We start from the raw sequence: 137,019 nt of genomic DNA on the forward strand, positions 1-137,019 counted from the left end.
CCTTCTGTTCACTGTCTTTAGTAATGGCTGCTGCAATCTTACTATCAAATGAGGTGGCACCTCGGATTGCCACCACCGGCAGGGTAGGGCTGGCGGCACAGGGTCCTCCCGGTCGCCATCAAGCGACTGTGCCGGCAGCGACTGTTGCTATTTCCAGGAATGCTCCTCGGTGAAGAAGTGACAGTGCGGCCTTATTCTTTACCAACATCTGCGGCCTTACCACAAATTTAAACTCAGTTCATTTTTTCCTTCAGTCCATATCCCCTTTGGCCCTTTTCCTCACAGAACCACAAATCTCACCCTCTACCGATATATCTCCATTTTGTTTTCCCCGTTACCATCTCCTTACAAACTTCCGTAACAAGGGCGGCACCTGTTCTTATATCAAATGCCAATATGCAGTTGACACTGTTTTAAACTTCACTTCGTCCAGTTTTGATTACTCATTATATAAACTAAATTGTCAAAACATTACCAAATATATTTGTGTAGTATATCGTTCCCCCAGTGCTTCTTCGGAACCAAGTGTATTTGATTCCATATCCACTCAGTTGAGTAACCTTAACCTTGCCCTTGGCACCGAAACTACCAAATTCTTGGCGTCTCACTTAACAGTGCCCTCAGCTGGACCTCTCATGTCCGATCACTTGCTAAAACCGCCTCAAAGAAACTTGGATTATTGTACAGAGTCCGTAACTTCTTCGCCGATGAGCAGTTAGCTATAATTCATAAGAGTCATGTGCGCTCTCAGCTTGAATATTGCTCACCCTTGTGGAATGGTTGTGGAGAGGTTGCATTAAGACAACTAGACAAAATTCAGAACAAAGCTGTTAGAATCATTAACAACCCTGTCATTACATAAAAACTACCTCCCCTGCATGTAAGAAGGAATGTTGCCTCGCTTGAATTATTTTAGTTATTTTTTTGGCAAATGCTCAGACGAAGTTGCGTCCATGGTGCCACCTCTCCATGCCTTCCCTTGTGCTTCTGGTAGCGCTCATGACTGGAATGTCGCTCAGCCATATTGCAGAACTTCTGCCTATCAGAATTCTTTCATTCCCCGAACTGCATCTCTCTGGAATTCGCTTCCCCAGAGTTGTTTCCCTCCAAATTTCAACCTACAGCTGTTCAAGTCTAACTGTTACAGATATTTTATGAACGGAGGACGCCAGTAATCTGGTGTATGAATTGTTTTTTTTTTTACTCATTTGTTTTTCCTTCCTCCGTTCTGTTATTTTTATTTATGATACTATTTAATCGTGTGTCTATACTCACACTCTGTTTATCCAGAGGGAGCAGTATTTCCTTTACCATGCATGCCTGTCCTTTGTCTTTATAACACAAGGTTTTAGTATGTAGCCACGGCTACACAAAATATATCTGTGGAGCGGTGCTGCTGGGAGAGTGTAAAATTGCTAATAGTCTATATGTGTTTGTGCAGGGAGTCTGGTAATACACTTCGCCGACTTACACTCATGCCAAGATAGCAGCCAAAGGCGCCGTTTTGCTGTCTATACTGACTGACCATTTAACACACTTTCACCTCCAAGCAGTCTGAATGCGGTCCTGTTTTCAGCCAAGAGAAACATTAATACAGTGAAAATTATGTAGGGAGTGTTTTATGCACCGTGTCATTATACAGGCTTATGCAGGATAGCATAGCCAAGGATAAGCTGGACCTACGGTAAGATAAATGTTGAGTGCTGCTGGAACATCCAGATAAACGTAAGCAACATTGATGCACCAGCACCTAAACCCAAAAACCCAACCACCGCGCTCTAGGCATAATTCCTCCCGGTTCTGAGGCTGCCCCTTGTTATCCAGTAGATTTACACAAGGTCATTGATAAGGCTGCAATCTCGTCGTAGTGATGCGATATGATAAGGAAGTCAGTGTCAGGTCTCGTTACCCATTATACGAGGAAGGGCTGGAATTGTGTGTGTGTGTGTGTGTGTGTGTGTGTGTGTGTGTGTGTGTGTGTGTGTGTGTGTGTGTGTGAGGGAGAGAGAGAGAGAGAGAGAGAGACTGATGCATTCATGGTGTCATTACAAGTTGCTACAATGGGACATAATAGACCCAGGGAAGAATAGGGATGTCCTTGTCTCTGTAACAAGTGAATACTGGCCCATTATTATCCATGCAATTACTTGACAGACAATGGACACACACAGTATATCAATCGCACGACAAAGGGAACATGATGTGTAATGTGTACCGGCGATGGTGATGATGGTTAATGTAGATGTGAAGCGAAACGTCGTTACGGTACAGTTGTTCAGAGCTATCATACGAGGTTCATAATAACATCAAATTCGACAATAGATTTTGATATTACGAATATCTGTGCTGCCGTGTCCCATGGCGCTGAACATTGGAAACAATAATCCCATGGCAGTTAGAAACAGAATAGAATATTTGGTAGGTATGACCGTATGGGGGGACTTGAGGAGAGGTTGGTCAGTGGAACAGGGTATTAGGAGAGGAAAAAAATGTTGCAGGAATAGAGAGGGTGGGATAGCTTGACCACCTTGATTGGTGGTAAGGTGTGTGGAACAGGACTGTTGTGGAGTGGGAGCGAGTGAGAAGGTGGACAGGGGAGTAGACTGTAGCACCAGTCGAGCAGGGCAGTACTCCCGAGGTGGATGGAAAGCTGATGACAGGGAGTGCTGGATCTCCCGTTTCATCAGCCCTCAGGACTAGTTCCTGACCATCCCTCTTTGCTGAACTTTTTCAGTGTCTCAGTTACACAGAGAGTAGGCCAGCATGCTCTCCAGTACAAATTTCTCTAACTATCTACACCAAACTACATGCACAGTACACACTACACTTCCTATTCAAAATTCATTTAAAATGGCGTCTCTTCACCAAGCCTCGGAGTCCCCAGGGGGAGAAACATAAATGCCCCCACCATCCGCCCCTCTCCCGGTGACGACTCAAGGTGCCTAGAACCACTGTCTGACTCTCTTCTTCTTCATTTCTGCAACATTCGCGGCCTTTCCTCTAACTTTCGCTCTGTTGAGCACCACCTCTCCTCCTCTAAACCTCACCTTTTTTTCCTAACGGAGACTCAGCTGTCTGAGGCAACTGACAGCAAACCCTTTTCTGTATCCTCCTACTTTCTCTATACTCATTTCAAAGCCAAAGGTGGCTGTTGTGTATATATAAGCAACGACTTATCTTGCTCTCGTTTTCCTGAACTCGATTCTTCTGAATTCTCTACACTCTGGCTTTGGCTTTCCTGTCATTCTCTGACTAAATATATCTGTGCTGTTAACTTATCCCCTAATTCTACTGAATATCAAAAATTATTCGACTATCTTACTTCTATGATGGAACACATTCTATCCATTTCTCCTTTCTCTGAAATCTCCATTCAAGGAGATTTCAATGTTCACCACCACCTTTGGCTCTCCTCTCCTTTCACGGATCCACCTGGTGAACAAGCCTACATCTTTTCTATCCTTAATGACCTAGAGCAGCTTGTACAGCACCCTACCCGTATCCCTGACCGCCTTGGAGAGAGCCCCAACATACTTGACCTCTTCCACACAACTAATCCTTCTGCTTACTCTGTTAATCTTTTCTCTCCGTTGGGCTCCTCCGATCACAACCTTATTACCTTAATCTGTCCTATCACTCTGGTGTGGCCTGTGGACCCTCCAGGTAAACGTCGTCTGTGGTATTTTGGAGCCGCGGATTGGGAGGCCCTCAGGCAGTACTTCTTTGATTTTCCCTGGAATGATTATTGCTTCCATGGCCGAGAGCCATCTGAGTGTGCCTTGCGCATTACTGAGGTTATTCTCTCGGGCATGGAAGCATACATTACTTTCTCATATCCTTTGACTAATGCAAGAAAGCCTTGGTTCTTGTTCTAATGCCGTCCACAACAAGGAGAGGGCCTACAAAAGGTACCGGAGCCAACTCACAGCTGAATCACATCATCTTTACGTTTCTGCCCAGAATCGTGCTAAGTCTGTTCTTCGCTCTACTGAAAATAATTTCATCCATACTAAATGCTCTCAACTCTCCAACTCGAATTCTTCCCGCTCCTTCTGGCACCTTGCCAAAAATCTTTCTAACAACTTTACCTCATCATCCTTCCCTCCTCTTTTCTACTCTGATGGTTCTGTAGCTATTTCTTCTACTGATCAAGCAGATCTCTTCGCACAGACTTTCTCCTCCAATTCCACCTTAGTCGATTCCGGTGCTGTTCCTCCATCTCTTCCCCCCTCTGAGTTCCTCATGGCTGACATTAAAATTTCTTCAGTTGATGTATTTTCTGCCATTACTGGCCTCAGTACTAACAAGGCATATGGGCCTGATGGGGTCCCTCCTGTTGTTCTCAAGAACTGTGTTGCTGTGCTTACACCCTGCCTAGGCAAACTCTTTCGCCTGTGTCTGTCAACTTGTACCTTTCCTTCTTGCTGGAAGTTTGCTCTCATTCAGCCAGTCCCAAAGAAGGGTGACCACTCCCAACCCTCCAACTATCGTCCAATTGATTTAACGTCCTGTATTTCAAAAGTTTTCGAGTCAATTCTCAATAGAAAAATTTTAAGGCATCTTTCCTCTCACAACCTTCTTTCCGATCGTCAGTACGGGTTCCGTCAGGGACGCTCCACTGGCGATCTTCTCACCTACCTTTCAGACTCCTGGTCATCCTCCTTTCGGGACTTTGGCGAAAGCTTTGCCATTGCACTTGACATCTCAAAGGCCTTCGATCGAGTCTGGCATAAATCTTTAATTTCGAAACTGCCCTCCTATGGTTTCTATCCTTCTATCTGTGCCTTCATCGTTAGCTTCCTTTCTGATCGTTCTATAGCCACTGTTGTAGACGGCCATCGTTCTTCTCCTAGATCTATCAACAGTGGTGTTCCTCAGGGCTCTGTCCTATCACCTACTCTCTTCCTTTTATTCATCAATGATCTTCTAAGCTGTACATCTAACCCTATCCACTCATACGCTGATGACTCCACCCTTCACCTTTCCATTCGGTTCCCGCAACGCCCATCTCAACAGTTACTTCAACAAACAAGGGATGAGGCTATGGCACACCTAATGTCTGACTTGGCTCGTATCTCTGACTGGGGTAAAAATAATATGGTTGTTTTTAATGCATCTAAGACTCAGTTCTTACACCTATCAACCCGACAAAATCTTCCACAGGTATACCCACTAATATTTAATAATATTCAGCTTAATCCTGCATCATCCTTGAACATGCTTGGGGTTTCATTTACTCAGGACTTATCTTGGAAAGATCATATTGCATCTCTTGTAGAATCTGCTTTGAAGAGATTGGGTGTGCTAAGCCGACTCCACTCTTTCTTTACCCCTGCACAATTGTTGACTCTATACAGGGGTTTTATCCGCCCCTGTGTGGAGTACAACTCTCATGTGTGGGGAGGCTCCCCACATACAGCTCTTCTCAATAGGGTGGAGTCAAAGGCTTTTCGTCTCATTAACTCTCCTCCTCTTACTGACTCCCTTCAACCTCTGTCTCTTCGCCGCACTGTTGCATCTTTATCTCTTTTTTATCGCTATTTTAATGGTCACTGCTCCTATGAACTGTCTGCTTGCATTCCTCCACCTCTACGACGGGCGGTAGCACCCGTGTGGCAGCAAACTCTCATCCCTTCTCTGTCCAACTCTCTAATGCAAGAGTTAACCGTTACTCCCAGTCTTTCATTTATGCAACAGGTCAGCTCTGGAACTGTCTCTTTCTGTCTGTATTTCCTGCTGCCTATGATCTCCAGTCTTTCAAACGCAGTGTGTCCAAGCATCTCAAAATGATCGGATCTTGAATTTGGCTCTCTATTGTATTTTGTTTTTCTCTTGGAGGGAACTGTAACTGCGGGCTAATGGCCTTTGGTTCGTTCTTCCTCGCATAAAAAAAAAAATGTGATTTTTGATGTTGGTATGGGAAATACTGCTCCCTCTGGATGAACAGTGTGTGAGTATAGTCACACGATTAAATAGTAAATGAGTTTGGAGCTAAGGAGGGCCTGAATGTGTTATACTTGTATGAAAACTAATGTATGAATGTTTTAAAGAGAATATAATACAAGATGATCAATGTTTGTGGATGTTGTGTCACAGCCGTCCTGGGTAATGAAATAGCACCTCGAAGAAAGCGACTGCATTTGTGGACTGAACACGCGTAACACCGATATTTCAATTATTATAATACATGACATGCACTCATGATGCAAATACATATGTCATTACCTCCGCTTCATCCATCTGTATGACGACTGCACAACATTTTCGCTCAACAAGGCAATAGCTGCCCAACACTCAAAGTATCTATAATCCTATGCAACAGGACATTTACTTATACCATGACATGCGAATAATAAAATAGACTGGATGATGCACAACATGGCATAACCGTTGTGTCACATGCATAATCATGAATCATTTATGGCCACCATGGTTCAGCCACAAAAATGTTGCAATAGTTGAGTCGCACATTCACTAGACTCAGGTAAGCCACGTTTCGAGACACCGGACAGCACACCTTCTAACATTTATGCTCAGCTACACTTGTTCACCACATTGTATGACGAACATTAAGACCCCAGCGTTCATGCAACACACGTTATTGCATACGGAGTTACATATCACCTCAGAATATCTGTATAATCACACCCTTCCTCACTCTGAATGAAACACGACAAAGTTTCGATACATGCGCCACCACCACTTGTCCCCCTCCCCTCCGTTCCACCTCGCCTCACATTCATCTCCTGTCAGAGAAGCAATGAGATCCAATGGCATTGCTATTTGTTTTTCTCTTTACCTTCCACTATACATACGTGGCAAACACTTCCTTTTGCAGACAGAGTACGACTTGATAGACCATTGTTTCTGTGGGTACTAGATACTGTAGCCGAGAGGAAGCTCTGCCGGGTCTGCCCATTCACTTACTATTACTGCGATGTAAACAAACTCAGTGGTGCCACATTGCACCAAACACACCACCCGCTGTGCTCGTTAGAAGCAGAGGTAATTGTACTTGGAGGAACTAAAACCAACTTATTCCGATCGAAGACAGTGGTAGTCGATAAGGCTAACCTCATCACTTCGTGCCGTCCGTTTGAACAGTTTTCGGCCGTACTGAACAGCAGAGGGCGAAATCCACTATTATACTTATAATTATGGCCACTATCTCATCGGATACTTTGCCATATTCATAATCATTATATCAGTGTAACATTTGTAATCCTTCCAAGTGGAAACCAAATCTTGTCGGTGAGTCTAAATTCACTTTCAGGTAATACTGGTTACTTATGTTACCAAGGATCAGAACACTAAATCTCGCCACTAACCCTCCCTCTCCTGCCACCCCGGCATCTCACACCTCTCTCCTTACGAAGCACCATTGTTCGAACCTCAGCTGGTTGGGATTCATCGTGCCGGGGGATCAGGACACAACTTTAGACCGCCAGCGTACAGCTTAGATCATTGATGAATAAAAGAAAGAGAGTTGGTGATAGGACAGAGCCCTAAGGAACAGCATTGTTGATAGATCTAGGAGAAGAACAATGGCTGCCTACAACAGCAGCTATAGAACGATCAGAAAGGAAACTAGAGATGGAGGCAAAGATAGAAGGATAGAAACCGTAAGAGGGCAGGTTGGAATGTGAAGAGTTATGCCAGACTCGATCGAAAGCCTTTGAGATGTCAAGTGCAATGGCAAAGCTTTCGACAAAGTCCCGAAAGGAGGATGACCAGGAGTCTGAAAGGCAGGGGAGAAGATCGCCAGTGAAGCGTCCCTGATGGAACCCGTTGTGATAGGAAAGATGCTTTAAAATTTTTCAATTAAGAATTCACTCGAAAACTATTGAGACACAGGATGTTAAAGCAATTGGACAACAGTTAGAGGGTTGGGAATGGTCACCCTTCTTTGGGACTGGCTGAATGAGAGCAAACTTCCAGCAAGAAGGAAAGATACAAGTTGACAGACAAAGGCGAAAGAGTTTATCCAGGCAGGGTGTACACACAGAAGCACAGTTCTTGAGGACAACAGGAGGGACTCCATCAGGCCAATATACCTTGTTGGTGCTGAGGCCAGTGATGGCAGAAAATACATCAACTGAAGAAATTTAAATGTCGGCCATGAGGAAGTCTGAGGGGGGAAGTGATGGAGGAACAGCACTGGAATCATCTAAGGTGGAATTGGAGGAGAAAGTCTGAGTGAAGAGATCTGCTTTATCAGTAGAACAAATAGCTACAGAACCATTAGAGTAGAAAAGAGGAGGGAAGGATGATGAGGTAAAGTTGTTAGAAAGGTTGTTGGCAAGGTGCCAGAAGGAGCGGGAAGAATTCGAGTTGGAGAGTTGACAGCATTTAGTATGGATGAAATTTTTTTTAGCAGAACGAAGAACAGACTTAGCACGATTCCTGGCAGAGACATAAAGAAGATGTGATTCAGGGGTGAGTTGGCTCTGGTATCTTTTATAGGCCCTCTCCTTGTTGCGGACAGCATTAGAACAAGCGTGATTAAACCAAGGCTTTCTTGCATTAGTCAAAGGATATGAAAAGGGAATGTATGCTTCCATGCCCTACAGAATAATCTCTGTAATGCACAAAGCACACTCAGATGGCTCTCGGCCATGGTAGTAATGATCATTCCACGGAAAATCGAAGAAGTACTGCCTGAGGGCCTCCCAATCTGCAGCTCCAAAGTGCCACAGATGACGTTTCTTTGGAGGGTCCACAGGCCGTACTGGAGCGATAGGACAGGTTAAGGTAATAAGGTTGTGACTGAAGGAGCCCAATGGAGAAGAAAGATTAACAGTGTAAGCAGAAGGATTAATTGTAAGTAAGAGTTCAAGTATGTTGGAGCTCTCTCCAAGGCAGTCAGGGATAAGGGTAGGGTGCTGTACAAGTTGTACTAGGTCATTAAGAATAGAAAAGATGTAGGCTTGTTCATCAGGTGGATCAGTGAAAGACGTGGAGAGGCAAAGGTGGTGGTGAACATTGAAATCTCCTAGAATGGAGATTTCAGGGAAAGGAGAAATGGATAGAATGTGTTCCATCGTAGAAGTAAGATAGTCAAAGAATTTTTCATAGTCAGTAGAATTAGGAGATAAGTAAACAGTGCAGATATATTTAGTCAGAGAATGACAAGAAAGGCGAAGTCAGAGAGTAGAGAATTCAGAAGAATCAAGCTCACGAACACAAGAGCAAGATAAATCGTTGCGTATATATACACAACCACCACCTTAGTATGAGGAGACAGAAAAGGGTTTGCTGTCAGTTGCCTCAGACAGCCGAGTCTCTGTAAAGAATAGAAGGTAAGGTTTACATGAGGAGAGGTGGTGTTAGACAGAGAGAAAGTTAGAGGAAAGGCTGCGAATGTTGCAGAAATGAAGAAGAAGTGAGTCGTAGAGTGGTTCCAGGCATCTCTCTGAGTCATCATCGGGATAGAGGCGGATGGTGGGGGAATTTATGGTCCCTCTCCCCTGGGGACTCCAAGGCCATATTTTCTAATGCCATTTTTCTTTTCTTGCTGGATACTTGCAATTTCTCAAGACCTTCTAAAACAAAATGCAGATATGAATACCCACACATTTAGACAAACGGTACAAAATGTAATTAAGAAAGTACCATGATAAAAATGCATTTTTTTTAAAATCCAAAATGCAAAATTTCAAGATACACCTACTTGCAAAGTTTCAATTCGGCCTGTTCATAAATGTAAAAGTTGAGAAGAAAGTAGGTTGATCTTAATTATGCTAATTGTTATGGGTCAGGTTGCGTAACCCTACCAAACTCAAAATTACGACTGAATGAAAGTTCATTACAACCCATACGTGATGTAACGCAAAAATATCGATGAATTCCCAGATACAAAGAACTTTTTTATTTTTATACAGGAAATTTGTAACTATCAAGTAACTACTGAGGATTCAGTACATCTTGAGGGTAGAACCAAACTGTGGTAAGGGTGTGTAGACTATATTCTTGAAATTATATACAGCCCGAGGAGTACAGGACGTGTCCAAGATGGAGAGGAGGGACAGCCTGCCCTGTGATAGTCATTCTTGATGAAAAGATCGTGAGTCATTGCTGAACTGTAATGCTGACCTTAGTAAAATCTGTAACCAATTAGTGTAAGCATATAGAGCTGCCACATCGTATCATGAAATAATGAATGAACAGATAAAAACATTGGTATACACTATAATTACTGAGAATGAATATTTATATACAGTAATAAAAGGTATTTACATAGTGGGACCGGCAGATCGATTGGCCACCAATCAATCGAGTCCTGGTTATATACAGTGAAATGTAAACTAACGTGTACAGTCAGCCATCCCGCTCTTGCTCATGTTGCACCGGGATACTACATGTGTGGATAGGAGGCAGAGAGCAGTGACTTTTCTTATAGTTTGATATAGTAAATCATATTAACATGCGGTTGAATAATCCACAAAGGGTATAATATACAATGGAATATCTGTAAGGGTATGTGGTATCACTTGCAGTACGGGAAGGGAAAGGAGAGAGGGAGAGAAGTCAGGAGAACGGGAACGCCGAAGTAAAATTGAAGCGGCAGAAAAAGGATATGAATACCCAATAGTTTATGACTACTAAGGCCTTTTGAGATTTTAGGGCCTGGATATCGCCATAAGCTCCTACTATTCTTTTCCTGGAGGCATGTAAAACAATGACCGAAGGGAGATTGGGTATTATCAATATTACCCACAATAACCCAGTTGAAACGTGGGACAGCTTCGTTCCCATTCCCCTCCTCCCTCCGTTTCCCACTCACGGTGATTTGGTGCGACCACTTTTTACTTTCCCGTTCTCCTGACTTTCTCCCCTCCCTTACCTTACCCCCCCATCACCCTACCTCTTCCACCTCGCCACCACTTTCTTCTTCAAAGGCAATATTATATACTGCAAGCATCACAACAGACCCTCATAGAGATTCTACAGTACATCATATCCTCTGTGGATCATTCACTCGCATATTAATATGTCGATTTACTGTATCACAATACTCAATAAGAAAAAACTCTGCAGTCTGCCTCCAACCGACACGAGTAGTGAACTTTTGCCACATGAGCTAGAGTGGGATGGCAGGGAATAACAAGACTCCTGGAGCCGACTATACTTAACCATGATGCACTGAACTGCGAGAGCTAGCTAAGCAACGAACTGTTGAGGGGCTGAAAAGAGATCCAGCCTACTCCCGAGACCTCTTCTTTGACGCTGTATCTGCACGAAACACGTTTTATATTCATTGGAACTGAGATGGGAAAGAAATTTTATATGATATGAGACAACAAAAAAGTTTCTGAAGGAGACATTAATAGAGGACTCAGTGGACGAAGATCCCTAGACAAGTTAACTGTGAAAGCAATGTGTTGACGACTCGGGAGTGTTATGAAAGGGCTATTCATACTTCACAGTAGTCTGGAGCTGTTAACAAATACTAACTACCTTGGAATGACTATTATGAGCAAGGGAAACCTCACATGAAGTCTTATCTGCCGGAACAATTGCAAAAATGAGAGCCAAACAGACACAGAGATATAGGTAACATGCTTTTCATTTAGACAGAACATTATAATTAGTAATGGCAACATTTGCAATGGCAACATGCTTGTCATTATTAGAGACTACAGTAATTTTAGGTTGGTGAGCTACAACAAGCAAAGATCCATTAGTCAGAAAGGGAAAGGCAATTAGACGGCATGCACTGAAACTAGAGGAAGATTTCATTGGAAAATATACAATGACTGAAGGACCTTTCGGCAACCAGTAATTATTAAAAGAAAAGGAGTAGCCTCCCAGTAGTATGTGTGGTAGTAAGGAGGCCATTAACAACTAACGATAAGTGACTGGTCGTATCAGTAATACTGTTAATGGAATCAAGCAAAGTGGCTCTGGCCTTAAAATTTTGAGTGACCACTCTTGGGTGGGTTTTAGCAGCTAGGGTTAAATCATGCATGTGTTTACCTAGTACAGATACAACACTAGCCATCTCCATACCAAAGAAATAAGAGGCTATTCTTATAAAGCAAAAGAGCCAAGTTTCTGTCCAGATCTAGAGCGCATGTGGATATCATCAAGGCCTAAGGGAAATCTACTCTGAGCATGATGGATGGAATCTAGCAACAAGAATTCTCTGGGAATCTGAATATTAACAACGTGACGATCATCTTATAATTCTGAAGTGCAGAGATTACGTAGCACGGGACGAAGCTCCTGCAGGCGAGTGAAGAGAAATCCAATTTCCTCTGTGACTAGCAAGATATCTTGTAGTTGATACTTCACACAAACTGCGTCCTCTACAACGAGTAGGTCTATGGACTGAGACCAGTGCACCAGGCCTGAAGACATCATAGGCTGTAGGAGGATCCGTAGCGGCGTATACCGACACCGAGAGGGGAAGAATCGGGAATAACTGTAATCTGATGAAAGAGTGATACTCAGTTTCTTTTGGAAGCTGAACGAATCTTACTTCGGTAATCATCAACACCACGATATGAAGAAGGAGCTTGATCTGGGATTAAAGGTAAGGGATCAGGTCCTACATGAGAATCAGATAATAACCCTGGATCAGCCTTCTTCATCTTACCAACATGAATATTTTCAGAGGCCTGAGTATCCGGATTCCAAACTTTGTACTTATTACCATGATAATTTTTGCCAATAGACCTATGCAGAATGGTCCACAAAACTTAGGAGAAAGTTCGATTGAACGTTAAGATTTAATCATGATAGCATCTCCAAAATCAGTAGAGGATAATTCAGCTTGTGTATGGTACTTCTAAACCATTTCAGCCCTTGAAGCCTCTAAACTCTAGTGAACATCATTATGAATGGACTGAAACATGGACATCTGAGTCTTTGCACAGTCATCTACACTGAAGATTGGCCGTGGTTTTTTGGCAGAGAGTATCATATGGGAGGGCATCGTGGCCACATAGAATGTAATAGAGAGATTTCCCCATTTAGTTTGCAGAGGCAGTGATGGATGCAGCTACCTGGAGCAATCAATCCTGCCATGCATCCTGCATGGAAGTGACAAAAGGAAAAACAATTTCCACAATTTTTCTGTTAGCATGATCTACCAGATCCTTTACGGGTGGATAGTAAGCCGTGACAAAGGTTCCTTAATGTTTACTGGAAACAAATTACTTCAAAGATTTGACGACAGAACTCTGTGCTGTTATCAAACAGGAGCAGTTTGGGTGGAGTAAATGGACAGGTTATGTGTGTGACAATTGTATGAGCAGTTTCACTGGCTGACTTGGAAGCCAGAGGCACCAAAACAACAATCCGTGAGAAATGATCAACATCCACGAGCAGAGACTGAGACTCATGACAGCCATTCTGAGGCCAGCTAGCATTGTGCACAGACCTCCGGCCTGTGTGTCTCACATACTGGACTTTACCTCATTCATAGAGGAAGGCTTTTTTGCTGTTTTCCCCACTTTTTGCCTTTTGGGACTTAGTCTCTGGTACTGAAGAGAATTTTTGCATTTTACGGTTTTTGACTGGGACTCTGTCTCAGACACTGACTTTGTTTTACGGCCATTTAGTGTCCCTCACTGTAGTACGAAGCCGAACCCTGAAGAGGTGCCGTTAGGGCAGTACCACGAAGGGGGGCCTTTAGAGGCCTGGTTATAGGAGGCAGTGAGGGTGGCTCTGATAGAATAGAGAAGACCCTCACGGGGCAGTGTCAGCCTCTAAAGGGGCAACACGTACACCAAATGCAAGAGGCTCCACTGTCCCACAGCGCATGGCAGGAACTTCAAGGTTCCCCCCCAAGGGCCCTTCTCCTGTGCAGACAAAGTTAGGACTGAACAAACCAGGCTCTCTTGTCACTCTGTCATCTTCGAAACGTCCTCGACATATCGCTCCTACACAAGAAAATAAACAACCAACCCCAATTAACAGGGCCACACGTGTCATTGATCTTGATGCAGACCAAAGCGGTGCTTCTGGGGATGAAGACAACCTCGTTGTCTCTACTGACTCTTCGCCTATGCAGTCTCCATCCTGCAACAACAGTGACCCTCCCATGACCACAGCCACTAATGGCAAGAACACCATTGCTGAATTTCGCCCTCACTGCAGCCACTCAAAATCTCCTGCCCCTTCAGCTGCAACGGTTCATCCCACCATTGACGTCAATACAGAAGATGATGGCTTCTCCACCGTCCCACACAGGAGCAAACGTAACAGACAACAACCAGTCTCCACACCCAACAAAAGTACTTTTGCTCCACGTTCCACCCAGACTTCAGGAAACGACGGAGCCTCTGCACTGTGCCCTACCTACCAGCAACAACCAGATACTGTGAGGAGACTCCCTGCTGTGTCGGTGAGGCCTCAGCCCCCTCCTCTGACCACATATCCTGCCTTCCTTGTCCCGATCCAGTCCTCCTTTCCCACGACCATCGAGTTAGTCATGGCTCTGGAGGCAGAATGCCCCGACCTCCAATTCAGGACATCTCTGAGGAGAGACTGCAGCATGATACTCACACCTCTAGATGACACCTCCCTCAATATTCTCTGAACCTGCAACACCATCAATGGCCTCCCATTTCACTATTCAGGAAATCGACCCGAGCCTCAACACCAGGAAGATTATCCTGATGGGGTACAATCTCTGGCAGCCTCTCGATCCCATTCTGCGACACCCCCAGATGGAAGGTGCCACGAGATGCCAGTCAAAAGGAGTATTTATGAGGCAACTCCTTGTCAACCTGAGAGGTCTTATACCACAAAGTCTCGACCTCGGCAACTGGGGCACATATTTTCTCCGGCCCTACTCCCCCAAGCCACTTCGGTGTTTCAAATGCCAGCAGTTTGGGCACCACCAGTCAAACTTCACCCACCCACCAATGTGTGCAATATGCAGTGGCCAACATGACACTGCTCAGTGCCTCAGCAAACTCAAATCAAATGAGCCTGTGGCAGCGAAATGCCCGAACTGTGGGAAAGGCCATCATGCCTGGAACCGGTCCTGCCCTGCCCACCTGGAGAGGGTCTGGAGGAGTATGGAGGGGCAAGCAAACTGGATCAAAGAGAAGTTGAAGGTCGCAGCTGCCCCTCCAGGCACGTTTGTCTGGGGTCACTGACAGACCACCACACACAACCTCCTATCAGAAAGTGAATTTCCTCCACTCCCAGCTGGCCATCAACCTCCCTCGATCACGCCAGATGCTCAACATCTGATTTCAACACCTCCTGCCACAATCCCTCAGAACATGATAGTTCCCTCCACTCTACCAAGGGTCTCTTCCCAGGGAACCTCAACTGTCACATCAACTGCCACCCAAACCAGCACCGAGATCTGCGCAGGGCAAGTCATCGTCGACCGGGAGGCTCTCTGCCTCTTCAGCCGAGAACTAGGGAAAGCCATCCTGTCTGTCATTGGGCAGCAACTGGGTCATCCTCTGGACTCCGGACCGATAGGTCCAGTGGTGGACAGGCTGATGGACGACTGGTTATACGACCCTTACCTCTGTTCCAAGACCCAGACACTCCTCTCAGGAGGCCAACCAGACCCAGCGACCATGCCCTCTGTGATCGCAGGGACCTCTGCCCCCCCCCCCACGAACTTCCACAGCAGCCATCCCGTCCCCACACTCCCGCGTCTCTACCGCGGAGGGGGAAGGCTAGGGACACCAACAGACAGTCAGAGTCCGTGGAATCCAATGCGAGGCACAGACCTTGGTCTCGGTCACCTTTGAAGACTGTAGTTCCCCCGTTGGCAGACGACCTAAACCAATCCAGCATGCCTCTGACCGACGGACACGTCCCTGGTCTCCCAGACCCCCAAAGACACCATAAGCTCAGGTTCCTGCAATGGAACATCTGCGGGGCCAGGTACAAACGGGCCCTGCTAGAGCAGGCTGTCCTCCAGGACGGTCTGGACATCATTCTCCTCCAAGAGACCTTTGTCCCGGACCACCTTCCATTCAGGATCAGGGGATTTACCTCCTTTATGTTATCATTCGTCCGCAACAGCCCCCAGGGTTGCTCCATTGTGGTACGGGACCAAATCTCCGCCACACTCATCCAACCTACACCTCAATGTGGGGACGAAGTGGAGGTCCAGGGAGTCACCATCTCCCTTGCTAATAGTATGCTCAATGTTTTCAGTATATACTGCAGGCCTCATCCATCTACAGAACTTGACCTCAGAGAACTACTTACACTCGCCGACTCTGAGCCACTCCTCATTGGAGGGGACTTCAACGGCCACCATCCATGCCTTGGATCCCCGTCCACTATTAATGAGACTGGACGGCATGTGGCCGAACTGCTGGACACAGTGGGTGGGATAATGCTCCTAAATGACACTGCCATACCTACACATCTACAGGGGGGTCAACTTGATCTGACATTTACCTCTGCAGCTCTTGTGTCCTCTGTCCAGTGGGATATCCATCCTACTCTTTCCTCTAACCATCATGCCCTTCTATACCGCCTCGATCTAGTGGCTTTACCTGATCCACCAGGACCGCCCACCAGATGGGATACCAGGAAAGCAGACTGGCCACTTTTCAGGTCCACTCTCGATTGACTCCTGTCATCTTTGCAGCCCTTTGACGATCTTGATGAGCACAAGGCACACATGGTGTCTGCTATACAGACCACAGCAAGGGCTGCGATGCCCAAAACCACTATCTGCCCACGCTACCACAAAGACTGCTGGATTTACTGTGAGATGGTTCAAGAGCTGAACAGCAGACTCAACAGGGCCAAGAAGCTCTGCAGGGCCAACCCCACCCCTGAGGGCCGACGATTCTTACAGGCAGTGGTTCGCCTTACCACCAAGAAGAAAAATCAAATAAAGGAAGAGAATTGGTTAAAATGGTATCGCTCCCCCTGTGCTCATACCACTTTGGGTACAATGTGGTGAAGACTTAAGACTATCTCAAGGGGACCCCCAGCCCGACCCCTCTCTCACCCTGACCCGCAAGGTGAGGCTGAGTGCCTGGCACTTCTCCTAGACATCTGGAACTGACTAGGCTGCGACAAGAAGCCCTCCACCATGTGCGTGAACCTCTCATTCTTGATGCCAAAGATCAACAGGGGCCAATGAACATCCCCTTCTCTCTTCATGAATTTGAGAATGCACTGAAAACAAGCACTGACACTGCACTTGGACTGGATGGCATCACATATTCGATGCTTTCTCATATTGGCCCCGCAGCACGGGTGGCCATCCTTGCCCTGCTTAACCACTCCTGGCGGGAGGGTCGACTTCCCAATGTTTGGAAAAGGGCGGCCATAACACCAGTACCTAAGCCCAAGGCTCCAGGCTCCTTTTGACCGATCTCCCTCCTGAGCTGTCTCAGTAAGACAGTTAAATGCAAGGTGTTACACCGTCTCCAGTGGCACTCTCCAACCATGCACAGCCATCTTTTTGTCTATATCCGCGGGAGGGGCGCGGCTGAGTGCCTGGCGGCCTTTCTCACTGAACTCAGGGGTGGCAAAGGACTGGCAGTTTTCCTTGATTTAGAAAAAGCTTTCGAGTTTGCCTGCCCCGAAGCCATTCTTGCCACCCTTGTTTGGAAGGGTGTGGGAGGACACCTCCTCAGTTGGCTTGAGAACTTTCTCAAGGACAGAGAGGCCCTGGTACACTTTCAGGGGTGCACTTCGTCCTAACATCGACATTGCAATGGCACGCCACAGGGGAGCACACTCAGCCCGACTCTCTTCAATGTCTTGATCGAAAACCTTTTACAGGTAGACCTCGGGCCTGGGGCATGACTCCTCGTTTATGCAGATGATCTGGCCCTGATCATAACTAATGGACATTATTGGACCCGTGCCCAACATGCCCTATCACGCCTCCACCTAGCGTGTGTTGATTTCGGGCTTAAGATCAACCCCGAGAAAACTAAGGCTCTACCAATTGGTATCCCAATGCCTTGACAGCGCCTTTCCTTGGGTACTGTCCCTATAGCCTATGTGACCACTCACTCTGGGGGTGTGGTTTGATTCACGACTCACCTTCCACAAGGAGGTTCAGTACTTAAGGGAACGAACAAAGATGCGCCTCAGTGCGTGAAGGGCCCTGGCAGGTATGGGCAATGAAGCATCGTACCAGGTCCTATGACTTTTTTATATTCAGGGCATTCATTCCATCGTTGACTACAGTGCGTCGGCACTACTCACCATCTAGGCACCACTCCTCACCAAGCTGGAGGTCATTCAGAATTAGGCACCACGCATCATGATCAATGCCCCTCGATGGACTCGGCTCTGCAACCTCCGCATGGAGTGTGCGGTCGGATCCCTTCACCACCGGATCCAGGCCAGGGTTGCTTGCCTTGCTGCCAAGCTGGCCTGCAATGCATCACCTCTCCCTGCTCAGTGTCAGATTCAGGGTGCACTAAACAGACACTCTGATTTCCTTACAGATAGCTGGATTCACACATCTATCCGAGCCATAAGACCCTTCGGAATCTCCGACTATCTACTACAAGACCCAGACATACCTGTTAATGATTTTTGGGACTCTCCTCCTAGGTCCCCATCCCTTTTCCGCCTCCTCGCCCCCACGTCACTACCAAGAAGATCACGTCCCCTCACCAGCTACGCCAGGAAGGCCTAGAACGGGTAGCCTCTCTTACGATGCCAAACTCTCTCATGTACTACACTGATGGTTCCATCAATCCTCCCAAAGCTGGCGCAGCTTTTGTTCGCAGGGGCAAGGTGTTTTGTAGTAGAGTGACGGATGGGGTCTCATGACTACAGGCTGAATTAGCTGCCATAGCTGAGGCACTAAAAGACGCCCAAGCAACTGGGCCACACACTTCCGTAGTCATTGATACAGACTTCCTGTCAGCTATTTAGACCCTCGGTCACCCAGATCGCAGAGAAAACCGACGCCTTCTCTCCTCCATCCTCCAAGTTGCAACTGACCTCATTCAATTAGGATGGTTCATTAACATCCACTGGATACCGAGCAATGTCGGCATCCCTGGAAATAAGGCAGCTGACAGAGAGGCGAAATTAGCCACCAAACACACTACCGTAGATATCGATGTTCTTTGCAGTCTTTCCCATATCAAAGATGTTATTAGGAGAAAAGCCCCGTCCCTCACTAGGGCAGAGGACCAGGCCTGCGTAAACTCTGGCTCCTCTTCTGCCAGATGGTATGCTGCTGCAACCTAGTATAATCCACAGAAAGTTGTGGGTTATGCCTCCAACAGATTCCTCTCCTTGGTCCTTCGTCTACGGCTACGTTACTGCTGCCGTTCCTCAGTCATCATAGATTGACCAATTGACACCTGCGACCACTGCGATGCCATCACACCTTTCCCCTTGCTCCACTACCTTCTCTGCTGCCCAGCCACTGCTAACCTTAGAGGTAACACCACCTACCTCAACCCTGACATCTCACGTACATCATCCTTAGCAGTACCACTTGCTACATTAACAGCAGAAGTGGCTAAGCTCGTTAGGACTTCCTCTCTTGCTACTCTCCTTACCGTTGTGCATCATGCTTGCCCACCTAAATAAAGCTTCAATACCTTAGTCACCACACCCAAGTCCTCGCAACCACTGACTGGGCTATTGTACAGCCCAGTCCCTTCCATACTTAGTGGAAGGGAGCGTCATTAACAACAACAATCGTGACAGCCTCATCGTGGCTGAAGTAAATCAATGGATGCAGTATCACAAGGTTTCTCGGGTAGTGGATATTCTAGAATAGAAGCAGGCTTTCCATTGGTATCCTTATGTTAGGCACAAGAATCAAAGGGGAGAATACGATTCTCTATACCCTTTCACATTGAGGGCCAGTAATACGATTCTCTATACGGTTTCACATTGAGGGCCAGTAATATTAAATTCATCCTGGCCTCACGTAAAGATTTGTCTTTCCCAGGATGCCCAGCATGTGGAACATCATGCAGCAGAGAGAGAACTGATTCTTTAAGGGTAGGAGGAACCACAAGCTGGAAAACATGTCTTAGATAATCTGACACACTTGAAAAGTATATCTTAGTATAACTGAGTGTGATCGAATGGAACAGGTATATCGGGAAAAGTGGTTTCCGGTGTTGTATTCAAGACCAGGACCCTAGAGACAAAGACCAAGACCAGGCCCTCCGAGACCAAGACCAAGACCAGATCCTCCGAGACCAAGACCAAGGCCAAGACCACACCCTCCGAGACCAAGACCAAGACAAAGCATATACTGTATATATATATATATATATATATATGACTATTATTTGAATGCTTTTGGCTTGTACTTAGTAAATTGTATCGTCTTGTTTATAAGGAATGGGTTTTAAGTTTTTTCTCATACATGTACCTTTGAATATAACGGACCTAATTAAATTACCCATTTAGTCTTAGGGATCAAATGTATAAAATAATTCAAAATGTGAATCAAACTGTTATATGCTCAACCGTTGTCCATGCAGCATGTAGTTAATATCCTTTACATATGATGGGTTAACTGCTGTAAACAAAAAATAAAGAAGGCAAATTGGCAAAGTATATTCAATCAATTACAGTTTATTGCTCGTTCCATTTTGCTTACATTTTATTCGTTACATTTTGCAATACGTGGAGATTGCATTTCAAAAACAAAAGCATTTCTAGCATCTTCAATGATAGCTGCAAAAGGTGAGGGTGTATGATAATATGCCACTGCTGAAGATGCACTCCATTGGAGCGCTCGTTGCTGACATGGAGAGGACCTTCATGGCAAGCATGAAGAGAACTGGATAGCGTTCTTGAGAAGCAAGCCAGAAGGAGATAGTATCATCGTGGCCTCCAGACTTTCCCTCTGTCTCTAAGTACCAGTTCAACTGGGCCAGCGTGCTCTCCTTCTCCGTGCTCTTCGAACGCTTCCTAGTGGCCCAGTACTTGCCCTGCAGACGAGGCATCTTACGTGGTGGCTGTCCATTCGCATCTTCCTCGCTATACGTCCCTGTGCTCCATGCCGTCTCCTGTTCTCCTTCTTCCTCCAATTGTGATCCATCGCCTGCCACCTTCTCGGCCTCTGAGATGACATACTCTATATGAAATAAAGAAAAGAATATTGATTTTTAATGTAAAAAAGAAATAAAAGGCATTATCAACCATTTTCATATGTTCTGTTCTTCATATCACGTCCAACTGTTTTACACTGCTGCTCATTTTAAAACCAAATTATTGGAATTCCAGTATATACTTTGTAATGGATGCTCATAAATCTTCTCTTTTGACTAATGAAATGACAATAGAGTAAACGAATGACTAGTTCCTGATTATTGATTCATGAAGGCTCATCTTCTATTCCATACCAGAGAAAAAAATCCACAAAAATTGTACCGCACTAGATGTCTAAGGTCAAAATATTAACTTAGCACTAGCAGGTTTAGTAGTGTTATATGATCTTACAATTATAATTACATCATTTAATTGTTATCCTCAGTTCCCATAAAAATGTTTAAGTCTTAAAAATTAAGTGGTTTTCATTTATAATCCAATTCTAACAATTTCCATATAGGGTTAAAGACATACCTTTATAAGTGTCTTTCAGCTCCTATTTCGCCACAGCTGCAGCCTGCAGATGCTGCACTGTTGGTCAATTTTCACGGGCGTCTTGGCCCTTCCAGTGAGTGCACTGGTACCCCAATCACCCAGTTGCAGATTATGAATCGATGCGATACTCAACACTTTTTAGACGAGTTTAAGTTGATTATTGCACATGAGTTGAATGAGATCGAGGAGTTTCTGGGAAGACAATTACTAAGAAGAATGGAAGAGAGAATAGGGCAATGGGGATAATATCCGGGGCCAAAACTCAAGAGTATGAAGGGACCAGGGCCCACACCAGGACTGTGACAATTTTTAATTCTTTTTCTGTCTGTAGCACCAGTCGAACAGAGCAGTACTCCCTAGGTGGATGGAAAGCTGATGACAGAGATAGCTGGAGCTCCCGTTTCATCAGCTCTCGGGACTAGTTCCTGACCATCCCCCTTTGCTGAAATATTTCAGTGTTTCCGTAACACAGAGAGTTGGCTAGCATGCTTTCTGATACAATTTTCTCTAACTGTGAATACCAATTCACATGCACAGTACACACTACACTTCCTTTTCAAAAAAAAAAAAAAAAAAAAAATGCACACAATAACCAGGCCTCGGAGTCCCTGGGGGGGATGGACCATAGATGCCCCATCCGCCCTCTCCAAGTGACGACTCAGTGAAATGCATGGAATCACTGTTTGACTCACTTCATTTCTGCAACATTCCTGGCCTTTCCTCTAACTTTTTCTCTGTCAAACACCACCTCTCCTCCTCTAGAACTCACATTCTCTTCTTGACAGACTCAGCTGTCTGAGGCAACTAGCAGCAAACCCTTTTTTGTTTCGCCCTACTTTCCCTATACTCATTTCAAAGCCAATGGTGACTCCTGCACATATTGTATGTACACAACGACTTATCTTGCTCCCATGTTCCTGAACTTGATTCTTCTGAATTCTCTAATCTCTGGCTTCAGCTTTCCTGCCATTCTTTGACTAAATTTATCTGCACTGTTTAATTATCCCCAAATTCTAATGACTATGAAAACTTCTTCGAGTATCTTACTTCTACGATGGAACACATTCTTTCCGTTTCTCCTCCATTCTAGGAGATTTCAATGTTCACCACCACCTTTGGCTCTCCTCTCCTTTCACTGATCCACCTGGTGAATAAGCCTACATCTTTTCTATCCTTAATGACCTAGAGCAGCTTGAACAGCACCCTACCCGTATTCCTGACTGCCTTGGAGAAAGCTCAGACATACTTGACCTCTTCTTTACAACTAATCCTTCTGCTTACACTGTTAATCTTTCCTCTCCGTTGGGCTCCCCTGATCACAATCTTATTACCTTGACTTGTCCTATCACTCTGGTATGACCTGTAGACCTCCCAAAGAAACGTCATCTGTGAGATTTTGGAACTGCGGATTGGGAGGCCCTCAGGCAGTAGTTCCCTGATTTTTCCTGGAATGAGTATTGCTTCCATGGCCAGGAACCTTCTGAGTCTGCTTTGCGCATCACGGAGGTTATTCTCTCGGACATGGAAACATACATTCCTTTCTCATATCCTTTGACTAATGCAAGAAAACCTTGGTTTAATCGTGCTTGTTCTAATGATGTCTGCAACAAGGAGAGGGCCTATAAAAGATACCAGAGCCAACACAACCCTGAATCACATCTTGATTATGTTTCTGCTCCGAATCGTGCTCTGCTAAAAATAATTTTATCCGTAATAAATGCTCTCAACTCTCCATCTCGATATCTTCCTGCTCCTTCTGACACCTTGCCAAAAACCTTTCTAGCAACTTTACCTCATCATCCTTCCCTCCTTTCCCTTCTCTTTTCTACTCTGATGACTCTGTAGCTATTTCTTCTACTGATAAAGCAGATCTCTTTGCTCAGACTTTCTCCTCCAGATCCACCTTTGATGATTCCAGTGTTGTTCCTCCATCACTTCCCCCCTCTGACTTCCTCATAACTGACAATAAAATTTCTTCAGCTGATGTATTTTCTGCCATCACTGGCCTCAGCACCAACAAGGTATATTGGCCTGATGGAGTCCCTCCTGTTGTCCTCAAGAACTGTGCTTCTGTGCTTACCCTCTGCCAAGGAAAACTCTTTCGCCTTTGTCCATCAACCTGTATCTTTCCTTCTTGCTGGAAGTGTACTCTCATTCAGCCAGTCCCAAAGAAGGGTGACCATCCCCAACCCTCTAACAAGCGTCCAATTTCTTTAACATCCTGTGTCTCAAATGTTTTCGAGTCAATTCTTAATAGAATAATTTGAAAGCATCTTTCCTATCACAACCTTCTTTCTGATCGTCAGTATGGGTTCCGTCAGGGATGCTCCACTGGCGATCTTCTCATCTGCCTTTCAGATTCCTGGTCATCCTCCTTCCGGGATTTTGGCGAAAGCTTTGCCATTGCACTTGACATCTCAAAGATTTTCGATCGAGTCTGGTGTAAATCTTTAATAATTTCCAAACTGCTCTCTTATGGTTTCTTATCTTTCAATCTGTGCCTTCATCTATAGCTTCTTTTCTGGTCGTTCTATACCCAGTATTGTAGACGGCCATTGTTCTTCTTCTAGATCTATCAACGATGGTGTTCCTCAGGGCTCTCTCCTGTCACCAATTCTCTTCCTTTTATTCATCAATGACCTTCTAAGCTGTACATTTAACCCTATCCACTCGTACAGTAATGATTCCACCCATCACTATCCCATTCGTTTCCTGCAACGTCCATCTCGGCAGTTACTTCAACAAACAAGGGATGAGGCTATGGCACACCTAATATCTGACTTGGCTCATATCTCTGACTGGGGTAAAAATAATCTTGTTTTTAATGCATCAAAAACTCAGTTTTCGCACCTATCAACCCGACTCAATCTTCCACAGGAGTACCCTCTAATGTTTAATATTATCCAGCTCAATCCTGTTGTGACAAGTTCACTACGAACTCCAAAGGAATGCGGTAGGTTTCATTAAGTAACTTATGACTGTAACTGCATTAGGCATTACCAAGTGTAAAGCAGACAAACAGGACGATGATACATTTAATAATTTAATTCACATAACATGTATATATACAGTGTAGTACAGATTTTGAGATAATCACCCAGTCCCCCCATCTTCGGCTCCCCTACCAGTCGTACACTGGGTGCCTTGACTCCTCCACCAGCCCTTCTCAGGACACCTGGGCTCCTCTACCAGCCCTTCTCAGGACACCTGGGCTCCTCCACCAGCCATGCCCTGGATGCCTTGGCTCCTTCTCCAGTCATACTCTGGGTGCCTTGACTCCTCTATCAATCGTTCTCTGGCTGCTTTGGTTCCTTCACCTCTCGTAATGTTAAGTGCTCTCAGCTGACTGCCCCTCCGCCGAGTCGATCCCCGCCTTGTATTCCCCCACTCTGGGATCTAACAGCCAATCAGGTTCACTTCCTTGAGAGAAACACCAATAGAAAAATTTATTTCCGACCCTGAGCAATGAGACCTCAATCACCTGCACTTATCTCACATAACACAACCAACCTAAAACACCAAGATCCCGAACATAGAAACACCCATAATCCCACAACACAACTGAACCAGAACCCTCATGAAAATAAGTAGTGAAACACCAGTGATCTTATCACACCTGTATCACCATAGAAGATGCTTGGGGTTTCAATCACTCGGGACTTATCTTGGAAGGATTATATTGCATCTCTAGTAAAATCTGCTTCGAAGAGATTGGGTGTGCTAAGCCGACTCTGTACTTTCTTTACCCCTGCACAGTTGTTGACTTTATACACGGGATTTGTTCATCCCCGTGTAGAGTACAACTCTCATGTGTGGGGAGGCTCCCCATATACAGCTCTTCTCAATAGGGTGGAGTCAAAGGCTTTTCGTCTCACTAACTTTCCTCCTCTTACTGGCTCCCTTCAACCTCTGTCTCTTCGCTGCATTGTTGCATCTTTATCTCTTTTCTATCGCTACTTCAATGGTCGCTGCTCTTCTCAGCTGTCTGCTTGCATCCCTCCACCTGTACGACGAGTGCGTAGCACCCGTCTAGCAACAAACTCTACTCCCTTTTCTGTCCAACTCTCTAATACACGAGTTAACCGTTACTCCCTGTCTTTCATTTATGCAAAATGTCAACCCTGGAACTGTCTCCCTCTGTCTGTATTTCCTACATCCTATGATCTCCAGTCTTTCAAATGCAGTGTGTCCATGCATCTCGAAACGAACGGATCTTGAATTTGGCTCTATTTTTATTGTTTTTTTTTTTTTTCTTGGAAAGAACGATTTGCGGGCTCCTGGCCTTTGGTTCCGTCTTTGGTTCCTTCTTTCTTGCATTAAAAAAAAAAAAAACAGGGAGCTGTCATAGCTGTCTACGGGCCTGCACACCTATGGTACAGTTTTTGAAAGTATTTTAAGTTTTTAAACTTTTGAAAGTACAGTTTTGAAGTCACAATGTATGGTGTTGCATACTTTGTCAGTGCCATCATACTCATGGATAGCTGTATCTTCCTCATGTGAAAGCTGGTTTTCTGAAGACTAATTTTCGCACTTCTCCCCAAGCTTTCCCAAACGTTCCATACACAACATATTCATCTTTCATTTCTCGTGAACAGTCGAGGGGACTACCTATTTTTCAGGATAATTACACAAGAGACCGAAGGGGTTTCGGGATACACAGGTGGGAAGCAAAAAATTTTCATAAATATTAATGTATATTCTGCTTCCATAAGTGCTCCAAATACTTCTTACGGTCGTAGCCACTATTTGTTTAAGAGAACAGTTTTCACTAACTTTCCCTCTTGAAAGGGGCCCTCATTCGAGTCTGCTCACTGCCCTTTTTGCTACTACAGATGATTTATCGGCCCCCAGGTGGCCTCCCCACTTTAGTGGGGCTAGAAAAGCCACTGGGCCACACAGCCATGGTCCCCCTCTCATAGGTGAATAAGTTGTTCGAAATACGAGAATGGCTGTGAAACACTAGAAAATATTCTGATTTCTTCTAAAAAGGTCACAGAAGTCATTGCAGGCCTCCATGATAGCAATTTCGAAGCTCTGAAGGGTCTTAACTCGAAAGGTTTGAAGCCACTGATGTCTGACTTGGCCCCCATCGCTCCAAAATCCTGGCTACGCCCCTGTAAGGGAGGAAATATATTTCCAAATTTAATATATGTGAACAACTGAACATCTAGATAAAATATTGCTGTGGTTACGTTTACCGAGCGAACTAATTAAACCTGCGGTGTACGTGTATAAAGGGTGCGGGGTTTGCATACACCATACACGTATATGAAGTACACGGAGGTGAACAGAACTGCAAACATGCATGAGTACAAGTGGAGATTATCACTGCGAGAATGGCCACGTCATGCATGCTCTCTCGACTCTTGTGCACTCTATCGGTGCTCGCAGGGCTCAGCTCATGCATCATCACCGTAGTGCTAGCCAGGCAGTATCTATAGACAGTACAATGCTGTATGGCGTGCCGAGAATCGAATCAGCCATGATATTTCTCCGTGTATGATCATAAATTCCGATCTTCCCCAAGCCGCGTTGCACTTTGTAACGCTGGTCTCGACTTGGACTCGAGCCAAAACTCCGAGACCAGAAGCTTCGAGACCAAGATCAAGACCAAGACCACATCAAACTATTCTCGAGACCAGTCTCGAGACCTAGAACATTGGTGGTTTCATCTCCTGACTCTAGAGCACATATGACTATGGGCCATATGGGATCCTTGCTTTGTTCTTTATCTGTCTGTGGACAGAAGTTGGACAACTGTTTTATAACAAACAAGAATACCGTGAGTGTGAGAATCAGCAGGTTCATATGTAAGGTGTAGAAAACAGTTAAATTTAGGCTCAGATTCTTCAGTTCTTACTGTAGATACCATCAGACAAGTTTGCCCATAAGATTCTTGCCCTTGAAACGTTCAATAACTGCAGCATGATCAGTGAAGACAATGACATTATAACCGAAAATGATGTCATGGAAATGCTTGAGAGCCCAAACAACAGCTAGAGTTTCAAGTAAAGGTGCAGTAACACTTTTTTACATTATTAATAACTCGGCTATCATAAGCAATGGTATGCCAGCGGCCATTTGTATCTTGCTGCATGAGTACATCACTCAAACCAAGTGAAGAAGTATCTGGACACAGCATAAATGGTATGCCATATTCAGGAAAAGCTACACTTGGTGTATTGGTGAGTGCACTTTCTGTATCATCGACTCTTGTGTCCTGTGCAGGTCCTCAGTGAAAAGGAACATCTTTCTTGAAAGGCTACATCAGAGGCGAAGCCATGGTTGCATATACCTTAATGATGCAGCGGTAGTAACAACTTAAACCAAAAAACTTGTTTAGCTCGGTCGCTACTGCGCAGTACTGAAAAATCTCGGACTGCCTGAACCTTATATGGGACTGTATGGGTGCTGGAAAATCTTGGACTGCCTGAACCTTTTATAGGACTGTATGGGTACTGAAAAATCTCGGACTGCCTGAACCTTTTATGGGACTGTATGGATCCCATCACCATCTACAACATAACCTAAGAATTTGATTTTCTCCATCCATCCATCATCCAATTCTGCATTGCCCCATGAGGAGCGTATGAGCCCCGGACTAGGCAAGTTGGTCCTGGCATTTAAGATGAGAGTGACCAGCCTCACTCATCCCAGAGTGGCATTACATGAGCAATAAACCCCAACTACCCCTTGGATATAAACCTGCACAGGCTCAGTCTGATTGGAGTGCCGTAATTACCCAATAAACCACCAGGAAATCACACTTGGATTGCACGAGTTTAAGACCAACTGTTTGGAGCTTGTGAAGGACTTTACGAAATTTGGAGAAAATTTCAATGCTTTTTTCTGACAAAGATAAGATTCCCAAGCACGGATAATATTACCAAGCATGCCAGCAAATAATGTATTAATAATGGACTGGAATGTCAGAGGTGGATTACAAAGCCCAAAAACTCAAAATCACATTGACTAGTACTGAAAGCTGTTATCTGTCCACTATTTAAGTCAAGACTGCCGAAAACAGATTTTCCTTTATCCAAAGATTGCAGTATGTCATTAAAGATGGGCAGAGAATAGCAGTCGGAGTCCATTATTCATTAACGTGGCAGAAAAAAACAGGGAGAAATAACCGTCTTTCCTTAGAACAAGGAAAAGAGGAGAATTCCATGGGAAGGTTATGTGCATAATAATTCCTTGATCCAACATATTACTTCCTTCACTATAGCCTGTCTTTGACCATGAGGGAGGCAATAAGCATATACTTACACTGGATGAGTCTCTGCCTTAAGGGAAATATGATGTTTTAAATCTGACTTATCCAGTGGTTCACCTGGCGGGGCAAGAACGCCAGAGAACTCATTGAGAAGATCCAACAATCTTTCTGTCTCGTGAGGATGAATAGCAGTTTTTATATGGGGGGCTATTAATCTTTTCTTGTCTAGGGGATGTTGTAGGAAAGACTGGACTGAAGCAATGACGAAGTTACTCTGCACCTTTTTGACTATAGTATGGTAAGCCAAGAAACTAGCTAAACAATAGCCATCTTCGAGTGCAGTGGGGCCACCAGTCCAATTAAGAACAAAAATGTCAGTCAGACTAACGGCCCTAACTATGCTTAAGGTGGCCTCAAGCAACAAGCCATTCACACATGCTACCTCACTCAAGCACATCACATCTGTATCCTCACGCACATTTGGCAGCCGGACTGGGACCCTTGTAAGGGTTTGACTATGAAGTTGTTGGCCACCCAACAGCACAACCGAAACCAAGGTCCAATCTGAGCCTCTGGCAATCGGGATGCCACTGAGGCCACCAGGAAGAAAGTCACATTAGATGTGGGACTTCAGATCTAGCCCTAATAACTTCACAGACAGAATCTCCAAGATCTTCGAAGGAATAGCCGCCAGAATGACACCCGAATGAAGCAAAGATCTGGAAGGAGACAAGGCATTATTATTCACTTGATTATGAGTAACAAAATATGTATGAAGGTGAACATCAATAGTTTCAAGACCAAGGAAGCCATTTCCTGGTATTCGAAACTTCCTAATAATAAGTTAAGCAGAGCGTGATGTTCGAAGCGTAAGAATAACGATTCCAGCAATATCTAAGAGATCCTCAGTAACTCTGGACAACAGTAGTGTCAGGCGGGTGAATGGACCAATGTGTGTGAGGCATGCATTACATTAGTCCATTTATTGAAGACTGGGAGATGAGGTTATTGCATGCACCAGCATCCATAGCGAGTGACTTACATCTGCCGACCTGCCAAGAGACAGACAAAATATCCACTTTTTGTAGTGCAACTATGAGTGAAGCAGTGGTGAGCTTCTTTGAGGATCATTTGACTGACAGCACGGACCTTCCTCCTACTGACGTGATCCACAACTTGCATATTCGGTCTGTTGTTGAAGACCATTGCAGCACTGATCTGTATCATGACCAGATGACTGATGGACAACTCACCACTTAGTACTGCCACGACGTAGTGGAGTGCAAGTCAAAATTGTTCTGAAATGAATAATTTTGGTTGTGCTGAGAAGCCGAGTTGGAGAATAACCAAGATAAATTCCGATGAGGACGTGTAGTGTGCGACGCAGAGGCAGAGACTGAGTTATCTTGGTCCTTCCTAAAGAAACATTTTTCTGTTGTATGACTACATTTCTCCTATGGTAGGACAAATCTAAACTGGCGGCTAGGGTGGGGCACGAAGCTCTGTACAGTGTTGCCACGTTTTCCACGCACGTGATGCCCTCCCCTCTCTCTCCTGGGGGAGATGTGCGTCACCCTGGGGAATTTCTTTTATGAGTGACTTATAAACTTATGCTTTCATTTTTTAATTTTTTTATTATATCTAATTATATTTCAAAATATTTATTATTGTTTTACATATGTCGCCAGATGACCTTACTGGTCCGGCGCCATGTTTTTTCATTCAATCACTCTCTCCCTCCTTCCTTCCCTCCCTTCCTCCATCCCTCAACACCTCCTCTGGCCTGCCTTCCTCCCCCCCCCTTCTCTCTCTCTCTCTCTCTCTCTCTCTCTCTCTCTCTCTCTTATGTATGGATACATTTTGGTTATTTTCTTTAACATTATATTGTACATATTGTAAATTTGACTTTATTTCCACACCACCCAGGAGGTAAGGACACAAAGGAAAGTGACACGAGAAGCCCCTCGGGTTAGTCTGGGTCTGTGTGAGTTTTGCTGCTCAGGAGGGTTTAATGTATTATTTTTTCTTTTACTAAGAAATTGGCATATTTTTACTTATATTCCCACACATTATCTCATAATCATAATAATGACATTATTACCCACCCCAGAAACGGTAAGCTAATAAAAGTGACTACATTTTTTTTCAGCAATACTGTAAAATATATATGCCACGTTTCTGTATTGCTGTATAAATATTTCATGCATAATAAGTTCACTGTTCTTTCATATATTATAATACACACGTTAACATTGTATTCATATGTGTTTATCTTATTCGTGATGCCTTTTACATATGTAACAGCCGTTTCACATCACGGGGTTTGGGAAGCATAGCAACACCGTACAGAGGGTCGCGCCACACCCTAGCCGCCAGTTTAGATTTATACCACCATAGTCAGCACAATTTTTTTTAAGATTTTGTACCTGTAGTAGCTAGAATGGGAGTATTTCCACTGGAAGTAGTTACTGGAGAAGTGGCACCTGGGTATTGTCACGAGTCGGCTCGTGACATCATCTGGTGGGAAACCGCGAACTCTAGTGGAATCCCAGTGTTTATCATTCAGTTTAATTGCTACGTATTTACCCGGTTGGGAGTGTTTTAAGAACAATTTTTCACTGTCATAAATGATCATCTTTGTGCAAGACATTAGCACTTCCACTGAGCGATTTATTATGGGCGTGTTTCGCTAATTCTAGCCGTTAGTAATGCAGTTGGACGCTCGCCTCTTTCCCACGATTTGAAGTCAGGCGAGGTTTGAGCACCATGAAAGCAGGTTGGGCCCAGAGCGTATTCCTGTTGTCCAGTTCCTGAATTTCCACCTAGACGGTGAATTGGCGAGAGACGTAGCGAGTGCAGTGTCCTTCCAGTAACGACGCCCAGTCATCCGCTTTGTCCACTTTTCTGACCAGTAATTTCTTTTCGTGTTTTCCTAGGTTTAAGAGTTTAGCTTTTGAGTGAGCGAGTGAGTGCGATCTCCTTAGTTTGAATTCATTTTGAAATGTAACGTAAATTTATTTTATTGTAATCAATAAATTTAACAGTTCTTTTTCTCGAGCTTAATGTAATGTAAACTCGTGTTTTATTTTCCATATTAAGCTTATTTCACTTATAGTTCCTAGTTTGCATAAACGCTTTGCTATTCCTAACTGGTACTTACGCCAGTCCTTTTGTATTAAGCTTAAAATCCGTTGTGCCATCTAGGAGTTAATGCATCAGCAAGAATCTGTTATCATTAGTAGCATGTTATTGATTGTCAGGGGTGAAGTCACTTTCTCCAGAGGCTAACAGTACTAACAAACAGCAATTGTGAGGAATTAGTGTTTGCTGTGTACTGTTGAGAAAGTTTATAAATTCTCTTTCTTAGAGAATCGGCGAAGCAAGCCAGAATAAAGTAATAATTGCTTGATTTTTAGCAAGACAATTCATTGTCCTGTTCTCAGTATTATTGAAAATTATCCTTAATATCATACATACTTTAAAAACCCCATGACAGGTATGAATGAGAGCCTTCCAACGTTCGATCAAAATGTCTGTTGGCTTATATTTACACCTAGTGGCTTTCTCTCTCTCTCTTGGTCACGAAGACACAAAATAAAATTACATGTCCTCAATTAAGCTTATCACATTTTCTTTAGACATGCCTGTGTCGCCATCATTATACCACCCATAATTTTCTAAGCATTCTAAAGCATCGGAACCTGTATCCCCAGTTCTTATCAGAGCTCTGAGCAGATCACTAGATCCAGTATTTTCCTTGGTCCTGTCATATATACGAAGCCTCCAATCCAAGGAACCAGACGCCTTTAGAACATCGGCTGCGAGCCTACAGACTTGTCATATGAAAAAATAAAAGAAATCGTATCCTCTGTATTCGTAATGCTACTTTTTCGCAGTGTGTGAGGTAAGTTTGAATGCTATAATTAATTATCATCCTTTCTAGGAAACCTGTGTACGACGTGGCTTTGTGGCAAGACATTCATTGTTGTACCTAAAATGAAGACATGCTTGATTCAGGGTCAGCAACTGTGAGTGAAACAGATGTAAGAAAAGTTCTTCCTGAACCTATGTTCAAGGGGATGTAGACTTGTAATTTCAGAATAAACAGCAGAAGTGTCCAAAAATGATTCTAGCACCTCGACAGACTAAGGGCTAGTTTTAGGATTGGCTTCAGATTTATATATAGGTGAAGTTGAAATGCAGAGAAGCCTTACAAGGGAAGCATCACATTCAGGACATAATTCATCTTTGTGCCACTCTGGTAATGACTCGACTGGATGTTGTTTGCTGTCAAAGGCTGAACTGAAATTTAAATGAGACCAGATAAATACGACTCTTCAGACAACTATGAGGCTGAAGAATAACGACACCGACACTTCTGTTTTGCATATAAACGCACAGAACAAATGCGTCATACTCGTACAAGGAGATCCATACCACTGACACAGTGACAGTTACGGAACATATATATATATATATATATGGAGAGAGAGAGAGAAATAACGTATACAGTACTACTGTCAGTCATATACACAAATTACAGGAAGTAAGGCTTCAGTATTCGTTATTCTGAGCGAGCAAGTGCAGCGAGTGAAATGATTTTTATGTTCAGCTGAGAAATGTACTGCCCAACAAGACCTGGCCTGGCCCGACATGACACGGCCAGACTGTAATGGTTTTCAGAGGCTAATTACTTTTCTACTATGCGAGACAGAGAAGAGATTCATTCAGCTGGTAGTAGATACATTCAAAAACTTTTTTTTTTTAGCTATATATTTACTCATGGGACCAAAAAAGTCCTTTGGAATCTCAGCTTTCCAAGGGAAGGTACCGAGGACTTCAATTGACATGCTACACTATGAAATCGAATTTAAATAGATTTCCTATAGTAACACCATGTTTTACTGCATGAATTCTAAAAATTTAATATCGGATATTACGCTCGAAATTCTACATGAACGTTCCTTTCCATGTTTTGGGGGTGAAATCAGCAGGGATAATCGTCCCATTTCTAGGTTTTATCATTCGATTAAAATACTGACACAGTTCATTGACACGGCAAGTCAGCAGCAGAGAACTGAACATTGCACGTGTGATAAACGCTATGGCGCCTGGTTATATGCAGATTCAGAGAGAAATCGTGAGAGAGAGAGAAAACGTGAGAAAGTAAATATTTTAGCTCAGTTATTGTTCTGTTTCTGTTCAACTACCAGAAATGTTGAAAGTTTACACCATGATGAAAATACAATGACAGGCGTATGCACAAACGCTCGCTCGCTCGTCATGCGCTCACAAAGCGCACTTTACTGGTATATTTATGAATAGATGAAAATGTATGAATAACCTAGTTTGGAATAAGTGGACGCAAATTGAGGTGAGCCCCATTACAGAGAACAAATTATTGTGGGTAACCTATTGTAAATGAGAAAATATTTTATCAAAGTATTTCACTGTTAAATTCACTTTCAGATTACGAATTTAAACAAACACTAAAATTGTGTGGACTGCTAAGTATCAGTGTAGTATAAAGATATTTAATGTTGCCATAACTAACCAAAATATATTAGGCTGACTCTTGAAATCCTTGACCATTCATCACCCTGCCTGAGCTGACAGCCACGGGGCCACTACACAGGGAAAGGAAGGAGTTGAATGGAGGCTGCCCGTGATGTTGTCCATGACTAACCCCTGACATCGTTTGATGTTGTCCTTCCTGGCTGGAGCACAGGCCTTCCCATTCCTCCCATTCCATGACGTAGTCGAGACATGGCATCAGAGCATTGCTTTGGCTCTACTTGGTGACAGACTGCAGAACCCGCCGGGAAAAAGAAAAGAAAAGAAAAAGAAAATACTTGTCAGCAGTCACACACTAGGAGACTGATGACATAGATGTTGGTGATGACGAGTGAAAAGACTAATCTAGCAAGAAACAGAGGTATTTTGAATTGGACAGTGGAGAGGAATAATTAAATAAAAGAACATGAGGCGTCAGAGATCTGTAAGACAAAGCAGATGAATGACTGGAGAAAAAATAAAAAACATCCCTACAACAATTAGCAGAATGCGGAGGAATAATCTAGGTGCCCATGTTTATAAAACGAATGCATTACAAAACTGGTAAGTTTCCTTGCCTCTATATAATGATGTGCGCCCGAATAATTGTTAAAAGGAGGCAGGATTGAATGATGATACTACTATAACAACAACAAGTACTACTACTGCAACTACTACTGCTACTATTAATGATAATAATAATAATAATAATAATAATAATAAATAATTAATACAATATTAAAAAGAATACTAATTATAATAAACACAGGAAATAACATTACCGCAGATCTGTTATTTATGGTTACCGCCATATGATTTAATGTAAAATAAAAGTTGTCTTTCGTCTTGGGAAGACTAATTGTGCATTATCAAGTGAAGATTTAAATGTTACTGTAGAAACTGTTGATCTTGAACGAGACGCAGGTGAAACAATGCCATCCGAACAATTGTTTGGGAGTTATAGTGGGGTGGAATGGTGTGAAGGAGGTGAATCGGAAAGCTTCATTTAACCCAAGGTCCAAGGAGAGAAGGTCTGTCCAGCCCAAGTGAGAATTCAACCTGGTTGGCGCATGACGTCACGTGGGAGACAGCTACTCACTCCACTCCACTCAGTCACTTACTTTCCCTAGGCCGCAATGGTGGAGAGCTCGGTGTTCTCATATATTTATCTCATACTAGAACAGGTATCAAAAAGATGCCACTTAACTGTGCAGTATTTGGATGCTATTCAGTCAGCAGAAAAGACAGTGACATCAAATTCTTCAGGTTCCCTCAAGATGAAGACACTAGAAAGAAATGGGTCCAGCTGTGTAAGAGACAAGACCTGGTTAACACAAAGGAAGCCCGTGTCTGCAGTCTACATTTTGCTGTTCTATCCCTCATTCCCTTTCTTCTCTCTCTTCAGTTTCTTCCTCACTCTCTCCATTTCCTCATCTCTCCGGAGTAGTCCACTCTTCCCTCAATTGCTGCTTTTTCTCTCACATCCTCTATTCCCTCCTTCTTTTCCTTCAGTACTCCCACTTTCTTTTATTTCCTCCATTCCCTCTCTCCTTTCCTCCATCACTCCCTCACTTTTTAACTTCCACTACTCCCTTCCTTCCTCTGCCCCTCCATCCCTTCCTCTCCATCCCTCCATCCTGCCGTCCCGTTTTTCTCTTCCTTCATTTTCTCTCACTCTTCCTCATATCTACCTATCTATCCCTTCAGCTATACCCTCACTCCCTTCCTTTAAAAACAATTATTTTATACTCTCTCTCTCTCTCTCTCTCTCTCTCTCTCTCTCTCTCTTTCTCTCTCTCTGTCTCTCTCTCTCTGTCTCTCTCTCTCTGTCTCTCTCTCTCTCTCTCCCTCTCTTTCTCTCTCTCTCTCTCTCTCCTTTATTAGTACAGATATTACCTCCCTCCATCTTCCACCTGCTCCTCCTTCTCCTCCTCCTTTCTTCCCCCATTCTGTTGTCCATCTCTCCATTTCTGCTCCTCCTCCTCCCTCACTTTTCTCTCTCCCTCCTCCTCATTCTCCACTTCTCCTCTCTTTCTTCATCCCTAACTCCCTTTCTCCTTTTTCATCCTCCCTCCTCTTCTTACACTTTTGTAACTCCCTCCTCCACCTCTTTCTCCTCTTCTCTTCTCTCTCCATACCTTCTACTCTCTTCCTTTCTTCGCTCACGTCGTTTACTCCATTCGCAAATACTGTATCTCCCTTCCTTCTCGCCCAATCACTTTTCTTTCTCTCCCGTTCCTCCCTACCGCTTCTCCCTCTCTCCCGTCTTGCTCTCCTTCTCTGCCTTCCACATTTTCTCCTTCATTTCTTCATTTCTCCTTTCCTTCTCGCTTCCCCTCCCTCCATCTCTTCCTCCCCGACTCCAAATCACGGCTTTCATTTTTTTTTCCTCCAGTCCATCTCTCTCTCTCTCTCTCTCTCTCTCTCTCTCTCTCTCTCTCTCTCGTTAACTGTTACATCCCCATTAACTAGTAGAAATGTTAATAATGCAATGAAAACACTTTAACCATAATATGATCAGCTGAAAGTTCTGGGGGCGAAGCTATATAACATTATATTACCTCAGAAAAAAACAGTATACCCTAAAAGAAAACGGAAGTCACCTTCGGCCGCCCGTGTATCTCCCACCTGACGTCATCAGAATGTGCGCACGAAGAGACCTTCTCTCCTTGGACCTTGATTTAACCGAGCTGATGTCGTTCCCTCTCGTCGGAAAAAGAATAGAGGATTCAGTAATATGTAACAAACTCTAAGATTTGCATACTATATTCACAGCATGTAAGGATGTTGAGAAATATAATTAGCCAATTGATTAAGGAGTATACTGATGCAAAATAAATATAATAAAATTTAGGAACAAAATAACATGCCAGAAATCTATGCCACTGTTTATTCATACGGTGATGTCTGTAGTGCCCTTAGATGAAGGATGTATTACAGGGTAAACCAAAAATATCCTCTCCCAGTCGCACAAGGCTATAATCGAACCTGGAACCTTCCAACTGCGTGTTTACTGTAACACTTAATAGCTCTACCATACCGGTGTCTAAAACTGTAAATCTAATCTCTTTGGAGGGCAACCTTTTTCTCAAAATATATACGATCTTTCATATTCTTGTCTTATGGACTGTTAGGGTCGAGGATGTTTTAGTTTAAATACGCATACAATAATGCGATATTAAAGTTCTGAATGATGAGGGACAACATTAATATTGCTTTTAATTGGCGATTCCCCTTATATCAAATATTTACAAGGTTCCTTTGCCTTTACATCTATACCTTGCTTAATGATCCATAAAGATGTTAGTTTCTTGAATAGTCTTATTGGTTGGTGTTTTGTTTAACGGTGTAGCAACGAATCTGTTCACCGAATAACACGCTACGATTATGAGATGACTGTAAATAATCATTACGGAGGTTATTCTGTCGGGCATGGAAGCATACATTCAATTCTCATATCCCTTGACTAAGGCAAGAAATCCTTGGTTTATTCATGCTTGCTCTAATGCTGTCCACAACAAGGAGAGGGCCTATAAAAGGTACCAGAGTCAACCCACCTCTGAATCACATCTTGCTTATGTTTCTGTCCCCGAAATCGTGCTAAGTCTGTTCTTCGCTCTGCTAAAAATAATTTCATCCGTACTAAATGCTCTCAACTCTCCAACTCGAATTCTTCCCTCTCCTTCTAGCACCTTGCCAAAAACCTTTCTAAGAACTTTACCTCATCATCCTTCTCTCCTCTTTTTCTACTCTGATGGCTCTGTAGCTTTTTCTTCTATTGATAAAGCAGATCTCTTTGCTCAGACTTTCTCCTCCAATTCCACCTTCGACGATTCAGGTGCTGTTCCTCCATCACTTCCCCCCCTCTGACTTCCTCTTGGCTGACATTAAAATTTCTTCAGCTGATGTATTTTCTGCCATCACTGGCCCTAATAATAACAAGGCATGTGGGCCTCATGGAGTAGCTCCTGTTGTCCTCAAGAACTGTTCCTCGGTGCCTACACCCGTCTAGGTAAACTCTTTCGCCTTTGTCTGTCAACTTGTACCTTTCCTACTTGCTGGAAGTGTGCTCTCATTCAGCCAGTCCCAAAGAAGGGTGACCATTCCAAATTCTTTATCTTCCAATTGCTTTAACATCTTGTGCCTCAAAAGTTTTTGAGAGAATTCTTAACAGAAAAATTATAAAGCATCTTTCCTATCACAACCTTCTTTCTGATCGTCAGTATGGGTTCCGTCAGGGACACTCCACTAGCGATCTTCTCACCTACCTTTCAGGCTCCTGGTCATCCTCCTATCGTGACTTTGGCGAAAGCATTGCCATACCACTTGACATGTCAAAGGTTTTCGATCGACTCTGGCATAAATCTGTAATTTCCATCCAGCCCTCTTACGGTTTCTATCCTACCATCTGTGCCTTCATTTATAGCTTCCTTTCTGGTCGTTCTATAGCCGCTGTTGTAGACGGCCATCGTTCTTCTCCTAGACCTATCAACAGTGGTGTTCCTCATGACTCTGTCCTATCACCAACTCTCTTCCTTTTATTCATCAATGACCTTCTAAGCTGTACATCTAACCCTATCCACTCGTATGCTGATGATTCCACCCTTCACCTTTCCATTCGAAGCCCGCAACGTCATCTCAGCAGTTACTTCAACAAACAAGGGATGAGGCTATGGCAAACCTAATGTCTGATTTGGCTCGTATCTCTGACTGGGGTAAAAATAATCTTGTTTTTAATGCATCAAAAACTCAGTTTTTACACCTATCAACCCGACACAATCTTCCACAGGAGTACCCACTAATTGTTGATAATATCCAGCTCAATCCTGTATCATCCTTGAACACACTTGGGGTTTCAATCACTCGGAACTTATTTTGGAAAGATCACATTGCATGTCTTGTTAAATCTGCTTCCAAGAGATTGGCTGTGCTAAGCCAACTCCGTAACTTCTTTACCCCTGCACAGTTGTTGACTTAATACACGGGAATTTATTCGCCCCTGTGTAGAGCACAATTCTCATGTGTGGGGAGGCTCCCCACATACAGCTCTTCTCAATAGAGTGAAGCCAAAGGCACATTAATGCCTCATGAATTCTCCTCCTCTTACTGGCTCCCTTCAACCACTGTCTCTTTGCTTCACTGTTGCATCTTTATCTCTTTTCTTTCGCTACTTCATTGGTCATTGCTTCTCTGATCTGTCTGCTTGCATCTCTCCACCTCTATGAAGGGCGCATAGCACCTGTCTAGCAACAAACTCTCATCCATTTTCTGTCAAACTCTCTAATGCAAGAATTAACCGTTACTCCCAGCCCTTCATTTATGCAACAGATCAACTCTGGAACTGTCTCTCTATGTCTGTATTTCCTACGTACTATGATCTCCATTTTTTCAAACGCAGTGTGTCCGGGCATCTCGAAATGAATGGATCTTAAATTTGGCTCTTTTTTGTATTGTTTTTGTTTTTTTCTGGGAAGGAACGGTTTGCGGGCCCCTGGCCTTTGGTTTATTCTTTCTTGCGTAAAAAAAAAAATCCCCATTCATGGCCTAGTTGAGGATCGACTCCGGGCCTCTCCTCGGCGATTTAGTAATTTTCCTGCTCCGCAAGATAACCCCTTCCAGGATAGTTTACTCTGTAACTCTTACTTGAGAGAGAGAGAGAGAGAGAGAGAGAGAGAGAGAGAGAGAGAGAGAAAGAGAGAGAGAGAGAGAGAGAGAGTTGGGAGGGAGGGCATTACTCCATTAACAAGTGGCGGGATTTCTGGTGGCGGGGGAGGGAGTGCCAGAGAGGAGGGAAGGGGAGAGATGGAGGGAATTACAGTGTTACCAATAGAGACCTATCTCTTGTTTTCCACACCTGTGCCAGGACTTCTGTCCACGATACCACATGATCTTTCTAGAATAGAAAGAAATATTGAACTAAAACAAGTAGGATTAGAGTGTTTGCCTTTTTCGTCCGTCAACGCCGGATACCCCAGCTAGTGTATATATATAATATATATATATATATATATATATATATATATATATATAATATATATATATATATATATATATATATATATATATATATATATATATATATATATATATACGTGTGTGTGTGTGTGTGTGTGTGTGTGTGTGTGTGTGTGTAAAACAGGAATTACAGATTATTATCCCGTTCACTGTCTATATATGGAAACTTTTTTATTATTTTTGCAAATAAACCCATATGATTATATCAAGTGGATTTTATAAACTACATTGTTACCCAGCAATTGCTCTGAAGGCTGTGTATATGATAGCGCAAGATAAAAAAAAACCTGAGTACAAATGCTTGTTGGTATTCAAATACTCGTGCTTGTTTTAGTGCTTCGTATATTGACAGTACATTAACAGCGCAATTTATTCCGTAGACACTGTGATTAGAAAGAAAAACAGTTTTTACCATGAGTTTATTTAAAAATAACTTCATATCGCTTTGAATTTTGTGAGTACACTTTAAAGACCATGAGTTAAACCCATCTCCACGGAAAGGATCATAGACTGGTAAATTACAAAGATCCCGACTAACACCATAATGAAACTTTGTTTGGCATGTGATTTTATCCTGAATTGAGCAAAATAGCCACTAAAATGCCTTGACTGCTCGTTAGCTGCATTAACAGCAGGCCAATTATGAGATGCTTGGTAAATAATAGCATGTTAAACTCATGGAAAAAGAATGCAATTGTCTTTGGATGTAATTCAGTATACTTGTAATAGCTTGGGGCCTGGGAGTGTAGGAAAACTCTTCCGTCTGTCATATGGAGTAGATTATAGGAGGCAGTTTCTTTCTTGCATTGTGTCAGTGAAGAACAACGGCAGCAGCTCAGTTAAAGATCAAGGTAATATTTATTATTATCAGTTATCTCTTTGGGACAACAAACTTCTGCCTCTGGTAAGAGCTTGTAGCCTTGTCTTTCTGTTTTTCTACATCATTCTTACAATCAGAATCTTCATCAGTCAGCTCATAACTTAGGAGGCTCCAATTATTCGTCATACGTTATCCTTATGACCAACAATGCGCCTCATCCCACTGAATGCCAGATTCGAACGACAGCAGATTGTTGTTGTTGAGCAATTCGTTTGTCTGCCCAAACAGACCTATCAACTGCAGACAATCAACCGCCCATCAGGGCCATTCCATGCAATGAACCAATGTCTTCCTGCGGCAGACGGCCCCTCGCCACAGCGAGGCACGGAGAAGAGTGCTGAGTTTAGCGTTCTATATGGATGCCGCATTTGCGTCTCCACCCAGTTAAGCGGGTCACCATAACAGACTCCACGTCACCCCCTTACTTGTCTACATGGTTCCCATCCAACGTTGTAAACTGTTTCTTAGATTACAGGAGAACATCAGGCTTGTGACTGTGTGTACAGACACCTCAACTGGAAAAAGAGAGAGAGAGAGAGAGAGAGAGAGAGAGAGAGAGAGAGAGAGAGAGAGACTAATATAAAATAACAGGAAGAATGGGAGAAATGGTGTGAGAGGAGGGCAGACACAGGAAAAAAAAATGATACAGGTGAAGGAAGTAGTCGGTACTACATGAAGTGCGAGTATAATGGTCGCCACGACGTACGACCACCAATAACAGGGTGTTCATATGAGAACAGTTAACACTAGCATTGTACATAGCTGGGTGGCAGGTGGTGGTGACCATCAGTCACTCCTTCTTATAGTATTGCCTACTTCTTCGTTCTCCTTTATCATTCTCTTTCTGTGTCTGTCCTCTTTTCCTTCTACTTTTCCCTTCCCTGCCTTTCACTTTTAATTCCACTTCAGGTGCTATAACTCTGGGTGTTGGCCATATAGCCAAATAACTGGGTGATGTGGAGCCTACTAAAGTAACTTAGTTAACTCGGTGGACAGACGCAAATGCGGCGTCTATCCAGTAACCAAACCTCCACATTTTCCCCAAGCTTCGCAATAGCACAAACTTAGGGAACATCGGTTCACTGCATGGGACGGCTCTGCAGCTGCGGTTGCTTGTCTGTGGTTGATAGGTCTTCAGGACCGGACAGATCAAGGCTAATCAACAACAACAATTATATAAAGTAAAATTTGTACATAATATACAAACGGTAACAGGAATATATTTAATTCTGCAGATTAATGAAATGCTAAACCTTTCGGGTTCGATATTTTGTAGATAACAAAACAAATACAGTATGTCCACTTTCCATGGGGACTGACTTCCACTTGACAAGTTTGAGTCAGAACATAATTATACTGTACAGTATAAAGTGGGAGGCGACATGTTTGTGCTTTATAAGAAGATGGAGCTAAAAATATGAAAGGAGAAAGGGTCCTATATTTCTGGCTGATGTCATACCACAACGATACAAGAGAAGAGGATAAGGAGCTATTTATTTATTTATAGTTCAGTAATTTTATTTTTATTTTTTTTATTTATTTTCATGGCAGAGAGCCTTTTAGTTTGCAGTAACTGGTTCATTACCGCATTAAAGCAACTCACATACCAAAGGGTAAAGGAGAAAAAACTTTTGAAAAGAAGACAGGTTTTGGCAGATATTAACAGGGCAATAGCTATCCATGACAACATGATATCTCACACCTCTGACACAAAAAACACAACACTAAAAAGAGCAGAGATATTTCAAAATAATAAAAAAGAATAAAAATTTATAAATAGAAATTAAGTATAACTGTTGGAAAAAAATAGCAAGTATATCAAGATTACAATTTATGAACCTAAGGTAAGATGAACAAAGCTTCAATCGGATTAATCCACTGACACATAAAAATAAGTCCAACATAACATCAATTCATATCAAATCATCGAAACGGTTCCAGTTTACTCTGTTAGTATAATGTTAGGCTATCAACATTCATGCTCTGACAAAATGTTTGGAATATCACGTTAGCTTTCTCGGTGTTTGAATGTGTGCCTGTGTACATCAGTTCCAATTCAGTTTCAGTTCAATTCACAGTTGATCCCATGTCTGGCTGTAATGTATGCAGATCTGTGTGTGTGTGTGTGTGTGTGTGTGTGTGTGTGTGTGTTACCTTTCTTCCAATTACAAACGTACTTTGCTATTTCTTCAGACTAATTCCGGACTAATTTTATCCACACGAGGGAAATTCAAGCGTTGAAGGGATTACTTGAGGCAGTTTTCAACTCTCTGACCTCCTGAATTTCCCTCAGGAGAGGAAAATCATCTTTTTTTAGCCTGACTACAGGACCATCCCCCTTTCAGAACTTTTTCAGTGTTTCAGTAATACAGAGAGTAGGCCAGCATGCTTTCCAATACAAGTTTCTCTATCAACACCAAACTACATGCACATTACACACTACACTTCCTTAAAAAAAAAAAAAATGGCATCTAATAACCAAGCCTCGGAGTCACTGAGGGGAGGGATCATAAATGCCCCCACCATCCGCCTCTATCCCGGTGACGACTCTATGAGCTGCATGGAACCACTGTCTGACTCTCTTCTTCATTTCTGCAACATTCGCGGCCTATCTTCTAACTTTCCCTCTGTTGGGCACCACCTCTCCTTCTCTAAAGGTCACCTTCTTTTCATAACTGAGACTCAGCTGTCTGAGGCAACTGACAGCAAATCCTTCTCTGTATCCTCCTACTTTCTCTATACTCATTTCAAAGCTATAGGTTGCTGTTGTGTACATGAACGGCTTATCTTGTTCTCGTATTCCTCAACTTGATTCTTCTGAATTCTCCGCGCTCTGGCTTCGGCTTTCATGACATTCTCTGACTAAATATATCTGTGCTGTTTAAGTCTACTATGAAAAATTCTTCAACTATACTTTCTGTGATGGAACACATCCTATCCATTTCTCCTTTCTCTGAAATTTCCATTCTAGGAGATTTCAATGTTCACCACCACCTTTGCCTCTCCTCTCCTTTCACTGATCCACCTGGTGAAGAAGCCTACATCTTTTTTATCCTCAGTGACCTAGTGCAGCTTGTACAGCACCTTACCCTTATCCCTGACTGCCTTGGAGAGAGCTCCAACATAAATGACCTCTTCTTTACAACTAATCTTTCTGCTTATACTGTTAATCTTTCCTCTCCGTTGGGCTCCTCCGATCACAACTTTATTACCTTAACCTGTCCTATCACTCCAGCATGGCCTGTGGACCCTCCAAAGAAACGTCGATTGTGGCACTTTGGAGCTGCTAATTGGGAGGCCCTCATGCAGTACTTCTTTGATTTTCCATGGAATGATTATTGCTTCCATGGCCGGGAGCCATCTGAATGTGCCCTGGCCATTACAGAGATTGTTCTCTCGGGGATGGAAGGATACATTCTTTCTCATATCCTTTGACTAATGCAAGAAAGCCTTGGTTTAATCACGCTTGTTTTAATGCTGTCAGCAACAAAGAGAGGACCTATAAAAGTTACTGTAGCCAACGCACCCCTGAATCACATCTTTTTTATGTTTCTGCCCGGAATCGAGCTATGTCTGTTCTTTGCTATGCCAAATATAACTTCATTCGTATTAAATGCCCCCAACTCTTGGACTCAAATTCATCTCGCTCCTTCTGGCACCTTGACAAAAACCTTTCTAACAACTTTACCTCATCATCCTTCCCTCCTCTTTTCTACTCTGATGGATCTGTAGCTATTTCTCCAACTGATAAAGCAGAACTCTTGGCTCAGAGTTTCTCCTCCAATTCCACCTTAGACGGTTCTAGTGCTGTTCTCTTCCCCCCCCCCCTCTGACTTCCTCATGACTGACATTAAAATTTCTTCAGCTGATGTATTTTCTGCCATCATTGGCCTCAGTACTAACAAGGCATATGGGCCTGATGGAGTCCCCCCTGTTGTCCTCAAGAACTGTGCTTCTTTGCTTACACCCTGCCTAATTAAACTCTTTTGCCTTTGTCTATCAACTTGTACTTTTCTTTCTTCCTGGAAGTGTACTCTCATTCAGCCAGCTCAAAGAAGGTTGACCATTCCCAACCCTCTAACTATCGTTCAATTGCTTTAACATTCTGTCTCAAAAGTTTTCGAGTTTATTCTTAACAGAAAAATTTGAAAGCATCTTTCCTATCAAAATCTTCATTTTGATCGTCAGTGTGGATTCCATCAGGGATGCTCCACTGGCCATCTTCTCACCTACCTTTCAGGCTCCTGGTCATCCTCCTTACGGGACTTTGGCGAAAGCTTTGCCATTGCACTTGACATCTCAAAGGCTTTTGATTGAGTCTGGCACAAATCTTTAATTTCCCAACCGCCCTCTAACGGTTCCTATCCTTCTATCAGTGCCATCATCTATAGCTTCCTTTCTGGTCGTTCTATAGCTGCTTCTGTAGACGGTCATCGTTCTTCTCCTAGATCTATCAATAGAGGTGTTCCTCATGACTCTGTCCTATCACTAACTCTCTTCCTTTTATTCATCAATGACCTTCTAAGCTGTACATCTAACCCTATCCACTCATACACTGATGATTCCACCCGTCATGTTTCCATTCGGTTCTCGCAACGTCCATCTCAGCAGTTACATCAACCAACAAGGGATGAGGCTATACCACACCTAATGTCTGACTTGGCTCATATTTCCGACTGGGGTAAAAATAATCTTGTTTTTAATGCATTAAAAACACAGTTCTTACACTTATCCTGACATAATATTCCACAGAAGTACCCACTAATGTTTAATAATATCCAGCTGAATCCTGCATCATCTTTAAACGTACTTGGGGTTTCATTCTCTCAGGACTTAACTTGGAAAGATCATAAAACATCTCTTGTAAAATCTACTTCCAAGAGATTAGGTTTGCTAAGCCGACTTCATATCTTCTTTACCCTTGCAGAATTGTTGACTTTATACACGGGTTTTATGCCCCCCTGTGTAGAGTACAACTCTCATGTGTGGGGAGGCTCCTCACATACAGCTCTTCTCAATAGGGTGGAGTCAAAGGGACATTAACGCCTCATTAACTCTCCTTCTCTTACTGGCTCCCTTCAACCTCTGTCTCTTTGCCACACTGTTGCATCTTTATCTCTTTTCTATCGCTACTTCAGTGGTTATTGCCTCTCTGAACTGTCTGCTTGCATTCCTCCACCTCTACGACGGGCGCGTAGCACATGTCTAGCAACAAACTCTCACCCCTTTTCTGTCCAATTCTAATGCAAGAGTTAACCATAACTCCCAGTCTTTTATTTATGCAACAGGCCAACTCTGGAACTGTCTTCCTCTGTCTGTATTTCCTACTGCCCATGATCTCCAGTCTTTCAAAAGCAGTGTGTCAACGCATCTCGAAATAAACGGATCTTGAATTTGGCTGTCTTTCATATTGTTATTTTTTTTTTCTTGGAAGGAATGGTTTGCGGGCCCCTGGCATTTGGTTCCTTGTTCCTTGCATTAAAAAAAGAAATACTGCAACAATACATTTTTGCTTGCTTAGACTATGGTGCAATAACAGTTATAATCAGTCAGTCGATAACAACAGTTCGTTGGTCTCTACCTGGGTGAGATTTTCGTCTCTTGACTGATTTTCTCTTGTTGTTCAAAAAATAGAGTAATGTGACTCTACCACTTCTGCGAGTCACTTGTTCATTTTTAGCACTATATTGGAATGTAAATCTCTAATTACTACTCATCAATCAAGAAGAGGAAAGGGCAATTTTAGTCTCACCTTTCAAGGTGTAGACATGGCAGTCCTGGGTCAAGCTACAGTGGCCCAGTGCACCATTACCTTTTTCTTTGTTTTGTTTTTTTGTCAGGTTGATCAAAGAGGAGGAACAATGAGGGTTGGCATCCTTGTGGCGGCGATGCTGGTACTGGTGGCGGCTGTAGGAGGGACTGGCCAGGCACCCATTCTGAACATCAAACAAGGGCACATCTCTGGCGTGGTGGAGCAGACAGTTAAGGGCAGGACATTCTACTCCTACTACGGCATACCCTTCGCCAAGCCTCCCCTCGGACCCCTACGCTTCAAGGTATGCCATGTTGTTGTGTTTGACCACTTACAGACCACGGACAGCAGTTTCTAGAACGTAGCTTGCTGACAGAAAGTGTTAGAATGTTGATGATCTTGCCTGCTTCAGGCTTTCTGTGTGAAATAAAGCATGAGTGTTATTGATATGTTTATCGTATGTTTGTGTGGATGAACATAAACACTGCACCACGTGCTTGTCGGAAAATATCGTCTGCGATACCTTAGGTATCACAGATGTGACATACAGAGCACGTTCAGGTACTGTTGTGGTGAAATATACTGTATGTCTCATAAAATGACTAATTTGATTATGTGTATTGTGAAATAAAGTCGTAAACACTGAAGCGTCTTCAGATAAGGGAATCATCATCTGCTACACCTTAGCGGATGGGTAAGGACCACGTACTTGTACTTGTTGTGGTGTAATATACTGTTTATCTCATATATTGATAGATTTGGTTATGTTTTATGTGGAAGACAGTAAATGACTGACCCAACTGCTAGCAGGGAAGAGTGCGTTTTGTACATCTGAGTTGGCACAAAGGTAGTGACATGCAACGCGAGGTTAGGAACAAGTGCATTTACATTTTATTGGTGAAATATACTATGTATCTCATACAGTGATATGTTTTGTTATTTGTTTATGTGAAAAGAAAGTGAAAGTGAACCATTGCTCCTCTAGAAATCATCGTCTGCTACCCCTTATCGGTAAGGTATTGGCCACGTAATTAACCTACTTAGAATGTGCATTTACATTTTATTGGTGTAATAGACTGTGTATATCATATATTGATAGATTAGGCTATGTATTATGTGGAAATAAAGTGAAAGGCTGTGCCACGTGCTCGTAATGAAGAGTGTGTCATACACCTGAACTAGCACAAAAGTAGCAAAATGCAACGTGAGATACGTAATTGTAGATGGAGTGATATACTGTGTATCTCATAGAGTGATATATTGTATTATTTTTTTTATGTGAAAAGAAAGTGAAATTGAACCACGTGCTCCTCTAGAAAGCATCGTCTGCTACACCTTACCGGCCAGGTATGGGCCACGTAATTGACCTACGTAGGACATTCGTTTACATTTTATTGGTGAAATATACTGTGTATCTCATATATTGATAGATCAGGCTACGTATTATGTGGAAATAACGAGAAAGACTGAGCCACGTGCTCGTAATGAAGAGTGTGTGTCGTGCACCTGAACTGGCACAAACGTAGCGAAATGCAATGCGAGGTTACGAACACGTGCATTTATATATATATATATATATATATATATATATATATATATATATATATATATATATATATATATATATATATATATATATATATATGTGAAATATACTGTGTATTCCATGTAGTGATATATTTGGCTATGTTTTATGTGAAAAGACAGTGAAAAGCTGACCCACGTGCTCATAATGAACAGTGTGTGTCATACACCTGAGCCAGCACAAAGGTAGCGAAATGCAACGCAAGGTTAGGAACACGTGCATTTACATATATGTATATATTTGGGAGGGTAAAATATACTGTGTATACTGATATTTTGGCTATGTTTCATGTGAAAAGACAGTGAAAAACTGACCCACGTGCTCGTAATCTCGTAAGGGAAACACCGTCTGCTACACCTTAGTGCACAGGTAACGGCCTAAGGAACACGTCCATTTACATGTTACTGGTGAAACGTACTGTGTTTCTCATAAAAATAATAGATTTGGTTATGTGTAATGTGCAAAGAAAATGACAGAAGTAACCTCGTGCTAGTGGTCCCTACCTGTGCACTAAGTCAGGTGCAGCAGACGATGTTTATCAAGGACATACACGTATATCATGAAACCTTGCGTTGTGCCAGTGTTGAGCCACGTTCTTGGCTGGCTGTGAAAAATATCTTGACTCATACAAGGTGATAGATTGAGTTATGTTTTATGTGTAAAGACAGTGAAAGACTGACCTACTGCAGTGTGTTCTCGTAAGGGAAACATCATCTGCTACACCTTAGTGCACAGGTAACGGTCTACGGAACATCTCCATTTACATGTTACTGGTGAAATCTACTGTGTATCTTACAAAAATGATAGATTTTATTATGTGCAATGTGCAAAGAAAATGAAAGAGGTAACCACGTGCTAGTGGCCTCTACCTGTGCACTAAGTCAGGTGTAGGGGACGATGATTTTCAAGGACATACACGTATTTCATGAACCCTTGCGTTGTGCCAGTGTTGAGCCAAGTTCTTGGCTGGCTGTGAATAAAATATCTTGACTCCTTTATTTAGCTCACACTCCTACAACAGCATTGGACCGCCACAGGGTTCACAATCCCTCAGACAGCAATTTATTGTCCAGTTGGCTTGCAATGACAGCAGTCTTGCAAAGATGAGACGCCAGTTGGCACCACATGAGTGGCATCAGATCCTCGTTGAGGTAGAGTCGGAGAGTGACATTGAGAGCTACCGCTCTGGGGTGGAGGAGGTTGAGCTGACCCCATCCGGTCAGCAAGTGGAGCTGCCCTGCCACCTTCCATCGTGGGAGACCACACCACCATCATCGGCCGGCTTCACCAGAGAACCCTTCCCACCTGTAGGACCTGCCAGTCCCACTGGTCTATTCATCGGCTCCCGATCTCCAGGTCCCCCTGCCCCCCTTGGCGAGCCAATGTCACCAGAAGCTGGGCCATTGTTCGTTGTGATGGCCTCTTCACCCACTTCCATGCAGGATGCTACGGTGACATCCTCACCGGCCAGGCTGAGGAGACTGGTGTCCCCAGAGCCCTCTGTCTCATCCTTGTCCTCGTCTGAGGCGTCCCCTCCCAGACGAGGGCGCTGTGGTCCGCTGCCTGGACATGGGGTACATCCAAGGGGTTGGAGGGCAGACCGAAGGGTGTCGACAGGCCGACCCATTGCCACCTCCACTGAAGAGGATCCTGGGTGGCCCGTTCAAACTGAACCACGGGCCATTCACTGGCTCCCCAGGGATCCAGGTGGATATTCCAACAACTCCCCTGCAGTTCTTCCATCTCTTTTTCACATGGAAGTTGTTGTCATACCTCACCATGGAAACCAACCAGTATGCCACATTCCTGGGGACTCAGCTGGATGCCTGGTTCTCCTGCAATGAAGAGGAGATGACCAAGTTCCTGGGGTTATACCTTTTCATGGGGGTCATGCACATGCTGACCATCAGGCACTACTGGTGGAGCTCCAAGCTGCACGACTACCCTAGAGTCTGGCGGGCAATGAGTGGAAGGAGCTTCAACACCATCCTGAAGCACTTCCACGCCTTCAACTCGCCATTCTCCTTGACAACCAAGATCGGCTCATCCACGTGCACACAGTCATGGAATACCTCCTTCAGTGGTTCCAGTCAGCATACCTACCCGAGGAGCAGCTCAGCCTGGATGAGGGCTCTCTGGGATGGAAGGGCCGGCTGTCCTTCCGCATCTACAAGCCCCAGAAGCCCAACAAGTATTCCATCAAGATGTACATGCTGGCTGAGTCGTCCTTGGGCTACATCTGGAACCTTGAGGTCTACACGGGGGTGCAGCGTACCCTCCAGAACACCATGTTGGGCCTCGTGGGACTGTTGAAGGACCAGGGCTATAAGTTGTTCATGGACAACATTACAATTCTGTAGCACTGTGCGAACGACTTCACTGCAGGATTTTATGTGTGTGGGACCCTACAGTTGCCTAGAGGAGCATCACGCCAGCTGCTGGCCATCACCAGGACTAAGAGTCTGCCCAAGGGGGGCATGGTGTACAGGCACAAGGACAATGTGCTACTCCTACCGTGGAGGGACAAGCGCATCGTGAACATGGTGTCCACCTTCCACACTGTGGACACCATTCCAAAGAGGGTTTGAGGAAAGGTGCGGAGCATGACAAGCGGACAAGCTACATGGAGAAGGTTGTTCACAAGCCCGTCATTGTGGAGGAGTACAACAGGTATATGGGTGGGGCGGATCATTTCGATGAGATGGTCCAGTACTACCCCATCCAATGCCGAACTGTCAAGTGGACGAAGAAGATCACATTCTACTTCATCCAAATGGCACTGTTCAATGCGTTTGCCTTGTATAAGAAGTACAGATGCATGCAAGTAACTCTCCTTGAATTTGTGGAGCAGATCATCTATGATCTTCTGCATTTCCACGAAGAGGACTGGCCCGCATCTGGACACACACTCCACCATGCCCCAGACCTACCTAAATGGTGGTCAGCACCAGCATCACCTGGCACCCAGCGGGCACAACCACCAGCGCCAGGATGGGCCCAGCCACCACCAGCACCAGCACAGCCTGCAGGAGACCCCACACCAACATCATCAGAAGCAGGGCCATCACAGGTGCCACCATCACCACCTGCGGGAGGCCCATCAGGGATGCCAGAACCGCCACCACCTCCAGTTGCTGATCCGTCAGGAGAACCCGTGCCTGGGCCTGCAGCTCCCGCATGACAGGACCACAGAGCGTGAGGGTATCCAAGCAAGCGTTGCCGGGTGATTGACGACGATGTGAGGTTGGATCGCACTCTGGGCAACCACCGGGCAAGGATCCCTGACAAGAAGAGGCTTAGGTGTACCTTGTGCTTCAATTTGGGGGTGAAGAGGGACACAAGGAACATGTGTCCTGTATGTGATGTGCCACTTTGCATGGGTGATTGTTTTGACCGGTACCATACCGAGCAATACCTTCACTAGTGGAGCACACACACACACACACACACACACACACACACACACACACACACAGTACAAAACTCCTCACCTCCCAACCGATCTGGTCCTGCAGGAGGATCATCGCCACTGGAGAGGTACATGATATTCTTTTTTTATTTATCTATTTACCTCTATTTATGTCAGTATATTTACATATGCATATATATTGTTGTTTTCCTCAACAGAAGTGACAGGGAAATAAGTACAGCTTCAGTTTCAGTTGCTAGCAACAGGTTTAGTGTCATGTGTAGTTTCTGAGAGGACTAAAAACAAAACATATGTAATTTTATAAAATAGTTGTTGGTATAAAACCAAAGAAAGCAACTGGAAAGCATAAAAGTGTTAGCGCGCTATGGGAAAATAACATAAGTAAGCCCTCCTGACAGTGGGTCAGTGCACAGCAAAATACGCCGTAGTTTTTTGCATTTTTCTCGAAAACTATGAGGCCTAGGATCGCCGTTCTTTACTGAGATGAAAGAGAACGAAAATGTGCATAGGATGATGAAATAAAAACATAACAGTGCCGAGAAAAGTTCTTCGCAAACCCTCCCCGAATAAAAAAGTTGTTTTCTGTCGAAAATGGGTATCACTTTTTCGCTTATTACTCAAAGACCATTCCTCGTATCAAACTGGGACACTCCTCATTCGAAAGCTAATAAAATTCTCTTTCGATTGATCATATAACATGTAGAGACTGATTAATAAACATTCCACTTATGATGTTGGGAAGTGAAATTTATGATCCTGAATGTTTATTCAGAGGGCCCAAACATACATATAGTGCGTTTTTCTTGTTATTTTGTTTTGCTTATTGTGTAGAACAAACATCGACGAATAGGAATACGTGGGTTTTGTGGCAAAATAAATATGTTTGGGTGGTGAAAATAAGCCGAGAATACACATTCTTGGAGCGTGTGGCAGCCGGGTTGGAGGGGAGAAAAGCCCACACGTCATAGCCCAGAAAACTTAAAAACTTATCCGCGCGTGCAAAGGGGTTAAAGTTCGAAAATGTTGTTAGGATTACCTTTCAAAAATTGTTATGATATCACCATAATTGCTTTTAAAAAGTATTAGAATGTTGCCTAATATGACTCTCAGTGTTGGTATGTTGTTATACTGCCTTTCAAAAGTTGAAATATGACCATAGCTGATCTATTAGTCTAATGTTAGGCTATCAACATTCATGCTTTGACAAAATGTTAGAATATCACTTTAGCTTTCTTGGTGTTTGATTGTTGCTAAATACCAATAGCATTACATAGTATCAGGGTAGTTATGGTACAGCATATTCGGTGTAACTTGAAGATGATCCATTGATGGTCAAGTGTAGTCAAATTTAAAGGTTCATTTCACTTGTAAGGAGGAGTCTCATTCTGGCCTTATAACAAAGTTTCATCGATTTCCATGCAATTTATCTCTTGTTTGATGGTGATGATGATCATGATGATGATGATGATGATGATGATGATGATAAGCCACCCGTTCTAGGACCCAGAACCAGGTGAGAAGTGGTCGGGTGTGCGAAACGGGTCGGTGATGCCTGAGCCTTGTTTACAACTCAGCTTTGAACCATTCGTCACCAACCAGAAAGCAGAGGAAAAGGACTACTATGGCAGTGAAGACTGTCTCTACCTCAATGTCTTCACACCTAAGGTAAAACGGTCTGTCTTATTCTATGTAGTCATTAAGATTTCGTTATACAGTACAGTACTTTTACGTCAGTAATTCATTCAGTACATTATACCGCTGTATCTTTTGTGCGTTATTAATGCAAACGGTTTCAGTATTACTGCGATAAAAATAACATACAAGAGTACACTTAGACGTACTGTGCATAAGAATTCTCTACGAAAGACGCACAATTTAGCATTTCATGTCCAACTTGTTGACCCTCTCATGGGTTTCATATACATTTGACTGTACGAAGAACTTTTCATGTTGAGGTTACCACAACCTTAACCCTTTGTTATTCAGGTGGGGTGTTTTGGAACCCCCATTTTTTTTTTTTTTAAGCTGATATTTCCTAGCCAGTAATTTGAATATTTCTCTCCGCTCCAGTACTCTCCTGTTTCAGTGAGGGGAAGGATCATGTGGATTGGTTTAGTTCTGCCACTGCTCTAGTGAGAGAGACGGTCACTTTTTCCCCACCTGGGGTATCCAGTCACCCCATCAAACTAACCAGTTAGATCATATTGTGATAGAGACTGATATTTTAATCTTGTGTTTGCATATAGTTTATCATTATACTGATGTTAAAAATCACAAAATGTATTATCCTGTGCGTGTTTACCTGATAAAGGAGATTTGAGTCCATTTGTTCCTTTTTTACTGATATTATAATTTATTGTATTTTATTATAAATTAATAAACGTCAGCTATAAGGCATTCAATCTTTTCATTAGTGATTGCAGAGATTTGTTGAAGCGGTAGTATTAATATATTTTACATATTAATAACACTACATGTATTTTTGTACTGGGGTGTTGTAACACCCCACCAGACTAACCACGTTTGAAAACCCCGCAGGACTAACGAAGTTAGTGGATTCGTCGTAGAGAAATGGCTAAATTGGATGTTCAAGTTTCAGATTCAAAATTTTGTAGAATATTACGGAACTTCTTTAACAACTACACTGGATCACTTGGGAACAGTTCATTAGATACTGATATTTCGTTTTACTTGTGCAATGTAGGGTACAGCAGTTAACTGAGGGACGAGGCTATGGGTCTCATTGTGAACATTTGCGCTAAAGGACATTTAGTTTTTATTTTGACTAAATCCAGAAGACTTTATTTAACATAGGAAATACCATTCAGGATGAAGGTTTTCAATCATTAAGCAAAACTGATGTACTTAGTATTTTCTCTTGCTATGCTGTTTTCTGTTCAAGCACCCTTATTTAATCCTAGTATGCATGGAGGTGACGTTATGTGTTAACTCTTTCAGTTTGAAAAAATATCTAATCAGAATAAAATAATCTGAAAATAAAGAATAAATGTATAATCACACCATGTTATCTGATTCTTGGTGCTAATGACGTGTTTGTGATACAGCCAAGGGACGATCCTCAAAATCTACCGGTGATGGTGTGGATCCACGGAGGCGGATTCTTCTCTGGTGGTGCCAGCCATTACCATCCACACTACCTTCTGGATCACGATGTGGTGCTGGTGGTGGTGCAATACCGCCTTGGCATCTTTGGTATGTACAAATGCCGACGTTTATTTGCCTGTCTAAACTCTTTTACTTCTCACATCCCTCCATTGACTAACGTTCTGAAAGTGAGCGAGTTTGGTATGTTTCTCTTCCGATAGATACAAAAATTCTCTCTTTCCTATCCTGGCTGCTGTTCCTTAGCTGAGAGGAAATGGTATGTTTCTCTGTCAACAGATGACTTTTGAAAATGTTCCATTGCGGAGGAAACATGCTTTATATAAAGTATTGGTAATACAATACTGGGCGAAGATTTGACCCAGACAGTACCTTTCTGGTCGAAATTATTGCTACATTTAATAGTGAATAATAAAGTGAAAGTGAACTGACTTTTGAAAACCAGCGAAGCGATATTCGGAATCCAAGCTCTTCAAAAGACTGGTTAAAATTTTTATATTTTTTGATTAAGAAAGTGGACTGATGCTGCTGACCGCAATTGTCTGTCTATCTATTTATTGCCTGACGCCTTAATCCCCTAAGAGGTGGCCACAGACGAATCACCTCCATGTCACCATGTTCCCAGCCATTTCACTGCCCCGCTCGCAGTTCACCCCCCCCCCTCTCTCTTATACCTCTCCAGTCCATCCCGTCATCTCATTCATCCCATCCTCAGCCTCCCCCTCCCTCTTTCCCCCTCCAGCTCACTCGATTACAATCTCTTCGTTAGTCTCTAGCTCTCCACTCTTTGCACATGGCCAAACCACCTCAGTGTATTTCTCCTAACACTTTCCTTCACATCCACTTCCACATCACAACTCTTCTTCACTTCCGTAATTGCCAGTCTGTCTCCATGTAATTTCACATGCTCCTGTCAAATGCTCTCATTCTTGACTTAAGTCATTCTAACAAGGTCCAAGCTTCACTTCCAAACGTTAAAGTTGGTATCACAATACTATCATGCAGGAACTTTTTTACTTCCATGCTCACTTCCCTGTTTCTTATCACTGCTGTCAAAGAACCAGGCACATTTCTTCGTTGTTGCACCCTTTCAAGCTTTTCATCCTCCAAACTTCCATCCTTACTCATCACATTACCCAAGTACCGAGAGAAGTAGACTGTAGCACCAGTCGAGCAGGGCAGTACTCCCGAGGTGGATGGAAAGCTGATGACAGGGAGAGCTGGAGCTCCCGTTTCATCAGCCCTCAGGACTAGTTCCTGACCATCCCCCTTTGCTGAACTTTTTCAGTGTCTCAGTTACACAGAGAGTAGGCCAGCATGCTCTCCAGTACAAATTTCTCTATCTACACCAAACTACATGCACAGTACACACTACACTTCCTATTCAAATTCAACTAAAATGGCGTCTCTTCACCAAGCCTCGGAGTCCCGAGGGGGGGGGACCATAAATGCCCCCACCATCCGACCCTCTCCCGGTGGCGACTCGAGGTGCCTGAAACCACTGTCTGACTCTCTTCTTCTTCATTTCTGCAACATTTGCGGCCTTTCCTCTAACTTTCGCTCTGTTGAGCACCACCTCTCCTCCTCTAAACCTCACCTTCTTTTTCTAACGGAGACTCAGCTGTCTGAGGCAACTGACAGCAAACCCTTTTCTGTATCCTCCTACTTTCTCTATACTCATTTCAAAGCCAAAGGTGGCTGTTGTGTATATATACGCAACGACTTATCGTGCTCTCGTGTTCCTGAACTCGATTCTTCTGAATTCTCTACACTCTGGCTTCGGCTTTCCTGTCATTCTCTGACTAAATATATCGGTGCTGCTTACTTATCCCCTAATTCTACTGATTATCAAAAATTCTTCGACTATCTTACTTCTACGATGGAATACATTCTATCCATTTCTCCTTTCTCTGGAATCTCCATTCTAGGAGATTTCATTGTTCACCACCACCTTTGGCTCTCCTCTCCTTTCACGGATCCACCTGGTGAACAAGCCTACATCTTTTCTATCCTTAATGACCTAGAGCAGCTTGTACAGCACCCTACCCGTATCCCTGACCGCCTTGGAAAGAGCTCCAACATACTTGACCTCTTCCTCACAACTAATCCTTCTGCTTACTCTGTTAATCTTTTCTCTCCGTTGGGCTCCTCCGATCACAACCTTATTACCTTAACCTGTCCTATCACTCCAGTAAGGCCTGTGGACCCTCCAGGGAAACGTCGTCTGTGGCATTTTGGAGCCGCGGACTGGGAGGCCCTCAGGCAATACTTCTTTCATTTTCCCTGGAATGATTATTGCTTCCATGGCCGTGAGCCATCTGAGTGTGCCTTGCGCATTACGGAGGTTATTCTCTCGCGCATGGAAGCATACATTCCTTTCTCATATCCTTTGACTAACGCGAGAAAGCCTTGGTTTAATCACGCTTGTTCTAATGCTGTCCGCAACAAGGAGAGGGCCTACAAAAGGTACCGGAGCCAACCCACCCCTGAATCACATCATCTTTGCTTTTCTACCCAGAATCGTGCTAAGTCTGTTCTTCGCTCTACTAAAAATAATTTCATCCATACTAAATGCTCTCAACTCTCCAACTCGAATTCTTCCCGCTCCTTCTGGCACCTTGCCAAAAATCTTTCTAACAACTTTACCTCATCATCCTTCCCTCCTCTTTTCTACTCTGATGGTTCTGTAGCTATTTCTTCTACTGATAAAGCAGATCTCTTCGAAACAGACTTTCTCCTCCAATTCCACCTTAGACGATTCCGGTGCTGTTCCTGCATCTCTTCCCTCCTCTGACGTCCTCATGGCTGACATTAAAATTTCTTCAGTTGATGTATTTTCTGCCATCACTGGCCTCAGTACTAATAAGGCATATGGGCCTGATGGGGTCCCTCCTTTTGTTCTCAAGAACTGTGCTTCTGTGCTTACACCCTGCCTAGGCAAACTCTTTTGCCTTTGTCTGTCAACTTGTACCTTTCCTTCTAGTTGGAAGTTTGCTCTCATTCAGCCAGTCCCAAAGAAGGGTGACCACTCCCAACCCTCCAACTATTGTCTAATTGCTTTAACGTCCTGTATTTCAAAAGTTTTCGAGTCAATTCTCAATAGAAAAATTTTAAGGCATCTTTCCTATCACAACCTTCTTTCCGATCGTCAGTACGGGTTCTGTCAGGGACGCTCCACTGGCGATCTTCTCACCTACCTTTCAGACTCCTGGTCATCCTCCTTTCGGGACTTTGGCGAAAGCTTTGCCATTGCACTTGACATCTCAAAGGCTTTCGATCGAGTCTGGCATAAATCTTTAATTTCCAAACTGCCCTCCTACGGTTTCTATCCTTCTATCTGTGCCTTCATCGCTAGCTTCCTTTCTGGTCGTTCTATAGCCGCTGTTGTAGACGGCCATCTTTCTTCTCCTAGATTTATCAACAGTGGTGTTCCTCAGGGCTCTGTCCTATCACCAACTCTCTTCCTTTTATTCATCAATGATCTAAGCTGTACATCTAACCCTATCCACTCATACGCTGATGACTCCACCCTTTACCTTTCCATTCGGTTCCCGCAACGCCAATCTCAACAGGTACTTCAACAAACAAGGGATGAGGCTATGGCACACCTAATGTCTGACTTGGCTCGCATCTCTGACTGGGGTAAAAATAATATGGTTGTTTTTAATGCATCTAAGACTCAGTTCTTACACCTATCAACCCGACAAAATCTTCCACAGGTATACCCACTAATGTTTAATAATATTCAGCTTAATCCTGCATCATCCTTGAACATGCTTGGGGTTTCATTTACTTGGGACTTATCTTGGAAAGATCATATTACATCTCTTGTAAAATCTGCTTCGAAGAGATTGGGTGTGCTAAGCCGACTCCGCTCTTTGTTTACCCCTGCACAATTGTTGACTCTATACAGGGGTTTGATCCGCCCCTTTGTGGAGTACAACTCTCACGTGTGGGGAGGCTCCCCAAATACAACTCTTCTCAATAGGGTGGAGTCAAAGGCTTTTCGTCTCATTAACTCTCCTCCTCTTACTGACTCCCTTCAACCTGTCTCTTCACCGCACTGTTGCATCTTTATCTATTTTCTATCGCTACTTTAATGGTCACTGCTCCTCTGAACTGTCTGCTTGCATTCCTCCACCTCTACGACGGGCGCGTAGCATCCGTCTGGCAGCAAACTTTCATCCCTTTTCTGTCCAACTCTCTAATGCAAGAGTTAACCGTTACTCCCAGTCTTTCATTTATGCAACAGGTCAGCTCTGGAACTGTCTCCCTCTGTCTGTATTTCCTGCTGCCTACGATCTCTAGTCTTTCAAATGCAGTGTGTCCAGGCATCTGAAAATGATCGGATCTTGAAATTGGCTGTCTATTGTATTTTGTTTTTCTCTTGGAGGGAACTGTTACTGCGGGCTCATGGCCTTTGGTTCCTTCTTCCTCGCATTAAAAAAAAAAATCCATTTCCTCATCATGCAAATTCACTAGGCATTCAGTGACATCATTTCCCACGAAGGCCGTAACTTCACTATTCCTTAACACATTCTTTTTCTTACACACTCTCCCAAACACATTCACCAAACCTAGCAGTTACGCTTCATCTTCACCTATCAGTACAGTATCATCTAGAAATAAAAATACAGAAATTTCCCAAACGCTACCGTCTCTCTTACTGGGGCCGCTCCAGCATCCACTGCCCTATCTTGTAACTCTTTTATAACCCCATCCATATACAGACTGAGCAACCATTGAGACATGAGACATCCCTGTTTCAGTCCAACATTCAGATAGAATAATATCACTCAGTTCATTATCAACACGCACTGCAGCCTTAGCACTCTCATACATACTCTTCACGGCATTTAACAACTTCCCATTTACTCCATATATTCTTAGTATTTTCCACATTCCTTGTCCATCCACTCTGTCATATGCTTTCTTCAAATTCATGAAGGCAGCATACAACTTCTTTCCCTTTTCTAGAAACTTTTCCACTAAAGACCAAAGGATGCATGGCTGCTCTACACAACCTCTTCCCTTCCTAAAACTTCCACGTTCTTCTCTCACTAGTTCCTCTGTTATTTACCTAACTCTGTCAATTAGTATCCATATACCTTGCCTGTTTCACTAAGAAGATAAATGCCCCTGTGATTACTACACGCTTCTTTTTCCCGTTTTCCTTTGTACAGGACTCTACCTTCCTTCCAGGGCAATCTGCACATCTTCCATATCCATTCTACTACTATCTCTCCTCATTGCTTTATCATTTTACCACACACTTCATCAGTTCCTGGGGCTTTCCCCATTTTGACCTTCATTGCTTCCACTACTTCCTTCCTACTGATCTCTTCCTCCTTTCTCACCACCCTCCTTCTCCTAGCCATTCCCCAGCCACTTATACTCTCATTATTTTCATTCTTTATGTCTTACAGTTCCTGCAAATGTTCTCTCCATGTGCTCACTTTTTCTCCTTTCACCAGTATCAATCTACGATTTTCATCTATTACTCCCCTACTAATTCTTTATCACCTTGTCTAACTCTCTTTACCTCCTTCCAGAACATTTTCTTACATTCCCTCCACTGTACACTCAAATTCTTTACAAATTCTTCATTCATTCTCTTCTTACTCTCTCCTACTAATCTTCTTACTTCTTTCTTCCTCCCTGCATATAATTCTCTCTTCCGTTTCTCAGTTTTCTTCATGCCTCAGCTTCCAAAGCACTCATTATATGCTTTCTTCGTTTGTGCTACAACTTGCCTCACCTCTTCCTTCCACCATGCTGTTCTTTACATCCCCTTTCGTTTTCTCTTCACCTGATGCACCACCTCAAGTGCCGCACAGATTTCTTCTGTGAATATCTTACACACACTTTCCACCTGCCCCATCTGCTCCAAATCATATTTGCCCAATCGCTCCTCCGCTTCTCTCTTATATTCTGCTTTCTTTCCATTCTTTTGCAACATTTCTACCCTCCTCGTATGGACTACTTCCTCCTGTCCTTCCCTCCTTCAACTCCTCTATTGCACTTGAACCCTGATTTTCATCACCACCAAGTGGTGGTCAGAAAGTCATATTCCCCAACCTCTGTAAACTCTTGCTTCCATTACATACTTAGTCATTCTGTCATCCACACACGCATAATAGATCTATGCCTTCCTGTCACTCAGTTCACCACCCACCTTTCTCATCTCTCGCCAGGTATACCACAATTGTCTTTAAGACTGAAAAAAAAAAAAAGTATCATGCATGAGCGACTATGCCCTACATGATCATCATCACAACTCGTGATGTCCCAGGAAGGCTAAACTTTTATCGTTTGAATGAACATAACAAGCGTGTCTAGTGACTGCTTCTGACAGGCCCTCAGGGAAAATATAGGGTCTGGTAAAATTAGAAAACAAAGCTTACATTTTATTGCCAGTTGGCTCCACAGCAATCCGCCTCAGAGCTGCCATACACTTCCGCTACTCATGTATTAATGTATCTGGTCTTTCATTTAATCATCTGTGCAATTATATCTAATCTATTTATGGGAGGCCCTCAGGCGGTACTTCTATGATTTTCCCTGGAATGATTAGGCCTATTGCTTCCATGCCCGGGAACCATCTGAGTGTGCCTTGTGCATTACGGAGGTTATTCTCTCGGGCATGGAAGCATACATTCATTTCTCATATCCTTTGACTAATGCAAGAAAGCCTTGGTTGAATCACACTTGTTCTAATGCTGTCCACAACAAGGAGAGGGCCTATAAAAGGTACCAGAGCCAACCCAGCCCTGTATCACGTCTTTTTTATGTTTCTGCCCGGAATCATGCTAAGTCTGTTCGTCTCTCTTCAAAAATAATTTCATCCGTACTAAATGCTCTCAACTCTCCAAATCGAATTCTTCCCGCTCCTTCTGGCCCCTTGCCAAAAACCTTTCTAACAACTTTACCTCATCATCCTTCCCTCCACTTTACTACTCTGATGGCACTGTAGCTATTTCTTCTACAGATAAAGCAGCTCTCTTCACTCAGACTTTCTCCTCCAATTCCACCTAAGACGATTCCGGTGCTGTTCCTCCATCACTTCCCCCCCGTCTGCCTTCCTCATGGCTAACGTCAAAATTTCTTCAGCTGATTCACTTTCTACCATCACTGGCCACAGCACCAACAAGGCATATGGGACTGATGGAGTTCCTCCTGTTGTCCTCAAGAACTGTGCTTCTGTGCTTACACCCTGCCTAGGTAAACTCTTTTGCCTTTGTCTTTCAACTTGTACCTTTCCTTCTTGCTGGAAGTTTGCTCTCATTCAGCCAGTCCCAAAGAAGGGTGACCATTCCCAACCCTCTAACTGTTGTCCAATTGCTTTAACATCCTGTGACTCAAAAGTTTTCGAGTGAATTATTAATTGAAAATTTTGAAAGCATCTTTCCCATCACAACCTTCTTTCTGATCGTCAGTATGGGTTCCGTCAGGGACGCTCCACTGGCAAGCTTCTCACATACCTTTCAGACTCCTTGTCATCCTTCTTCCAGAACTTTGGCGGAAGCTTTGCCATTGCATTTGGCATCTCAAAGGTTTTGATTGCATCTGGCATAACTCTTTAATTTCCAAATTGCCCGCTTACGGTTTCTATCCTTCTACAGTATCTGTGGCTTCATCTACAGCTTCCTTTCTGGTAGTTCTATAGCCGCTGTTGTAGACGGCCATCGTTCTTCTCCTAGATCTATCAAGAGTGTTCCTCATGGTTCTGTCCTATCACCAACCCTCTTCCTTTTATTCATCAATGATCTAAGCTGTACATCTTACCTATCCACTCGTATGCTGATGATTCCACCCATCACCTTTCCATTCGGTTCTCACAACGTCCATCCTAGCAGTTATTTCAACAAACAAGGGATGAGGCTATGGCAAACCTAATGTCTGACTTGGCTCGTATCTGTGATTGGGGTAAAAATAATCTGGTTGTTTTCAATGCATCAAAGACTCAGTTTTTATACCTATCAACCCGACACAGTCTTCCACAGGAGTACCCTCTAATGTTTAATAATATCCAGGTCTATCCAGCATCATCCTTGAAGATGTTTGGGATTTCATTCACTAGGGTTTATCTTGGAAATATCATATTATGTCTCTGGTAAAATCTGTTTCCAAGAGATTAGGTGTGCTAAGCCGACTCCGTACCATCTTTACCCCTGCACAGTTGTTGACTTAATACACGGGAGTTATTCGCCCTTGTATGGAATACAACTCTCATGTGTGGGGAGGCTCCCCACATACAGCTTTTTTTAATAGGGTGGAGTCAAAGGCTTTTCGTCTCTTTAACTCTGCACCTCTTACTGACTCCCTTCAACCTCTGTCTCTTCGCACCACTGTTGCGTCTTTATCTCTCCTCTATCGTTACTTCCATGGTCATTGCTCCTCTGAACTGTCCACTTGCATCCCTCCATCTCTACGACGGGTGCGTAGCACCCGTCTAGCAGCAAACTCTCATCCCTTTTCTGTCCAACTCTCTAATGCAAGTGTTAACCGTTACTCCCAGTCCTTCATTTATGCAACAGGTCAACTCTGGAACTGTCTCCCTCTGTCTGTATTTCCTACTTCCTATGATCTCCAGTCTTTCAAACGCAGTGTGTCCAGGCATCTCGAAATGACCAGATCTTGAATTTGGCTTTCTGTTGTGTTGTTTGTTGTTTTTCCTAGGAAGGATCTGTTTTGCAGGCTCCTCGCCTTTGGTTTCTCTTCCCCGGATAAAAAAAAAAAAATTATCTGTCCATCCACTAATCTGATTCTGCCACTACCCACAGTTTCATCCATTCCATCCATTAACATTACCTGTGTCTTTCATTTATCCATTTATCTATCAACCTATCTATCTATCTCTGTAACCTTAACACCAGTACTTGTATCAACTTCTACTAATTTACCCATAAACTACCAACAGACTTATCTCAACAAAAAAACACACTAGTATCTAAACTTAAACAAACTAATGAATACTTACCAATGGGAAGTTGACATTAGAGAAACACCTTAATAACTCAATGCCATGCATTCAAGAGCAAAGCTAAGGGACATCAACCCCATTCCAAAACTAGCTCATCAGATTTTAATCTTCTCTTCACATCCTTAAAGGTTAAACACTGAATTCTCCAAATTTTGAAACTTACCTACCCTTATAAAAGACGACAAATCACATGGTATAACAATGTGGGCGTGCTGGGTGTTGGTCTGGCTTATGTTTGATAAGCGGGTCATTAGTATTTCAGTAACCAAATAATTTAGTACTTGAGACAAAAGCATTTCTAGGACAGGCCTCTGGGAGGGTCTGGCAACAATACAGACATGCAAATGTCATAAGCATATGAGATATGGCATCATCATGATAACAAGTTTACCGAAGTTACTGACGTGGGATAGAATCATCTGGCATATTCCAATAGCCATCGTCTCTGGTGTCAAATATTTACATAAAATGTGCACATGTTATATGTCAATGGAGAGTACAGTTTTGGACACAGCTATGAATACACTTTACGGTACCATGTATTTAAAGTGAACAGCGACTTTAACCCCCAATTATACTGTCTTCAAAACTCAGTAAACATACCAGATAATTGTGTATGAGGTTTGAAGTTGTTCGACTAAAATTTTTAGCAGTATTACTGACCACAGTTGTACTATCTGTCGTTTGCCAAAATTTCCTTGCCAGATGTGGCAGTAGAAAGTGTAACATTAAATACATTTGTGATTGCAACATGAAGCACAGAATAAATGATGAGGTGACACAAGACCGTTCCCTAACGTATGGGGAGAAATGATATATAGGAAAGGCAGCACCTAAAGCCGTCAAGGACTGTCCGCAAACTTTGCTTCTGAGACAATACACAGTCAAAAACGTGTATCGGTGGAAAGGGCTGATGATATCCTAAATTATCAGAATAGCTTGTCAGCACACACACACACACACACACACACACACACAATATAATCTATTGGTACTGAATGTGCATATACAGTAATAACAGTATTGACAACTACTGCTAATTACTACGAAACAACTACTCTTTTATCACACAGGCTTCCTGTCAACTGGTGACCATGTGATGCCTGGCAATTTGGGACTCAAGGACCAGGTACCGTATTCAAAATCTGCTTTATGATATTCACTATACCTGTGTGTGTGTGTGTGTGTGTGTGTGTGTGTGTGTGTGTGTGTGTGTAAATCTGCTGAGTCATTGTCATACTTATGAGACAGAGTACACTTCGTGAGGTTGTGGGTATGTGAATGGGTGAGGTGGAGAGTGAGTACGTGGGAAAATAGATCTATGGTTAAGTCCATGGTGTGAATGGATCCCGGGTAGGGGTAGGTCCGTGTGAGAAATAAAGGTCCGTGGGAAATACATCTCTGGGGAAATGTGCCCAAGTATGAACATAGGTCCATCAGGTTAAAACTGGGCAGTGAAAGGAAGGGTTTCAAGGGAGAAAAAAAAGTTCCATCTGAGGATTCTGTTTCCTCTTGGATGAAAAAAGGTCCGTGATGAGAAACAAGTTCGTGGGACAAATAGTTCCTGTAGGAGAAAAATAGGTCCATAGTGAAAATGTCATAGGGGAAATAATGAAGGGAAACTAGGTGAACAGAGAAAATACGTACATGGCGGAATATAGGTCCTTGTGGAAAAATAGCTTGACGCGGAAAATAAATAAATGGAAAAAAATAGGGCGGAGGAAAACAATAGGTCCGTGGGAAAATGGGTCTATCTGAAATATATGTCTATGAGTGAAAGTACGAGTGGATCCATGGAGAAAAGATGTCTATAAGGGATAATACGTCCATGGAGAAAAATATGCCGACAGTGGAAAATACTGCAAGTCAGTGTAGCTGCAAGTCCATGGGAGATAATATGTGAGCAGGAGTTAACACCTATGGGGTGAAGATGAAGACAGGTTTATAATGTTAATCGTGCTTGAGCTTAAGTACTGTATAAGACTGTTTGTTCATAGATTTATCTTGCTAAGTTCAAATTGTGAGTTAGGTTGCTTGTGTATATTTTTGCAAAAGAGTGCTTGTTTAGAATGTTATCTTCTTAACCCAGTGGTGCCCAGGGCTAATTAAAAAGGACGGATTAGGCATTTTTATAAGTTAATAAAGGGAGGAACCCCAGAATATAGACGCATAAGTTTCGCGGCTAGGAGCCCATAGGTGGACGGCGGTACACTAAGTGCCTGCCTAGCGAATTCCCCCAAACTTTAACCCTTGCCACTAATGGGTTAAGTTGCGTTTGAGATTACTTTTGCATACTTCTGTCTTCTCCAGGTACGTACGTATTGCTTGTTTATGGTTTTATCTTTCTTGAGCATCACTTGTGTGTACGATAGCTTATTTATATCTCCACTGACAACATCTACTTTACAGTTCGTAACCAAACCACAGTCAATATTTTCGGATCACTCACACACACACACACACACACACACACACACATATATATATATATATATATATATATATATATATATATATATATATATATATATATATATATATATATACAGAGGTGGGCACCCATCACACAAAAAGTCCCATCGGTACTGGTACAGGTACAGTCGGCCTAAGAAGTGACGGCGGAGTATCCAGAAGTTTTCGGTCAGCGATGGTGCACATACTCTTGCTTATATCTCAACGAGGTGGAACCTAATACGTAAAACTGTTACAAAAAACAATAAATCAATGCTAAAGTACCTGTATATTTTAAAGCTGTGGGAAGCAGTTCGTTAGTTACGATAATAGGAAATCCTAAACGGAACTAATTGAAATTTCACAACTATCGCTCAGGGACAGTTAGGAATAATTTGTGGAGTTCAAGTCTGTATGGTAACACGCAATAATTTCATAGTAGCGTAAGAATGAACAAAAGGGTGCTTCAATAAATAATTAAAATTAATAATTATCGTTTATAAAATAATTTCCATTACAATACTAGGGAATAATTTAACGTCATTTATTTCCGTTTCCAATGTCTCCATGGACGACGACAGAAAGCGGGAAGGCGGCGCAAGCCAGTAAGCTATTTAAAATGTTTTGATCAACACGCACGAAAGGAGATAACATTTACCCAAAGATATGAAGTTATTACACTGCCTTTGGCCAGTTTTCCATCCAAAAAAATTTCTGGATTATTTAATATATGCCAGAGGGCTATCGGTGAAAGACGTATAAAAAAAGAACCTCGAAAATTCCCTGGAGTCGGAGCTCCTTGGAGAATGCCAACTTGTCATAGTCTGATATCCTCAGTGCATAATCGATTAGCAAGAGTAATAAAATGCAGAGGTTCATAAACAAATCATTGAGTTCAAAACTTCTAAATCTGCATTTTCTGTTCAGCAGGACATTACAGTTTATTTAAAAAGACAATTAAGGTTAAAAGATGGAGTTAAGAGTGCGTGATTTTGCATTGCAAAAGTTTATGAACTCATGTTTTGGTCCTGTTTATTGCCTAGTGTAAGAGAAAAAGGCAGAATCTGTCATACCTCCTTACAAGTAAAAATAATTTTGCAACAGTTGGGAATAAAGTTGCTAATTATAATTATTATTGGCGAGAGAAAGACGGAAAAAAAGGCTAGTACGGTCTTGCTGCTACCGCAGGTAGGGCGTCATTACGAATAATTATTTCATTGTTATGGGATCCTTATTGTTGCTGCTTCATCACCATAGCATTTGAAAATAAGGCAGTGTATTGCAGTCACAAGAATTTTCCTTAACTGGTCTTCAAAACTAGAGCATCTGTATTTGAAAACATGGGAAACAAAAAATTCAGGAACAAAGAGTTATAGGCCTAATGCCCACCGCGCGCCGAGTAATACATTTCACATTCATTCAAATCGGGAAAGGTAACTATATAAGTGTTAACTTCTAATATATCACTGCCTCTTGTTATTCATTTTACATCATTCTTGGCGTGATATAATATCTATTTGATATGAAGTGATGAAGGCATTGAATATTTATCTTATATTCACTGTTTCATTGAACGTATGGCACTGCAGAGTGACCGAAGCAATCTGAAACTCTGCCATCACTTCTTGGGGCCACTGTACAACAACAACAACAACAAAAAGTATCGAGCGCCGACTCGGTACTCGGTACACGAATATGAATCAAGTAAACTTGCTCAGTATTGATTTTTTTTTTTTTTTTTTGTTACTACACTGAGGACCCAGAGACCAGTCTTGTTAGCAGAGCCGGACCTGAGGAGAGATGAAAGATGTCAGACAATTATCACAGTTACATTAATTATGGGATGATCAAAGCATAAGGTTTTGCGACCGTTCAGTCCTTTACTTTCAATAAATAGATCGTTAACTTTAACCGGCCACTGTAATTCACATTCTTATACACCTAGTTTAATGCCTATCAAAATAAACACAATTTTATGACTACATCGTGTCATTATAAGCACAATAATCTGATTAGTAATTACACAGTGCACTTCAATTTTCTTTTTCAGTGTTACCCTTGAGGAAAATGAACACTTTAAAATGATATTCACTGTGTCCCACCCGTTTTGGTTTGAGCACGTCCATCCCCAATGAAAACAAACATTCCACAGCAGCACTGGATGGTATTGGCGTGTTATAAGTTACAAATATGTCTCTGAAAACCTTGCAAGGAAAGCAGTCCTTGTTGATTTATGTTTCTGTGGTTCCTCAAAAAATTTCTTTACTAGCTTTATCCCAGTCTCCCTTTTCTTCCTCCCTTTTACATAAAGGGGTTCGAAAAACTCTTCCTTGACATCCTGCTCGTCATCATCATCAGCGGTGCTGCTCTCCGCGTCCTCTAGCTTGCTCTCCAGTAGTGACACCATCTTCTCCACCCTCCTCCTCATTTTTTCTAAGTCGTAGGAGGCAGGCTCAGGTAACCACGCCAACCACGATAGCTTGAATTGGGGATGAAAGGCAGCAGCAGGCAGGCAGTCAGTGTCCTCGAAACGATGGCCGAACCTGCCTTCCACACCCCAATCACTGCGTTTACAAGAGGCAGGCACACCGTCAGATCGGTGCTTTTCTTCACCTCTTTTAATTTCTTGAGGCACATGGCCAGGGTCGGCAAAAGCACTTCCATGTAGACCTTCTCACTTTTTTTTTTTTTTTTTAATCACACGATGAGTGAATGTAGATAAATAAGATGTACCGGTACCGAGTACCGACAGAATATGTTTAAAAATGTACCGTCGGTACCAATGTCGGTACATGACGAAAAAAGTAGTGTCACTACTGCTACTGGTACTCGAACTGTAACTCGGTAGTGTAGCTCGGTACTTTTGTACCTCGGTACTGCCCACATATGTATAGAGAGAGCGACACAGACAGACAGACAGACAGATTGGTAAGTAGGTAGTAGGTTGATAGATAGGCAGATGTTCCCTTAACCAGATAACAATAACTTATCAGCCAGACATTCGTCCCATGATGTAATTCTTATTTTAAGCTGGCTACCATAAAGATATTTAAAGGTGGAATAAACTTTAGTGGTGAAGAGGTAACTGTATTTCCTGTTAGCTATGATCTCCAGTCTTTCAAACGCAGTGTGTCCAGGCATCTCGAAACAATCGGATCTTGAATTTGGCGCTCTCTTGTATTTTGTTTTCTCTCGGAAGGAACAGTTATTGCTGGCTTGTGGCCTTTGGTTCCTTCTTCCTAGCATTAAATATATATATATATATATATATATATATATATATATATATATATATATATATATATATATATGTGTGTGTGTGTGTGTGTGTGTGTGTGTGTGTGTGTGTGTAACACCTCCTTTTGAGAAGTCCCTTCAAAGCTGCATGAAATCATCTCGACATACTGTAGGTAAAATGAAAAAAGAAAAGAAAAAAAAAAGGTGGTTATCATGATGTGATTAAGGTAAAAATACAACCAAGAAAAATATTGATTGCTGGTGATGATGCACTGCTGTAAAGATCGCCTTTTTAAAATGTTAAAGACAGAGATTCACAGCCAAACCAACGATATATTCTTCCTGTAAATGAGAAATGTTACCTCAGGGGGAACAAGAGATCCGGGATAATTCTAAAGTTTTGGTTTTTTGTCTGATTTGGAAGATCTAAGTAATTTATGTTGTGTTTTGGAATCAGCGTCTGGCTGTTATGATCCGACTTTGAAACATTCCTTGTCATTCCTACAAAAACAAAGATACCAAGCGGAGTTGATCGTAGGGTCGTTAGAGAAGCTTCCTCAGAAGCCTTTATTAATACCTCCCCAGACACAAGCTCTGCACTGGATCCACAAGAACATCAACCACTTCGGTGGTGACGAAAATCAAGTTACTATTTTCGGTGAGAGCGCAGGAGGAGGATCTGTCATCCACCAAATGTTGACACCAGCTGCTAAAGGTACGGGAGGTTCATTTATCTATCCTTCTACCAAGTTACTGTGCCTGCTTATCTGTTTATTTGTCTCTTTTTCCAGACACCTTAATCCAGGAGGGAGTGGCAGCAAACAAATCACATCCATTTCACCCTGTACTCTGTATCTAGTCTGTCTCTCTTCCAGTTTACACCTGATGGTGGAAGACAGACTGACATGGTGACGATTTGTTTTGTGATACTTGCAGTTAAGGTTTCAGCTTTTTCTTTGATTGCAGTTGTAATACTACTGGAAATCTGTATACGTTTATGTGTTTCACTGAAAATACTTGAATTTATGTTATTATTGTCATGCACTGTCATGTCCAACAGTTTGCCGACAATTCTCCGACTCTGACCATAAAAGGTGTTACACGAGGCATTAGTTTATGAGATAGTTACCGTGACACTATGAAGCACAGAACAAATTGGTTTAAGTAAATATATTCTCTGATATGTGGGAATATAAGAAAAACGTTCAAGTGTATAATACTGGCAAGGGAAAGTCGGCGAACTATTGCTCATGTTAGTACTTAATTCGTTCGGTAATAGAAACTCCTAGATACAGCAATGAAAAGTAGATCCAATTATAGTCGGTTTCTTTTTACCCGATGGAACTGGCCCCCTACGGCAACTTTTGTACTTAATCATGGTTACAAGAACTTCATGAGCATTAGTTATGAGGGGAAAAAAAAAAAAAGGGTTCCTTGATTACATACAAAATCGATACCCTAGTCTGGCTATGCAGCCTTCACTGAACCGAAAAAGGATATGGATCATTGTCAGGTCTCAGTAAATGTAATAACTACTCCCCCACAGGACTATTCTCCCGAGTGATAGCTCAGTCCGGAAGCGCCCTGTGTCCTTGGGCAGTCACCCGCGCTGCTGCCCAGACCGCCAAAAGGGTCGCCGAGGCCCTATCTTGCCCCACGGACCAAGGCAGCCAGAAAATGCTGACGTGTCTCCAGGTTCTCGACGCACGCCAGATTGCCTACCAAATATACAACTTGTTCGTGAGTGTCTGTACTGATGATATAACACATCCGTGTCCAGACTAACAATGTTAAGATTAACTTCGTATCTTATCTCATATTTTCATTTGCAGAAAAAAAGGGAAGTTTCTGTCTATCTATCTATTGCCAAACGTCTTAATCCCGTAAGGGATGGCCTACTAACAATTCGCCTCCATGTCGCCCTGTCCCCTGCCATTTCACTGCCCTGCTCACAGCTCACACCCTCCTCTCTCATATACCTCTCCACTCCATCCCTCCATCTCATCTTTGGCCTCCCCCTCCCTCTCCCCCCCCTTCACCTCACTCTTTCCTCTCCATCCTCTCCACATGGCCACACCACCTCAATATGTTTCTCCTAACGCTTTCTATCACATTCACACCACAACGCTCCTTCACTTCCTCTCAGTGTGACTCCACAGGCTCCTCTCAAATAACTCATTTCCACTGCTCTCACTCTAGACTTCTGCCCCTCCAACAAGATCCAAGCTTCAATTCCATACGTTAGAGTTAGTATCACAATATTGTCATGCAGTAACTTTTTCATTTCCATTCTCACTTCCCTGTTTCTTATCACTGTTTTCAAGGAACCAGCAACCTTTCTTCTTTGATGTACCCTTTCAAGCACTTCTTCCTCTAAACTTCCATCCTTACTCGTCACACTACCTAAATACTGAAACGCACTCACATTTTCCATTTCCTCTTCATCCAACCTCACTGTACATTCAATGACTTCATTTCTCTCGAAGACCATAACTTTACTCTTCCCTACATTCACCTTTAGATTCCGTTTTTTACACACTCTCCCAAACTCATCCACCAAGCCTTGCAGCTCCCCTTCGTCTTCACTTAACAACACAGTATCATCTGCAAACAACAGTACAGGGAGTTTCCAAACACTGCCCTCTCTCATTAGGGCCGTTCCAACATCCACTGCCCTACCTTGTACCTCTTTTATAACCCCATCCATATACAGATTGAACAACCATGGAGACATGACACATCCCTGTTTCAATCCGACCGTCACATAAAAAAATTCAGTCAGTTCACTATCCACACGCACTACAGCCTTAGCACTCTTATACATACTCTTCACGGCATTCAACAACTTCCTATCTACTCCATGTATTCTTAATACCTTTCATACTCCTTGTGTATCCACCCCGTCATATGCTTTCTCCAAATCCATGAAAGCCCCATACAACTCTCCTTTCTCTAGAATCTTTTCCACTAAAGACCTAAGAATTAAGTTTCTGCATTCTAATTTCAATATCCTTCTTCCATTGGTAAAAGAACTTCCTCTTATTTATGCTCTGTACTGTGATTTCATTCTGTTGAAAGAAGGAGAAAGCAGACGGTTCTGTACTCTTTATCATTCGGGCAAAAACAAACATGAGTTACAGAGGGAGTTGTTAGTAAGCTTGTTCATGAATTTCAACCGTGATTTGTCCTAGATGAACCTTTATCATTGGGTCTGAAAGTTTCGTAGCACCTTAACAAAACTTTCTGTTCCACGTTACATGGTAACATCCTCTAGTATCTTTCCTACAAAAGTTGCTGTGTCCTGCTCTCAGTTTTTGTCTCTCTGCGCAGAAACAAGTTGTCATCCTGCTGAGGAAAATATATCCATGGGAAATGTAGGTGCACTGGGAATGTAGGTCCATTCAGTGAAGAGGGATCTCATTTCATGAAGGTGAAATGGGTCTATCAGAGAAAGATGTAATTCCTACCATAGGGAACAGGGGGTCCATGGGGGAAAAGGTATGTCCCACAATAAAGGCAATGCATCCATGGAGGAATGGGAAGATTCCTCTCAAAAGGGGAAAATAGGTCCATGAGAAATAGGTATGTTCCCCAATGTGGGCAACATAGATCCATGGTGGGAATAGAACATTGAAATAGGTCCGTAGAAGAATAGCTCCCAGTGAAAAATGGGCTGAGATGGGCTAGAAGGACCACTGAGTAAAATTAGGACCATGGGGGAAAGAAGTATATGAGAGAAAATAGGTTCTGGAGGGAGTAGCTGCCTCCCCATAATAATAAGATTGGTTTACGGACAGAATAGATCTATAAAGGTGAATATATCCATGCAGAAATTACGTTCATGGGGAAAAGTAGCCATGCAGGAACAAGTTCATGGAAAAACAGGTAGATAGGAGGTTGATCCCAAGGGGGCATAGCCGGTGACGGCTTACATTGCTCATCTTCTCGTCATATATGTATCAGAGGATAAGTAACATGCAAAAAGATTAAAAAAAAAAAAAAAAACATGCTGAGGAATACAATATACTCGAACTGTAATCCTGTGTGTGTGTGTGTGTGTGTGTGTGTGTGTGTGTGTGTGTGTGTGTGTGTGTCTGTGTGTGTAGTACAAACAAAACTGGAAAAACGGTTTTGACGAAATTTGGCAGGATGGTTGGAACAGGATCCCAGATGGACCAGCTTCATTTTCATGTCAATTAAAATGTTCTGAATGAGTGTATTGTTCCCTAGAAATTGTTCCCAATGGTGTTACATGTCTCATATGCGGTAAAGTACGACAAGAGAGAGAGAGAGAGAGAGAGTGTGTGTGTGTGTGTGTGTGTGTGTGTCCTGTTGTTGAGGGTGGTGTTGCTGATGTTAGAACTGTCACAGTCCCCAAGACCCCTCTTCAGAAGATTTACAAGCTAGTCTCAGTCATCGAACAGTGGCAGAGCAATAGTGTTTCATCGTCACCTGGATGGACACCTTTAACGGATGCATTGTGTGGAATCTAAATAACTGAAAAATTACCAGCCAAACCTTCTGGATATACTCGTGAGATTTTTTCGCAAATCCTAATGGTTGCTTGTACAGTCGAGAGAGAGGGATGATTGGGGTTTCAGGAGAGGTTTGTACAGTTGGCAAAAGTTGATTCGATGACAGGCTGGAAATGGTAGTAGGTATTTTTGTTGTTGACAGGAGCACTAATATGTGTTGGTGCTGACAAGTTTTCTAATATATGTTGTTGCTGACAAAAATATGAATATGTTATCATTTGCAGGACTGGTTCTTGCTGCCGCTGCTGATGGCACCCAGAGTGGACGGGGTGTACCTGCCTGCCGAGCCTGGTAGGCTGATGAGAGAAGGCAAAATCGCCAAGGTGGACCTCATGGCAGGCACTAACAAGGACGAAGGCGCTTTCTTTTCGCTCCGTAAGCATTGCACGGACTGTGTTGTATGTATGCATTGTCACGGGTTAGACGACCGTATCCTTAACCCCTTTATTCTGGGTTATTCCTTTTTAGTTTATTCTTGCTGCTACTGAACAATTAAATCCAGGTTCAGGGTGGCTCTTTGAAAAACAGGGCTTATGTATCCCTTCCGTATCCCTTTCAGAACAGGATATCAATCCGGGTTTAAAATTGTCTGAGGTACCATAAATAGACGAATAACATTACCAAAGAGTTGAAGGGACTGAAACTCCGGGACGATGGTGCAGTGCATGCTAAACCCCACCCACTTTTATTTTTGCAATATTTACGGCATACATGATGTGAGGATTTTTTTTTTTCACTTTTGATTTTGATACATGTGAACTATATCTTATCCGTTCAGGGCTTCTAAATATGAGCATCGAAATCTGAGGTACTGTCTGGACAGTAGTAATCATGGGTTATCTTAATGTCACTGAGAATCCTGAATAATAGTTTGGGTACCCGAGTCATTCAAAGACTTCACGAAGAAAAAGTAGGTTTGCTTTTATAATACTATGCGGGTACGATGGACAATTACACGCAAATGCGTCTGGCTACACTTAGTCTTAAAAAGGAATAACCTAAAGAGGAATCAGATCATTAGTATACAACCTATAAAACAGACCTTCAGAAATTTCGCCAAAGGATACTTGCAAACACTCCCATCTCTATAGTTAACTTACGGCCTTTTTTCGTTCTGTTTGCAGTTTATTTAAACTCCATAGGAGAAAAAGGACTCTCTGTCTGTCTGTTTGTCTGTCTGTCTGTCTGTCTCTGTCACTGTCTCTGTTTGTCTGTCTGTCTGTCTCTCTGTCTCTCTGAAATCGAATTAATCAATAAAGTAATTACTTAAAATATGGGTGGGTGGAGAACAAGCAAGTCTGAGAGGTGATGTTTGTTGTTAATTAATTAATAAATAAATATTTAAGTAAAATGTGGATGAGTGAAGAGCGAGCAAGACAGAGAGGTTGATTGGCTGGCTAGCTGTGACATACACATGATGTCACAGGGGGAATCCCACCTGATTGATTCATGCCTTTTTATCGGTCATTGTGACCTTGGAGTTGACTCGAACTGTCGACCACTAAGACAAGTACACATCAGCAGCAGGAGAGGATTCATTTGACACCTCAGTCGTCAAAATCGGTCCATAAATTCGAACTAAACAATGCGGACGAATGGGCTGATGGACAAAAACATAGCTGAAATAGCCTCACCAAAGCCCGAGATTTCGTATCCGAGAATGCGAACATCACACTGAGGGAATACGGCATAACTTTGATGTGAGTTAATGCAGGTATTGTTTAATGGTTAACTATTTTTATGACCTACTTGGCATCTAGCTTTCGTCCAGTAGTCAGGTGATCAGTACTGTTACATATCTGTTCACACATTGCATTTTTTTTTTTTTTTTTTTTGCTATATCATAGCTCAAAAGAAATGATTTTCCATTCCGAACTGTAATGCAGACTCCCTAATGAAGATAATACAGGCACACTTTCACTCGAGGTGATAATTGTTTTGATGGTCATCTGGAATATTCCTGCTAATCTTAGTATTTCTCCAGGATGGTGTTCCTTAAACAGACAATTGGCCGATCTATCTATCTATCTGTCTATCTATCTGTCTATCTATCTATCTATTTCTCTATTTATTGCCAGACCCCTTAATCTCGTAAAGGATGGCCACAAACAAATCGCCGCCACGTTTCCCTGTACCCCTCCATTTCACTGCACTTCCCCCAGCTCACACACCCCCTCTCTCATATACCTCTCCACTCCATCCCTCCACCTCACTCACATACACTCTCCTCGTTAGTCTCTCACCTTCCATCCTCTCCACGTGACCACACCACCTCAATGTGTTTCTCCTAACGCTTTCTATCACATTCACACCACAACGCTCCTTCACTTCCTCATGTGTCAGTCTGTCTCTCCATGTGACTCCACATGCTCCTCTCAAATAACTCATTTCCACTGCTCTCACTTTAGTCTTCTGTCCCTCCAACAAGGTCCAAGCTTCAATTCCATACATTACAGTTGGTATCACAATACTGTCATGCAGTAACTTTTTCACTTCCATGCTCACTTCCCTGTTTATTATCACTGTTTTCAAGGAACCAGCAACCTTTCTTCTTTGATGTACCCTTTCAAGCACTTCTTCCTCTAAACTTCCATCCTTACTCGTCACACCACCCAAGTACTGAAACGCACTCACATTTTCCATTTCCTCCTCATCCAACCTCACTGTACATTCACTGACTTCATTTCTCTCGAAGACCATAACTTTACTCTTTCCTACATTCGCCTTTAGATTCCGTTTCTTACACACTCTCCCAAACTCATCCACCAAGCCTTGCAGCTCCCCTTCGTCTTCACTTAACAAAACATTATCATCTGCAAACAACAGTACAGGGAGTTTTCAAACACTGCCCTGTCTCATTAGGGCCGCTTCAAAATCCACTGCCCTACCCTGGACCTCTTTTATAACCCCATCCATATACAAACTGAACAACCATGGAGACCTGACATATCCCTATTTTGATCCAACATCCAGATGGAAAAATTCTCTCAGTTCACTATCCACACGCACTACAGCCTTGGCACCCTCATACATACTCTTCGTGGGATTCAACAACTTCCCATATACTTCATATGTTCTACATATTTTTCACATTCTTTGTCTAGCCACTCTGTCATATGCTTTCGCTAGATCCATAAAGGCCGCAAACAGCTTCTTTCCATCCTATAGAAACTTTTCCACAAAAGACCTAGGAATTGAAATCTGATCTACACAAGTGGCTGATCACTTGTTGGAAAAGGGGCGACGAATGTTGAAATTCGTTAAGACGATATACTTCATACTGGAAGATCGTACACCGGAAGTTTCCTGCCACCTTCATAAAGTATTTCCTTTATGCTTAAGTGACTTGTGTATCTACTCACAGTCTTCTCCATCGTGTTTCTATCCTCAGCTCTGTACGCCTTAGAGAATGTTACGAAAGCAGTTGAAGATAACTTTTCTGTGATTGGACCCACCACATCTGGCTTCACAGAAGACATCCCTGGTAGAGAGAGCTTAGCCAGAGAGGTGTACCAGTATTACCTTGGAGGCACACACATCACAGGAGACAATGTTGAACAGGTCACCCAGGTAATAACACAACCACAGTTCTGTTTTCAACGGTTTCGCTGTACTGTATACTTTTTCTATTCAATGAAGTAGTGCCAATATAAAATTAGAGACAACAATTCGTCAGATATTCGAACACTCTTGTTTCTTGTCTTCTGTCAGCTAATCTTCCCAAGCATAAGGCTTGATGGCTTCCTATTTTATGCTTTAGGGATGTAAGTAACAGACGTGCCACATGTGTGAAAGTAGATACAGGAGTAGTAGAATACTATTATAGAAATTACATTTTCTCTCGCTTCTCTTGTTTCAACCTCAGTAAACGTGAAAAAAAAGTAATGCATCCAAAGCAACCAACAATGATGGCATTGATGTGTGGAAGGTGGAGGTTGAGGGACTGCAGAAGTATTCTGCTGTCGGAGAGGACACAAGTTTGATCCCAGGCTGAGATACGGAATCAGGGGAATGACTTAAAATGCGTTACAACAGACTTTACTTATCTTCTACAAGACCCACCGACGTTATTCAAACGTCTCACTTATACCACCATCCTCGTCCCAACTGGAAGAGCCTAACATTATGTTTAATATGGACAGTAGGTAATATTGCCAAAGTAGTGACAGGTGGAAGTGTGTGGCATTTGAGACTATTGAGCTTTAGGGATTGGAACATTAGGTTTATGCTTCACATCACACTGGAAATATAGCTAAAGTCAGCAGCACGGGTTCCCAGGTAATCAAATTTACTTCTGGAGTCAACTGAGAGCGTAGGAAGAGAAAAGACAGGACTTTTGACTGTGAACAGTACATGTCGACTTCAAAATTAAGCATAAATATAAGTCTTCTTTTTCATCTACAGTGTATAAGCGATTGATGAGCGTAATCTAATTCCAATCTATCTTCTCCAACAGATGCTCGGCGACGCCCAATTCATGGTATACCAAGATCTTACCGCCATTCACCACGCCTCTGTTACCGAAAACAAAAAAACGTTCAGCTACGAATTCCGCCACAAAGGACAACAAACAATTCTTGAAGGCATGCCAACAAAAATGGGCAGGGAATGTAAGTGGTCAAGGCCTCATTATAAGTGGCACAGCAGGTTACGTAGCAAATTTCCTTTACAATTAATTTTGCGTGTTACGTATTACCATACATTTGTTCACTCCTTGCATGATTTTAACATCAATATAGTTTGCATCAGTAACAAGCAAGAGATACTGAAATGCAGAGTGCACCACAACTTCCTGATAAAACATGCTGCTAAGACTACAACACCATTGATGATATATTTGAACTGCAAGTTGAGATGTTTAATTCTTAACACTTAGACTGAGGAGATGCTCTTTAAGTTCATATATTTGTTATCAGATTGAATAAGACTGAAAGTACTTTATTCTTGCCCAAATGTTTATATGTGATACTTTTTAGCACTACTGGTTCACTAGATTTGTCCTGTGTATTAGCGACTGACAGTCCACCAAGGAGAAGGAGAACTGATTCCAGACCTGGATTGTCAGACCAAGTGTTTAGGGTTACCGAAATCATGTTCATAAGCTAGTCCCTTCTCTGACTTGGGAGGCTGGTGAGAGATTTGCACCCCATCTCCATAAAAAAGCTACAAAATTGAGAGGCGGGACTCGGGTCAAGTGGTTTCGGCTGACCCTGACCCAGATTTCCTGGGGGATCCCTCCTCAGATGCTGGCAGGCAGAACTCTTGCAGCCCTGTCAGGCTGACTCCTATAATGATAGCTGCTTGGTAAAGCCTTCGGGACGCCAGCTGCTGGATGAAAGGAAAGGATCTCCGCTCCCCAGTCCTGTTTTTTAATGGACATCATGGTGATTCGGAGGACCCACGAGTCCGAAGTTCCACACGCGGGTTCAGTCTGAAGGGCACTTTAGGTGGGAACTTTGAATGTTCTAAGGCTTTCAGAGCATGATCAACTGTCTTTATTGTCACGAGTGATCAGGCGACTAAGAGTAGGCACTGCTGCACTCCATGAGATGAAACGATTTGACCATGGCTGCATAAATGGTTAAAGTCACACATACTACTGGTCTGGTTGTGACAAAGCTGTCCATATTATGGGAAGTGCTATGACGATTTCTACTAAATTTACCTCTTCTGTTGACTGGGTTACCCCACTTGGCGAATGTATGATGTTCGTGAGGCTGAAACACACTTTGAGCTACATCACTCTTACTGCAGTATATGCTCGTGTTGAAATGAGTGATCTTGAAAAGAGAGAGCTGTTTTATGCCAAACTCGATTCACTTGTGGACATAACCCATGGATATGTTGTTTATCTTGGACGACTTCAGTTCTGTCAGAACGTGTAGGTCCTCGGGGTTTTGGAACCAAAATTTCACATTGTCTTAGTGTGCGGACTTCACATAATCTTGAAAACAGAGAATCTCTTGATCTTTGTTTTACTGGCCTGATCTTTATTGCTGGACAAGGTTTTCTTTTGTCGGAGGTGCTGCTAAGGCGACTGACCACATTCCTGAAAGGTACTCGATGGACAGTCATTCAGAATTGTAGGAGTTTCAGGAGGAGTGTTGTTCACAGTCTTGTTCCTACTTTAAGGCTGAATATCAAAACTGAGAGACCCGAATGACGCCACTTAAAAAGGTTTCATTTTGAGAAACTCAGGAAAAAGATGTGTGCTTATGAGTATGCATTAGCGGTCTCATTTTGGTTTGAGGTGCTCAGTGTTGTGGAGGATGTTGTTGAACAGTGAAATATCTTTAGGTGTGTTACTCTGGCATGCTCATGAATGCATTCGCCGGATTAGACATGAGTTTTGTTATCCCTCTCTGGAATAGGAAATAAGACCAACGTGACTGCAGTAATTACCGTGGTGTTCAGTGTGCCAAGCGGGGTTCCTGCTTATGTGCTCTTGACGTGTATCCCAGTCCATTTGTTAAAGTTTCAAAGGCCTGAGTAATTCGGATTCACGTCCAAGTAGTCTACAGTTGACCGGATCCTAGCATTTTGAGTTCTCATGGAATGCGGTCGTGAGTTTCATCAGTGACTCCTTGCTTCCTATGTCAGTCTCATGAAGGTGTTTGAATCAGCAAATTGGGTGGTGCTACAGGGAACTCCTGTAATTCCATTGGATCCCCATGGGAAAATTCAGCCGACACCTGACTTGAATTCAAATACTGTCAGTGCTGTCAAGTGTGTGTATGGGGGAGGGGGGGGGGACAAGGGCGGGGGGAGACCTGATTTCTCTCTGGTAAGAGCCTGAGTGAGACAAAGATGAGTCCTTGCCACTTCTCAGCACGTGCATGGATTGGGTGCTGGATCAGGCCGTGAGTCAGAGTCACTGTGGAATATCGAATGGTAATTTTATTGTTACTGACCCTGACGTTCCCAATGATGTATTTATTCTTGCAGAGTTGCTAGAAATACTCCTGAGTACTCTCAAGGCATGTGAAGCCACTGGGACTAAAAATATCCTTGTCCATGACCAGGGTCTAGGCATTCGTTGGCTTGTTGGACGAAGCATTACTATCTAGGCAGGAACGTGATGACGACAGAAAATTCTTAGTAAAATTTACATTATCTTGGTAGTGTGATCCATAATACCGGTAGGTCAGATGATAGTATCCCTTGCCGCATTGGTCTGGTCTTTAGTGTTATGAATGCACTCAGTCTAAGTATTTGGCATTATCGATATTTGTGCAAAAGCTCAAAAATCCACGTCTTCAGGGCGCCGGTATGGTGCCTTGGATCAACGAATTGATTCCTTTCGTACAGAGTGCCATCGCAGAATCAAGGGATATCTCTGATATGATCAAATGTACCATAATTGATTACTCCATGAAACCAATTCAAGATTATGCACATTTTACCAGAATGTCAGTGTCAGTTAAGTGAACACGTGGCGTGTTTCCCTGAAGTTTACTCTGCTCATTGGATGATATCTGAAAGAATCAACCTGGAAGGAGACCATGGGGAAGGCCACAAAACTCATTGCTGAAGCAAGTCAATCGTTCCTGTCTGCAGGTACTTAAGGAAGGAAAAGTCACAGCCTTAAGGTTTTACAAGAGAGATCCCTGTGGATGGACTCACAGGGTGAGTGAGACTATGGACCATACTATAAAAACTACAAGCAAGTATTGTCGAAAGTTATCGTCTGACGTTTCTGTTTTTCGTACCATAAATAAATTTGTTGTATATATATATATATATATATATATATATATATATATATATATATATATATATATAGGGTGGTCCAACTTAGTAGGTCAAAAAATCGAAGTGGTCATGGACATTCTCCACAAGAATACTTTTTGTCCACGTGGACTGGCAAAGCTATAGGCAAAATCTTAGCATGATTTAACCCGCCGCATCCCGGCAAATTTTTCACCAATGACACCCTCCCCCCCAATCCCGGCAGGTTTTCTTTCTTTCTTTTTTTTTTTTTTGCTAAAACCTCACTTTTTATGAGAAACATCGAGAATTCAGAGAGAAAGTGCTCAGCTGAGTTTAGAAATACGGTACAGGTACCAGTACCTTCACCTTGGTACCACGTTCTCTCAGGCCAGGCTCCAGAGAAAACGTATTCTATGGGAGGGGCAACTATTCCATACCACTCATATTTAGTCAGATATTTATTAGGTACGAATTTATATGTAGTACAAGAGTATATTGCTTTTCAGTCAGTAATATAGGCAATATAAGCGTTGTTCACTCACCAAACACATCAACATTTGGCATCTTCCTTTACAACGTTACCGCTTCATCACTTCTGCTTGTTTCTTCCTCTGGCTTGTTTCTTCCTTTGTCTTCCACCTCAGGAATCACTTTTGCCTTGAATTTCGTCATTGGAGAGACCGTGGCACAACATGTCTTTACTGGGCAGGTCACAGCTAATAGGTGAGTTGCTGAGAAAATGGAATGTGGGGGGGGGAAGGGGGGGTCAGGTGGGGCCAGGCAGTATCCCCACCTTGTGGCGGATAGAGGAAGGTCTCCCACATATGCCTACCAAAAATCACCAGTGAAACTTGAAAAATGTGCAAATGATGGACCTCGCAATTGCAAAACGTATGGATACTTTATCCGGTGTCACCGTGACAAAACGTCGTGACATCCATACATCAACGGAATGCCTCAGGTTAATATTTAGAGGTCGTTCAAAAATGCTTTTTTTTTTTTTTTTAATGCAAGGAAGAAGGAACCAATGGCCTGGAGTCCACAAACCGTTCCTTCCAAGGAAAATGAAGAAAAACAATACAAAAGAAAGCCAAATGCAAGGTCCGTTCATTTTGAGATGCCTGGACACACTGCATTTGTGTAACTTGCAATACTTTGGTGATAGAAACTCAGTGTACAAACAGCTAGATAAGGAGTTTATTACAAGCTCACAGTAAAATAGTCTACCCTTCTCGGCTGCCCGATATCAACTGATGCAATAACGCCGTCTTCAGGCGTGGGAAAGCATGCTGACCTAGCAAATTTAGTGGGGGCATGTATGCATTGGGGGGGGGACATATATACATCGGGGGTAGACATATTGTGGAGGGGGTACACTACGCCCCCGGGTAGCTGAGATGGTGTCTCCTGACACCAGGAGGTAAATGGTGGGTGATTATAGTAGTAATGTAGGACCGGGGAGGTTTGTACAAAGGATAAGTATGATACAGGGGCAGTAGGGGAGACATGGCCATGTTGAGGGGAGGGAATTAGAAGGATATATACATATAAGATATACAAGGAATAATAGGTACAAATCCAGTAAGGGTCGAAGGTATATATAAACATAATGGGAATTACACAATAATAGTTTGATACATGATAAACAAGGAGTAGATATGAGAGTTCTAGTGTTGTTCTTCCTTCATTTTTTTTTTTTCGTTTTTGTTTTGTTTTGTGGATGTTCTGTAGGATACACTGTCACTGAGTAATGCATGAAAGAAATACCATCATTTTCTAGTAGGCAGAGTGCTGTTCACAGTGTGGGTAATTGAAAGATGGCAATGGTAGTCACGGAATGCGAGGGCACTAAGTACGGGGAGTTTCTACGTTGTGTGTGGGGCGTACTATGCCTGTAGCGACTCTGATTTCCTGGAGTCGACGTTCCATTTTTCTGACACAACAATGCACTGCACAGATGATGAGTAGAAAACCTATGAAAGCGATAACCACAGGGGGAAACACAACTGTTGGAGGAACCCATGAACGGCTGAAGGCCAGAGAAAATTGATCCATAATAAAATCACTGTCATTGAGGAAGGTGAGCATGCGCAAGTGAGGGGAGGTGATGGTAATGTTGGGAGAAGGTAGGGTTGAAGGCATGTCGATTGGTTGAAAGATGTCATAGGAGTGGGTACGAACAGCTTGGTGATAGCGAGTGGCGTAAGTGATGACGGACTCTGATTTGACGGTACAATAGTCAGGTGCTTTGTAGAGACCACTAGTGGGGACGGAGCGAACGGAAGAACCAGGACACATGATTGTGACAGAGATGGGAACAGCAAAGAAGAAGTACTGGACATGGTTGAGGTGAGCAAAGTGGACCGAGAGGTCAGGAGCTGGGACAAAAGAACAGGCCGAGTAGATGGAATGGTTGCGAACTAAAGCAGACTCACAGGGTGTAGCATTGCTAGGGAAGATAGCGAAAAGGTGGGCAGCACAGAGACGAGAGGTCGGAGTAAGGGAGGAACATTGCTGGAGGTCGGTGGAAGAAAGGAAGGCAACGGAAAGAGGATCATGGGAGAGGAGGAAATATTCTGAAGGAACAGAGACCTGTAACAAGGAGTTGTTGAGGCGGAAAGGGAAGGGAATGATGTGGAAAAGGTTAAAGGTTATGGCAGAACGGAGAGGAATATGGACGACGACGTATGTAGTGAGAAGAGTGGCTTCGAGAACAGGATAATAATATTCAAGGGAGGAGTAAGGGAGGACTGGGGAGAGACCGAAGGTGGAGTGAGCCCATTCCAGGACAGAACGGAGCGCTGAGACAGGTACTAAGTCGGCAGTGACACGTCCATTGATAGCATCGACCAGGATACGAACCAAGGTAGAGACTTGAGACAGGAGAGAGTCAACGGCCAGTTGGAGATTATCCATGTTGAGTTTGAGGTAGAAGAAGAAAATGTGTCAATGAGCTCAGTGAATCTGTTACTTATGCATTGCAACTGCCAGGAGAGTGGGAGGAAAAGGTTATAGAGATACTCATTCGGGTTGTGTGTCCCCATGAGGGCCGTGAGATGGTTCCTGATTCTGTGGAGCTGGTGCGCGTAGGCAGGTAGGGCAATGGCTACGTCGGTCAGGGGCGCAAGATCGTAGCGCAAGGAGACCTCGCCTCCTGAGCCGACCAAGGCCCCGGGACGTACTCCACCATCGTCCTGACCTGACCCAGACCCCAGGAGGGTCAGCACTGCCAGCAGGGAGATCGCTAACATCGTACCTAGAAAATCAGGGTAGAGTTAATGGGGGAGGTCGTGAAGAGGTTGATGGGCAGAGCGCAGTTTGGACCGATATTGATTGATTGATGAATGAGCAGGTGGAAATGGAGAGGAAGGAGACTGAGGGATAGGTGAAGACAAAGTAGACTGAGGGATGGGAGGAGGGGAAGAGAGGGCAGGAGGTTGTGTAAGTGACTCTTCCAACACGAGGCCACGGGGTGCTCGCTTTAAGTCATCGACGTGGACCCATCTGGTGTCCTTAGTGTACAGGTCCTGGAGGTGAAATTTGTTGCCTTGTTGAGTGAGGACGCGGTGGGGCCCTATAAATTTGTCATCCAACTTAGAGGAACGCGTATGGGAATAAGCAAAGACAAGATCGCCTACACTGATAGTGATAGGAGAGGCGGACTTATGTTGGCGCTGCAGCATGTCCTCCTGAGAGGAAGCCAAAGTGGATTGGACATACTGGTGGATTGTCTGGAAGTTGGCCAATTTTAGTTTAACATAATCATCCATGTTGTAGATGGGTTCTGGCTTTGAGGGTAAGAGAGAGTATGGGAGGTCCTTGTCAAAACCAAAGAGGACGAAGAAGGGAGATTCAGCAATGGATGCATTGATGGAACTATTGATGGAGGATGCCACTTGGGGAATCCAGTCATCCCAGGACGAACTATGGGAGCCTAGATGTCGGAGGCACTCTAAGATTTTACGGTTGTGGCGTTCTACAAGGCCATTGGAAGCCGGATGGTTAGGCACGACATTGCACTTACTGATATGAAAGTGGCGACAGATCTCATCGAGAAGGCTATTGTTGAACTCTGTACCGTTGTCAGTAAGAATGGTATGAGGGGTACTGAATGGGCAAATTACGTGATCTACAAGGGCACGTGCAACGCTCGTCGCGGTCTTGTTGGAGAGGGGTACGAGGACACAGTAGCGGGAGAAGTGGTCGACCGCTACGAACAAGTACTCAGCGCCAGATTCTGTGAGAAGTAGTTTTAAGAGATCAATTGAGACAGTTTCCCATGGTCGTGATGGGATTGGGTATTGTAAGAGAGGTGCTGGTAAGCCGGTTGATCCTTTGTGGCGGTGGCAGGAGAGGCAAGAGTCACAGTGGGCATTGATATCGCGGCGCATGGTTGGCCAATAGTATTTGAGACGTGCTTGGCGCAAGCATCGGTCTTTACCTGGGTGGGAAGCTTGAGGAGTATTATGAACAATATGAAGAACCTTTGGTACCAGGGCAGTGGGGACAACAAGTTGGCATACTTCGCGATTGGGCATATCTTTGCCTGTTAGCAGTGTTTTCCTGTACAAGAGATCATCATCTAGCATGAACTCATCTAGTGATACTGGCAGAGTAGGTAAGGTCGAGGCATTGCCAGATTCTAGGAAATAAATGACTTTGGACCACATGGGGTCTTGGCGCTGAAAGTTTCGAACAACTTCTGACGTTAGTGTAGTATTTTGAGTTACTTCAGGCTGCAGTGATGTTATAGCTGCTGCTACGTGATGTGAGAGTGCGTCTGCGACTACATTCAACTTGCCTGGTACATATTGAAAAGTGGGATTAAAGTCCTGGATGATGATAGACCATCTAGCTAGTCTACCTGTTAGGTTGCGATTCTTGAACAAATCACATAGTGGAAGGTGGTCTGTTTGGATATGCACTGGATAACCATAGACTATATCTCTGAAATGTTTCAAGGACCAGACTACCGCTAGCGCTTCGAGATCTGTGACACTGTAGTTACATTCAGCGGTTGTAAGGTTGCGACTAGCATACGCTATTACGCGCTTCCTTGATGCTTCATCGAGTTGCATCAAAACGGCACCAAGTCCAGTGCCTGAGGCGTCTGTGCAGAGAAGGAAGGGTGTGGTATAATCAGGGAACGCTAGAATAGGGGCATTTACAAGAGCTGTCTTTAGCTTTTGGAAAGCCTGTGACTGGTCGTTAGTCCAAACAAAGGGCACATTCTGCTTGAGTGAGTGGGTCAGAGGAGCAGCGATCTTCGCGTAATCCCGGATGTAGTGACGATAATAGCCACTGAGGCCCAGGAAACTTCGTACAGCGTCGGTAGTGGTAGGTTCTGGGAAGTTAATGATCGCCTTAGTTTTATCCTCATTAGTATGAATGCCTTGTGCATCTATGACATGGCCTAGGAATTTGATTTTCTTTTGCAGGAAGTCACATTTACTGAGATTGATTTTCAGGCCTGCGAGCTGGAGGCGTTCAAAGACTTGCTGGAATTTGGTAAAATGATCAGGGATGGATTTACTAACAACAATTATATCATCTAGGTAAGCAAAAAGAGAGTGTCCCATCATACCGCTGAAGACTGAATGGATAAGTCGCATGAACACGGAAGGAGCATTTCTCAGACCTAAAGGGAGTCTCTTAAACTGAAAATGTCCGGAAGGGGTGCTAAAGGCTGTAACTGGGCGAGAGGACTCTTCCATTTCGGCCTGCCAGTACCCGCTGAGGATATCTAAAGATGAAAAGACTACGTTATTGTCACCAAGGGATTCTAGCAAATCAGTGAGGACAGGTAACGGGAAACGGTCTGGAACGGTGACAGAATTGATCTTACGATAGTCGACTACTGGTCTAAAGTTGCCGTCCTTCTTTGGTACTAAGAAAAGTGGGCTATTCCATGGACTGACGGTGGGTTCAATAATGTCCTGGTCTAACATGTTCTGTACCATTTGATCTGTTTGCTTTCTCTGGCTGTGAGGCAATCGATACCCTGGTATGTAAATCGGCTGAGTTCCTGGGAGTAGTTCAATCGTATGTTTGACAAGGTCTGTTCTACCCATCGGTTCACCGGGTAAGGGAACCACGTTTCTGTACGAGGTCAGAAGGTCGAGGAGTTGAGGCGTATTTTCTGGGAAATCTGTGCAAGTGAGATGTGAGAGCATATCGGGTGAATATGTCGGCGCAGATCGCGTAGAGTTAATAGTACATACACCGATTGGCGTATCATCAGTCTGAATAGTAGGAATTGAGGAATCCTGGCACACCTTTACGGCTGCTGGGTATACTAGGAAGTCTCCAATCTTTACACCACTTTTAAGTTTTAGTGGAGCATTTGTGACATTGAGCAAGTATAGGTAGCATAAACTGTCCTCTAAAACTGTACACCATGCTGACTCATAAGTCAAGCCATTCACACAACATGTCTCAGGTAGGGTTAGTACATCCACTCCTTCTTTCTCACCGGCAACACAAAGAGAGACTTTGGTGAACTCATGCGGTAACAAAATTGTGCACGTATTCGTTACTGCACGTTTCGTCTCTGCGTGTTGGAGAAGATCATTCAGACTGCGTGAGGTAGGTAACTGAGACATGTCTGAGTCAGCGATAGTGTTGTCGGGAGAGGATGTAAGAGCCATGTTCGAGGGCTGAGATGATGTATCAGGAGACATTGAGGAATTTATGTCCTTGCTCGCAGTCAGTAAAGGAATGATCTCTGTATTCTCAGATGATGATAGTGGTGGTTTGGGCTAGGTTGGACTTTTTGGTAGTGATAGGGACAGAGGTAATTGAAGGACTGATTTGATCGTAAGAACAGGACGGGGACATTCCATAGTGTAAACCGGGAATCCAGAAATGTCTATACTACCACAAGCAGGTAATAATGCAATGGAATGTTGTGCCATGGTGGAGAAACCAATAAGGGCATCTGCGGGATACTGCAAGTCATTAGTGACATGAAATTCAATGAGGATAGGGGGCAAAGCTCTGTGGAGTTTGACTTCAAGGGTGACTCTTCCCTTAACCTTAAACTCTGAGCCGTTAACACCACATAGGCGAATGTCTGGTGGTTCTAGGAAACGGACGTGGCTGTGATGGCGATGAATAATTTGTAAGGAATTTTCGGAGATGAGATTTACCATAGATCCTGTGTCCAAGAATAATGATGTTGGTATGTCATGACTGCTTCCGAGAATGACTAAACCTGAGGATGTTATGGGACCTACATGGCGGATGGGGAGATGGGTTTCTGGTTCTACGTGATATTGGTCCGATACGGGCGCGGCGCTTCCCCCGACTGTGGGCGGTTGAGGTAACGACATTCCTCAGTGGTGTGGGTCGTGCTTGATTTGTGGTATTTGCAGTGTGGATGAAGTGAGCGGGAAGGCGTACGCTGTCTGGTTTGGGAGTGAGGACGTCTGTATGTGCGGTCGCAACTGGATGCTTGATGTCCAGGATGACCACAGTACCAGCAAAGAATCGAAGATTGTCTGTTCCGTCGGGCGCTAGATTGATCACGACCTGCGGTAGGAGAGCGATGTGTGGCAGGTCTACCGCGTGTGGTGGGACGGGAGCGAGATTGGTCTGGGGTAGTGAAGGTGTGACAGACTGAGGAGGCCAAGGGTTGGGTGGTGCCCTGACGCGTGTAGTTCGAACCTGTTCTTTCATGAATGACTTTAGTGACCTGAATAATTTTATCTCCTGGATTGAAACTGATTTCCAAGGCTAGCTCTCGCTGTTTAGGAGTAAGCCAGTGAAGGAATCTGAGGTAACCAATTAAGTCAGCAAAGTTGGTGAGTGAAAGCATTGGAACCCGTTCTTGTCTTCTAACCATTTCGTGCCTACCAATAATTGGAGCATCTCGCTACTAGTTGCTTTCATGGCGGCGGCAGCTTCGCGGAGCTTGGTATATTGCGCTGGGACGCGCAAGTCCTCATCTAGTTGGTTTAGGAGATTAATGAATCCCATGAGAGACACGGTATTTGAATGCTGGCAACAAAGGCTGATGAGTTCCGTACGAAAATCAGCAAAGGTACGAATGCTATCGAAATGTCCTGCACGGATCGCGGATCCGATGTCTGATTTACCGTGATGCAAGCGACCGAGGAGGTAAGCTATTTTGAGCGATTCCTCGGTAATTTGTCTATTATTTATTTCGGTTTCGACTTCTCTGAGGAAATCATAGACAGACCAAGTTGGGTCCTGGCCGGTAAATTTGGGACGATTGGCATCGTCGAGATAGATAGACTGTGGAGGGTTGGCCATGGCTGGAAGTGGAGAAGTGGCGGGAGGAGAGGTGTGGGTGAGAGAGAAGGTAGTGGCAGTTAAGGTCGGGGAAGACGGGGTATGAAGGGAGGCAGGAGAAGTAACGACAGTGGAAGGAGTAGAGGAAGAAGAAGGGAGAGTAGAGGCAGGAGTAGAGGAGGAGGTGTCTGGATTTACGAGGGTAGGGCGGGTAGGAAGTAATTCTGCGGGAAGTGAAACGGGAGTCTCAGGTACAGGGCGGTGGTACTCTTTGCCACTTCGTAAATGAGTGATTGTGTTAGAGTCGGCAGATGGGGTATGAGCAGGTGATGTTTCCGGGTCGAGAGGGCTGGCGTGAAGCGGTTGACGTGGAAAGTATGACATTTAATGCGGCAATGGAAGATGAAAGGATGAAGATGGATACGTAGGTGGAAATGTATAAATAACAATGAGAGAATGGAATACACTAGGTGTGAACATATGAATGAAGGTGCGGGGATGAATGGCTTAAAGAAAATGCGAAGGATGAGAAGGATAATAAATAACGTAGGTGAAGATGAAAACGGGGTAATGAAAATGAGAAGGAATATTTACAATAACCAATCTGTAGGGAAAATTGAGGATAATCTCTAGAGAAAGGAAAGATATACTATAGTTACACAGTAGAAACGGGAGTGTCGAGATGTATGACGTGCAGGGTGGCCGGGCGTAGCTGGGCTGGGGCAGGGCGGGGCGGGGCGGGGCGACGGGGCGGGGCTGGGCGGGGCTGGGCGGCAGGGCAGAGACAGCTGGGCGGAGAGGAGAAGAGACGCTGCGATGAATCACCGGCAGGGAGTGGCGGTCGTAGGAGGCTCCGTAATGCAGACCAGATGCGGGCGACGGCGGAGGCCGGGGGTGGGTGGTGAGGCAGATGTCGGCGCAAGGCAGGTGTAGAGCTGGTGAGTTGCAAATGCAGAGAACGGTGGTGGGCAGGCAGCGGGCAGACAGTGATAAGTGGCACCGTGGGGGCAGGAGCTATGATGAGTCCGGAACAGGTGCCAGGAACAGGTGCTGGGAACAGGTGCAACAGGTGCGTAGGTCGGCGACGGCGACACGTGCGGTCAGGAACAAGGCGTATGGGTGCGGTTGTTTGAGAGGGGAGCACTGGTGAGAAAAATGGTACACTCGAAAAGCACAGCCAAGGTATGACACCACTAGAGGCACGGAGGAGGGGCAAGGCTGGCAGATGCGAGACATCGTGTATCTTGCTGTATCACAAAAAATCCAAGGAGGCGGTCAGAATGTGATGGTTCGAAACACCGCTGCTACCAAATGTAACTTGCAATACTTTGGTGATAGAAACTCCGTGCACAAACAGCTAGATAAGGAGTTTATTACAAGGTCACAGTAAAATAGTCTACCCTTCTCGGCTGCCCGATATCAACTGATGCAATAACGCCGTCTTCAGGCGTGGGAAAGCATGCTGACCTAGCAAATTTAGTGGGGGCATGTATGCATTGGGGGGGGGGACATATATACATCGGGGGTAGACATATTGTGGAGGGGGTACATTTGAAAGACTGGAGATCATAGGATGTAGGCAATACAGAGAGAGGGAGAGATTCCACAGTTGACATGTTACATATATGAATGACTGGGAGTAACGGTTAACTCTTGCATTAGAGAGTTGGACAGAAAAGGGATGAGAATTTGTTGCCAGATGGGTGCTGCGCACCCATCGTGGAGATGGAGGGATGCAAGTGGAAAGTTTAGAGGAGCAGTGGCCATTGAAGAGCGATAGAAAAGAGATAAAGACGCAAAAGCGCGGCAAAAAAAGAAACAGAGGTTGAAGGGAGCCAGTTAGAGGAGGAGAGTTAATGAGACAAAAAACCTTTGACTCCACCCTATTGAGAAGAGCTGTATGTAGGGAGCCTCCCCACACTTAAGAGTTGTACTCTACACAGGGGAGATAAAATCCGTGTATAAAGTCAACAACTGTGCAGGGGCAAAGAAGGTACGGAGTCGGCTTAGCACACCTAATCTCTTGGAAGCAGATTTTACAAGAGATGTAATGTGATCTTTCCAAGATAAGTCCCGAGTAAATGAAACCCCAAGCATGTTCAAGGATGATGCAGGATTGAGCTGGTTATTATTAAACATTAGTGAGTACTCCTGCGGAGGATTTTGTCAGGTTGATAGGTGTAAGAACTGAGTCTTTGATGCATTAAAAACAATAAGATTATTTTTGCCCTAGTCAGAAATACGAGTTAAGTCAGCCATTAGGTGTGGCATAGCCTCATCCCTTATTTGTTGAAGTTACTGCTGAGTCTTGTTTTACATTAAAGATAGTGGCCTGTGAACAGCAGGTGATTTTCTTATGTACTTGTCACTCCGATTCTTCTGACTCCTTTTTTGCTTTTTTATGTATGATGGCAGGATCTAATATTCTTTGCACCATTTATGAGCAGGAATTGGCAGCACTTGATGTCCATCCCTCAGATCAGCACTAATGCTCAATATGCTAGGTAGGTCTCCTTCTGTGGCAGTACATCGGTCAGCGGTGATTGGCTTATCACAAAAAGCACAAATATCACATTGTTCTTGTGCTGCCATCTCGCTTCATTCACACTGTCTCCAACCCATGTATGTACTTCTCTCTCAACACTTCAGTCTGTCCCTAAGCAGAAAAGTAAAATCATCTGATGAAGTAATCTTTAGTTGATAAATTCATAGCAAAAATATCAATATAGATTTATGATTTTTTGCGTTTGGTACACGTTCTCTGTGAATATCAGTGACAAAGAATTCTTTGAATAATACTGTTGCAGAAATGGATTTATCACTCCTTGAAACCCATAAAAGGTGGTATGATATGACCAAGTGTGAATTTTAGTCACTAGGCTATATAAGCTTCCCATACTGATGGTAGCCATCTTGGATTATTCGTCCCCCACGGTTAGCTTACGTGGAATATTTAGATTATCCATTGACTTTGACTTTGGAGGCTTCTATGTAGCTTTCTTGAAAAAAATCAGGTTTTTCTATTTTTTTTTTCCAGGTGTATTCTTAATGCTCCTGGGCTAAATGAGTGACCAAGGCAGATGCATGCTCGCATGTTGGTTCTGATTATTAAGAACTTCACAGAATGTGGAGTTCTTATTGATATTGTAAATAAATATATATATATATATATATATATATATATATATATATATATATATATATAGAGAGAGAGAGAGAGAGAGAGAGAGAGAGAGAGAGAGAGAGAGAGAGAGAGAGCGAGATGGGGCCCCCATCATCCATCCACTTGCCAAATGATTTCCTGTAAACCAGGAAAGCATTTACAATGCTGGGCGGTAACCTTATAACCAACCGATACGTGTTCCCTACGTGACAGGAAGTGGGTTGGCGCAGGGTTAGTGCCCCTCCCCGGAAAACGACTAACTAAAAATACGAACAAGAAGCCTCGGACCAGGACTGACCAAAAGATGATGACTAAGGACCGAACAAAGGACATGATATGGATGGCGACGTGGTATGTAAGAGGTGCATATGACGAGGTGAAAGAGAGAGTGATTGTCCAGGTGCTTGAGGATGCGAAAGTGTATTTATGTGGATTAACTGAAACTAAATGGAGAGGAGAGAGTGTGAGAGAATGGGAGTATGGATGAGGTAAATGTGGAGGAAGTAGGTGAGAATAAGAGTGCAAAAGAAGGAGTGTGTATTGTTGTGAGTAAGAGATGGAAGGAGAATATAAGAGAGTATGGATCAGTTGGCTCAAGGATTGTGTGGGTAAGATTGTAAGCTGGACTACGAATGTGGGCAATTGTGTGCGTGTATGCACCAACGCAAGATCGTGCAAGTAGAGTGTGAGAAGAGTTCTGGACAAATGTGGAAGTGTGCATGGAAAAGTTTGAAAGGAATGAGAGAGTGTTTTTGACTGGTGATGTGAATGGTAAAGTAGGGAATGTGAAGGTGGATTGAGTAGTTGGTGAATGGGGTGTGCCTGCTGAAATAGATGAGAATGGCAGCGCTTTAGTGGACATTTGTGCCACGAGTGGGTTGGTGACAGCCATAACCCTCTTTAGGCACAAAATGATCTACAGGTATACATGGTGAGTGATGAAAAGGGTGGGTGGTGAACTGAATGAAAGGAAGGAAGTGATTGGTTATGTGTGTGTGGTTAAAAGGATGCATAGGTGTGTAATGGATGCAGGAGCATATTGAGGTTGGGGGAGTGGACTTTCTGACCACCACCAAGTGGTGGTCAGAATCAAGGTCCAAGTAAAATGGAGAAATAGTAGAAGGGAAGGACAGGAGGAAGGAGTAGATGCAAGGAGAGTGGAAAGGTTACAAGAGGATGAGAAAAAGGCAGAATATAAGAGAGACGTGGAGCAATGATTGGGTAAATATGGATTGGAGCAGATGGGGGATGTGGAAAGTGTGTGCAAGATATTCACAGAAGAAGTATGTGCAGCGTGTGAAGCGATGTGTGGGGTGAAGAGAAGACGAAAAGGGATGCAAGGAACAGCATGGTGCAATGAAGAGGTGAAACAGGCTGTGGCACAAAAGAGGAAAGCATATAATGAATGGATTGGAAATAGGGGCATGGACTAGTTGAGAGACGGAAGAGAGGGTTATATGTAGAAAGGAAGAGAGAGGTGAAAAGATTAGTAAGAGAGAGTAAGAAGAAAGTGGATGAGGAATTTGGAAGGAATTTGAGTGTAAAGTGGAGGGACTTAAGAAAATGTTCTGGAAAGAGGTAAAGAGAGTTAGACAGGGTGACAGCGAAGTTAGTCAGGGAGTGAAAGATAAAAATGATATGTTACTAGTGGAAAAGGAGGAAAAAGGGAGCAGATGGAGAAAACACTATAAGGAATTGCTGAACATAGAGAATTAAAGTAATGCGAGTGTAAGTGGCTGGGGAATGGCTGGGAGAAGGAGGAAGGTGAGAAGTCAGGAAGAAATCAGTAGAATGGAAGTTGTGGAAGCAATAAAGAAAAACAAAATGGGGAAAGCCCCAGGAATGGATGGAATGGGTGGTGAAATGCTGAAGCATGGGGGAGAGATAGTAGTAGAATGGATATGAATGATGTGCAGATTGGCCTGGGAGGAAGGTAGAGTCCCAGAGGATTGGGAGTCAGGTATAGTTATTTCCTTATACAAAGGAAAAGGGGAAAACGAAGTGTGTGGTAATCATTGTGGCATTTGTCTTCTTAGTGTAATAGGAAAAGTATATTGTTGGATACTTATTGACAGAGTTAGGGGAATAACAGAGGATTTAGTTGGAGAAGAACAGGAAGGTTTTAGGAAGGGAAGAGGTTGTGTAGGTCAGATATTCATTCTTAGACCTTTAGTGGAAAAGTTTCTGGGAAAGAAGTTGTATGCAGCCTTCATGGATTTGGAAAAAGCATATGACAGGGTGGATAGACAAGGACTGTGGAAAGCATTAAGAATATATGGAGTAGTTGGGAAGCTGTTGAATGCTGTGAAGAGTATATATGAAGGTGCTAAGGCTGCAGTGCATGTGGATAGTTAACTAAGTGCATTTTTTTATTTGAAGGTTGGGATGAAACAGGGATGTGTCATGTCTCCATGGTTGTTCAATCTGTACATGGATGGGGTTATAAAAGAGATACAAAGTAGGGCAGTGGATTTTGGAGTGGCCCTAATTTGAGAGGGCAGTGCTTGGAAACTCCCTGTACTGTTGTTTGCAGATGATACTGTGTTGTCAACCCTCCCAGGCACATTGACGCGAATTGTGTTCCTTGTGGTTTGGGACATAAATGCACACAGACACGAATCACATTCCTAAGGAGAAAACCCACCTTCAAAAGGAATGTTTTGGGCTGTTTTGCATCAAATTTTGGTGCGTTCTAGCAGTTGCATCCCTCTTCCATGGTAAACACTTGGTAACATAGTAGAGCCTCCTTGGACTCTGTCCATAGCAATAAATATCAGTATCTCACAAGCAGTCAGGCTGTAGGGTTGCACCGCATGTGTTGTCCCTTTAAACATCACTCATCCCGCCCGAACCAAAGCCCCTATGGACTGAGTGTGATAATATATTATTTCTGAGCATATTTTGATGTGATTTTGTCGATGGAACATAGATATATACCTTGAAAAGATATGGTGCCCGTTATCAGTCGTTAGGCCTAGGGGCAAGATGCGTGTTCACTGTAGCGGGGTTCTGCCACTAGGCCCTATGCTGTGAGTACATTTACGTATATAGTGAAGCCAATGCCCAAACTGTATTTTGTGTGAAAGATATAGTGGCTGGGCTTTGTGATATATTGGAACTAGCATGCCTTAGACACGCCATAGCCATAGTGTGGAATGAGGCAGGTGTTACCTGTACGCCGTAGTTGGGAAGGGATTATTAGAGGTGTTTAGGGATGGAATTTGATAGTGATATTCTATAATGTGTATGAAGTTGTTCGAAATATACGTCAAACATGCTGCGAGTGTTCGTGAAGGAGTGTGGTGTGTGCCAATATAGCGGTGCGTCATAAATCTCGAGGTGAAGGTGCTGCATCATGGTCACATTGTACCTTAGTAAGGAACGGAATAATTGCAGAGGTACGGGCGGAATCATTGTGGTAGTCATGTATTTGCATATGATTTAGTGTGAAGTGTACGTGAATTGAGCTGCGAATGTTCGTGAAGGGATAATTTTAGGGTGCATAGCATATGTTAGAGATACCTTAGCGGCAGGTGTAGAGGTGACATAAGGACACCTGGGAAGCACAGACATCATTGAACAGGTACTGTACCATGCTCAGACATTTAGTGAGAAGTTATACTTTATGTAGAATTTACGTGAAATGTGCCACGAGTGTTCGTGAAGAGATATTGTGGGTGCGTAGCGTAGATAAACTATACCTTAGTGGCAGGTGTGTGGGGACGTAAGAATGCCTAGGAACCGCGTGCGTCATTGAACAGATACTGTACCTTCCTCAGGCATTTAGTGAGAACTTATACTTTATGTAGAATGTATGTTCAATATGCAGCGAGTGTTCGTGAAGAGATATTGGGGGCGTGTAGTGTAGGTTAGCGATACCTTAGCAGCAGGTGTGTGGGGACGTAAGGATGCCTAGCAATCACGTGCATCATTGAACAGGTACTGTACCTTGTTCAGACATTTAGGGAGAACTTATACTTTATGTAGAATGTACGTGAAATGTGCCGCAAGTGTTCATGAAGAGATATTGTGGATGCGTAGCATAGATTAGCGATACCTTAGCGGCAGATATGTGGGGTCGTAAGGACGCCTATGAACCACGTGTGTCATTGAACAGGCACTGTACCTTCCTCAGACATTTCGTGAGAACTTATAATTTATGTAGAATGTATATGAAATGTGCCACGAGTGTTCGTGAAGAGATGTGGGTGCCTAGCGTAGGTTAGCGATTCCTTAGCGGCAGGTGTGCAGGGACATAAGGATGTCTGCCAACCACGTGCGTCATTGAACAGGTGCTGTACCTTGCTAAGACATTTGTTGAATATTTATGATTTACGTAAAATGTTAGTGATACGTGTCACGAATGTTTGTTCTGGGATATTGTGGGTGCACAGCATATGTCAGTGAAACCTTAATGACAGGTGATCAGGGGACAGAAGGACACTGGGCAACCAGGGACGTCAGTGGACAGGTACTGTACCTTGCTAAGACAATTGCTGATTATTTATGATTTGTATAAAATGTTAGCAATATGTATCATGAGTGTTTGTTCTGGGATGTTGTGGGTGCGTAGCGTATGTCAGCGATACCTTAGCGGCAGGTGAGCAGGGGATGTAAGGAAGCCAGTCAGCCACGGACGTCAGTAGACAGGTACTGTACCTTGCTAAGACAATTGTTGAAATTTATAATTTCTATAAAATGTTAATGGTATGTGCCACGAGTGTTCGTGCAGATATAGTATCATGTGTTGGGGGAACCTTAAGGCAAGGAGAACAAATATATATATATATATATATATATATAGAGAGAGAGAGAGAGAAGAAATTTCATATATATTTATAGATAGATAGATAGATAGACAGATAGACAGACAGACAGGCAGATATAGATATATAGATATACACTATATATACATATGGCTACATGGCACACATCCACACAGACGTCTGTGGACAGGTATATACTGTACCTTGCTAAGACAATGGTTGATAAATTATGATTAATATGAAATGTTAGTGATGTGTCCCGCGAGTGTTTCTATAGCTATTGTTAGGGTGTACATCACGTGTGGGAGGAACCTTAGGGGAAGGAGGGCAGAAAAAAATTATCTATCTATCTACTATCTGTCTGTCTACATATATATATATATATATATATATATATATATATATATATATATATATATATATATAAATGGAGCCTCTGTGGTACAGTGGTAAAGTGTGTGTTTTCGTACACTGAAGAACGAGGGTTCATGCCCAGCCAGGGTAATAAACTTTGGAAGCGTTCTTAAGGCCATGTACTGCATTGTCGGACACAAGGGGTGCTGTGGTTGAATCAGAGTCGCATACTATAAAGTATGCTTGCACCCAGCTGGCTTGTGTGGGCCGATTACACTTGTTTCACAGACTACTGTACACACATTTCCAAAGCCACTCCAACACTACAGTTACAATTACAAGCACTTCTCACCCTACATACAATCTCTACTGGACAGCCTAAGCCAATTGGTAGAGATACATTGGCTGTATCGTCTCCATTTCTGTCAGGATAGGCCAGCCCTCCAGTGGACATACAAACGGCTGATGAGATGATATATATATATATATATATATATATATATATATATATATATATATATATATATTCCTTGTTCCTATGATCTCCAGTCTTTCACACGCAGTGTGTCCAGGCATCTCGAAATGATCGAATCTTCAACATGCTTGGGGTTTCATTTACGTGGGACTTATCTTGGAAAGATCATATTACATCTGTTATATCTGCTTCCAAGAGATTAGGTGTGCTAAATCGACTCCGTTCCTTCTTTACCCCTGCACAATTGTTGATTCTGTACAAGGGTTTTATCTGTCCCTGTGTGGTGTACAACTCTCATGTGGGGAGGCTCCTCACATACAGCTCTTCTCAATAGGGTGGAGTCAAAGGCTTTTCGTCTCATTAACTCTCCTCCTTTTACAGACCTCCTTCAACTTCTGTCTCATTGTTGCACTGTTGCATCTTTATCTCTTTTTTATCACTACTTCAGTGGTCACTGCCCCTCTGAACTGTCTGCTTGCATTCCTCCACCTCTACGACGGGCGCGTAGCACCCATCTAGCAGCAAAATCTCATCCCTTTTCTGTCCAACTCTCTAATGCACGAGTTAACCGTTACTCCCAGTCCTTCATTTATGCAACAGATCAACTCTGGAACTGTCTCCGTCTGTCTGTATTTCCTCATTCCTATGATCTCCAGTCTTTCACACGGAGTGTGTCCAGGCATCTCGAAATGATCGAATCTTGAATTTGGATCTCTCTTGTATTTTGTTTTTCTCTTGGTAGGAACAATATTTGCGGGCTCGCGGCCTTTGGTTCCTTCTTTTTGGAAAAAAAATGTATATATATATATATATATATATATATATACGGCACACACCAACGGATGGCAGAGGACAGGTATTACACCATGCAAAGACACTGAAAAGTTATCGTTTATGTGAAGTGTTCATAAGTGGTGCAGTGATTGGTCGTACGGAAAGATATAACATCACTGTGTAGTGTTATTCTCACTGGAATGTGTTGCGTGACAATGGATAATATCTCTTGTTTTTCAGCTGAGAACCTTTAGCTTATACTGAACTTTAGTGTGTCAGTGTTTTGCCATGATGGAGAATATGGATCTGTCTTCTGAGGAGTGGCAGAAAGTTCTCTTTGAGGAGGAGACCGAGAGCGAGGAGGAGTTGCTGAGTGATGCTTCAAGTCGGGATGACTGGGATAATGTCCTGCACCACTCCCTTCGGGAGGCTATGCCCCGACCTCTACCACCATGGGAGCAGACACCACCACCAGCAATGGGATCACCAGCCCAGCCATCGTCTTCACTTGGACGTCAGGCATCGCCTTTGGTTGGACCTCTCGCTCCAGCAGCCATTGTGGTCTCTCCACCTCTAGCCTCCAATTCCCCTTGGCCAAGCCCATGTTGCAGGGCCTAGTTACGTTACACTGGCACCTACACGCGGCGCAGTGTCTGTGGTGCAACTGGTGCAGGATGCAACTGTGTCATCGTCCCCTGCCCAGTCGACATGGGCGCTGTCTTCGACAGCATTCATCCACCCCTGACGTTTTGCAGCAGCAGGAGACAGCCTTGTCATCCTTATCGCCGGAGATGTCACCTTCTTGACGAGACAGTTGTGGTCTGTGGCCTGGCTACGGGGGGCAGCCAAGGGGTGGCCGAGGAGGCAGAAGGGTGTCAGTAGGCTGACTCACTTCCACCACTGGGGAAGGTGTTGCTGCAGAGGATCCAGGGTGGAGCAGTGGCCCAGTCACACCACGTAATGGGCCCTTCACAGGATCCCCAGGAATGAGGGTGGATCTGCCAACAACGCCACTGCAGTTCTTCCAGCTGTTTTTCACCTGGGAGATTGTTGATGTATTTCGCCCACGACACCAACAGCTATGCATCATTCCTGGGGATTATGTTGGACGCATGGTTCATCTGTAATGATGAGGAGATGGCCAAGTCCCTGGGGTTATATTTTTTCACGGGGGTGGTCAATATGCCGACCATCAGGATTACTGGAGAAGTTCCCATCTCCACAGCTACCCCTTTTTCCAGCGGATGATGAGTGGGAGGCATTTCAGGGCCATACTGAAACACTTCCATGCCTACATCTCACTCACATACCCCAGGACAATCACAATTGGCTCATCAGGGTTCGCATGGTGATGGAGTACCTCCTTCTGCGGTTCCAGGACACCTACCTACCTGAGGAGCACCTCAGCCTTGACGAGGACTCACTGGCGTGGAAGGGGCACCTCAGCTTCCGTGTCTACAACCCCATGAAGCCCTCAAAGTATTCCATCAGGTTCTACATCCTGGATGAGGCTTCCTTGGGGTACATCTGGGACTTTGAAGTGTATACGGGGCAGAAGAAGATGATGGAGAACACTGTTTGGGGCCTCGTAGGACTGCTGAAGGACCAAGGATACAACTACTGTATTATAACTCTGTATCCCTGTGTGAATGACTCTCCAGTGCAGGAACCTATGTGTGTGGGACCCTACGCCTGACAAGAGGAGCTCCAGAGCAGCTGCAGGACATCACCAGGGCCAAGAGCCTGCCAGAGGGGGACATGGGAGCAAGGTACAAGGACAATGTGATGGTGTTGCTGTGGAAGGACAAGCGCATCATCAATATAGTCTCCACCTTCTACAGCACAAGCACCATCCAAAAGCAGGTTCGAGGGAAGACCAGGGGTCCTGACAGGACTGTGGACAAATCCGTCATGGTGGAGGACTACAACCAGCACATGGGTGGGGTGGACTACTTTGACCAGATGGTCCAGTATTACCCCATCCAGTGGTGGATCGTGAAGTGGACCAAGAAGATCACTTTTTACTTCATCCAGATGGCCATTTTCAATACGTTTGCCCTGTATAAGAAGTGCTCACGTGGATCAGTCAGTCTGCTGGAATTTGTGGAGGAGATAGTTGACAAGCTCCTCCACTTTGATGAATCAGAGTGGCCTGCATCAGGGCACGTCATCCACTATGCCCCTGACCTTCCAACCCAATGGCCAGCAGAACCTCTGGCACTTGTGGCACATGCAGCAGCACCAGCACAGGTGCCACCACCATCGTCTCCTGGGCCAGCACCGTCTCCTAGACCAGCACCAGCACAGGTGCCACCACCACCACCAGGAGCAGGACCAGCTCAGGAGCCAATGCCATCATTGTCTGCAGGACCAGCACGAGTGCCCAGACCATCTCCAGCAGTTCCTGGTCTGTTGGGAGAATTTGCCGCCACTGCCATGCCCAGCCCTGCAGCTGCACCTCCAGGACGACAGAACCCGGGAAGACCAGGTGGACATCCAACCAAGCGTTGGAGAGTCATCAGCGACAGAGTGTGGTTGGATCACACACTAGGCCATCGACGGGAGAGGATCCCCAACTGGAGGAGGCTCCAGTGCACCCTGTGTGCCCTGGCAAAGATAAGAAAGAACATAAGTCATATGTGTCCTGTTTGTGATGTGACGCTTTGCGTGGGTGATTGCTTCGAAATGTACCATGCCGATAGAAGTATTCCCTAATGGAGCATACACACACACACACACACACACACACACACACACACACACACACACACACACACACACACACTACATAACTCCTCATCTTCAAACCCCACAAGGTCCTGGAATCAGCTCAACACCCCTGGAGGAAGTGAGTTTTCCAAATTTTGTTGAATTGTACATTGGCCTATTTCAATGCCTCTATATTTTTCACACAAATAACCATTTTCTTCTACATATTACACATATGACAGAAAGTACAGCTTCATTACCAGTAACTAGGAAAAAGAGTAGTGGTCATGTTGAGTAGGTTATAGCACTATAAAAACAACCCTTGGAGATTTTAGCCTGTACATGACAAATAAACAAACAAACAAACAAAAAGCCTTTTGTAACATATTCTTTAGGAAAAGGCAGGGGGAGAGAGTGTCTTTTTTTTCTCGCGGTAAAACTAGGCAGCGCTTGGAGGAGTAATCTAACTTTGTTGTCCAATTACTCGAAAACTATTGGACGTATCAATTTCCTGTAAGAACCATAATAAAGTTCAGTGATTTCTACGTATGTTCATAACCAAAATATAACCCTTTGGGAGCATATTTTGTAGGTAAAGGCGGGGGAAATAGTGTTTTTTTCTCGCTTGCTGTAAAAAGTAGGCAGCGCTCGGAGGAGTAACCTAACTTTGTCATCCAGTTACTCAAAAACTATTGGACGTATCGACTTCCTGTAAGAACCATGACAAAGGTCAGTGATTTCTACGTACATTCATCACCAAAATATAAGCCTTTGGGAGCATATTATGTAGGTAAAGGCGGGGAAAGGGAATGTTTTTCTTCTCGCGATAAAACTAGGCAGCGCTCGGAGAAGTATTCTAAAATTGTCATCCAATTACTCCAAAACTATTGGACGTATCGATTTCCTGTAAGAACCATGACAAAGATCAGTGAATTCTACGTATGTGCAGAACGCAACAATGTAATATCTCTGATAAAAAGTCGTTGTTACATAAGCAGGAATATAAAGGCTGTTGTGTGCCTTGACGAAAGTGCAGCACTGCCGTGAGTACCAAGCAGTTTTTTGCGATTTACTCGGAAACTATGAGGCGTATAAAAAAAATCTGCGGGTACCATGAGAAAGCTCATGAAATTCTACACAATATTATAAAATAAAAACTAAGGTGTGCGAGAAAACTTTTGCGGTAGAGCTCCCTGAACAAAAATTAGTTTTTTTTTAATGGCTTTCAGTTTTTGGCTGTTTTCTCGAAAACTGCAAATCGTATCACAACCGGATAAAGCTCAATAGAAAGCTGATGAAATTCTCTTTCAAAACTTCTAATAACATTTTTCTGTATCATGGAAAACATTCGAATCATGATGTTGGGAAGTGAGCTTGACATTCTGAAATGTTTATTCATGCCAGCCTAATGCACTGTTATTCGTGTTTTTTTTTTTTTTTTTTTTTTTTTTTATCAGCTAGAACAAACATCGACGAAGATGATGCTGTAGGTTTTATGGCGGTATATTGAGGTTTGGATGGGGAAAATAAGGTGAAAATATGTGTTTTCAGCAGTGTATGGGCGGGCTAGCCGGGCAGGCAGTCGGATAAAATCGTGTCCCGTAAAACTTGCTGAAAATTATCCGTGTGCAAGAGGGTTGAGTGAAAACGAAGGGGAGCTGCAAGGCTTGGTGGATGAGTTTGGGAGTGTGTAAGAAACGGAATCTAAAGGTGAATGTAGGGAAGAGTAAAGTGATGGTCTTCGAGAGAAATGAAGTCAGTGAATGTACAGTGAGGTTGGATGAGGAGGAAATTGAAAATGTGAGTAGGTTTAAGTACTTGGGTAGTGTGATGAGTAAGGATGGAAGTTTGGAGGGTGAAGTGCTGGAAAAGGTACAACAAGGAAGAAAGGTTGCTGGGTCTTTGAAAGCAGTGATAAGAAACAGGGAAGTGAGCATGGAAGTGAAAAAGTTACTACATGACAGTATTGTGATACCAATTCTAATGTATGGAAGTGAAGCTTGGACCTTGGTGGAGGGACACAAGTCAAGAGTGAGAGCAGTGGAAATGAGTTATCTGAAAGGAACATGTGGAGTCACATGGAGAGACTGACTGACGAATGAGGATGTGAAGGAGCATTGTGGTGTGGATGTGGATGTGATAGGAGGCGTTAGGAGAAACACATTGAGGTGGTTTGGCCATGAGGAGAGGATGGAGAGTGAGAAACTGACGAGGAGAGTGTATGTGAGTGAGGTAGAGGGGGGGAGAGGGAGGGGGAGGCCAAGGATAAGATAGACGGATGGAGTGGAGGTGTTTGAGAGAGGGGGTGTGTGAGCTGTGAGCAGGGCATTGAAATGGAGGGGGGACTGGGCGACGTGGGGGCGATATGTTTGTGTCCACCCCGTTTGGGATTAAGGTGTCTGGCAATAGAATAGAATAGAATATACATATTTTTTTGAGGGGGGGGGGAGATCTGGAAGGCTGGTATTCCAAGGTCGTTCGAGATAGAACCTTGATATTTTCAGGACTGACGTATCTTGGTTGCAGGCTTCTTTTGACAGATTTTATTTCTTTCTAGCACTTGCACCGTAATAATGCCTTCAATTTTATTTTTCAAATTTTGCTCTCCTGCACAGCAAACACTACTGAATCGATTGGTTTGCAAATGTTTTAATATGTATTCCAACTCTATCTAAGTAACCTTTACGATTTGGCCAAATCAGGGGGACTAGCTAGGCTATAAGTGGATAATTATTGGTGAGTTAGAGTATTAATCATATCCTAATTTTCTAACAGACTTCTAGTATTTAAATTTAATAATTGTTTTTGTTAGACTAACATTCGTCAGAAAAGAGAGTGCAAAAATTTCTGACATTCTGGTGCCCCGAGTGAAGAATACAGATGTGTGCTGTGACTTTAGCGGAGTTCAAGGTTGGATTCGTGGGTTCGACTCCGCACGGTAGCGTGTCAGACGCCGACCTCCAGGCGAAAAATCTAGTTCCCTGTCGAATGCTGAGCGGCGGTGTGCCATGTGGGATTCGTGGAACAGAAACCGTACTATCCTTTTGGGGGAAAGTCCAATGCAATATTAAAATACCAACTGGTTCTGAGCTCAAAGTAATTTAATTATTTTAGATATCTGATTGTGGTATATATACTTCTTGCGGTTTAACAACCCAAGGGAAGAGGTTTGAAATACAGTAAAGCCCTTCCCTCCAATCATCTAAATTCAAAATGCAAAGAATAAAAATTTAAAATGTAAATAAGAAATCAGCCAAAATGTCTATTTCCTTGTTACAGGTAACGAGAGCTACAAATGACTACGAAGGTATTTGAGGAAATACCTCTGTCAAGGGAGAAATTAAATATTCTTTTGAACGTATTAAAAGACATATGGACTATGTATGAAGAAAGCTACATTAATTTAGAAACAGCATCATTAAGAGGAGATGATAAAGATCTGTTGGAGTTGGAGATTACCAAGGATGACAGTAACTTAGAGGAATATATAACAATTGTGAAGCTGTTTGAGTCAAAATTAACTAATTCCACTGCAGAAACTCAAGTTGTGGAAATGCGGAGAGAAGCTGCACTGCCACAAATTACGTTCCCAGAGTTTGATGGGGAGCAAAATTGGAAAGCCTTTTGGGATCAGCTTAAATACTTAGTCCATGACAAAACAGACCTCTCCAATGTCAGTAAACTCTCCTATCTGTTAGGACAGGTCAAGGGCATGCCTGTTGAAGAAAATAATTATGAGGCAGCTTTGACAATCCTTAGAAAGAATTATGAAGATGGGGAGCAGGTCATTACCCAGTTACTGAAAGCGCTAATTGAATTACCCATACCCAAACATGATTCTGATTCCTTGTAAAACTTTCGGATTGCAGTGAGTTGTAGTATAGAAGCTTTAGGTACTTAAGAAGATGTAAAAGCAGCTGATTGGGTGCTTTCTTGAACTGTATCCTTAAAGCTGCTACCCAGAATCAAGGATACCTTGTATGGTATGTACCAAAAGGATCATTGCTCCTGTGTGGAGACTGAGAAGGGCTTAAAGCAACTCTGTAAACATTTGCAAGGAACAGTAAAAACCTGCTGAAAGTAAACAGAAGGCTGAAATAAGGAAAGGAACCACTAACCAGCTGGCTGGGAAACCTAAGTCAGGGACAGATAAGCCTGTAAATAAAGAAGAGGTTGGCACTTTTCTCAGCTCCTTAAAATCTGAGAAGAAAGTATTAAAGACAAGGAATAGACAAGCTGGAGAAAATAAGGAAGTAAAAACTTCCGTGGTAAAGGACAGGAATGTTTGTGTGTTTTGTAGTGGACAACATTCCAATATATCTTGTCAGTGTTATCCTGATTATGCTTTTAGAATAGTGAGGCTGCAGAAATTGGGGTGTTGTATGATTTGCATTAATTCAGGACACATTTCCATGGACTGTAAGAGCAATGTAAATCTGTTTCAAATACAAAAGAGATACTCATCACAGTGCTTTGTGATGAGATTCCTAAAACCGCAAGACTCAAGTAACAATGCCAGCTGCAGTTCCAAATGCAGATGTGAAAGTAATGATGGAAAATAGAAGTATATGGGGAGGCGTGGCCTAATCGGTAGAGAGGTGGCCTGTCGTTCTAACGGACCCAGATTGAAATCCCCGCTGGAGCAGGGAACAGTTTAAGGATTTGAATTTCATTAAATCAAGCTTTACTGATCTACCAGAAGGCCCGCCGACATGTCGTAAAAATATCCCCGCTAATACCAATACACCAGTCCTGTATGAGACAGCCCTAGCATGTATTCAATATGGACGGTGGGTGTTAACGCCGAAGTGGTGACATGTAGAGGTGTATGGTATGTAGGAGGACTGCTGGGCCTTGATAGCAGGCTTTGAAGCCTATGCCCAGAGTCGGACACACACACACACACACACACACACACAAAATGTACTCTTTTTGATACAGATGCATATAAAACCTTCGTGTCTAACATTGTGGAGAAATTAAAGTTACCTATTACTGGCAAAGTAAACCTAGCTATTACGGGATTCTTAACTACTAAGGAGACACATTCCTTTGATTTAGTTAGACCTTTAACCCCTAAAACGCGGCTGTGTACGCGCGATCCCCCCCCTGTGGCGGGGTTGTAGCGGGGTCTGAGTACCTGTGGAAAAATATTAGCCAAAAATCATAGATTAACCCTAGAGCATTAAAATTTTTATGGCATATATTACTTACATTCAGCTATCTCCTGAGCCACATGTTGAGCCTTCGTTGACTACCCAAGGACTTGTGAAGACTTGCAAAGTTGAGTAACAAAGTCTTCACTCTCACACCTCCAGAAACCCGGTTTTCTTTCTACCACAGCCTCAGTCTGTCACAGTACACTTTATACAACAACGTACAGGTTGTTTGGAATCCGTATTTGTAAATAAGAACTGAAAATAAGGCTAAAATGGACGGAGCGCACGGCCGACATGCAGCGCGGTGGCGATCTTCCCGTCAATATTGTCACATTTGCCTTTTCTCGGCAAAAAACACGTATACTCCTTTTTTTTCCATCATAGGACTTCGCAAACGTTTGCCTGTCACTATTACGGTAATAAAAATCAATGTCACTGCCAGTATTGTGGACTGGGAATGAGGAAGACCACCGCGGCGCGAGTTTATTCAGCCTTACGGCAGGCACTTTATTCTCGCTCCTGTCGGCCACTCGCACTTCATTTCTATCGCTCACTTTCACTGTATCTTTTTTTTTTTTGCCTTATTCATCAGTGTCACTGTCCAGTGTTATAAAAATAATATTTTATACACAAAAAACTTTTACTTTCAGAACATAGAATAGGAAAATATGCTTTTATCTTTTTACACTGGAGTGACTGTCACTCGCAATACTTATATGATTACTATGTACAATTATTTACAACAAAAAACACTGTAACTGTCAGTGCTTTTACAAGTACATACACTAATTTACACTCATCAGGCTGTCACTGTCAGCAAGTAAAAGAAAACTAAACAATATTATCACTGTCACTCTCAGTATTTTTCCCAATATTTTTACCCTTATTTTCAAAATCTACTTTTTTTTTTTTTTTTTATGCGAGGAAGAAGGAACCAAAGGCCATGGCCCGCAGTAACAGTTCCCTCCAAGAGAAAAACAAAATACAAGAGAGAGCCAAATTCAAGATCCGATCATTTTGAGATGCCTGGACACACTGCGTTTGAAAGACTGGAGATCATAGGCAGCAGGAAATACAGACAGAGGGAGACAGTTCCAGAGCTGACCTGTTGCATAAGTGAAAGACTGGGAGTAACGGTTAACTCTTGCATTAGAGAGTTGGACAGAAAAGGGATGAGAGTTTGCTGCCAGACGGGTGCTACGCACCCGTCGTAGAGGTGGAGGAATGCAAGCAGACAGTTCAGCGGAGCAGTGACCATTAAAGTAGCGATAGAAAAGAGATAAAGATGCAACAGTGCGGCGAAGAGACAGAGGTTGAAGTGAGTCAGTAAGAGGAGAAGAGTTAATGAGACGAAAAGCCTTTGACTCCACCCTATTGAGAAGAGCTGCATGTGGGGAGCCTCCCCACACATGAGAGTTGTACTCCACACAGGGGCGGATAAAACCTCTGTATAGAGTCAACAATTGTGCAGGGGTAAAGAAAGAGCGGAGTCGGCTTAGCACACCCAATCTCTTGGAAGCAGATTTTACAAGAGATATAATATGGTCTTTCCAAGATAAGTCCCGAGTAAATGAAACCCCAAGCATGTTCAAGGATGATGCAGGATTAAGCTGAATATTATTAAACATTAATGGGTATACCTGTAGAAGATTTTGTCGGGTTGATAGGTGTAAGAACTGAGTCTTAGATGCATTAAAGACAACCATATTATTTTTACCCCAGTCAGTGATACGAGCCAAGTCAGACATTAGGTGTGCCATAGCCTCATCCCTTGTTTCTTGAAGTAACTGTTGAGATGGGCGTTGCGGGAACCGAATGGAAAGGTGAAGGGTGGAGTCATCAGCGTATGAGTGGATAGGGTTAGATGTACAGCTTAGAAGATCATTGATGAATAAAAGGAAGAGAGTTGGTGATAGGACAGAGCCCTGAGGAACACCACTGTTGATAGATCTAGGAGAAGAACGATGGCCGTCTACAACAGCGGCTATAGAACGACCAGAAAGGAAGCTAGCGATGAAGGCACAGATAGAAGGATAGAAACCGTAGGAGGGCAGTTTGGAAATTAAAGATTTATGCCAGACTCGATCGAAAGCCTTTGAGATGTCAAGTGCAATGGCAAAGCTTTCGCCAAAGTCCCGAAAGGAGGATGACCAGGAGTCTCAAAGGTAGGTGAGAAGATCGCCAGTGGAGCGTCCCTGACGGAACCCATACTGACGATCGGAAAGAAGGTTGTGATAGGAAAGATGCCTTAAAATTTTTCTATTAAGAATTGACTCGAAAACTTTTGAAATACAGGACGTTAAAGCAATTGGACGATAGTTGGAGGGCTGGGAGTGGTCACCCTTCTTTGGGACTGGCTGAATGAGAGCAAACTTCCAGCAAGAAGGAAAGGTACAAGTTGACAGACAAAGGCGAAAGAGTTTGCCTAGGCAGGGTGTAAGCACAGAAGCACAGTTCTTGAGAACAACAGGAGGGACCCCATCAGGCCCATATGCCTTGTTAGTGCTGAGGCCAGTGATGGCAGAAAATACATCAACTGAAGAAATTTTAATGTCAGCCATGAGGAAGTCAGAGGGGAGAAGTGATGGAGGAACAGCACCGGAATCGTCTAAGGTGGAATTGGAGGAGAAAGTCTGTGCAAAGAGATCTGCTTTATCAGTAGAAGAAATAGCTACAGAACCATCAGAGTAGAAAAGAGGAGGGAAGGATGATGAGGTAAAGTTGTTAGAAAGATTTTTGGCAAGGTGCCAGAAGGAGCGGGAAGAATTCGAGTTGGAGAGTTGAGAGCATTTAGTATGGATGAAATTATTTTTAGTAGAGCGAAGAACAGACTTAGCACGATTCCGGGCAGAAACGTAAAGATGATGTGATTCAGGGGTGGGTTGGCTCCGGTACCTTTTGTAGGCCTTCTCCTTGTTGCGGACAGCATTAGAACAAGCGTGATTAAACCAAGGCTTTCTTGCGTTAGTCAAAGGATATGAGAAAGGAATGTATGCTTCCATGCCCGAGAGAATAACCTCCGTAATGCGCAAGGCACACTCAGATGGCTCACGGCCATGGAAGCAATAATCATTCCAGGGAAAATCAAAGAAGTACTGCCTGAGGGCCTCCCAGTTCGCGGCTCCAAAATGCCACAGACGACGTTTCCCTGGAGGGTCCACAGGCCGTACCGGAGTGATAGGACAGGTTAAGGTAATAAGGTTGTGATCGGAGGAGCCCAACGGAGAGAAAAGATTAACAGAGTAAGCAGAAGGATTAGTTGTGAGGAAGAGGTCAAGTATGTTGGAGCTCTCTCCAAGGCGGTCAGGGATACGGGTAGGGTGCTGTACAAGTTGCTCTAGGTCATTAAGGATAGAAAAGATGTAGGCTTGTTCACCAGGTGGATCCGTGAAAGGAGAGGAGAGCCAAAGGTGGTGGTGAACATTGAAATCTCCAAGAATGGAGATTTCAGAGAAAGGAGAAATGGACAGAATGTGTTCCATCGTAGAAGTAAGATAGTCGAAGAATTTTTGATAGTCAGTAGAATTAGGGGATAAGTAAACAGCACAGATATATTTAGTCAGAGAATGACAGGAAAGCCGAAGCCAGAGTGTGGAGAATTCAGAAGAATCAAGTTCAGGAACACGAGAGCAAGATAAGTCGTTGCGTATGTATACACAACAGCCACCTTTGGCTTTGAAATGAGTATAGAGAAAGTAGGAGGATACAGAAAAGGGTTTGCTGTCGGTTGCCTCAGACAGCTGAGTCTCCGTCAGAAAAAGAAGGTGAGGTTTAGAGGAGGAGAGGTGGTGCTCAATAGAGCGAAAGTTAGATGAAAGGCCGCGAATGTTGCAGAAATGAAGGAGAAGAGAGTCAGACAGTGGTTCCAGGCACCTCGAGTCGTCACCGGGAGAGGGGCAGATGGCGGGGGCATTTATGTTCCCCCCCCCGGGGGACTCCGAGGCTTGATTAGTAGACACCATTTTTGTTGATTTTTGAATAGGAAGTGTAGTGTGTACTGTGCATGTAGTTTGGTGAAGATAGTTAGAGAAATTTGTACTGGAGAGCATGCTGGCCTACTCTCTGTGTAACTGAGACACTGAAAAAGTTCAGCAAAGGGGGATGGTCAGGAACTAGTCCTGAGGGCTGATGAAACGGGAGCTCCAGCTCTCCCTGTCATCAGCTTTCCATCCACCTCGGGAGTACTGCCCTGCTCGACTGGTGCTGTGGTAGTCGAAAAAACACGGGTAAGCACAGATGGGAACTTTGCACTCTTTGCACTGCAAGGAGGTGCGCCTAAAAGTTCTTTCCTGCCTGGTAGTGTGGCTGCACACATGACACCTCCTCAGTGCTTTCCCCCTCTTTGCAGTGGCTGGCAGTGGCTCCAGGCGGTGTCGCTGAAGGTAGGGCATACACTGTAGGCGGTCTGGAGGTGTGTGAGGGTGGCGTTTGGGACCTGTTGAAAGCACCTGGCCATAACGCTGAAGCAGCTGGTAGACACAAGTCTTGGAGAATCTTCTGAGAGAGTAGTTGGCTGGCTTCCTGTTCTTGATTTTATACAGGATGAAGGCGTTCAACATGCACATGTCAATCAAGTGCAAGAACACCTTCCTGTACCAACGACGATTTTTCCTCAGACAGTCAATCTCTCCAATCATCATATCCGACTTGTCCACCAGCCGCATATTGACGTTATAGTCAATTACAGCATCAGGCTTCATCACAGGCTCGCCAGTCCTTCTGTCGACCTTCCCTGTTGCCAGCATTTCACCCTTGTGTACTGTGGTGAGCATGTTCACGACTCTCTTATCATGCCACCTGATCGCAAGCATCTTGTCAGATTTCTTCAGGTGCACGTCTCCCCGCTTTGACTTTTCAGCCTCTGGGAAGGCAGGGTAATGTGCCCTGTTACTTCTGACAGTGCCACAGGAGCCGACGCCGTGTTCAGAAAGGTACTTGGCGAGTTTTGGAGCTGTATAATAATTGTTCGTATACAGGACATGATTCTCGCCAAAGTACTTTTCCAAAAGCACTTTCACCACAGAACCAGAGAATCCAAGGGGGTCAGTCTTATCCAAGTCGACATTGCTGGCGGTGTAGATGACGAAGTCAAGGATGAACCCCGTCTTGCAGTCGCACAGCACGAAAAACTTGATTCCAAAGCGGTGGCGTTTGCTTGGAATGTACTGGACGTACCGAAGACGGCCCCTGAACAATACCAAAGACTCGTCAATCACGACTTTCTTGAAAGGGCGCAAGAACCTCGTAAACTTATCTTTGATCATGTTCAGGATTCCCCTCACTTTCCATAATGGGTCAGTTTGGGAAGGCTCATCATTATTCGCGAAGTGAAGATAAGTCATCAGCTGCCTAAAACGATCGCGGCTCATGTATTTATTGAATATTGGTGTTGGGCACAGCTCGTTGGAACCCCAGTACTCTTCCAACTTATGCTTCCAGTTGTGCGGCATAAGCAACATCAAGGCAATAAATACAAAAAGCTCGCGGATCGTCAAAGGCACCCATGATGCCATCCGCGACGTGGATGGCGTCGCAGCCTCACCTTCTTCTTCGCGAATTGGCGCACATTGCCCCTCGTACCTGTTGGTCTCGGTACAGATGTGCTCCATAACCTCGTCGTCAAGGAAGGCCAACAGGTAGTCAACACATTCACCATCGTCGTCCACAGGGAAGTCAGTCTGAAGTCCACACTCACTTTCGTCAAAGGGCAGATCTTCAGGCACAAAATCTGATCCCTCTAACCACACAAAAGCATCTAAAGTTCCCTGCCTAGGCTGGGAGGTGCTTGGGGCGGCGGGGGGTGAGGCAGGTCGTGTGGGAGTGGGTGAGGCAGGCTGGACAATAGTAGGTAAGGGAGAGGTTATCCCAGGCCGTGTTGGTGTTGTGGTGGTGGTGGTGGTGGTTGGAGGGAGATTATCGCTTGGGTCAAGGTCACCCGTGGTGGCGTGACTCCTGAGTTGCCTAGTGGGAGTTAGCCTAGGGGACTTAACTTTACTGACACGAACACTAGGCCTACGATAACCTCTCATACGTAACATTGCTCGTCTACTTCCCTTTCTCGGTGGTGATGGAGACTCCGATGACTCAGGAGACAGGACAGCAGACGAGGAGGACGAGAGAAGAGGGCTGGGAGAACGTGGCGGGCTTGCGGTGGTGTGGCGTGGCGTAGTGGACAATGGCGGTGCACTGCTGTGTCCGCTCCTCTTCCTTTTCTCTCCCTTTCCATATTCGAGGCCCCTTTTCACTGGGGCCTTCCCTGTAGAGGTGCTGGGCACAGTCACAGTTTCCTCGGGCACAGAAATCATCACTTCAGGGGCTGAATCAGCACTCGATTGTGTCTCTGATTCAGCCAGGCTAGACAAAACACCCACGTCACTGCCGTAGTCCATACAGGCTTTCAACAGTTCAGATGCTATGGCCGAGTCACTTAGCCCCTTGGTAGTCACTTGTAAAGTTTTGAAGGGCGTAGAGGTAACAAAACCCTTTTTCGGAGGGCTAGAAGGCACGGAACTAGAAGAGCTAGAGCCTGACATGGTGTCACCGTGGCAGATTTGCGTGGACTGACGCTAATCTGGGGCAAACCGCGCGAAAAAATGACAGTGTGACAACTGGGGAAACAAGCGTTTCCCAATAGCAAAAAGTGCTTGCGAGGTGACGGCGCAGATTGACACGTATCAGCCATCCGCGCGTTGCCATATCGCACGACGAGGGAGGGCCGCGCATCGGTGCGTCCGTGGGTAAAAAAAATGAGACTTGGCAACAACTGAGGTCAGTAGTACAAAGGTCAAGTGTGCTAAAAGTAGCTCACGGGTGGCGGGACTGAGAGACAATACCAGCTTGAGCCTGCTTGCCCGCGGTTATTCAAAATTAACTCAAATCGCAAACGCGACGACCCGCCGTCTTGCCCTTTGGGCCGACCGTCGCAAAAGCGATGATCCGCGTTTTAGGGGTACAACTTCAATCAATCAATCAATCAATCAGTCAGTCATTTCCTGTGGCACCCCACGGGATGCATAGGGCCTCGATGAACTCTCCACCAATATTTGTCTCTTGCCATCTCCTTCAGGTCCCACTAACGCTCCTCTCCTGCTTCTCTTTTCATTGTCTTCAACCAGGTTTCCCTCGGCCTACCTCTACCTCTTCTTCCTCTAGCAGTCCACTCTGGCACATCCTGTATTAAACTGCCTTCTTTTCTGTATATGTGCCCCAGCCACTTCCAGTGAGACACTCACATATTCATTAACTGGTTCCACTCTCGTAATATCCCTTACTCTTTTATTTGTAACTCTGTGTTGCCATTTTACCCCAAAAATCCTTCTCAGTATTATATTCTCAAATCCTAATACTTTCTGATCTGTTGCAATTGTACTGTACCATGACTCATGCCCATAAATTAAAATTGGTCTAACCATGGACTTGTAAATTTTCACTTTAGTATGTACCGAAAGCATATTATTATTCCAAACAGATTTCAACATTCCAACAGCTCGCCAAACCTGCCTAATCCTCTCCTCAATTTCATTGTTTAATGATCCATTAGATGATACAATCGTTCCCAGATATTTTAAGTATTCTGCATTCTTCACCACATTATTCCCAATTACACAGTCGATTTGGTTTTCCACGTTCATATTAATAATTTCCGTCTTTCCACAATTTATTACCAATCCCACTTTTTCTCCTTCCTCCACCAGACAATCAAGCACCCTCTGCATCTCGTAAATACTTCCGCAAATCAGTACAGTATCATCAGCATAGTCCAAAGCCATCAGCTTCTTATTTTCATTCCAGTTAATTCCTGCACCTGTTCTCCTTACAACCTTTCTCATAACATAATCCATAACCAAAACAAACAGCAATGGCGAAAGAACTCCTCCTTGAATCACTCCTGACCTAACTTCAAATGGATCATTCAAAGAACCACCCATCATTACCTTACAGAAAGTACCTTCGTGCAGGCTTCTAATAATATTTACAAACTTTTCTGGTATACCATAGAATCTCATAATTTTCAACATAGCTCCACGTGAAACACTATCAAACGCCTTTTCAAAATCCACAAAACACATACAGCTTGTCAGATATAATTGCCGTATAACCGCAGCTGCAGTGGATAATATGGAAACAAGTATTTATATATAAAAGGACTGAAGGAAACCTATGATTATCTACAGAGCTCAGGGATAAGGCTGACTAAACAGAATGTGAAATCAGATACTGTGGGTCCCATAAAAATGAATATTGGGTCAGATTACTTTGGAAGATTCCTACATAAAACTTTCAAGAAGAATAAAGTACAGTTGTTCAAGAGTCCAGGGGGTAGCCTTATTATGGGTCAGTTGCCTTTTCTAAAGCAAGACAGAGGAGGGGCCAAATTGGTAGACTCAGTCTTTGTTACACCCACACAGTCATTGATGGTAGCTAGAATAGGTGCAGAACTGGAACTTACTCAGATAAATGACTTATTGGATTAAAAAAACAAAACATGAACCTGCACACAAATTGTGGGACCTAGTGCAGGAATACATTCTGAAGATTCAGCCCCTGAAGATAAAATAACACTGGATTTGTATAACCAGTCTGTGGAATTTAGAGACGGACAGTACTGGATAGGATTACTATGGAAACTAAACCATTCAGAGTTACCGGCTAACTACCAGGCTGCTAAGGCTCAATTAAATTCTCTTCTAAGGAAGTTGAGAGACAAACCAGAACATCTAACAATATATGATAACATATAAAAGATAAACTGAAGAATAAAATTATACGAGTAGAAGAGGTAAAATTCCCTGTTAACCATAAAGATGGACATTATTTACCACATCATGCTGTAAGCAAGGATTCAGTAACACCTCCCACAAAGATAGTTTTTAACTGTAGTAGTAAAGCGTCGAAAGGATCAGTTAGCTTGAACGATTGCCTATACTGTGGACCTACACTAACAAAGAAGTTGGGGAATATATTACTAAGCTTCAGAGAGAAACCTTATGCTTATATAGCAAACGTTATTAAGGCTTTTCTCAAAATAAGATTGAGAGAAGAGTATAGGAAATTTACAAAACTCCTGTGGCCTCAAGACCCTCAAAATGAGGGTAGTTCTTTGAAAACTTACTGTTTCAGATTGGTGCTCTTTGGCTGTTATGCTAGTCCTTTCTTACAATGCAACACTGTGAAGCATCATTTTGAAAATGCCAAATGCCCAGAAATAGGGCAGGCTTTCTATATGGATAACTTGCAAGGTATTGCTGACACAGAGACAGAAGCATTGAAGGCTTCTGAAGTTGCTCTTTCCATGGAATACAAATTCACCGCTTTTAAGGAATAGAATACAAGAGGACTATCCAAATATTGACGTTCCCAAAACTCAAAATGTGTTGGGTCTTAGCTGGAATACAAGAGCTGATAAAATAAGTCTATAAAACAATAAAGTTCTCTGATGTCACTCTCACCAAATGGTCCTTGTTAAGCCAGGTCTCCATGTTATTTGACCTATTAGGATTGGTCAGTCCTATAGTTATTAGGGGCAAATATTTAGTGCAAGAGGCTTGGCGTGAAAAGTTGGACTGCTACACTGAATTAGATGAAACATATATTGAAAAATGGGAACAGATTAGAAAGGAATTTGAAAAAAACAAACAAACATTAATCATATGTATTCCCAGGCAGAGAAACAGCAACGAGCAGTCACAATTGCATATATTTTGTGATGCTTCTCAAAAGGCATATTTAGCATTAGCTTATTGTACAACAGGGGATGATAGTAAGATTATGATGTCCAAAGCCAGAGTTGCCCCAATTAAAGGAAGAACCCTACCTCAAATGGAATTGGCTTCCATAGAAGCTGGAACTAATTTGGCCAGGTATTTAACCACTACTCTTGATACTCAGTTTGAGGATATTTGCATATGGACTGACAGTGAGGTTTGTCTTTACTGGATAGGAAAGGAAGACATTAATAATCCTTTCGTTTGCAGTGGAGTGAGGACTATAAAAGAACTGTCTTCCAAATTTAAATTTATGCATGTATCCTCCAAGCAAAACCCAGGTGATCTGCTCTCGAGAGGCTCGACAGTAAATAGACTGATCAAAGATGACTTGTGGTTCAAAGGTCCTAAATGGTTACTTACTAAAGAATGGCCTGGACAGAAACAGTATAGTATTGCTGAGGTTTGTGTTGTAAACCTGGCTTCTGTAGTACGTGAGCCAGATGTGATAGACATTAGTAGACTTTCATCACTAAGACAACTCCTTAACACTACTAAATTAGTTGTAAAATTTCTGAATAAGAAAGTGGGGTTTGAGAAGTTTGATCCCATGGAATATTGGCTGAAAATGCTTCAAAGAAAATATTATGGAGAGATTTTTGACCTTTTACACTATGGCACTAGCAGCAATAATAAGCTGATAAGAGATTATGGATTATTCTAAGACGGAAAGGATCTGACCAGATGCCACAGCAGAATAGTAAAGGCTGATTTGCCTCTCAAACCTAGACATCCTATATTGTTACCCAAGAATGACTTTTTTGTACAATTAATTGTTAAGGAAACCCATGAGTTAACTCTTCATGGAGTTGTGCCGTAGACTTTGGCCAGAGTTCGAGAAAGGTACTGGATTCTCATGGGTAGACGGGTTGTAAAAGAATATCTCAAGAGTTGCATGTTATGTAAGAGGTATGAACAACGACCATATGACACTCCAGGACCACCTACTCTACCAGAGGATGGGGTAAATGTAAGTCGGCCCTTCGAACTAACTGGCGTTGACTACACAGGGGCTATAACTCCTACGGGTGAGGGAACTCCCCATAAGGTGTATATATGTTTGTTTACTTGCACCTACACAAGGGCAGTCCATCTAGAAAAGGCAGAGGATTTAAGTTCAGAGATATTCCTGAACATATTCAGAAGATTTGCAGCTAGAAGGCCTTGTCCTAAATTAAAACACGACAATGGAACCGATTTCGCTGGAGCATCACCTCTACTTTTAAATATATAATGAATGACCCAAAGGTTAAGTCGACACTGGGAATCCGAAATTGTATCTGGCAATTTTATAGCTCCTAAAGCACCATGGCAAAATGGATTTGCGGAACTAATGATTGGTATAGTGAAGAAATGCCTGAGGAAAACCTTACACAGAACTAAGATCACTAGAGAGGAGCTGATAATAGTACTAACTGAAATAATATGAAGCTAGGATTAATGATAGACCTTTAACCTATCTGGATGATCCTAGAGTATCAAATGAAACTCTGACACCAGTCCATATGTTGTATGGCAGAAAGCTCCATCCGGTGCCTTGCGTGGATATCCAGGAGGATTTAAATGATCCTACCATAGAAAATAATGAACTAGGGCAACATCTGTATGAGGGATATCAACTTTTGAAAAAAAGTATTGGACACCCGGAATAGACACTGGGGCGAAGATTATCTTTTGAACCTAAGAAAGAGATTTTATGGGGTTTAGGCTGGCAGCAACAAGTCAGTCATAAACATAGGAGATGTGGTCTTAGTAAAAACAGAACAATCAAGATCCCAGTGGCCATTAGCTAATGTCATCTCCACACATCCAGTTTCGGAGGGGGTGCTGAGACTCGTAAATATTAAATGTAGGGGACATAGCAGTATGAAAATCATTGATAAATTGGTGCCCCTTGAGTTAACGGCTACCCCAGAGACTGTGAATGGTGGAGACCCATTGGGTCAAGATGTGTGCCCTAGAAGGGCTGCAGCACAGGGTCCTTGAAATCTATGGAGAGAGCTCACGGCTGGGGGTCATATTACATGATACAGTGTATCATTTTTTGACCGGCCCGAAAACTGTGGGAAATATTTTCCCCCAGAGGGTTGTGTTATTTATTTTTAAAATATTTGTCCCTGTTGAAAGCAGAGGAAAACCCAAGAGAGCGTTTATGACTAATTCGAGAGGTTTTTAAACCCAGAGATTGCATTCTAGTTCTTGTTCATATTTCTTATTATTTATAAATTATATAAATGCTATTGTGTTTAACCTTTGTGGACAACTATATTGTAAATACGTGTAAATACTTAGGAATATTCCATTGTCATGACTGCACCTGCTTGGTAGGATGATATGTATCCTGACGAGGAAATAGAGGAAGGTTTAACATACCTTGTCATAGATGAAGTGAATATTTGGCTTTAGTTTTATTTAAAACTAAGATTTATTTGTTAAGTTGGATTATTTTTGCATATTTCATGAAGTAATTCACTGTATTTAGGTAATTGTAATTAAATAATATTTGGCATCTCTGAATCCTGTGAGGGGAGAGAGACTCGCCATTTTTTCATTCTGTTACTAAAGCTCGTTCGAGCCACACATTGTACAAATCCCACCAAGGACGCTTGGAAAGGCCCAGGCAAACCGACCGAAAATTCAGTCCCGTCGTCATCTGTTATTGAGACTCTATCTGGGTAAGTCACCGTTATGATTTGGCCAAACTGGGGGGACTAGCTAGGATATAAGGAGGTAATTACTGGTGAGTATGAGTATTAATTATACCCCAATTTCCTAAGAGACTTCTAGTATTTAAATTTAATATTTGTTGTTGTTAGACTAACACTCTTCAGAAAAGAGTGCAAAAATTTCTGACAATTGCACAGTAGGCAGCTGGTAACCACAGGGATATATCGAAGAGTGTGAAGGAGTGGACAAACATGAACATTTTTACAGCTTTGCTGTACCATGTGTTGCTGATGATATAATACATCTAATCCTTCTGCATTACTCTTGACAACACTATGGGACGCATCCTAATAAGAATCAACAGCAAGTAGGTGTTCAGATAAGGACCGTCAAAACCGGTAGCATGCTGACAACTTCGCTCCCTCAGCTTTAATAATAATGCCCCAAGTTCTTTCAGCATCACACATTTCCACACACACTCTGATCTTGTGATTTATAGTCAGTTACTTCTTTATTAATTTATTACTTTATTCCCGCCTTAGTAACACTCTCTCTCTCTCTCTCTCTCTCTCTCCGCAGGGATATCGCACGCCGACGAGTTATTCTACCTATTCCCCGGAGGTCTCTTGGCAGAACCTTCCGCACCCTCTCGCCTTCAAGATCTGCTCGCTGGTGAGGACCTAGAAGTTAGGGACATCATCACTAAACTCTGGACCAACTTTGCTGCTACTGGGTGAGTTAGTCAGTGAGAGATAGTTTGAGAAAGATATTTAGAGAAGCTGAGAAATAATATGAGAGAAATGTTAAATATGTGTATTGCTGCTCTTTTTACATTGGGAGGTTTGTTCCACTAACACAGAGGAGGTAAGAAGGTGCGTTATGTAAAATGAATAGCTCTGAAAGAGGAGCAACGAAGCCTCCTATGCCACTCATAATACAGCCTTATTCACACATTGGTCCCCATTTTCTAGGGGCCAGGAAGCTTGGTATAAAGTAGTTGGTTTAATTTTTATTTGACGGAACTTGACAATTCACTCAAATTCAATACTAAGTTGCAATTGCATAAAATCAAGTTGGATTTAAGATGTAGGATGACTGTCCTTAGTTACTGATCAAATCAACCTTGCAGTCCAACAACACTTGGTATTTAGCCGAGCTAAAAGGGATTAAGGATCTTTTCATGATGAGTAAACACTCTAGAACAACTCTTCCTTAGAGATTCATTTGCATATTACTCTCCTATATATTATACTGTACTATGTTGAAGCCTTTGTAATAATGGCATAGACTGTATAAAGTGATACACAAGATATTACTGAGTCACAGTACCTATACTGTTGCATCTTTATCTCTTTTCTATCGCTACTTTAATGGTCACTGCTCCTCTGAACTGTCTGCATGCATTCCTCCACCTCGAGGACGGGCGGGTCGCACCCGTCTAGCAGCAAATTCTCATCCCTTTTCTGTCCAACTCTCTAATGCAAGAGTTAACCGTTACTCCCAGTCCTTCATTTATGCAACAGGTCACCTCTGGAACTGTTTCCCTCTGTCTGTATTTTCTGTTGCCTATGATCTCCAGTCTTTCAAACTCAGTGTGTCCATGCATCTCGAAATGATCGGATCTTGAATTTGGCTCTCTATTGTATTTTGTTTTTCTCTTGGAGGGAACTGTTATTGCGGGCTCATGGCCTTTGGTTCCTTCTTCCTCGCATAAAAAAAAAAAAAAACTTGGTAAGGAAAAGCCGTTATTGTTCTTTTGCCTTAAATTGGTCAAAACTGTTATTTCTTTCTTCAGCTTATTTCACATTATTCAGCGGTAGACTAGATTATGGCAATACTGCGGCTTTACATCCTCTCATATATTTTTGTGACTGTCATCGTAGTCTAGTGTTAATCTATTGCTACAGCTCGGCTTTCAACATTGAGAGATGGCAATTTTAGACTAGGTGAAGGTGAAAAGAACCTCCTAAGACGATGAAAAGAATACGAGACACTATCTATCTATCATTCAGTCTGTCTATTTGTCTATCTATAATTATTATCATCCGCCTTTAGATGCAGGACCAGCTATGTTTCTGTCTGCCTCTGTGTATGTGTGTGTGTTGTGTGCGTGTGTGTGTGTGTGTGTGTGTGTGTGTGTGTGTGTGTGTGTGTGTGTGTGTGTGTGTGTGTGTGTGTGTGTGTGTGTGTGTGTATGTGTGTGTGTGTGTGTGTGTGTGTGTGTGTGTGTGTGTGTGTGTGTGTGTGTGTGTGTGTGTGTGTGTGTGTGTGTGTGTGTGTGTGTGTGTGTCTGTCTGTCTGTCTGTCTGTCTGTCTGTCTGTCTGTTCCCATTTTATCTCATGAACGGCTTGAGCAATCAACATGAAACCTTCAGGGTATAAAGACATGGCCAAAATTTTCGACTTGGCCAACAGCATATTCTGGCAGGCGATTATCATTCGGCTCTCGAATGCTTTTCCTTTATTCATTACTTATTTAATTTCGTTCAGGGATCCGACGCCAGATGCCACGTTGGGCTTCGTATGGGCGGCCACAACCCCTGACACCTTCCAACTCCTAGCCATCACACCCAACCCAAAGATGATCCCGGACCCCAGGCAGAAGGTAAAGCGATCATCATCATCACCATCATCATCATCATTAACACCAGTCGTTAGAGAGAAGGGCAAGTTGTTCATTATTATCACCATCATCATCTAACACGACACCCTCCAACACCTGGCCCGACACGTTCCAATACCTGGCCATCATACCCAGACACTAGACAGAAAGTAAGGTGCAAAGATTTCACAACACTTGTGCTCTACTGATTTATTCTTGCTGCCTCAGAATTATTATCGCCCGCCATTAGCACCATTATAGGTCATGAACGGCTTGAGTTATCAATATGAAACCTTCAGGGTATCAAATATGGCCAAAATCTTGGACTTGGCCAACAGTATATTCTGGCGGGCGATTGGCATTCATTCATTTCATTCAGCTTGGCAAGTGCATGAATGAAGCCTATAACTGACCTCTCCAGTTTGAAAATCCTCCTCTAAGCTGAATATATACCGGTATATATATATATATATATATATATATATATATATATATATATATATATATATATATATATATATATATGAGAGAAGCACATGACATGCGTTTGTACAAATGTTTTTTTACGCTCCTGGCCGGGAATGAACCCGAGACTTCCAGATGAAAGTCAGGCACTGCTCCCACTATACAATGGCGTGATAAAAGCTAAGCAACCAGAATTCTATGACGAACCAGGTAAATCTGTATTAGAGGATACATTTCATTCTCACCACATCAGGATTTTTGCTTAGCCCCAGGCAACTCGGCAGATGACAGAGCAGGTTTACTCTATCCCAGCCTGAACACGAGCGTCTTTATATATTGGAGAGACACACATTACACGCGTGTGTATGCCATGATGTAATGTGTATGCCATGATGTAATGGAAACATGCATGACTTGCATCTAGAAGTCTGGGGTTCGATTCCCGTCCAGCAGCGCAAAATATATATATATATATATATATATATATATATATATATATATATATATTCTCATCAGCCGTTTGACTGTCCACTGCAGGACCGGCCTATCCCGACCAAAGGGGAGACGATACAACCAGTGTATCTCCACCAAATGGCTTAGGTTGTCTAATGGAGATTGTATGTAGTGTGAGAAGTGCTTATAAGTGTAATTGTAGTGTTGGAGTGGCTTCGGATGTGTGTGTAGTCTATGAACCAAGTGTAATCGGCCCGCTCAAGCCGACTGGGTGCAAGCATACTTTACAGTATGCGACACTGGTTCAACCACAGCACCCCTTGTGTCCGCCAATGCAGTACGTGGCCTGAAGAACGCTCCCAAAGTTTATTACCCTGGCAGGGCGCGAACCCTCATTCTTCAGTGTACGAAAATGCACACTTTACCACTGTAGCGCAAAGGCTCCATATATATATATATATATATATATATATATATATATATTCACTGGTAGAACATCAGTTTTCGCGCATCGGATGGTATGGCACCTCTATACCCGCCCCGTCCCCGAGACGTGAACTCACGTCTTCACATGATGTGCACTCATATCCCGGAGACGTAAATTAACGCGGCAACATTGCAAGGTCCCTAATTTGCACAATTTTCAATTTTCGCGAGTGACTTTTGGCACGTACACACAGGACACCTTCCTCTACAAGATGCCAGGCAGGGACAATGCCTTACCGAGCATGACCTCCTCCCCCCCCTGCATGCCCTTTTCTCAGCAATTCACCTGTTATCAGTGACCTGGCCAGTAAAGCCATGTCATGCCACGTTACGAAATTCAGGGCCAGAGTGATTCCCCAATCGATGACAATGTGGAGGACAAACATTAGAGGAAGAAACAGTCAGAAATGATGATCAGGTAATGTGGCAAAAAAAGGTCAGGAATGGTGATGATTTAGTGAGTGAAACAATGCTTGTAATGCCTATATTACCGTTTGAAAACCAATATACTCTCGTACTACATATAAATTCGTAGCAAATAAATAAATAAATAAATACCGTTTATGAGTGGTATGGAATAGTTATCCTCCCATAGAACTCGTTTTCTTTGCAGCCAGCCTGATAGAAAACCCTGTAAGGTATGGAGGTACTCCTACCTGGATCGAGTATTTAAAACCTCAGGTGAGCGATTTCTCTATGAATTTTCGATGTTTTTCACCAAAAGCGGATGTTTGAGCCAAAAAAAAAAAAAAAGGTCCAAAAATGTCGGGACTGGGGCGTACCACTGTCCAGAAAACGTCGGTATGGGGGGGGGTTAAATCTGGACAAATATATGAGAGGGGTTTTGAAATTCCCCCTCTGCCAGACTAGTTTACCAAGTGACCAAAGTTAGTGTTGAGTAACCCATGATCACTTGGACTGCTTACACTGCATGTCTTGGTGGTAATCCCTGTATTTTGTTTGATTCTTATCTCATTTTCCTTACATCAATAACTCATAAGAAAAATGTAAACGTCATTCAGGGTGTCAAGAGTAAACATCAGTCTATTCCATTATAATCAGACGTCCTTGATCATAGTTAACTGGACCACTAAAAACTACCGCAATTATGAAACCCTCCAATATCCAAATAAAATAATAAATGGGAGTAAATATTAAATGGTTCAAGGCCCACACTTTTACACTCATGTTTTTACCTAATATCCTAATAATAGCCCTTAAACAGACTGGAGGGACTGGATCAGCAATATTTACATCAATTTTGCTACTCTTGATCATCGACCAAAGGGCCATTTTCTCTTCCAGTTCTCCAAACTCTGTGAGCCAGCACTGTTATCAATGAATTTTGTCTGTGAATACGAAATGAATTTCGTCTGCGAAAATATATATTTTATATATATATATATATATATATATATATATATATATATATATATATATATATATATATAGATAGATAGATAGAGAGAGAGAGAGAGAGAGAGAGAGGTATATATATAGGCAGATTTTGCCAGAATCATATGTTACCTTCAATGCTACAAATATTCCCATTTCCAAAAGTATTGAAATTCTCGGCGTCTCGCTTATCAATGCCCTCAGATGGACCTCTCATGTCAGATCACTTGCTAAAACCGCCTCAAAGAAACTTGGATTATTGTACAGGGTCCGTAACTTCTTCACTGATGAGCAGTTAGTTATCATTTATAAGAGTCATGTGCGCTCTCAGCTTGAATACTGCTCACCCTTGTGGAGCGGATGTGGAGAGGTTGCATTAAAACAAGTAGACAAAATTCAGAACAAGGCTGTTAGAATTATTAATAACCCTGCTATTACTAATAAACTACCTGCCCTACCAGTAAGAAGGAATGTTGCCTCCCTTGCATTATTTTACAGATATTTCTACAGCAAATGCTCAGTCGAAGTTGATGCCACCTCTCCATGCCTTCCCTCGTGCTACAAGGGCAGCTGGCAGCGCTCATGACTGGAATGACACTCAGCCATACTGCAGAACTTCTGCCAATCAGAATTCTTTCATTCCCCGAACTGCATCTCTCTGGAACTCGCTTCCCCAGAGTTGTTTCCCTCCAGACTTCAACCTACTGCTGTTCAAGTATAACTGTTACAGATATTTTATGAACAGCGGACACCAGTAATCTGGTGCATGGATTTGTTTTTGTTTTTTTATTCATTTGTTTTTCCTTCCTCTGTTCTGTTATTAAAATATATATATATATATATATATATATATATATATATATATATATATATATATATATATATATGGACTTGGCATTTTGGGTCACTGTAGGTTTCCTCATATATATATATGGACACGGGATGGAACGGATTAAGACAAGCTGAATGAGAGCAAACTTCCACCAAGAAGGAAAGGTACAAGTTGACAGGCAATGGCAAAAGATCTTTGTTAGGTAGGGTGAAAGCAAAGAATCACAGTTCTTGAGAAGTAAAGGAGGGGCCCCATCAGACCCATATGCCTTGTCAGTACTGAGGGCAGTGATGGCAAAAAACACTTCAACTGAGGAAATTTTAACGTAAGCAGAGATGAAATCAGAGGGGGGAGGTGATAGAGGAAAAGCACCAGAATTGTCTAAGGTGGAACTGGAGGAGAAAGTCTGAGTGAAGAGTTCTGCTTTATCATTAGAAGAAACAGCTGTAGAGCCATCACAGAGGAAAGGAGGAGGGAAACCTGAAGAAGTAAAGTTATTAGAATGATTTTAAGCAAGGCGCCAGAAGCAGCAGAAAGAATTTGAGCACGAGAGATAGGAGCATTCAATAAGAATGAATTTTTTTTAGAAGAGTAAAAGACAGATTTAGCAAGATTCTGGACAGAAATGTAAAAGAGATGAGACTGAGTGGTCGGTTGGCCCCGGAATCTTTTGTAGGCCTTCTCCTTTTTGTAAACAGCATCAGAACAAGCGTGAATAAACCATTTTTTTGTGTGTGTTCGTCACAGGATAAGGAAAAGGAATGTATGCTTCCATGCCCAAAAGAATAACCTTCATTATGTATTAGGCACACTCATATGGCTTCCAGCCATGGACGCAATAATCATTCCAGGAAAAATCAAAGAAATACTGCCTGAGGGCCTCCCAATCAGCAGCACCATCTTTTTTTTTTTTTTTTTTTTTTTTTTTTTTTGTCACAGGATAAGAGAAAGGAATGTATGGCTCCATGCCCAAGAGAATAACCTTCATTATGTATTAGTCACACTCATATGGCTTCCAGCCATGGAAGCAATAATCATTCCAGGGAAAACCAAAGAAATGCTGCCTGAGGGCCTCTCAATCAGCAGCACCTAAGCGCCACAGCTACTGCTTCTTGGGAAGGTCCACAGGCCTTACTGGAGTGATGGGACCGGCAAAGGTGATAAAATATGAGATCGGAGGGGCCCTTCAGAGAGTAAAGATTAATAATGTAAACACAAGGATTAGTTGTAAGGAAGAGGTCAGGTATGTTGGAATTCTCTCAAAGGCGATCGAGGGAAATGGAAATGGTGCTGTACCTGCTGCTCTAGGTCATAAAGGACAGAACAGATGTAGACTTGTTAACCAGGTGTATTAGAGAAAGGAGAGGAGAGCCAAAGGTGGTTGTGAACGTTGACATTACCTAGAATGGACATTTCAATAAATGGAGAAACTGACTGATGTTCCATCTTAGACATATGAATGAATATTTCTTAGACAGTAGAATTAAGGGATAAATAAACAGCACAGATTCAGTTCGTCAGAGAATGACAAGATAGCCAAAATCAGGGAGTAAAGAATTCAGAAGACAAGTCCAGGAACATGATAGCAAGATATGTTGCTGCATACATATATACAATAGGCACCTTTGGATTTGGAGTGAGTATAGGGAAAGCAGGATACAGGAATGGGTTGGCTATCAATTGACCCATAGGGCTGAGTTTCGGTGATGAAGAGAAGGTTTGGTTTAAAGAAATAGAGGTGGTGTTCAAAAGTGAGATAATCCGAGGAAAGACCAAGAGTGTTGTGGAAATGAACTAGAAGAGAGCAAGACAGTAGTCCCATGCATCTCTCTTGGCCGTCACTGGGAGAGGGGCGGATGAAAGGGACATTTATAGTCCCCCATCCCCATCATGGGGACTGAGGGTGTGTGTTGAGATTTTTTTCCCTAGAAAAGGAAGTGTGGTGTGTAATGTGCATGTAGTTTGGTGTTGACAGTTGGAGTAATTCGTACAGGAGAGAATGCTGGGCCTACTCTCTGTGTCACTGAAATACTGAAAAAGTTCAGCTAGGTGGAATGATCAAAGGCTATTAGTGTTGGTTCGCCAATTACTTATGATTTAAAGAAGCCATGGGAAAAAATAGTGAAATTCTATACAAATAATGATTTGATGAAACAAATAAACATTAGAAAAGCTTTGAAAGATGGAAAAAGTATTGACCATGATCGAGTAATGACGGAAAGGTTTTGACAGCGTCAGATGAAGTGGACTTGTCAGGTAGCATGATAACGAACCAGGCTTAGATGATAAATAAACTTCAATTAGAACATGAGTGAGATTATACTGAAGGATAGTGGGTCGGAAGAGTATTGCTGAATTATTACACTTGACCTTTATTGTTCCGTGGAATTATTATATTATTTGACCTTGGTTAGTCCGGCAAAACGGTTCCTCTGTCAAGGCTCTGAAACTAACTTTGCCAGATAATTGGCACTGCACCCATTCATATATATCAATCTGTCTGTCTGTCTGTCTCTCTCTCTCTCTGTCTCTCTCTCTCTCTCTCTCTCTCTGTATATATATATATATATATATATATATATATATATATATATATATATAAACAGAGAGAGAGAGAGAGAGATGATACCAAATGTCAGTAAATTTTGAAACATATTATGAGGCATTTTGGTACATTGATCATCCTGATACGAAAAAAAATAGTTTTGATAAGCACAGATGCTGAAAACTATGCAAGCGTTATACAGTCTGAGGTTGAAATGACAGATCCATCTTTTTCCCAGGTAATTTTTTTTTTTTTTTTTTAATGATCAGACTTGTGATGTCACACTTAACAAATGTTGCTGCAGTTGAATAACATCGTTTGGCGTTTGCAAGAATGAAATATAAGAAGTGAACACATCTGAAAAATTTCAGCATGTCGATGAGAAGATTTTCTTATATATGTCAAACAATACTCTTGGTATAAGTAAAGCATAAAACAGCATGATCTTATTCTGAATTATAATAGCAATTGCCTCTCCGACTTCTGTCTTAATGGTTTTGACAGCGAGCCTCTTGAATCCGCAGCAACATTCATGATTCAATTACCCGCGGACCATTGATGTCGGTAGCTCTTGTTTCCCACTGGCTACACTTTTTTTCTACGTCCATGTAGAGTAAAGCAGGAGAGGAAACAGGGCCTGTTAAAGGCAGTAATAATCTAAGCTAACAACTTAACCAAACTTAACCCAGGCTAACATAGCCACTCTTTTTCTTACTTAACCTAATCTAACCTAAACTAAACTAACCAAATTTATCCTAACCTAACCGAACTTAACTTACGGTAATGTAACCTAATCTAACTTGACTAAATTTAACCTAACCAAACTCAGCCTAATTTAAGCTAGCTTTGTAGTATTTAATCCAGCTAAAAATTTATCTAACCAGAGGTAGCCAACTCTCACCCAGCCTTTCCTAACCTAAAGCATAATAAGGATGGGGAGTGAAAGGGTTGTAATTGAGTTTTCCTTCTTCCTATGATTTACAGAATCAAAGAAAGGAGTATGCCTTATACTAGATCTTCTAACTATATGATGATGATAATGATGATGATAATGATGATGTTTCAGGTGCGCAACTTCTTCTCGTCTCTGCCCACGCCAACCAACATAGCTCTCCACCCTTACCTCGTGGAGCAAAGGACGCCTGACGAGACTAAGCTGTAGATGCACAGGCTCTACAAGGTCTGCATTCTCGCTAGTTAACGGGGATCTTCGGCACCTCTTTCCTTACTAGTTTATCTCCACATACCATGGTTATTGTTCTCTTGTACGTTCATTATCATCCAGTCCTCCTTTTCTACCCAAAGATGAGGTGAAGAAAGGTCCAAGGGGGAAAAATACTTGTCAAAATATGGACTAACCAAGGTCTGGCCAGTTGTATGGGTCACAATCACTCACCATTCAAGCGCTGCCATACGTTCCTTATGTAAATTATGTTGATATTAGATTTATATACTCTTAAATAACACAGAATATATTTTGGTGTAATATGCAGAATGAATTGCCAAGAAAAATGTGCTAAGGAATACGGACTATAGGCTTGTTCCATACTTCTTCCTTAGCGATTTATTTTCCCCATTTCACCGTAATATGTCTTTTATTATTTCTTTGACGATGACATGGATAACATAAATACTCTACAAGAGAATGCTAACGCATTACATGCAGAAATAAACTGGTCAGCAGCTTGAGTTACAGAGCCTCCTTTATCCTGCTTTCACATGAGCGGTTTCTACCGTGGCGGCCTGTATGGCTAGACCACGGCAGCAATAAAACTGCTGGGCGGGATGGGAGGCCACACGTTGCTATGGGTCCATTCAAAGGAGATGAGCGGTTTTGTCTACAGCGGCAGTTAGGTTTCAGCTCTGGGACATACATCACACAACCACTGCTCTGCAATATCAATAGCTGGCATGTACTATAATTGCGCAAATATATATTTTTTTAATACCTTCATACTGAAAATGTACTAATGAATATAATTACAGACTTATTAGCCCTGTAACTCTACGTTTTATAAACAATGATGACTTTAAATTGTAGAACTGTGTCATGGGATCATCAGTTTCAGGCCTTCAGAGTGCAAAATGCACGCTGCAGGAGTCGACTACTGTTCAAGGGATGCATCCAGAGTTTCCATTTTTTTAAATGACCTTGTTCTTTAAATAAACACGCACAACTCTTCCTCACGTCCTCCATCACGAAGAAACACTATAGTCATGGCGCACGACTCTGAGGTGTTTATTATCGTGCCCTGGCAACCTACCATTCAAAAGTGCGTCTGATTTCGTGCATAATATGAGAAGCATGTGATTCATGTATAATATGTTTGTGTATAATAACATTCGTGCATAATAATATGATTCGTGTATGATACGAAATCGGACTCAATTCTGAATGGTAGGTTGCCAGGGTACGATAATGACAACCTCAGAGTAGTGCCCCACGACTGTAGTAGACTGACACCCAGCAGCTAAAACCGTCCCAGTGAAGGGCTGACCAAAATCGCACATCCCAGCGAGCAGGTAATACTGCCACGGCAGAAACCGCTCATTTGAAAGCAGCCTTAAAGTCAAATTCAAAGATGAATCTGTTCATGAAGTTCTGTGTTCAGCAGCAACAGTATATCAGTAGAAAATGTCTTGTACAAAACAGAATATTCCAACAGTATTAAAATGCATTACTGTATAACCAGATGCCAGACCTGTTCAGAACGCAGCGTCTGGCACCGAAATATTAAAGGAAGTCTCTTATGGCATCACCAGCCATTGTGTGTGTGTGTGTGTGTGTGTGTGTGTGTGTGTGTGTGTGTGTGTGTGTCTGTGTGCGTGCGTGCGTGCGTGCGCGTGCGCATGCGTGCGCATGCGTGCACGTGCGCTTGTCCAGAATCCCGGAATCTATACTGGAAGATATGTAAATGAAAAATGAAACAGGTGTGTCTAGTGATGGAAAATGTGTTGCAGCAGGGGTTGATGTATCTCCTGGACAAGCCAACATCATGTTTGTAACTGGCTCCTGTGATGCTACATAGGCGACGTAGGTTCTCGAATGCAAGTTGCTGATTAGTATATTTATTTCATTTTATTGTGGATGGTTAAAGAGGAAAAAAGCCGATTTTCACCCAGTGGATGAGGAATTTGAAAGGAATTTGAGTGTAAAGTGGAGGGACTGTAAGAAAATGTTCTGGAACGAGGTGAAGAGAGTAAGACAGGGTGGCAGTGAAGTTAGCAGGGGAGTGAAAGATAAAAATGGTAGATTACTAGTGGAGAAGGGAGAAAAAGTGAGCAGATGGAGAGAACACTTTAAGGAATTGTTGAACATAGAGGATGGAAGTAATGCAAGTATATGTGGCTGGGGAATGGCTGGGAGAAGGAGGGACGTGAGAAGACAGGAAGAAATCAGTATGATAGAAATTGTTGAGACAATGAAGAAAGTCTAATTGGGGAAAGCCCCAGGAATTGATGGAGTGTTTGGTGAAATGCTGAAGCATGGGGGAGAGATAGTAGTAGAATGAATATGGAACATGTGCAGATTGGCATGGGAGGAACGTAGAGTCCCGGAGGATTGGAAGTCAGGTATAATTATTCTCTTGTACAAAGGAAAAGGGGAAAAGTAGTGGAAAAGTTTCTAGAGAAGGAAAAGAAATTGTATGCGGCTTTCATGGATTTGGAGAAAGCATATGACAGGGTGGATAGACAAGGATTGTGGAAAGTATTAAGAATGCATGGAGTAGATGGGAAGTTGTTGAATGCTGTGAAGAGTATGTATGATGGTACTAAGGCTGCAGTGCGTGTGGATGGTGAACTGAGTGAATTATTCTCTTTGAAGGTTGGGTTGAAACAGGGATGTGTCATGTCTCCATGGTTGTTCAATCTGTATATGGATGGGGTAATAAAAGTGGTGCAAGGTAGGGTAGTGGATTTGGAGTGGCCCTGGTGAGAGATGGTAGTGTCTGGAAACTCCCTGTACTGTTGTTTGCAGACGATACTGTGATGTTGAGTGAAGACGAAGGGGAGCTGCAAGGCTTGGTGGATGAGTTTGGAAGAGTGTGTAAGAAACGGAATCTAAAGGTGAATGTAGGGAAGCGTAAAGTGATGGTCTTTGAGAGAGGTGAAGTCAATGAATGTACAGTAAGGTTGGATGGTGAGGAATTGGAAAATGTGAGTACGTTTAAGTACTTGGGTAGTGTGATGAGTAAGGATGGAAGTTTGGAGGGTGAAGTGCTTGAAAAGGTACAACAAGGAAGAAAGCTTGCTGGTTCCTTGAAAGCAGTGATAAGAAACAGGGAAGAGTGCATGGAAGTGAAAAAGTTACTACATGACAGTATCGTGATACCAACTCTAACGTACGGAAGTGAAGCTTGGACGTTGTTGGAAGGACACAAGTCAAGAGTGAGAGCAGTGGAAATGAGTTATTTAAGAAGAGCCTGTGGATTCACATGGAGAGACAGGGTAACAAATGAGGATATAAAGGAGCGTTGTGGTGTGGATGTGGATGTGATAGGAAGCGCTAGGAGGAACACACTGAGGTGGTTTAGCCATGTGGCGAGGATGGAGAGTGAGAGACTGACGAAGAGAGTGTATGTGAGTGAGGTGGAGGGGGGGAGAGGGAGTGGGAGGCCGAGGATGAGATAGAGGGATGGGATGGAGAGGTATATGAGAGAGGGAGGTGTGAGTTGGGAGCAGGGCAATGAAATGGCGGGGGACAGGGCGACGTGGAGGTGCTTTGTTTGTGGTCACCCAGTACGGGATTGATGCGTCTGGCAATAGATAGACAGATAGACAATGGCAGAAGATGAATAGCGGTACTAGATCGAATATGGAACTCCTATTGCATTTTAATTTCCTTAACTGACATTTAACTGATGATAATACGGCTCGAAGGGTGGAATATCCAACGGGTTTGGAGGCACCTCAGCACCTCCCTATTACCGGTTTGTTACTGGTTGTAGCGCTGTAATATTTCCATATATGTTAATTATCCAATCTGTCTTTGAATTAACGAGTCATTAATCTAACACAAGAGGATAATATAGTGTAATATGCAAAATAAATAACTAATGTTGGGGAGTTAAAAAGATTTTGAAGCGCTCGATTTTGTTCTAATGGCAGAAAGAGTAAACAAATTGTTAATTGTTTGAAAAGTTTCTTTTAATGGAAAAATTTAATAAAAGAGACCTCTGATAATGATTCGATATTTTCGAGGTGCCTGGACACATTTCATTTAAAAGACTGGAGGTCAGACGAAGAGGGTAATTCGAACTGAAAAAGACAGTTCCAGACGTGATCATTGGTTAACTCCTGAAAGTAGAGACTAGGACGGTGCTGAGGAAGGACGTCTTCACTTGGTGGCACCGATAGAACTGGACGGCTTCTCTGCTCAATTACTGTACACAAAACTTCCTCAGATCCCTCTCTGTCTCCTAAAAGAAGGATGGCGGACGGTAGTAGGACAACCTCTGCCTGCTGTCCACTGGGTTCACCTTTAAGATGAACCTAAGGCTGCTGCAACTACGGCTATTACAACTACTACCAAAAATCCTGAGGAAAACAAATTGAAAGTACGATACTTGTTAAGTGCTGCATGCCCGTCTTTAACTAGGTAGGTATATAAGCAGACACTGTACGGAAGCAGTGATAATCGACATAGCGATATTGTAGGGAAAGAGATGAAACTCTGCAGTGGGGGAAGAGAGAGAGAGAGAGAGAGAGAGAGAGAGAGAGAGATTAAGAGGACAAGAGTGGAAAAAATCTTTGACTCCATCCTGCTTAGAAAAACTGTATCCAGTAACCCATCAGTTTTAAAAGACAAGGGTAAACTTTATGCCTATCAGATACATGGATCTGCTTAAGGAAAACGTTCAATTAAGCTAAATTTCGGTCTTCGCCTAGGATATAACCCGTGACAATCCTTCTTACATCAAGTTTCCCAACTATGCTGCTAAGTTAACAGACAGCAGCAGCAGCAGCAGCAGCACCAGCAGCAGTAGTAGTAGTAGTAGTAGTAGTAGTAGTAGTAGTAGTAGTAGTAGTAGTAGTAGTAGTAGTAGTAGTAGTAGTAGTAGAAGTAGTAGTAGTAGTAGTAGTAGTAGTTATTGTTGTTGTTGTAGCCCAAGGTACATGTGAAACGTGAACTTGGTGAACTGCAGGCTGAAGTTGCCCTTCATCAGCAGTCCACCATCCTTATTTCGAGGCAGAAAGGGAGCCGGAGGACATAAGTATAAATGGGAAGAGAGGTCGTTAGGTTATATGAGTGTCACCGGCGTCCCTCTCCAGCAACAGTGAACAAGTATAAGGGGAAGAAACAACTTTGTCCAAGAAATGCATTATCCCGAGAATCGAAATCGGTTTCTTCCTTTCCCAACTGGGTGTAGTATTAGTTAATGAAACAGCTGCAACCCCTGGATCACCAAAGTGTTAACCCAGTGGACTGCAGGTTGAAGCTGTCCTCCTGTAGTCCCTTTTGGGGTATAGGAAGGACAATGAGGGAAGTTCGTATAACAGGACAGCTTCACCATCCTGTCATGTCGGTGCCACCACTTGAAGGCGTCACACTCCAGCACCATTTGCGAGTAATATTTGCTAACTAACCAATGCCCTACCTTATTTATTTTTTTTTTTTTATGCGAGGAAGAAGGAACCAAAGGCAACAAACCGGTAAAACTGTTCCTTCCAAGAGAAAAACAAAATACAAGAGAGAGCCGAATTCAAGATCCGAACATATCCAGATGCCTGGACACATTGCGTTTGAAATACTGGAGATCATAGGAAGCAGGAAATACAGATAGAGGGAGACAGTTCCAGAATTCACCTGTTGCATAAATGAAGGACTGGGAGTAACGGTTAATTCTTGCATTAGAGAGTTGGACAGAAAAGGGATGAGAGTTTACTGCTAGACGGGTGCTACGCGCCCGTCGTAGAGGTGGAGGAATGCATGCAGACAGTTCAGAGGAGCAGTGACCATTGAAGACGCAATATAAAAAAGATAAAGATGCAACAGTGCAGCGACGAGACAGAGGTTGAAGGGAGTCAGTAAGAGGAGGTGAGTTAATGAGGCGAAAAGCCTTTGACTCCACCCTATTGAGAAGAGCTGTATGTGGGGAGCCTCCCCACACATGAGAGTTGTACTCCACGCAGGGGCAGATAAAACCCCTGTATAGAGTCTACAAATGTGCAGGGGGAAAGAAGGAACGGAGTCGGCTTAGCACACCCAATCTCTTGGAAGCAGATTTTACAAGAGATGTAATATGATTTTTCCAAGATAAGCCCCGAGTAAATGAAACCACAAGCATGTTCAAGGATGATGCAGGATTAAGCTGAATATTATTAAACATTAGTGGGTATACCTGTTGACGATATTGTCGGGTTGATAGGTTCAGAAACTGAGTCTTTGATGCATTAAAAACAACCAGATTATTTTTACCCCAGTCAGAGATAAGAGCCAAGTCAGACATTAGGTGTTGAAGTAACTGTTGAGATGGGCGTTGCGGGAATCGAATAGAAAGGTTAAGGGTGGAGTCATCAGCGTATGAGTGGATAGGGTTAGATGTACAGCTTAGATGGTCATTGATGAATAAAAGGAAGAGAGTTGGTGATAGGACAGAGCCCTGAGGAACACCACTGTTAATAGATCTAGGAGAAGAACGATGGCCGTCTACAACAGCGGCAATAGAACGACCAGAAAGGAAGCTAAAGATGAAGGCATAGGATAGAAACCGTAAGAGGGCAGTTTGGAAATTAAAGATTTATGCCAGACTCGATCGAACACCTTTGAGATGTCAAGCGCAATGGCAGAGCTTTCCCCAAAGTCCCGAAAGGGGGATGACCAGGAGTCTGAAAGGTAGATAAGAAGATCGCCTGTGGAGCGTCCCTGACGGAACCCATACTGACGATCAGAAAGAAGGTTGTGATAGGAAAGATGCTTAAAATTTTTTCTATTAAGGATAGACTCGAAAACTTTTGAGATACAGGATGTTAAAGCAATTGGACCTGGCTCAACAGTCCAAACAAACACTGTGTAGCTTTGTATGTGACATTGGAGATTTCGCAAAATCGTTTCCTTAGTGATTTATCCTACACATTGCACCTCAGTATCCTTTTGTACGTCACTAATGTAAACTCCGTCGATATCAACACCATACAAATAACGTACAAGAAAA

The 137,019-nt window shown here is 43.1% G+C and overlaps 1 protein-coding gene across 1 annotated transcript; it reads left to right on the forward strand.

Moving 5' to 3' along the window:
- The first annotated feature begins 47,056 nt into the window (after nt 1–47,056).
- Nucleotides 47,057–100,040, forward strand: LOC145406835 (esterase FE4-like). Its single transcript, XM_080277939.1, has 12 exons — nt 47,057–47,251; nt 53,463–53,627; nt 55,028–55,175; nt 65,142–65,197; nt 70,342–70,471; nt 71,303–71,496; nt 74,516–74,666; nt 77,683–77,861; nt 78,748–78,901; nt 80,159–80,347; nt 81,237–81,326; nt 100,027–100,040. The coding sequence occupies exons 1-12, from the start codon at nt 47,057–47,059 to the stop codon at nt 100,038–100,040; spliced, it is 1,665 nt and encodes a 554-aa protein (XP_080134065.1).
- Nucleotides 100,041–137,019: the final 36,979 nt, after the last annotated feature.

Source organism: Coenobita brevimanus, chromosome 8, assembly GCF_032717465.1.
Source record: "Coenobita brevimanus isolate Jiangsu-jjx chromosome 8, ASM3271746v2, whole genome shotgun sequence".
Taxonomy (NCBI): domain Eukaryota; kingdom Metazoa; phylum Arthropoda; class Malacostraca; order Decapoda; family Coenobitidae; genus Coenobita; species Coenobita brevimanus.

Excerpts from the sequence above, each read along its gene's own strand:
- LOC145406835 (XM_080277939.1), top strand. The coding sequence starts at position 47,057 with ATGAGGGTTGGCATCCTTGTGGCGGCGATGCTGGTACTGGTGGCGGCT. Across the intron at positions 47,252-53,462 it reads TCGGACCCCTACGCTTCAAG|GACCCAGAACCAGGTGAGAA; the intron begins GTATGCCATGTT and ends CACCCGTTCTAG. Across the intron at positions 78,902-80,158 it reads AACAAAAATGGGCAGGGAAT|TTCTGTCAGAACGTGTAGGT; the intron begins GTAAGTGGTCAA and ends GGACGACTTCAG.